The sequence below is a fragment of the Curcuma longa genome, chromosome 11, assembly GCF_044706935.1.
Source record: "Curcuma longa cultivar G26 ecotype Majalengka, Jawa Barat chromosome 11, ITB_CL_G26_1.1, whole genome shotgun sequence".
Classification (NCBI taxonomy): domain Eukaryota; kingdom Viridiplantae; phylum Streptophyta; class Magnoliopsida; order Zingiberales; family Zingiberaceae; genus Curcuma; species Curcuma longa.
In genome coordinates this window covers 12286810-12410780 of record NC_133871.1, presented here as the reverse complement: position 1 = coordinate 12410780, position 123971 = coordinate 12286810, and the positions used below count along the sequence as shown (strand labels likewise).

The 123971-nt window shown below is 37.6% G+C and overlaps 18 protein-coding genes and 1 pseudogene across 26 annotated transcripts in view; 9 read left to right on the top strand and 10 right to left on the bottom strand.

The window, feature by feature from the left end:
* LOC141837618 (signal peptidase complex subunit 2-like) overlaps positions 1-1671 on the top strand; it is a 3315-nt gene extending 1644 nt beyond the window's left edge. The window contains exons 4-5 of the mRNA XM_074724995.1: positions 981-1120; positions 1408-1671. Coding sequence (XP_074581096.1) covers positions 981-1120; positions 1408-1501 — 234 coding nt within the window. The 3' untranslated portion in view covers positions 1502-1671. The remainder of the gene's footprint in view (positions 1-980; positions 1121-1407) is intronic.
* Positions 1672-2302: 631 nt separating this feature from the next.
* LOC141840323 (putative WRKY transcription factor 4) lies at positions 2303-5013 on the bottom strand. Of its 3 annotated transcripts, none has more exons than XM_074728265.1 (6): positions 4720-5013; positions 4390-4611; positions 4216-4314; positions 3454-4124; positions 2644-2802; positions 2303-2481 (listed from the first exon to the last, which is right to left on the bottom strand). In XM_074728265.1, the coding sequence occupies exons 2-6, from the start codon at positions 4579-4581 to the stop codon at positions 2313-2315; spliced, it is 1290 nt and encodes a 429-aa protein (XP_074584366.1). In that variant the 5' UTR covers positions 4582-4611; positions 4720-5013; the 3' UTR covers positions 2303-2312. The 3 variants fall into 3 exon arrangements, with proteins under 3 accessions (XP_074584366.1, XP_074584365.1, XP_074584367.1); XM_074728264.1 differs by having other exon boundaries at positions 4724-5013; XM_074728266.1 differs by having other exon boundaries at positions 4874-5013.
* A 3498-nt stretch (positions 5014-8511) lies between these two features.
* Positions 8512-12621, top strand: LOC141840107 (protein trichome birefringence-like 14). 3 transcript variants are annotated; one of them, XM_074728007.1, is made up of 5 exons: positions 8512-8645; positions 10453-10605; positions 10705-10893; positions 11144-11339; positions 11473-12621. In XM_074728007.1, the coding sequence occupies exons 2-5, from the start codon at positions 10455-10457 to the stop codon at positions 12296-12298; spliced, it is 1362 nt and encodes a 453-aa protein (XP_074584108.1). In that variant the 5' UTR covers positions 8512-8645; positions 10453-10454; the 3' UTR covers positions 12299-12621. The 3 variants fall into 3 exon arrangements, with proteins under 3 accessions (XP_074584108.1, XP_074584106.1, XP_074584107.1); XM_074728005.1 differs by having other exon boundaries at positions 10388-10605; XM_074728006.1 differs by having other exon boundaries at positions 10384-10605.
* Positions 12622-13640: 1019 nt separating this feature from the next.
* On the bottom strand, positions 13641-21282 carry LOC141841006 (protein ROLLING AND ERECT LEAF 2-like; annotated as a pseudogene).
* Positions 21283-24342: 3060 nt separating this feature from the next.
* Positions 24343-37973, bottom strand: LOC141839951 (uncharacterized). 2 transcript variants are annotated; one of them, XM_074727818.1, is made up of 11 exons: positions 37549-37973; positions 36907-36982; positions 35888-35970; positions 33312-33405; positions 33164-33240; positions 32281-32408; positions 31937-32008; positions 30473-30543; positions 28573-28648; positions 24942-25085; positions 24343-24551 (listed from the first exon to the last, which is right to left on the bottom strand). In XM_074727818.1, exons 1-11 carry the CDS (start codon positions 37834-37836, stop codon positions 24512-24514), a joined length of 1149 nt encoding a protein of 382 aa, XP_074583919.1. In that variant the 5' UTR covers positions 37837-37973; the 3' UTR covers positions 24343-24511. The 2 variants fall into 2 exon arrangements, with proteins under 2 accessions (XP_074583919.1, XP_074583920.1); XM_074727819.1 differs by having other exon boundaries at positions 28577-28648.
* A 2792-nt stretch (positions 37974-40765) lies between these two features.
* LOC141838930 (putative receptor-like protein kinase At5g24010) lies at positions 40766-43469 on the bottom strand. Its single transcript, XM_074726556.1, has one exon. It carries the CDS (start codon positions 43441-43443, stop codon positions 40927-40929), a length of 2517 nt encoding a protein of 838 aa, XP_074582657.1. The 5' UTR covers positions 43444-43469; the 3' UTR covers positions 40766-40926.
* A 3909-nt stretch (positions 43470-47378) lies between these two features.
* LOC141839289 (ferric reduction oxidase 2-like) lies at positions 47379-50165 on the bottom strand. Its single transcript, XM_074727004.1, has 8 exons — positions 49972-50165; positions 49802-49898; positions 49549-49728; positions 49246-49480; positions 48843-49170; positions 48521-48764; positions 47737-48446; positions 47379-47658 (listed from the first exon to the last, which is right to left on the bottom strand). Exons 1-8 carry the CDS (start codon positions 50126-50128, stop codon positions 47519-47521), a joined length of 2091 nt encoding a protein of 696 aa, XP_074583105.1. The 5' UTR covers positions 50129-50165; the 3' UTR covers positions 47379-47518.
* A 4065-nt stretch (positions 50166-54230) lies between these two features.
* LOC141839290 (transcription factor bHLH57-like) lies at positions 54231-55949 on the bottom strand. The gene is made up of 4 exons (XM_074727005.1): positions 55914-55949; positions 55168-55710; positions 54692-55081; positions 54231-54615 (listed from the first exon to the last, which is right to left on the bottom strand). The coding sequence occupies exons 1-4, from the start codon at positions 55947-55949 to the stop codon at positions 54532-54534; spliced, it is 1053 nt and encodes a 350-aa protein (XP_074583106.1). The 3' UTR covers positions 54231-54531.
* A 10221-nt stretch (positions 55950-66170) lies between these two features.
* On the top strand, positions 66171-67457 carry LOC141839691 (peroxidase 5-like). Its single transcript, XM_074727498.1, has 3 exons — positions 66171-66442; positions 66531-66719; positions 66809-67457. The coding sequence occupies exons 1-3, from the start codon at positions 66221-66223 to the stop codon at positions 67361-67363; spliced, it is 966 nt and encodes a 321-aa protein (XP_074583599.1). The 5' UTR covers positions 66171-66220; the 3' UTR covers positions 67364-67457.
* A 7148-nt stretch (positions 67458-74605) lies between these two features.
* On the bottom strand, positions 74606-75892 carry LOC141840671 (B3 domain-containing protein Os03g0120900-like). Of its 2 annotated transcripts, none has more exons than XM_074728720.1 (2): positions 75829-75892; positions 74606-75743 (listed from the first exon to the last, which is right to left on the bottom strand). In XM_074728720.1, the coding sequence occupies exon 2, from the start codon at positions 75685-75687 to the stop codon at positions 74767-74769; it is 921 nt and encodes a 306-aa protein (XP_074584821.1). In that variant the 5' UTR covers positions 75688-75743; positions 75829-75892; the 3' UTR covers positions 74606-74766. The 2 variants fall into 2 exon arrangements, with proteins under 2 accessions (XP_074584821.1, XP_074584822.1); XM_074728721.1 differs by having other exon boundaries at positions 74606-75690.
* A 6385-nt stretch (positions 75893-82277) lies between these two features.
* LOC141837847 (uncharacterized) lies at positions 82278-82673 on the top strand. The gene has a single exon (XM_074725219.1). It carries the CDS (start codon positions 82278-82280, stop codon positions 82632-82634), a length of 357 nt encoding a protein of 118 aa, XP_074581320.1. The 3' UTR covers positions 82635-82673.
* A 4821-nt stretch (positions 82674-87494) lies between these two features.
* On the top strand, positions 87495-88238 carry LOC141842030 (uncharacterized). Its single transcript, XM_074730245.1, has one exon. The coding sequence runs from the start codon at positions 87666-87668 to the stop codon at positions 88038-88040; it is 375 nt and encodes a 124-aa protein (XP_074586346.1). The 5' UTR covers positions 87495-87665; the 3' UTR covers positions 88041-88238.
* Positions 88239-92994: 4756 nt separating this feature from the next.
* On the top strand, positions 92995-95931 carry LOC141839577 (cyclin-dependent kinase inhibitor 4-like). Its single transcript, XM_074727357.1, has 3 exons — positions 92995-93544; positions 95292-95492; positions 95619-95931. Exons 1-3 carry the CDS (start codon positions 93207-93209, stop codon positions 95686-95688), a joined length of 609 nt encoding a protein of 202 aa, XP_074583458.1. The 5' UTR covers positions 92995-93206; the 3' UTR covers positions 95689-95931.
* Positions 95932-96662: 731 nt separating this feature from the next.
* LOC141840304 (cyanate hydratase) lies at positions 96663-101008 on the bottom strand. The gene is made up of 4 exons (XM_074728245.1): positions 100635-101008; positions 98233-98304; positions 97366-97474; positions 96663-97019 (listed from the first exon to the last, which is right to left on the bottom strand). Exons 1-4 carry the CDS (start codon positions 100916-100918, stop codon positions 96975-96977), a joined length of 510 nt encoding a protein of 169 aa, XP_074584346.1. The 5' UTR covers positions 100919-101008; the 3' UTR covers positions 96663-96974.
* A 508-nt stretch (positions 101009-101516) lies between these two features.
* Positions 101517-105440, top strand: LOC141836860 (BRCA1-associated RING domain protein 1-like). The gene is made up of 14 exons (XM_074724325.1): positions 101517-101605; positions 102306-102359; positions 102439-102509; positions 102583-102687; positions 102782-103098; positions 103219-103336; positions 103412-103473; positions 103625-103725; positions 103953-104139; positions 104241-104335; positions 104411-104534; positions 104634-104799; positions 104909-105027; positions 105129-105440. The coding sequence occupies exons 1-14, from the start codon at positions 101517-101519 to the stop codon at positions 105438-105440; spliced, it is 1920 nt and encodes a 639-aa protein (XP_074580426.1).
* Positions 105441-105984: 544 nt separating this feature from the next.
* Positions 105985-107116, top strand: LOC141842396 (peroxygenase-like). The gene is made up of 6 exons (XM_074730606.1): positions 105985-106087; positions 106187-106336; positions 106413-106498; positions 106574-106668; positions 106757-106882; positions 106966-107116. Exons 1-6 carry the CDS (start codon positions 105985-105987, stop codon positions 107114-107116), a joined length of 711 nt encoding a protein of 236 aa, XP_074586707.1.
* Positions 107117-108231: 1115 nt separating this feature from the next.
* On the bottom strand, positions 108232-109445 carry LOC141837135 (plasmodesmata-located protein 2-like). Its single transcript, XM_074724589.1, has 3 exons — positions 108650-109445; positions 108377-108481; positions 108232-108239 (listed from the first exon to the last, which is right to left on the bottom strand). Exons 1-3 carry the CDS (start codon positions 109443-109445, stop codon positions 108232-108234), a joined length of 909 nt encoding a protein of 302 aa, XP_074580690.1.
* Positions 109446-111320: 1875 nt separating this feature from the next.
* On the bottom strand, positions 111321-113318 carry LOC141842163 (ammonium transporter 1 member 1-like). Its single transcript, XM_074730385.1, has 2 exons — positions 112774-113318; positions 111321-112541 (listed from the first exon to the last, which is right to left on the bottom strand). The coding sequence occupies exons 1-2, from the start codon at positions 113271-113273 to the stop codon at positions 111524-111526; spliced, it is 1518 nt and encodes a 505-aa protein (XP_074586486.1). The 5' UTR covers positions 113274-113318; the 3' UTR covers positions 111321-111523.
* A 5279-nt stretch (positions 113319-118597) lies between these two features.
* LOC141838691 (uncharacterized) lies at positions 118598-123797 on the top strand. 3 transcript variants are annotated; one of them, XM_074726240.1, is made up of 6 exons: positions 118598-119541; positions 119632-119775; positions 120263-120339; positions 120442-122202; positions 122413-122602; positions 122676-123797. In XM_074726240.1, the coding sequence occupies exons 2-6, from the start codon at positions 119703-119705 to the stop codon at positions 123317-123319; spliced, it is 2745 nt and encodes a 914-aa protein (XP_074582341.1). In that variant the 5' UTR covers positions 118598-119541; positions 119632-119702; the 3' UTR covers positions 123320-123797. The 3 variants fall into 3 exon arrangements, with proteins under 3 accessions (XP_074582341.1, XP_074582340.1, XP_074582342.1); XM_074726239.1 differs by having other exon boundaries at positions 120421-122202; XM_074726241.1 differs by having other exon boundaries at positions 120412-122202.
* The last annotated feature ends 174 nt before the right edge of the window (positions 123798-123971 follow it).

Below are 123971 nucleotides of genomic sequence, written 5' to 3'. Positions count from 1 at the left end.
CCTTTATCATTCCTTTCTAGCCAAGGTGGTTTTTTTTAATAATCCTATCCTCGTACACCCTAACAGACTGATGTTGCTAAAAATAAGAATAGATAATTGGTCAAAACAGCTCATACATTACTATTTTGCATGAGAATTCTTCTCAAGTTTTGGAATGATGCAACTTGCACCATATTCTATTTGACAATTTGCATGCCTTCTTCAGCTCTTTGAGGTCAGATCCTTTTCACCATTCTTTTCCCTTGTGATGATATATACTATCTTACACTGTGTTACATTGCGTAATTGTCTTTGGTTTGTACATCTTTTATTGCCATATGCAGAAGATTTTTTCCTATATCTGTTTAGAGTACCTTAGCTACTCTCATATGCAAAAGAAGGGATCATTGTTACTCTTCTGAGCTACAATGAGATACCAATGTCAAAGCCTCAATCACTCAGAGCTACAATGACAAGCTCTGAGCATGTCACAACTCTTTCTTGAGACTGTTTCCTTGGCTAGCACCATCCTTGGTCTCAAATGCTACTTTTGATTTGGTCTTTTCCTTTACTCTTCAAAGTGGAGAATTGAGTATATCTTTGTGAGCTGGTTTACAATATTTTTGAATCAGTTGGAGTGTTAAGGAGCTAATTGTAAATAGACAAGAAGCTACTTGTAAATATAAAAGTAACAAGGATATAAATATTAAATGATAATAATATGATAATATGTAGACAGTGGGGACATCCTAGGGATTGACCCTATTATTTTCCCCCATTAACAATAATAAAGACAGCTGATTCTCGGTTGGCCTTCGCCTCTTGGGTTTGAAAGGGAAAACTGTTCCTGTTACCGGTCTTGCCTGATTGATAAATCTGTTTTGGAGCTTAATGTTTAGGCAGCACCTAACCAATGTTGACTATATGCATTTTAAGCTCATTCATCCTTGTATCTTTTAAAAAACTAACGATGTATTGTTTGTTTTTGGTTTTGGCAACAGGGATCCTATAGTACTGGTTTGGTTGCGTCTTCCAAGCTGCCAAGGTTCTCTGATATTTACACCCTTACAATAGCCAGTGCTGATCCAAAGTCCATTTCTGCTAATAAACCAGTTGTCCTGACGAAGAGTGTTACAAAATGGTAAGTTTTGGACAAATTGTTTTTTGCGAAATGCGCTAATTATTTGAACCAACATGTAAAACAGTGTCACCTATTAAGTATGGACATTATCTTAGATTTAAAAAAAAACAAAAGAATGAGCGTATTTCATTTCTATTCCTTCCCTAATTGGAAATAAATGCATCTATACTGACAAGTGAGAAGAACCATTGCTCTTGTCGATTTGTTACAATTTGCTGTTTCTGCCAAGTGATCCAACTCGGCTTCTTTGTTTTGTATCTTTACCCTTTTTTCCCCTTTGTTTTCAGGTTTACCAAGGACGGTGTTCTTGTTGAAGGTCTTTTCTGGAAAGATGTTGCGAAACTGATTGATGATTACAATGGCGATCGGAAGAGCAAATGATTCTACGGGAACTTATAAAGTTGATAAAACTCGACACCCTTGCGCTGACAGTTTCATGTATGATGGTGTTTTGTGACTTTGCTCGAACCAAGACTACTAGCCTGTCATGCCTTTCCCAACTGTAGCACTATGGTAGACTAAAAAATTGGCAAATTTTTATTCTGGTTTAATTTCTGAAGATTGAATTGCATTGTCGTATGTTTATTGTCTTGAAAATCAGGAAACTGTGTTGAGTGTCATGACCGTGTTCCTGGAAGAGAAGCAATTTAAGAAGATTAAAATGATTATTGTTGTAAATTTATTAGTTGTAAAGTCTTGAAACAAAGCTCAAATACGTGGTTTTTGTGATAATCAAAATAGAGAAAAGAGCAATCCCCTAGATATAGGCTGTTGATATATCAAAATGCCAAATTTAGGCCCTTGTAATCTAAATTGTCCAAACTACGTCTTCCCCACTTCTTGATATATACACCCTGTATGCATAATAATAATAATTATAATTATTATTATTATTTTCATTTACATAGTTTTATTACAGTAGAGAGAAAGCTGTTTGACGTAGCTAGTACAATAATTTATTATTTTTCCCGTGATTATAAATACCAAACGTTTGGGAATCTACAACAATGCAATGTATAAAAAATTTGTACATTGAGATAATGTAAAGCGAAGGAAGACAAAAGCTAAATAAACACTCAGTAATGATTAAACTCCTTCTCTATGTCCATTAACCTCTTTTGTCCTTGCAGAATGTTTTGAAATAATTGCTTTCTTTTCCTTGTAAATGATGTATGCTTCAAGTTGATCATTCTCAAGAAGGCGGTGTTTCAGTATTAGTCACAACCAAATTTGTCCTCTTCATTGGCATCTCGTGATCATGCTTTCCCTCGTACGTCGTCACGATATAGTTGGGATTATCCGAAGCCCTCTCAGTATACTTGCGCACATTACACTTAGGGGCTGTGCATTTGTAATAACTTCTGCAACAACAGTTAATCTTTCTTGACTACATGAAGGTAAACGTAGATATATATATACTTTGGGTCACAGATCATGTTGAATTATTTTTTGACTCTGGCTTAGAACAAACGAGAACATGAGAAGAAAATTTATAATGAAATGAGCAAAAAACAAAAAGTTACCTCGGATAACTATTGCCTTTCACTACTTTTTGTCCATATTTTCTCCAGTGATAGCCATCTCCGGAGATGTTAGATTCTGCAGAGGTTTGAATCACTGATTGAGGGTCTGTAAAAGTTTCTCCAACGCTATTTGTACCACTGATTGGGTCTCCATTCTTCCTGAGACACGAAAGAACTGGTTAAGTTGATACAATAATATAATGAATGAACAAATAAGATTGTATAATATACAGTATAATATTTTGAGGCCGCAGATTGATTTCAGCTTTTGGTTGTCACAAAGCAACGACAGATTCATTTATTTTGGGCCATCACTGGCTGTGATAATTTCATACGATCGTAGCTTTTTATGACAAGTCGTCTACGGTAGCCCGTAAAAATCACATCGACTTTGCCTTCTCTATCAGTGCCTCGTGAAGCTTTTGTCTAGTAGAAGAAAATTCACTTCTCTGCTAGATTTTCTAATTGCCAATAATGCCTTGTACACACCATAATTCTGGAGGTGGGCATTTGTCATCGCACTCGCCAATCTCCATCTCGTTGCGAGAATGACAGAAAAACATACCTAATACCAGTACGGTCCATACTGCTGCCATTGGTCCACATAGCCTAGCACACTTGTTCACAGGTGGCTCGTCAAGATACAAACAAAAAGACAAGCCTCCCCTGCCTTACTCAATAATTCATCTTATGATGTGATTTGATTCAGTTTGATCTGGTTTAGTTCATTTCGTTCTCTACTATGAATTGTGCCCTTCTCTATTCATACCTAAGTTTTTTATGCAGTATAATAAATTGCAGCAGGCATACCTTCTCTTGCAATCATGGAGCATGCAATCATCCATTGCTCCCGCACTAGTCGGGACTGTGCAGACCTGAATCGTAGAGCTATCGGTCTGGTTGGTGATGCCGCCGTAATTGGAATTAATTAGACGATGATGAGGCACGTACTGCACCTGCGCAGAGAAGCTTGGTGCCATGGACAGTTCCTTGGGGTTAACCTCCAACAGAGAGCTGCTCCATGACAGATTGCCCGTCGTCTCTCTACTGTTCTCGTCGACGGCGACGGCAGCAAAGGCCTGCTCTTGCAAACCCGGCGCGACTCGCTTTGGAGGCTGAGGCTTCGGGTGGTTGTGCTCACCCTTGTACACAATCTCGGCGATCTGGCCATCAAACGACCTCTCGACTTTCTTTTTGACTGGACATGTGGGATATGTGCACTTGTAGTAGCTTCGCGGATACTCGCTGCCTTTCACCTGCTTTTGCCCATACTTTCTCCAGTTATAGCCATCGTAAGATTGCCGATCTTGCCCTGCCGGCTGTTGATTTCTCGTGTCGAGCTCTTGGCTTTGTCGCATCGAGTTTGAGGCCTCTAATGTCTGCTTCAGTTCGTGCTGTGAAGACGAGTGGTGATTTGGTTTTGCTCGATCCACGAATTGGTTGTTCGTAACTGGTGGTTGCCGAGTGGAATCAGCGTTCCCCTGCTCATGAAAAAGTGCATAGTAACATTAAAATCAATAACAAGTTTTTTGATCGCATCGATCATATCATGCATAAGACTGAAACACTAACCAGGCTCGACAAGAGAGAAGCAGTGGCTCGGGAAACTGGTTTTGCTGTGGGCTTGACCAGAATATTTGATCTTGTCATCTCCGTCGCCGACGTATCTTCCTGCAGGGAGATGCAGAAGAATTGTTATTTTCCATTCTAATTATATCAAAAACTTCTCATCTCAGATCAACTCACCATCAGTGAGACGGCTTTAGCCGCCGAGTCACAGGATGCTGCTCTAAATCTGGTAGCTTTTGGTTTGCTGGCGATTGGTTTTTCAGCAAGGAACGCAGAAGAACTCGTCGGGAGCTCAGGGAAGGACCTAAAGCCTCGAGAAGGCCTCGACGCCACTGGTTTCGAGATCTGCACGCTCTTCGCATCTTGCATTTCTACATCAACCAGCTGCCTCAGCAAATCCTTCCAATCCCACGAGAGAAATTAGTTTAAACTAGCCCAAACAGTTAATGCGAGACAGTGCATGGAGAGCAAAAACAAGCAGTTCAACAGATTAATTAATATTGCAACCTACAAACATATGGAAACAAGCACCGGCCGGAGAAGAGTAATTGATTATTTGCAGAAATCTTTGCGAGGTCCGTCAAGGAGCATGCAGGAGTGGGTGTTGGAAGAGAGAATTAAACAGTAGAGAAAGAAACAGAGAAGGATTGCTTGCAAATACATCTGCTATAATTCGTTCCCAGGATGGGAATCGGGACGACCATCAGGTACCAAGAGTGAAGACCGTTAGGTTTGAAACGAGACTACCATCAAACGATTACTTTCCATTGCTGCAGAAAGAAATAATTATCCGGTGATTAAAAGAATTTGCACGATCCAAGAAAGCTTCGTTTGTTTCACAGAAGTGGCCTGTGAGATGGAGTTAGGTGAGACTGTTTGGTGAGGGGAGGGAGGCGAGGCAGAAGTCCAGGGATTTCCTCCGCACAAAATATATATTTATATTTGACATTAATGATAATTATTAATTTTCAACAAAAATATTTTTTTGGGGTTAAATTTAATTACTTCTATTGTCGTCTCTGAAAAAAGTTCTTAAGCATTAATTTCTGTCGAATGCCAGCTTATATCGACTCAAATCAAAATCAATTCATTTAGTCCTTTCAAGTAGGCTTAATTAATTAGTCTCTTTAATGATCTTATCCATCAAATAAGTTCTTTTGAATTGACTAAGTTCAAAAAGAAAAGTGACTTTATCTTGAGCAAAATGATTGCAGTCGATTTAATAATCTACTCAGGACCCCATTTGATTAGAACGGTCATCAATCGATTTAATCATTTTAAATATGTTGATTTTACTTGTTTAATCACACCTTATAATTAAGCTCACGTAAAATTTGAAGATCAAGCTAGCTTAGTTATAAACTATGTCAAAAGAATTTATTTTTCTTTAGATGACAAATATTTCAATCAAGGAAATTAAACTAATTAAAATTAAACTCGAAAATGTGAACTTGAAGATTATAATTCACATATGTGTAAACTCTAATGGTTCAGGTCCTCACTTTGTTATACACTTTTATGTGGCCCAAGATAAGACTTTTTGATATATAGGTCCTTAGTCAAATGTACTAATTAGCTCAGCTTTTATTTTTACACCTGCTATTCTTTATTGGTTCACCTAAGATTTGCCTGGCCTTTAGTAGTTATGCCTCGCCTTTAATAGTTATTAAATCAACTTGATCGCACCAAAGCCGTTTCAACTCTTTAGATAGATAAAAAATAATAATTAAATATGTATTTTTAAAAAAGTAATTATTTTTTAAAACTTGAAGTAAAATTAGTAATAAAATTTTATATTCAAATTTTGATAATAATTTTTTTATTAATAAAATTATTAAATTATTTAACCTTATTAAAAACTTTATTAATGCTAATTTAAAAAAAACAATTGAAAATATATTAATAGGTATTATCAATAGCATTTTATAAACTATTTATGTACTGAAGTTTTATATATATTTTTATAAGATTTATTTATTTTTAATTCTGAATTTATTATTATTTTTAAAATATTTAATTCTGAAAATAAATTTATATCATTAATATCATATAACATGTCATATTGTAAAAAGATTTCAAAATTCAAACGCTAATGGTAAAACATTTTCATCTAAAAATATGAAATAAATTAAAGGTGTTCAATTTTCAATTTAGGCAACAAAAAAATCAATTTGATGCTTAAAAAAAACTAACAACTGCTTTATATTGAATGTATAAAGGACTTTTATTTTTTTTATTTTTATCGAGAAAGATTATCGATGAAAGAGAAAAAGAATATTCGAGTATCATTAATAAAGGAATAGAAAGATACTGAATCAATGGACGAAAAAGAAAAATAACGTAGGAATATCGATGAGAGAGAAAAAGGGAGCGCATGTTTTTGAAAGCTCAATAAAAAAATTAGAGCCCAGGATAAGCTTTTAAAAGCCTATCCCTTGAGCCAGGTCATGAACTTTCCGTACACATCAATAAGATAAATAAATCATTACATTTTATTTCAAATATATAAAATTATTTTTTAAAGAATAACTTAGTTGAACATAAACTGTTAGCATGATTGCACTAGAATTCCCTAAACTTTAAAATTGTCCTTGTATGATGATGTTGCCACTTTACACATATCTCTTCTTATCATTATTCCTTTCTATAAATCTTTTGGATTTAATTTTCTATTTACAAATATAATCCAATTATATAAGTTTACCTTTTCTCTGTTAAATCAATATCAAACAATTATCATCCCTAATTAATTACCAATAGCTAATTCCTTTTTTGTCCGGACATTGCTCTTCCAGATTTTGAAAATTTTATGTTTATTTAATGCCACATATATATATATATATATATATATATATATATATATATATATATATATGAAATAAAAAAAATGATAAATCCTAGTCAGTCTCATGGACTCAATCCCTGGGGTGATCGGTCCGGTCCCATGGAAGTTTCCCACCGACCACCAAGATAAATCGGGAAGCGCATACGTCGGCCAATCCAGATGCTCAACATCTTTTGATTGCGTTCCCCATTTTAAAAAAAAATTCTTGTAAATATGTCATAGCTGGGGATCGAACCATTCTTTCACAACTGGATGTCCTATTGCACCGCTCCGGGGACGAAACAAACAAAAAAAAAAAAAAGGTTCCACCTAGGGTGGCTATACTTATAATGATGTGCCAATTTTTATATATTTTAAATAATTTAATATTATTTTTTATATTTATAAAGTATTTATAATAAAATACTTATCCAAACAGGGCCACCCTATTCGAAACAAGAACACTTTTCGTTGTGTGCCAGACCAAAACACCTTTTCATTCAAACAATTTGACTTATTTGGATCAAGGTAAAATAAAAAAAAAATGACAGAACAGTAGAATTAAAACTTTCATTTATATTTATAAGTGAATTTATTTATTTTTTTACTTTTAAAAATATAAAATTAACAAATTGCAATCAGTCATGCTTGTTTGAGAGAACAATATAATAACTTGACTGCTAATCAATTTAAACTATAATTTTAATATATTATTTTCAATGTCTCTCATTATTTTTAATATATTATTGAGCACATATAACATATTTTATACATAATAAACTATAAATTATATCTTTAATATTATTTTTTTGATTAATCAGTTTAATCAATTTGACGATCAAAGCCACAACTATCTGGTATTATATCTCAAATGTGTTTCCAAAACATTAGTAAAATAACAAAAGGAAGAAAAAACAATAAAGAGATAATGATATTTAAATATCGAGATTTTTATTTATTTGTGATCATGTATCATGTGATTTATATTATATATTCCGAACATTCAAATCAAAGAGGCAAAAATTAGATAAATTTATTATATGATTAAAAAAGATTTCTTTGGCAAATTTGTAAAGGTTAGACATGTTTAACCATTAGTCTTTGCTTAAAAGCATTAACTTAATTGTCTGTCTTAATGTGCCACACATGTTTAAGGCTTAAGTTAAAATGGAAAATAAGGGTTGAATCCTTAAATGTATATTTTAGAATTTATCAAAAAGCACACATATTTTTAAAATTCCCTTTCATCATTATTACACTTTTAATATTTTTTGAAATTGATATTTGTTATTATTATTATTCTTTTAACTTGAGTAATTGATCCGACGTGTGCATACTTTTTTCAAAAACAGTTATATAATTTGGTAATTTCAAAGTATCTGCGTAACGGCGTGAGTAACACCCGGTATGTGATCCGAAACCTCGAACGATATATTGGAATCCTCTCCGCTTTGTGTTTTGTCGGAGAACTCGGTGGATGGCTGACCGTTCACTTCTCCGCCACCTCCACAAACCATTCTTAGCCACGGCCACGCTCTCGTCCCCTTTCTTCTTCCTCTCCGTCATTGATCTCTTTTCCGCCGCTCCGGTTGGATCCCGCCCTGCACCGGTACGGACCGATTTTCCCTTCTTCTACATCGTCTGTTAGTTTTCATCTGGAAAAATGAAACTTGGAAAATGGGAATACCGTGTTTTATCCTGTAGCGTTTGGTTGTATATTTGTGTTAGATGATTAGTTTCTTGAACTAATCTCAGATGTTAACTCGGAAGTTTGGCCAGGCAAGTCTGAGTTTTTCTTTTTAAAATTCTTAGCTTGATTTTGCCCAACGAGACATGTTATACGGATCTCTGATGTTCCTTAGTTTTTTTTTTTTTTTCGAAATTAGCTTTGGATGCCAAAAATTTGAATGTTTTGTATGTTTCGTCAACTTCATGCGCAAGGACTGCGACCGGTAGATGTTGGATGAACACTTTTTTTGTTTTTTGGTCTCTTTCCACTTCATATTTTAGTCTTATGCATAACTGAGTTGGAAATATGGTGCATAAAGAAAACTGTAACTTATGGATAATCGTATCCTCCTTGATTAGTTTGCTTGATTAATCACTCATCCTCATACTCTCTGCATGGCTATCCTCATGTAATCTAATGCGTTTGCTCTGGATCATTGGCATAAGTATTGTTGGATTCCGAAAGTATCATTTCAGTTGTGTTTTTATCATGCAAGTTAAGAATCTCATTAACTTTAGTCATTCCTGCAATAACTTTCTAAGGCTGAGTAGACAAATTTCATCAAAAAAATGCTTGACCTCATCCACATCTCATCACAGATAGAGTTTATAAATATCAAGAAAATTTCAAGGGCAATTCTATTGGAAGAGGATTAATCACCGTCATGTTAGGAAAACGACATTCAAATCATGTTATATGCCCCAATTATTTTAGTCGATAAAAATAAGAAAAGTTAATCTAGTTGAGGAAATCGATTTTATCACTTGCTTTGTCCTTGTTTACTTGCATATTTCCTTCTAGGTAACTTTGGTTTGGCTTAATATTCTGGAGTAAAAACCGTGTAGAAATGGATGGTTCCATCACTGAGCAATATGGCCTGTTGCGTAATTTATAAATAAAAGTATACTTTTTAGATTTTTTATTTACTATATTATTCAATCGTGTGATGATGATAAACAAATTTTTTTAGTAGCAACAATGACATCCTACAGTAAGTCAAATGTGAATCTGCCAAACTGCAATATCTAGGTTTAGCATCAGTGTGGTTTCAACTCCATGATTTCCTGCCCTACTTCACCTTATTTAATGAGAGTTTTCTATATAGTATATTACCATTACCCCTGCCAAAAGCTTTTGTGGACTTAACTTTAGTGTTTAACAATTGTGAGATGAAGGTCTTCTTGGAAATCGAGATTTCTTTAATATTCTTGGTATTTTTCTACTATAGCTGTTGTAAACATGGGTGTGTGGTTTATGCTTATGTGTTATTCTATGAAAGAATTTAAATTTATCTGGCAAAGGAATTTGTCGCCCGGTTTATGATTTAGCATCCATAGATCAACAAGGAATTTATTATGGAAATTGGAAACCAAGAGCTTTATGTATTCTGGTTAGGTTCGATGATATGGTTTGTGCAGTCTGCAACCTAAGAGGTAAAAATATTGGAATGGAAGGTTGATAAATTTTCTGTAATCAGGTGGTAATTTAAGAGAGAGAGACTAGAGATGATCTGAATGATTTTAACATATATTCTTCATGAAGCTATTTGATTATTCCATTCGCATAAAGCCCAATTTGACCTTGTGCCAGCCACTTTTTTTATTTTTTTCTTTGGAAGACAGGAAATTGTGTCATATGACGTAATCCAAATACTTAAGCTAAAAGGTGATTTGGCTCGCTTGTTAAGGTATGAAATTGGGATGTCTGAATGGACTGAAAGGTAAGCAGCTTTCACTCACTCTTGTCATCGTCTTCACAACATTACTTATTTGGAAATGGGAGAGAATTCCACACCAAGATCCTTTTCACCAACAACAGGAGCAGGATTTCTTTCCTCAAGGTTGGTTATATTATTTCATTCGAATGATTTCTCCCACCTTTGTCATTGTTATATTCTTTACTCTGATGAGTTAGAGGATCTGACTCGTTCTTATTGCAGTTGCCAATGTGAAATATGTTCACGAGCATCCATTAGCAGAGGAAGACTTTCCAGATTCAGACACCTCTGTTCATCAGACTAGTGAAACAGTGGTTCAAGTTCTTAGTGATAATCCAGTAGGTTTGACAACATCCAGTAAAGAAACAGAAGAAAACAAGGGTTTTGAGTTGCAGACTGTAAAAATAAAAAGTAAATGTTTTATTCTTTAAGATCCTTCATATTGTACATATTTCTCTCCTGTGTAATCCTGTTTCCGTTTTTTTTGGATGAGTGTATTCTTCATATTTAAAGTCATCATGGAATATGGGAGAAATTTTAGCATATGATGAATGATGCAATAGGATAGAAATTCATTTATCATGCTTGTCATGTTTGACTCACATTTTAGAAACATTTGGAAATCATCTTCTAAAGTGCTATCATATATTGTTTCTCTTAGCATGCAACTTCGCCAAGGGGAAATGGGTGGAAGACGAGGGCAGACCTTTATATTCTGGATTTGAATGTAAGCAATGGCTCTCTGAAACTTGGTCATGCAGATTAACCCAGCGTGAAGATTTCTCCTATGAGAAATTCAGATGGAAACCAGAAAGTTGTGATATGCCAGAGTTTGAGGGTTCCAGTTTCTTGAGGAGGTGCTAGTTATTTATTTTGTTATGGTCAATTATCTTTGCTGCTGATTGATTGTCATAGCTCTGGGCACAGGTTTATCTTATTATGTTGATACAGATAAATCAACTCTTTTATCAACGGGTTGAATGTTTGCAGGATGCAGGACACGATTGCACTTGTAGGAGATTCATTGGGGAGACAACAATTTCAGTCACTAATGTGTATGGTCACTGGTGGTAAAGAAAGACCAGATGTCGAAGATGTTGGGCTACAGTATGGTTTTACCATGAGCCCGGATGATAAACGGCCAAATGGTTGGGCTTACCGGTTCCCAAGCACTAACACAACCATCTTGTACTATTGGTCTGCAACGCTCTGTGATATTGAACCTCTAAATGTGTCAAACCCAGCTACTAGTTACGCGATGCACCTTGATCAGCCAACATCATTTTTAAGGCAAAATCTCCATAAATTTGACGTTCTGGTACTGAACACCGGCCACCACTGGAACAGAGGGAAGCTAAGAGCTAATAGGTGGGAAATGTTTGTTAATGGATCACCTAACACTGACAGAAAACTTGCAGCCATGGGCAGTGCCAAAGACTTTGCTGTTCACAGTGTCATCAAGTGGTTAGATAGTCAGTTACAACACCATCCAAGACTGAAAGCATTTTATAGATCAATTTCTCCCAGGCACTTTTTCAACGGAGAGTGGAATTCTGGTGGTACTTGCGATAATACCAGGCCTCTCGCTGGAGGGAGCACAGTATCACAGAATGCTGCTAATAATGTTGCTGCCTTAAGCCCAGTCAACGGCACAAGGGTTGTGCTTTTGGATATCACTGGGTTATCCCAACTGAGGGATGAAGGTCATATATCCAAGTACAGTGTCAAAGGCACACCAGGTATTCAAGATTGTTTGCACTGGTGCCTGCCAGGTATACCTGATACATGGAATGAGGTCCTGGCTGCACAGCTTTAGGTTTTCTTTTATCGTCTGATGAAATTATTCATCTCATTCTTTCTCCCGTCCTTGAAGTTTTACATTGACATTGCGAAGGTAGAAAACTGGAGACAGAAAGAGGTGGGTTTTAAAGTCAGACGTTTTGCTCCCATTTTAAATGTATCCTTGCAGGATGATCAACATGAAGATTTTTGATGAGGAGGATATCATGTAAATCTGGTTTCGGTATCAAATCAGATTGTTTTCCCGGCCTGTTGATTCGTATTTGATGTTATAGATTATACAACGCCATTAAAATTGATGTATTAGTTCCTGTTAGTGAGCATTTATTCCCTATTTGTATAAGCTTGAATTCATTAGGTAGTTATTCTAGCATGCAAAAATATTGCAACTACAGGTATTGCATTTTCAAAGTCTACTTTCTTTTCTTCTTTTTTTTTTTTGCATTATATGCAAAAATCAAACTGCATTTAAAAAATAGACAGTTAAAATATCAAATTGTCCATTAAAGCGAAATAATGAAGGTAATATATCTACATGGGAAACGTAAAAGATATGAACATATGAAATATATTATTATATAAATTTCTAGACGCGTTTAAATATTAAAATTAGTTAAATGCAAGGTTAGACCACATGATGGAGTTGGGCTGATAACATTTGTTGTGATTAAATTTGTAATAGCAACACAATTTCTAAGAGCTCGATCAACTTTAATATGATAGATACCTTAGTTTGCCTTGAATCATCGCCAAATAGATTTTTGATATAGGTGCGACTTGAAATGCTACAGCCAGCAATCGCAAAGCTGTATATCAGGATTTTATCAATTGATAGAAGCAATAGGTTTAAGTACAAATGAGCAAGAAAGCACTAAAATCCTGCTCTCTAGATCTAAATAATTATGAGAAAACACAAGCAAACATCATCTCATATGTTTAGTTATAGATAAGCAGTCGCAAGCCTGCCCATATGACAAGTCTTGAACATGCTCTTAAAAGATAAAATTCTAATTCATTAGAGAGTGCATTCAATCTTCAATAGTTGCCTTCACTAAAACTGTGGAATTTTCACATTTTTTTTTCTCCATTTGATCCAACGTTCTAAAGTCATCAAAATGACCAATTTAATCTCAGTATGCTGCATCATCATGATTAAGATGTGAAACAATGTGAACTCATTTCATTTAAATAATGTAATTTTTGTTGGATTACATCCAAGTTTTGCTAATGTAAACTTGATTCAACCTACTTAAGTCATCCATCATCAAAATGACTAATTTTTGTTGGAAATCTGTCTGCGAACTCTTCTTAATCAGTAAACCATAAAACATGAAAAGACAACAGCATGAGATGTCATCTTAACAGGAAAACTATAGAGGCAATCATATAACTTCTACACGTGCGAACAAATATTTGTACAATCATCATTTTTGTAACAATGAATTGACATGCTAACAGCAATGCCGTTGTATATTATCTCCTATCACTACCAGGCTCACCAGCTAAAGTCGTAAATGAGCAGGAAAATCACTGACAGCGAATTATATAAAACATAAAATCAGGTACGTATCAAAAAGAAAAACTTTAGAGAGATACTTCAACTATCCTTTGCCGGGTTATGTGATAGAGTGACGGAACTAAGATTTTTGTACATCTCCGAACACGAGTAAGAGAAATCTGACATAACTCGAAAGAGATCTGGTAGGTGTGTTCTGAGACTCGCCAGAGACTTGTCCCTCACCACCTTGCATTGCTTTCTGTAGGCTTCTTCTGCACCCTTCAGCTTGATATCTGCATTTTCTACAGCAATCCTCCTCTCCGTGATATTATCCTGCTCATATGTGCCCTCTTTTCTGTCACCATTGCTTGCGCCAGTGGCCTCTGCCATCTTCTGCATGTACTTTAGATTCCATTCCTCGAAATCTCGTTTTCTTCGCTCATGATCCCGTCGGGCATCATCCCACTTCAACTTCATGTCTAGCTCATCAATTTGACACAGAACAACTGCATGCAATGAATCTGAGAAGCTACCTATGGCAGTCTTAGCACGGGTCAGTGGAAGATTCTCTAACTGATCTTGCCAATCATGTAGCAGGACCTTGATAGGGGGGTCAGTTTGCCTCCGTGGAGATATTGTCTCCTTTCCACTGTTCTCAAGTGGGATAATGTTCAAATTCAACCAACTGTTCAGGAATTTTATATAGTCCTTCTGATGATCGATGAGCTTTTGTAACTGTAAATCCCATTCTCCTACTATATTTCTAAGCTCGACAGTTCGTTTATGATGTTGTTGACTTGTTTCCCTCAGAGGAAGTTGAATGTCAATGGTTCTGATGTCCTTTATCAATTTAAGCTGGCTGCGATGATGCAAGCACATTTTCTCCCACATCCTAGCCATTCTGATCAAATGGAAATAATGGTCAGAAATAAGAAGCTAAATTTAAGATGAACTCACATTAATGAAATTTATCAAGTTTTTGTATAAATCTGTCATGACTAGATTGCAATGCCTTTTACAAATAGAAACTTCTCAGAACATGCTTTAAACCAACAACTATGAAATACTCAAATTAAGGTGCATGGAAATTCTCAATATCAAGTTTGTTATTATGTTTCGATACACAATGACACTCGAAAACATTTTAATATATGTGGTGTTACTTAGGAATCTTCAAAATTGGTGAACTACATAACAGCTAACCAGATTTTGGGAATGCTAGCTAATAAAAAATCAAGTTAGAATTGAAACCATATCACTAGCAATTTATTCTAATAGCGCCATTTCTAGATCAAGAAGGAGAGAAGACCAAAGCAATTTCTAATAATCCAAAAACATGAGAATAATGAGTATTTGGAAGCCCTAATTATGATCAGCGTTTTCTGCAGATTGTTGACCCGCTGATTTTATGACAAACCATGATTTAGTCTATCTCAAGACTCAAGGTGCTGTTTGTCTTACAGTCTAATGCTAACTATTACCCATCCATATATTTGCAGCAGGTGCAGACAAGAAAATCACAAAAGAAGTAAGCATAGACTAGTGTAATTGAATGATATGGACTTTAAGTAGACAACGGTTAGTTTGCAGGTAGGTGGCCTTCCAACAAAAAAAAAGCCAAATACTGTCATTCTTAAGTAATATACTTTGACACTGAATCAAACTCTGATAACTGCACAGTCAAATGGAATGCAATGATTCAGGTAATGCTCTAATCTAAATATTTTGTGGCTGACTTACAATAAATACAAGAAAAAGATCATATCCCAGAAGCTCTTTATCTTTGGAAACTATTTTTATATGTATGGCAAGCACTGCACTGCATTGAATTGTACTAGAAATGATCATGCTGAGATAATATCCAGCCTATGCAAAAGTATCACTTATAAGTTTCAGTGTCTAAACCAAGGAGAAGAAAAAACAACACATTTTAGGACTATAGAAAGAAATACTTTCTAATGAGTTATGAGACTATAGAAGTTTGTCATATGAAAGATTCAAACTCCAATGACCTATGTGTATTTAAGTTAATGTTAAAGTTAATTAATAGAAAAATATAACTATTAATTTAATAATTAATATTAATCCCTCTATTTAATAAGTTTATAATCTAATAATGCTAATCTGCACAGTTAATATAAATTTATAAGTTAACAATATGATAAATCAAAAAATTAGTTTATAAACCAAATTGACAATTCCACCCCTTCCATGCACCATCCACTTTTCCTCACATGATGCCAATAACGAAATGCCTTCTTTCTCCCTAAGCGCAATGCTAGACCAGCCACTTCAACTGCACAAGAAGGCATCCATGTGGTGCCCCACTTCTCCCCCATGCAATGTTGGATAGACTCCTCTCCCTTTCCTCATGTGACTTCTTGAGGGAAATCCTCAAATTGAAGCACAAGAGTTGACTTCTCACTGCAAGATGAGTCTCACCATCATCACATTCGTTTTGTTGCCTCACACCTCCAAGTTTTCCACAAGTATCCTCCTCTGTCCTCTTTTAGAGCCAAAGCCCATGTACTGGCTTAGATAGGATCTGTAGTTGGTACCACCCAATATGAGAATGATTTTGACCAGTACCGTTGAGATCTTCATGCCAACATGGTGTTGGTTACGATTAGCAAGTGAAGCGGTAGATTTCTCCTGTGTCAACCAAAGTTAGTTTGGAAGGAGGTAGGACATGAGCTTTCAAGTAGCTTGAATGCAGATTGATATACTTTTGTTGTGACAATATTCAACTCAAGCAAGCCAGTGAAGGCTAACCAAGAAACAAGAATGGAAGATACATCTCAAAACATATTAGCAAACTCAATTTGGCCATAAGATTGAGGGTGGCATGCATAGCTGAAGTTGATCTCTCTCTCTCTCTCTCTCTCTCTCTCTCAGCTGAGGAAGTTACACACTCCATATAAAGAAGAGAAGTCCCCTCATGTAGTTGACTAATGATGTACTAGGGTGCATGCTCGGAAAACTTATCACCTGGTCTAGTATGATATTTTTGTTGTGAGATTTACAAACATCTGCCACAGAAACAATTTAGACTTCGCCGTATTGATTATCCTTCATAACTAGTAGTATCAATGCAAAGAACGGGAGATACTTGGGAAAATAATACCTTATTGCAGCATTACCAATCGACATTGAACCTCTTCTTTTAGGAATTTAGGATTGCAGTAAAGTCATACTACTGTTAGGCTTGTTCCTGGAGAGTATAGTAAAATATTGGTGGATATGACTTAAAGGGAATCCCCTGGGTTCATCAAATAAAATACTGAAGTAACAATCAGTTCAAGTCAGGTTCCAGGATCAATCAACAATACTTGTAGTCGTGTAATTGTGCTTCCTCTTGATCCCCTTGTAGTGTGATGTAACGAACGTGCAGTTGAATCACATAGCTAGGGCCTCAAAATCCCAACTTATCATGTCAACTGTACTCAACTAGTTGACGGCATGAATAAAATAGAATCTGGTAGCGAAGCATATAAAAATCAGCATGGATGGGTCATCATAGAGACGAAGTATATAATAGTACATATCCCAAGGCAGAGAAATCAAACATAAGAACTAGAACACTCATTTCAGCATCATTCCTTACTGTTATGTGTCATCCCACCATATCAGAAGTGAAAAAAAGTACATGCATGCTTTAAAGTATGTACGTGTAGTTACATCCATCTACCAGCGAGACAATAAGTAACAACTTACCCATTAACAAGTTCCACTAGCTTGATATATAGGTGATCATCACGAAGATTATTAATTTCTGAAACTGTTGCATCCATTGACTGCATATCAACTATATATCTTGTCTGCAAATGGCTTACAGCTGACTTGGTTCTTCCCAATGTTGTTGAGTTAATGCCACGTTTCTCTAGCTTATTCAGCATAACCAACTTTTTCTTATACTCAATTTTCATAAATTCACCAGCCTGTATAGAGACTAAAATGTATTATGATATCTGACAATAGATGAAACTAAAAGGCAGTTCAGAAACATATGGACATTTTATGAAAAAGTTTTCTTGTATCAGTTAGGTATGTGAATAAGCAAGGATCGGCAGATCATTTCATAAAAGCAGATTAGCAAGCAAACAAATTTCTACAAGCAGACAACTAAAACCTAGGGGATGCTCTGAAGAGAATAAAAGCAAACATGTAATAAAAAAATTTTAAAAATAACTAAAATGCAGCAAAATCACAATTGGCCCAAAGATCATCTTAGATAATCTGAACACAAATGGAAATTATTTCCATACTGGATTTTAATTAGCAATACACCAACTCCACCTACCAACAAATGCATATCTAGCAATTAGCATAGATCAAAATGTGGTTGTAAATCTTGTCCCATGACGGTGGGCACAGGTAGAAGGAACATGACAACACTAAGAAAATTATATGCTCCATTTGTATCGCTCAGTACCAACCATGAATCACCAGCATTATGCGATACAAGCTTGTCTCAACCTATAAAACAAAATCTACCTGAAAATGGGTGACAAGAGAGAATCAAACAAAGATCTACCTGAAAATGGGTGACAAGAGAGAATCAAACAAAGACATGGAATAGCAAACTGAAGATGGGTTCGTGACAAAGGACCAACCATGAGATGCACACGGAGGCTTTGCATGAGCATTTCGATGTAGTAAGCATTGGAGTTTGATTGTGCTATGACAATCCACGATGGAAGCAAATAGTGGTGAAGATAATGCAAGCCAAATTGAGACCAAAACCCACCTCAATTCCACACATCAGATCTAATTAGTAAACAGATACAAATTTAATTGTATTTCCACTCGTTAAGACCCACAACTAGGTCTGCAAAGATCTGACATCAAGGCAGTACCTTCCTGAGTTGATACTGAAACCCACATCAAATAATTGAAGACTGTAGGGGATATAAAGCTTTATTTGCAAGGCACCCAGAATAGATGAGGGTAAATGGCCGAAGACGATTATTTGAATGAAATAACCAGATATCCTCACATGTGCCCACGCGACTTAATTCTTTATTATGTTTATCCATGACTTGCTCTTTATTAAGTTTAGTTTACCATGTTTCACATCTTAATTCTATTTTTACCCATTTCAACAACACTTCAACATTTAGTATTCTATAAATTAAATAGTATCATATTTTTTAATCATGCACAATGATGTTCTAAGTATAAACAAGCTAGAAGCACCCTCCATTACAGTAACACAACCAATACAACCCACAAGGTTATTTCCCAACAAAGAAAAAAGAATATTAGCTTATTTAACTTATAGAAACCTAAGGGATGACACGAAAAATTATATAACAAACATGAAAGATTGTCATATTAGAAGTTTCTTACATAGTCTCGAGAGTATGAAATTTCATATTCACCAATGTCAACAAGAGACATGAAAAAATTTATTACAATAGGAACAAAAAACTTTGTTGTCATTAGGAATCAGCGACAAGTTTTATCAATTTATAATTTAAGGAATTAAAAGGCCTAAACAAAGTTTACTCTTTTAATATTTAGATCTAAACAATAAATGATCATTCCATTTGCTTAAGAGTTAAGAGAGGTCTGTAATTAGCTTCAACAAAGAAATACTCCTGTGCAGCTAGCTATGCAGTTTGCCAGGCATTAGCAGCCAATAAACTCCAAATATAAAATATGAACTTTAAGTTGGCATTAAAAATATGTAAGAAACTTACTCTAACTTCATCATAAAGCTTTTTCTCCCACGCAAGCATCTTGTCAAGAATGGTTGCATGTGTTTCCAATTCATCACTAGCAAAGTCATCTTGTGCACTTTCTGCTTGAGAAATGCCCTTAAATGAACGGTTCCATGTAATAACTCGCATGAGTATTGCTGAATGATCTATGTGTCCTGAAAATAGCAAGAGTACAAATTCTCAATGTAATTATATTCATCATTCTTGCTTGCTGTTAAAAGAAAAGTAGAGAATTGCATTTCTTTTGGACCGTATTAATTACAATACAGATACCTCTCCATACAGAGGATATAAATAATTTCAAATAATTGGGGAATAAGTTAATTTTTTTCAAAGTATTTTTTTTTTTTTGCATTTTATAAAAGGAACTCCCAACCCCTCATGTAAGTTATTCTCAATCTTAATGAAATCCCCTCATGTAAGTTATTCTCAATCTTAATGAAATTCTTGGAAGTTCTCTTTTCTATGTGAGAGTTCTAAATGTTTTTGTTGGATAGTTATCTCTGATCTATATCAGGCTTTGCTAAGGTGTGAAGCATAGTCATTCTAATATGTAGGGAAAAAGGTCAATCCTTTACTTTGATAGTAGACGTATAGTCAATCACCAATCGTAGTAGGTCATTAAGAAGAATTCATTTGGCACTAGAAAAGTATAAGAGAAAACAGAGTTTCCCATACAGATTGCAACAATTAGAAATCGAAAATCTCAAATAATCTACGATTTGCTTACCTCTATTGTCAGCAAAATTAGAATGGTAATGCAGACGAGGTGTCTCAAGCATCTTTGTGACTTCATGAGCACTCTCGGACGCCTTCAGGAAATGGTCATCCAGTTCGATCAAAATCTGAAGCAGATTTACACTAGTAGGCATGGTTCTATTCTTCTTGGCTTCAGTTGCTCCAGCGGATGCAACAGGCTGTTGCTCCACAGCAGCGCTATGCTTAACGACCTTCTTGACCGATTTGGATGGTGACGGAGGTTGCTCATTCACCAGTTTTGTGGGCATGAGCGGGGTTTCCTGGTGATGAACTTCATCAGCTCTACGTGGAGGCGTCGTCTTAACCTTGACCGTTTTGTCCTGCTCCACCTTCTTTTTTGGGGCCAAGTGGTCTCATCTTCAGGCTGGCTAAGGGTGGGCGACATCATATCCTCGTTCACCCTGAAGAAAAAGTCCCACGTCCCGGAGGCCTCAGGAGGTGGGCGGGCTTCCTGAGACCGAGGATGCAATTGAGGATGAAGGCGAGGCGGCGGAGCAGGGGAGGAACTCCCGGCAGTTGAGCGATCATCATCAGCGCGCTCGCCATCGTCCTCTTCTTCAATCGCAGAATCGGTGGGAATTTTGCTATGCAGCTTCTTTTTGGATTTAGGTACCTTAACGTCGGCAGGCATACTGGCGGCTCGCTGCAAAGAAGCAGCGGCGATGGAGGGGTCAGCCGGAGGAGGAGGCGGGGGCGGAGGGAGGGTCTCCACGGGCGGCTTTATTCCGACATGAGGCAGAGGAGGAGGAGGAGGAGGCGCCGGTGGCAAATTTGTGGTAGTGTGATGGAGCTACGTCGTTGAGCTCGCTCTTACCGAAATCGGAGAGAGCGGCCCCGGTGTTCTTGAGGGCGACGGCGTAGGCGGCTTGCGCAGCGGCGAAGGCGTTGCGGGAAGCGACCGCATCGCGCAGGTAGAGCTTGCGGTTCTTGCATCGCATGACGGACTCCTCGTTCTCGATCGCCGATTGAGTGCAACCCATCGCCGGCACTCCGACGCTGGGTTGATGCGGAGGGTGGATGGGAAAGAGGTTTTCTTTTTTTGCTTCATTTTTGGTGGTTTATTAGGTGTAAATTGGATCAGAACAAAGATGATGACGGCTATTTGTTTACCAAATAAAAATGACTACGATTGCGGTAGTTTTTGGTCGTCGTGTTGGTTGGCTGTGGGCCACAAGGAAAGTAAGGTTTAGGTTCGGATCCTCTGCATTTATTCTAACACAGCGCTGCTTGCTTCGTCGCTTAGGAAGAGTGGGCCCGAAACTGTGGACGGCTGGATGTAGGAAGTGAAGAATCATTTTGTGATGCTCTATGCAGATGATCTTGACAAGGATCACGCGATCAGATAGTCCGCGTCGAAGACGTGCAATGGAAAAGCAAACAATAACTTCTTTATACGGAATGATGCACCGCATGGCAGGCTTTTCGACTTTCTAAACCTAGTTAAGTCTATCAAGGCGTGATTGACGGAATTACTCTATGAATATTCCTTCCATGTATTTTTCAAGGATTTTATTAACCATAACAATATGGTCGAATATATTGGTCAACCAGTGTTATCACATGTCTTTTCATAAGATTTTATCATTTTTAAATAAACGTAATTCAATTTCATGCCGTCGTTCAATACTTGTAAATAATCATTAGCTAAAATAACAATAGCCCGCTACTTTTTCTTAGAAATAGAAATATTTGTTAAAAGTATCATTAATTTATTATAAATTTTAAGTCGTGATAAATTTATCACTTATGCAGTCGGAGTAAATCCGTTCGGCTAGTCGCTCCCCTTTTCACACTTACGCGGGTCAACGCCTTCTCAATGCTCCGCTTGCTTGAGCTGTCTCCACGCATGATTTTTGACAACGCCTAATGGTAGTTGTTTCATACTTAATTGGGTTTCGATTTCGCTCCTCAGTCCGACTCAGAAAGAAAACATATGATGGTGTTCGAGATTATTCCTGAACACCTGGCTTCATTTCCTGAGCATTCCCAACCCTTGAGTCTCCTTCTTCGAGTATTTAGTCTTTGTCCAACAACGCTCCACTCGGAATTGGGATAGATGCTCAGAACCCGTGCTCCCGAGCACTCAGCGTTCGACCATCAATGTCCCATTCGAGCTCGGGGTTTGTGCTCCCGAGCACTTAGCGTTCGACGAACAACATCCCATTCAGATTCAAGAAAGACACTCGGGGCTTGCGATTCGGAGCACTCGATGTTCGACCTGCAACATCCCACTTGGATTGAGAAGGCTATTTGGGATATCCACTCCCAAGCATTCTGTGTTTGTCCTGCAACGTCACAATCGGACTTGGGAAAGCTCATTCGAGATGTGCGCTCTTGAGTACTTGGTGGTCATCCAACAATGATCCATTCGGACTTGAGGGACACATCCTAAAACTCGAGATTTGCACTCTCGAGCATTCGGTGTTTGTCCTACAACATCCCATTCAGACTCGGGAAGGTCACTCGGGATTTGCTCTCCTGAGCACTCTTTGTTTAGCAACGTCTCACTCAGATTCGGCAGAGTCGCTCGGGGTCTGTGCTCCTGAGTAGTTGACGTTCGTCCAACGACGACCCATTCAAACTCAGGAAATGCAGACCGAAACTCGGTATTCAACCAATCTAGCACTCAATTTCAACTTCCAATGATCTGCTAACAAAGTGACTAATGTACATGCCCAAACTTGTTGGACATATGGTTCAATGATTGTCACCCTTGGTGCCCTAACCATCTCTCGACGGACAAAGTAGGTACGTGACATCCTACGCAAAGATTCTGCAAGACCATGTCAGTGTACGGTTCAACGACTATGCCTCCGGTTCCTTAACTGCCTCTTAGACGGACGACTATAGTAGACACATGCTATCCTACGTGAAGATTTTCAAATGCACGGTTCAACGCCCGTCGCTTTCGGTGCCCTAATCATTTCTTAGTAGATAGCCAACAAACATCTGTCATCCTATGGATAGCCAACAAACATTGATAGTCATCCTATGTGGAGATTCCGCTATATTAGGGGTACAGATCCTAACCGTCTCTCAGATGGACAATTAGTTAGCATGTGACATCCTATGTGAAGATTCCCTTTTACCGGCTATACAATGATGGTGGAGATAAATGAAAGTATGATATTTTTCTCGCATATGAAAACAACTCTTCTTCACCAAACACACACACTCTCTCTCACTGCGAGTCCCCTTTCTCGGCTCAATGCTTACTTGATCATCTAAGAAGCCACACCGGCAATGCCAACCCCCACTAATTCGTAAAACAATACTTCCAAATAGTAAAACAGTACTATTTTACCTCTCCCAAATTTTTCCTCCACGATAAGGAGCTAAAAGATGCACTACTTCTTTGTATCCAACTCTATTTTACGAGCTCAAAAATACAGAAGACAGTGGAGACAGTCTCCTGTCTTATGTTTGGTAATACAAAATACAGAAACATAATTCCTAACTTAAAAGACTAAATTACCCTTCCTTTACCATGATAAGGAGGCTTCTTCCCTCCGCACGGCGTCGCCTTCCGGAATCGCCTCCGCGGCCTTCTCCCTTCGTCCTCTGCAGATCCCCTCCGCACTATCTTGCTGTTCTCGACCTTGCTGCAGGTGAACCAAACGGCCCCTCTCGCCTCTTGTCCCTGATGTGCGGTGAAGCTCTATAAAGGCGGGTGCAGTCATAAACATTACTTGAAAATAGTCCACAAGTATCACAAAATTATTGCCAACTAAAATATTAAACTACAAACTTTGTAATTTCTTATACCAAAATAAGTAGCCCACTCTCTTATATTTATATTCTATCCAAAATATTATTTTCATCTCTATCTCTTCTCTCTATCTGAACTTTACAAAATGTGGCTATTCATGTTGACATAACTGATCAAAATCAGAAAGAGAGCGTCTTTAGAAAATTCAACCTATTCTCTAGTGGACATCCCATAAAAAATATCATATTTTTATCTGGAACACCAGCACAGACTATAACTTTGTAGAGTTTCTCATTTACATTTTATTGGCGAAATGATCTATTTTCAATAACTGAATTTGAACGATCGAGGAATCTTTTCAGAACATTGGCAAATTTTTCTCAAGCAAAATGATTCACTACAACTTTAGAAGTTCAGATACAAAGCATGCTCATTATCACTATAATAAAATAAGAAAATGGGAAATAATATACAAACTTAAGTATTGGATGATGATGTTATCAACATCGAGTCAAATCATGCATCTTATCTGCGGCAGCCTCACAAAAAAGCTTTTAGAGCATTGACAGTTTTCTCCGGCCTAGATTTATTCCATAATCAAATTGTTAGAAATGTAAGCAAGACAAATAATTAGAAGAAAGAGAGGATAGCATCCTCCTAAACTAAGAAATATTTTATAGAAAATAGTAAAAAGAGAATTTCATTGTCACCCCCCTTCATGAAAGAGTTAATAAAAAGCAATAATTTGTTATATTATTGTGATCCTTTGATATCCTAGTCAATAGACCCAACACAGCCACCGTCCATCCAGTTCATATTACTAGAAAAAAAAAATATGAATGATTTACCTCACAACAATGCTAAGATGTGTCTTTGCTATCTCGAAAGATGATGAAGCCATGACAAACTACACTATCAATTACTGGTTCACAATTACTTCAATAACACAAAAATGTATATGTCTAAGTACCAGTCCTCCTGTGGCATATGACCAGCTCCTTCTATTTTCATTATATCTACAGCATCAGGATTTCCCTTTTGAAATTCTTCTGCTTCTGAAAATTTGAGATGCTTGTCTGCCACTCCCCATGCGACCAAAACAGGCTTGTCCCAACTGCAGTTATTTAATTTAGGAAGCATTTTTAAATAGATGCAGAAAATAAAGAAACTTTGAGTTTACTGTGTAACATTTGAAAAAATTGATGCTTTTGGACCAGAAACTATCCATTATTATTGAAATTGACCCTGAAGGGGCCTTAAAAAAAATTTACTTTCACAAAATAGTAAGATTGATAAGTGAAGTTGCACGATCATGTTTCTGTATAAAAAATGAGCATGTAGCTGGATTATTGTAGTCTAATTGAAGTGATACGAGGGTTGAGCAGAAATCGCTAATAGTGCAGACGGATATCCCTCATACGAATGTGGACTCCCCAGACCTGAATTATTTCTAACTGTGGCTTTCTTATCCTGACAATCATATGCCAACCAATCAAGTATTGTGGCGATCAGACCTAGAGTCTACCGATCAAGATTTATTTGGTGTTTTGTGGACCAAATGTCTTCTCATAATCTCAGTTATGAATGAAACATGCTATGTGTAATGTGTTTGATATGACACTATTTCGACCTGTAAGTATGCTGTAGACTTCTTACCTTACAAAAGGAGGGGTAAATAATCTTCTGTGACAATGCATGCAATGTTTGTTGTCTACAATGACATATTTAGGTCTCTCTCTCTGTGCCACCATATACATATTTAATTTTCTTAATATTAAATACAAGAAATAATAATAATAAATAAACGAATCGAATCGTCCAACACCAAGTAAGGGGGTTGAATTAAAATCGAATTGGGTTCGAAATAAAAGTTTAAAATATCCAGTCGTGCCGAAGATTTTGATCTCGAACCAGAACGATACAGTTTCGGTACCATATTATACCATGCCAATATAGTTTCAAAATTTTTAAAATATAAAATAGATTAACTAAAATAAAATTTTAATTTAAATATTTAAAAATAAAAAATAAAATATTTTTTAAAAAATAATAAGATAATTTTATGAGTTTTAATAAAATCTATTTAAAGTATCCCTAACTACAGCTAGGAAATTGATTATTAAAAACTTATTAAACTTAAGTTAAAAAAAAATAAAATAAAAACAAAAGGAACCGCAACTGGCCACGCGCGCGACCGGGAGCACGCGTGGCCCACGCGTGGAGGCATTGCCAAGCCCGCACGACGCCTCTGGTGGCGTCGTCAGGCCACACAACGCCTCCGGAGGCGTCACCCGATCAGAAACGTCTGTGTTGTACCAGTGCCAATCCATCAATGGAACGAAATTTTTCACCGATATCACGTGATACGGTTCAAGATTTTAATTCATGGTTTGAATTAAATCCATCGGATACGCGTAGAGATAATGACAAACCGAAATTAATTAGGGATTGATTTAGTCAAATTATGATCGAACCAAGTTTAATGAATTAAATCGATTGAGTTAATTTAACATGAATTAAAATATTTTTGGGGCATATTTTTTTGCCTCTACCCTCCTCTCCACACTCCTTGCTGCCACCGCCACACCACCACCTTTTGTATTTTTGAGAAAATCTTTTCTTTCTTTTTTTTTTTCTCTTTCTCTTTCCTGGAAAAATGTAGCACTTTGCCACCGCCGTATCCCTCTTCTTTCTTTCTTTGTTTCTTTCTTTTTCTTCTTCTTCTCCCTCTTCTCTTCCTCTCTTTCCCTTCTCCAACAGCAGCAAACCTGCAGCTTTCCCTCACCTCTTCTCAATCACAGCAGCTCTCCTCTTCTCCTTCCTCTTCTCCAGCAAGCAGCAGCAGCAGCAGCTGCTGTCCTCTCCCAAGAACGAGAGCAGCAGCCCTCCTCCCTGCTTCTTTCGTTGTTTTTCCAACCAAGCACATCCACCAGAGCCCTGCTAGAGCAAGCCGAGGCCACCAGTGAAAAGGAAAAAGGTTCTCCTTCCTTTTCTTTCAATGTTTCAGCAGTTTCATCATTTGGTTTGTCCTGTTCTCTCAGCCAACAGCAGTAAACCATCACTGCTTTCATTTTCTCTTAGGTTTCCAGCAACAACGGCTTCTTTTCCTCATTTCCAGCATAAGATTTAGCCAACAGCAATCCCTTTTCTGTCTTTTCCCCTTTTTTTCCAACAACATGGTAGCTTCAAAGAGAGTTGCAAGGTATTTGATTTTAATCAAATTAGGATATATTGACTTCAAGTCATAGATAATGTTCAAATTTTATGATATTATTCTTATTGGATATCATTTTGATTATTTGAGTTATTTGTTGTATTGTAGATATAAGCTCGAGTGGAGCTTGGTGACCTATCAAGATTAGTAGCTTTTGCTGTAAATAATTTTCCTTGAAGTGGAATTATTATATATATATATATATATATATATATATATATATATATATGCTTGTATAATTATTTTCAAAAAAGAAGATTAAAATGATATTTAAAATAGTGGAATGAGGTGTTTAAAATAATTAAATCATTGGAAGGTAGATATTTAATATTATTTCATGTTCGCATAGGAGTTCATATGGGATTAAGATGGAAAAGATGGTTTTAAAAATTAAAATGGATATTCTGAATTACTCTTCAATTGATATTTGTCTTTAGATTTACTTGACCTTCCATACTGTTGATACCTCATATTGTTAATACTTGCATACCTTATTGATGACTCCTAAATAAATTAACATGATGCATATGAAAAGGTTAACTTGGGTTGGTCGTTAAGACTAATCAATAAAATATGAATCGGAATTGAACAATTGTGATAAATGGAGGAAATGGGAACCTTAAAAGTGAAAAATCTAAGCCTTATACCAAAGTACTTGATCGCATACATGAGTTGTGGGGGTGTGAGTAGTTCATGGTCAATATTTATTTGCGCGATGATGCTTTATTATTGTAATCCACTTGTGAGGGCTTTTAGTTTGCATGTTAGATAGCGTATGACATTATTACACTTTGAGGATATTAATTCCAGTGATTTACTTCTAAATTTCAATATAAAAATGTTACATGATTATAAATATATATTTATGTATAAATAGAGAACTCTAAAACGAATTTGAAGTTGTAATAAGAAATTGTTATCTACTCTACTTCCTTGATTTCTTACAAAATTAAATTCATGCACATTTTTTTGATTACCCACTTAACTATTTGCTTTCCTTGGCCTCTAATTTTGCAGGCACAAGCACTCTTTTAATATTATAGTTGATTTTAGCTTTACATAGAATTACTCAAAGATCTCAACCTGCTGATTCCTGATTTATTTTACTTTTGTTTCGTTGTATTTATGTTTTATTTCATATTTCATGTCATTTTATCAGTATAGTTTTGTTGTCTAAACAAAATAAACTAAGGAACTGAAACAAGTAATTAAATAATCAAAATATTAGCATGTCTAAAATCTGTAGCCTAGAAGTTTAGAGACATTTCAATTCTTATTGTCATAAGAAGACTAAAACCATGGTTTTGCAAAATGAGATAGATTTGGAACTCCTTAGCCAGATAGAACAATTGCTTAAAAGCTTGAGGAAAGAATTAATAAAGTTTACCTACTGAATGAAAATCCAGTAACTATCCGACTTAATACATCTGCAAAGTTTGCTTTCCTTGCTGCTTCTAACAATGCTAAGGAGAAAAGGAAAACAAATTTGGTCAAAAGCATTTAAACAATCCAGAAAAGAATTGTCCGGCAATTTATAGATAGAAGTTCTTTTTTAAAAAAAAATTGAAAGAACACCTAATTTTGCCAAAACACAGTCTGAGCCTTCAGAATGACTACTTTCAAAACAGAAAAATTAATAAAAAGAATTGTTTAGGGCGATATTGAATCATGTAAAATACAATGTAAAAAAGCAAAAATGGGGCCTGCCGTAGATATCGAAATTTGGATTGATCTTTATTGAGCTTAAAATCTCCCCTTGATAGGAGAAACTTTGAGTTTAACAATGTCACCAGAAAACTCTAAATGTTGATATTGGCTGTCATTATTTTGATAAAGGGGATAATCTGCAGAATTGATATCTCTAGTGGTACAAATGTAGGTTGGGTCTCTCATGATAGCTATACTTTCTTTATTATGATTGCACACTTCACCCATTTTTGAGTCTATCCACAGCACACAAAGTTAACTCGCACTAATATTTTGCATACGCAAATTTCATGTAGCATATAATCTTCTACATTTTTTGGTAGGATAACAGCAATATTTGAATGAGTAATGAATAAAAACTTGGATGCTTAAAACATCACTGAAAAATTAAACATTCAGCAGAGAACAGCAAGATGCTACACCTTCCCCATGGATAATTAGCAATTTTCTTTAGAGTATTTAACTTATTGATAACATAGACAACCTAATTCACCTCTTATATCTGTACTTTTTATTTATCCCCTCCGTACTCATATCAGACACCAAATATCAGCACCAACGCTACAAGTCCACAATCAACAATCACAATAATCTATAAATTTTTCAATACAACTGTGTCAAACACTTAGATCTACACCTATGTTGGACTCTTATAGCTAAATCCAAGTAACATTTATCACACATGCTTGAATGAGAGACAGTAGAACAGATTAAAAATGAGACCTTCATCAGGTGATGAGGCGCAACAAATATTAGACCCATAAGTGGACCAAATTGTCCAAGTGTTTGCTTTAATCAGTGTGGTCCAATTTTTAAATCGTGTTCCTCTGTCTCTGTCCACAAGATCTAGCTTCAGATATTAAATCATCAAACCTAGTCTCCAGAGTTAAGAAAAATACAACTACATACATCCATTCTTATTTAACATAACAGAATAATATCTTTATTTTATATTTCCAATGTGCACTATAGTGATTGTCAAAAGATTAATAACCAAAGGAAACAATTGTGCTGATCAGCAAATGTGACTATTGATACCAATATTGAAACTCCTTTACAAATAGAAAGGAATCAATATGATACAGGTTCCAATCTGCCACGCCAAACAAAATTAAATAATTGTCAATTGAGTATGGTAGTGCAATATCATGCTGGATTGAACCAATAGCAATGATCAGTAAGTATAAGCTATGTTATACAAGAAACTTACTGTTAAAACTATTGTATGACATTATGGATATCAGACAGATTATCAGCCATAGCTATAACTTTACAATTGTCCAAAGAATAAATTTTATTAATATCAGACTATGAACCTTCATTATCCTCGTCAGTGGCAGAGTGTTTCAGCAGATGAATTATAAATGGAAGTTATTATTTTGTTTGAAAGAATTCAACTAGACAGTTAACATTCTCATAGTGTACCAAATTATGATTTTTTATAGAAAATTAGGTATGAATTCTAGTATTATGCATGGAACTTTGCTGTTCAAGATCTTACACACTTTCTATTCAACATCTCACTGTTAGCAAAAAACAATAATAATAAAGGGGCATGCGAATAAATCATAGATACAAACCAAATCCAGGTCCACCACTTGAAAGATATGGCAATCGATACACATCAGCCTTTTCTGACTTCAAGACATATCTGTTAAATTGTCACACAGAAATTCACAAGGATGATGGTTTAGCAAAAGAAAAGGTACAGACTGTCAATATACAAGAAATGTGATACTTGGGTTGAAGAATTTTTTTACAGACTGTTTGAAAGAAGTATTAAATAAAATAAAAACTTGGTGAAATTCATAATGTAGTCTTATGCCTAAACCTTAGGTAAAATTAGTTATGTCTAGAGGATATAACTACATGTGTTATAACCCTATTTTATGATGTCAAAAAATATCAATTCTTGCTTGCTACCAAAACACCATAGGTACCTGTTCCCCACCACTTCCCACTCCCATGTCAAATCAGAACTTGCACAAATCCCTCTACCAGCCTACCTCTGAATGAACTTGATCTCCTTCTAGAATTGTGAGTTCCTCTCCTTGCTGCAAACACAATCTCTTAGTTCTAAACTCACATCGCCACACAAAGCTTCCCCCTCCACTGCCATTATTCCCCACTTTTCTTTTGTAATTCTCACAACAAACTTTATCCTTTGTAATCAACCTATTTGTTGCCTCCATCCTTCCTCCCTCTAGTGATTTGGAAAAGAATAACTAGAGGTGTCAATGTGCTTGTGCATGACCCATGCCCACCTTTGCTAAATAAGAGCCAAGTCATGTTAGCCCAAAATGACCAAGACATGGGCAAACTTAAAATTGACCTAGGGTGAGTTAATTTTTTTAATATTTAATATTTAAAATTATTTTAAAATTACTACTAAATTAATAAAAACATTAAAATTTATAATTTTATTAAATAATAGTAAAATCTTGTAATTAATAATGTTTTATTTTAAAAAAGGCAAAAGAATATGCGGGTTGGACTATGCCCATGAGCCATGCTGGGCGACATCCCATACTTGTCTGAGCATAACCTGACCCATGGGCTGCTTCTCCATTGATACTTCGCATTATCAACTCAGTCATGTATTTGTGTCCAAAGTAAGAGTTTATACGACTTTCACCTAACCTAAGTTCCAATGTGCAGTAAATTAATACGCACTACTGTGCATCCTTCTCCACTAATACTCCTGAGTATAAGTTTCCCTTTAGCCTAATTCACGAAACATCAGATATTTTGGATATATAGAAGGAGAAGGCGCATTGGGCAAACTTTTGCAGGGTTCAATGCCGGAGAACTTTACCTTTATGGTAGGAGAATTTTGTCTTCAAAGACAAAATGAGAATTAACAAAAATCTAAATGACCTATGACTAGCAATAATAAGTTTATCTGAATAGCGGAACGATATAATATCCATATATCCAACCCAAATAGTTGAAGGACATCATATCCTTCAGTATGTAAAACTTGTAATGCTTCAAATCAAAGTTGAATAACTTGAATTCAAGTAAATGCAAAACAAGACACATACGGGCTACCAGCTTCAATGAATCGCTCAGCTATAATTGCATTCTGACATGTAAATTCACCATAAAGAGGGATCCTAAAACAATAAATATAGAGAGAGTGTTAGTCTAAGAAGAGTAGATAGTTAAGGTGTTAACAAATGAAGGTATATCATGCAAAAAATGAGATAAAAAGAGGACCTTCTTGGCTGAATGGCCTAAGGGTAACAGAACTCAGAGAGTATCATAATGAAAATTGGCCAATCTAAAGGTAAAAAATTGAACAAGGAGTTCTACAATTCATGAAAAGGATGCAACAAACATAACCAAAAGAGAAAAAGACATTAAAAAACATCAATTTAAGTCTAACCTTAATTTCTGAAACAATCCAGGTAAAGGAGATGAATTGGTCAATGGACTATTAAGAATCACAAGCTTGGAAATCTTGCTTGAGTTACTCAAAGCCCAAGTCAATCCATATGAACCAACAAGGAATCCCTATGAGTAGAAAGAGGTAATGTTTATTACTGACAAAATATTAGTGATATATGTAAAGGGAAGTCTAGCATTACGAAGTTACTGATAGACGAACCAGATTAAGTTAGATATATCAGTGTCCAAAAAAAGCATGAAGAAATGCATATTATGCAAACATAAAAAAGAACGAGCAACGGTCAAATTTTATCTATATTGCAAGAAACGTTGACTTTCCTTTGAGATATAAACATAAAAATTAGTTAATATGTCTTTATATAGCATTTGTTTTGAGTCAAGATGAAAACCTTTGATACTATTTCTTGGTTTCACATTAACCTAGCTATTTTCACATTAAAAGAATGAGTGTATTAGTGTTAGAATAATTAGAATAATGCTATTTTCAAGTATGGCTAGGCCATATAAAGCATGTTATTGTGTTTCAATCAAAAACTATTTATTGCTCCACTTCAACCAAGATAGGATGGATGGACTTAAGAGAGTGAATCTCAGTTTTGTATAGCAACAATTTTGTGTGTTTACAATTTGAGAAGCCTAGTTTGCATTCTGAAACACAGTACAAATGTTAGGTTACCAGCAACTGAATATAAAAGAGCCAAGTTAAAACAGATGTATGCTACAATCAGTTACTTGCTGATGCAAATTTCAGTAATTATTATTACATGGTTATTAATAAGAACAGACTTAAGCAGCCCATCATTAAGAAGAATGGTAGGCAGTTTAGCATGGAGGAATAATCTGTAGTTTCCCTTTCAAACCTGAACAACTAAGAAGAAAGGCGAGCGTATATTGAGAGTGCCAAGAAGCTCATCAAGTGCCTTGTGGAATTCATTTTCTGCATTGCAGAAACTATACTAAACACAACACTTATATTTAAGCATGCATGCAAAATTAAGCACCAGAAACCTGCATATGAAAATCCATAGCCTGGTTGAGGTTTATCACTGAAACCAAATCCTATCCAATCAGGGGCAAAGCAATGGTAACCAGCATCAGCCATCTGATGAAAAGCAATAGACAATCAGTAGAATAGAGCACAGCAGCAAATATATATTCATAGATACAGAAGTTATTTCACATTCTCTTCTTCCTTCTTTTCTATCTTTTTTCTTTTGATAATTCATTTAACGGATGCTATGTAAACTTGCATGCTCAGATGTCCACATATTTTCAAAAAGGTATGTTAGATTAAGTGCATGTTTATGCAATGTAAATCCAAATGCCAAACTTGCACATGTTATTGAATTCACATCACAAATAATATAATCATGCCTATCGACTGATAGCAAGAAACCTATATTCTGAAACAAGAACAACAATGGAGACACAAGTATCCAAATCAATGGACAAGTAAAAGAAGAATATAGCAGTCCTCTACTCTTTCCTAATATGATATATATATATATATATATATATATATATATATATATAGGGCATTTGATAGCTATTTTTTACTCCACTGCATTTTTATACTTCTATGATCACAACTATAGCTATTCAAAAGGTAAGCTATCTCCACTATGCATTTAATCATTCATTTTGTTTCTTTCAGACACTTGAGTCCCACCTTCATGAGCTTGCCTTCTCTAAGCTTATGACTTAATCTAATGAAGGAAAATTATCATAATGGATAAATAGCTAGGATATGATGAAGATCCCAGTAAGCTTCTAGGACTATACAAGTTGTAATGAAATAAATGACGTGCAAAGTGGTGCAAGTATGACTGGGTCATACTCTAAAATGTCTTGAATGAATTATATAACCCAACAATGAGGTGCCTTCTCAAGGAATTGGTTAAGTTGTTCAGAAGAAGTTGAAAAATAAATGTGCATAGGAGAAGTTTCCAAATGGATAACCTCTTGGGAATCTCCCCACTTTGAAGCCAATTTCCACCATTGGACAGAGCCATGAAACAGATTGTATGAAATGTCAATTTAAGCAGACAATATTTCAATGTTATTGAGTACATGGTGTGTCATAAATTTAATCAATTTCGATATTGAAGCAGAACCTCTAATAAATCACTCTAGTTTCCTTTTTCTCAAAAGGAATAACATACAACAACAAGTCTCACAAAGAATCAAGATAGTCATGTTGATCACTAATTGATCTATCCTAGAGAGTGATTAGAATCTTTCAAGTATACTTAATTTGCAATTGTAAACTCATTGTACATCCTCCATCTTCCATTCAACTTCTACACTATTAGTCATTATCTAACCAAGTCAAGAGCTATCTCCCATAAGAACTCTACAATAGCAACTTTCCACCAAGGATGACAATTCGTGTCATGTTGTGCTAATCATGTTAAAAATTAGAACCATGTGAGTCAATATAAAATAATATAAAACTAATTATATAGTTTTTAAAAATAATTTTATAATGTTTAAGATTAATTAGCCTGAGACAACAAAAAAAAATAAAGTGTTTTCAATCAAGATAAGTTGTGTCCTATTGTTGAGTCGTGCTTAATATTGCCAACTCTACTTATCAACTTCCACTAATATACATCCTTTCTATTTTTTGCTAACTCTGATGCTTTTGTTGGACTAGTGTCTGACTAGGATGTAGGTGAAACCTTTGCTTAGTGATACGTTGACCTATTCCTAGAATGTATCCACAGGCCAAGGTAACAAATTTTAATACTCTTTAACTCCACTAATGCTTAGTTAACCCATAATCCAAGTGTGAGCACAGTTTTACTGTCTTGTCCTCCTTTCTAGACATCAATTCCACCTCAGGAGTTCCACTTATTCCAAGCTAAGAGTGAGTTTTACACAAGCTCCCCCTGTGCACTTTGGACTTCCTGAACTCCACTTTAGTGTCTTTGAAAACCTATACTTCCTGAATTATTGCTTATTTTGACAAACTAATAATTTTGATAGCATTTTGCAATTTCCTTGACTCCTACCCACTCCTCTTGGGGTTAAAGGCATCTTGATCAGATGATTTTTGGACATCATGGTTCTTATTTTGTTTAGGATAAGTGTGTTCAGATCATATTGCATTCTCACATCAAGTCAACCAAAAACTTTGACCCTAAAGGTTCTGATGAATGGCTCCTCCCTGGCTACCCTTACACTATCCAAATCAGTGTCATCCCCAAGTTTGAACAGTACTGCTTGTGAATGCAAACTTAAGCTAACATCAGCATCAGAATTGATGAAGGCGCTTTTAGCTATAATCCTTAATCAAAGGCCAACCTCCTTGCAGATCTGAACCGTTCTAGTCTACTCATACCAATCAGAAAATTTAGTAGCAACTATTATTAGAGACAATTTTCCTACTCGAGCAGTTTGATCTATGATTTGTTCATGAACAGAACCGTACAGAATAATATAATCAACTTAAAAATTTTGTGGACATAAACCTGTTGCCATTTTGTAAGATCATCAACACAAGTAGAATCATGATTCTTAGGAAGTTAGGCATAGGAAAAAATATGGAAAAATATTGCAATAAGCACCACCACCAAACAAACCTGAGACATTACTTCTCGATAGCTAAATGATTGAGTTGGAGCCCCATGGATAAATAAGATTGTTCCACGGGTGTTGGACGATCCTAGTAATGCAATATCAGTAAGATAAATGTTACAAGGGTAAATGAATTTACTTGAAATTTGAAATGGTGTGATAGTGTTTAAAAATGCAACATTAACAATCAAATAATGCCATAGAATCAGCAAATTGATTCACAAAAAACATGAAGTTTCTATTGCAAGTATATAAAGCAAAGGTGCCACAGACTACTCTACAAACATTTAATGGCAATGTATTGCAGTCTCTTAAATTGGTGATTTCATATGTAAAATTGAACAATTCCATTGAAGTTGTTTAAAAGTTGGTTTAAGAAGTTCATATGTACCTTGATTACTTAAGATGTAAATATTCTCTTGCAGCACGTTAGAAATATAGGAGAAATTAGAATGGTTTTTATTCAAGTTAGTAGAAGTGGGCACTTTTAATGAAATTATCCACTATTCAATAAACTAGGGTAAGGAGAGGTATATAATAGGCATACTAGAGGTGATGGGGCATTCTTTTGATAATAATAAAAGTAGGAGTATCCATTGATGACCTAAAAAATAAAGGGCCATTACATTAATTAAAAATGAGAATAAAAAAATAAAAACTAAGATTAGTCTCTTTGTTCTTTTAATAAAAAAAGCAAAACCCCACCACACTACGACGACATTATACCACAACGTTATAGAGATTTGCAAACTATCAATGACAAATCCTGACTTAGGTGGGACTCACTAGTAAGACCTTGTCAAGTAATAGACTCCAAGGTCGAGGGGACCGACTTTATCAACAAGCGTGGGCTTATCCATAGTATGACTCAGGAGACGGATTCAGGGTTACCCAGAGCATGGCACCAGCCTGAATTAGACCCAAGGTTAAAAAGAATTCTGAATGAGAAATGAGATTTTGAAATGTTTGTGAGCTCTGGACACAGTAAATCAAGATCTATAATCCATGAGCAAAAGCAGCATACCAGTTTCTCTAACAAACCATCGAAATTTTCCAGATTTGACGTAAGATCCATATTCTTTCCCCTTGTCTTCTATTCTCTGGTTAACAAAATGCAAAATAAATCATTGAATAATCTGTAAAGAAAAAAACAGTTTACTCACATATGACAAAAGCCAATATGAGAAGGGAATAAATACAAGCCTCAGTAGCACTAAACTATAAAACAAATGTATGTCCGCGTCGTGCGTCTATCATTTGTTACAAACTGAAACAACGGTGGCAACTCGGCAACAAGAAATTGCTTTAGGCGCAAACATGTGCTGTATATCCCATAAACCAATGTAAACGCTATATAAAAGACTATGCAACTCTTCTATTTATTATAGCCCAATTCTGAACTTTTCTCGTACCACCTGTAAATAGGGTAGTAATCCACGAAGAACCTTGTCTGATATCTAATCTCCCTTTCTTAGCCTCGTCAGCACTAAGCAGTACTGGTATATAACCTTGGTAAATGTTATAGTTTTTGCTCTGATAAAAAAATCCAACTCTTACAACGATGAAAAAAAAACGAAAAAAAAAACACAGATCATTCGCCTCGTTGATTCACGTTTTTAGCGACAAATTCAATCTAGTAGAGATGGGTGAGAAGAGATTACAGTACATAAAGCATCTGACCGACGTTTCCGTCCTCAGCGGGAGATTCTGGCAACTGGATGGCACTACGGCTCGACGGGTTGTCTGTCACAAATCCGAACGGATTGAAAGAGGGCTTGTCCTCAGCATCCCTAGCCGTGCCCTTGCTCTTCTCTCCAATTCCGTCACTGCTGCAGACAACCTCCATTATTCTTCTCCGGGGAAGCGACGAACTCCTCTTTCCTCCGCGACGGAGTCCGAGATGAGAAAGCGAAGAGGAGCAAAGCGAAGCGGAAAAGAGAGAAGCAGAAGCCATGTCCCCCTTCCCTCGACTCCACACACACCCACACCCACTGTTGAGGTCGTAACAAATCAATTTGAAAACGGAGAAATAGAGGCTCACACATCGCCAGACGGATGCTTGCGTCTCGATCGCTGGAAAGGATTGTGGCTCGGGAGAAGCAACGGCTGCTTTGCAAATCTGCGGCCAGAAACCAATTTCAGCACGAAGGCATGGTAAGATAGGTAAAATTTTTAGACCCCTACAGTGAAATTAAAGATGGGCAAAATGGAGAGGACCTTAATTTTAATTTGCTGCAGGCAAACTCCAAGGCAAAAAGCCGTTGGATGCTAGTGCCGCTCACGTTAGAAGACCCAAGTATGCATAGGGATGAGTAAAAATTTGATTAAATTGAATAAATTGATTGAATCAATTGAATTAAAAAATTTAGTTCAGTTAATTCAAAATTTTGATTATTTTTTTTTAAAAATTAGTTAATTCGGTTCGGTTTCGGTTTTAAAATTTCTTATTCGGTTAAACCGAATAAATCAAATTAGAAAAATAATTTATTAATTTGGTCGAAAACTGAATTAACTGATAAAATATCGGTTCAGTTTGTTCGATTTTTATTGAAAAATTTAATCGGTTCGATTGACTCGAAAAAAATCGATTTATTCAATTTCTAATTTATTTGATTCAGTTCAATTTGATTTTAATCGAATACTCACTCCTAAATATGCGAGTTAACGGTCCTGTTACAAGACACAGCACAGGGACGGGGACATTGGACCTGTGAGATTTCTACATGGTGGCCGGCCTAGCCCGGCTCAAAATGAATGTGTTTGATATGTTCCACGGTTACTTTACCTATCGCTTGGGACAGACCTGAACCTACGTGGCTAGTGTGTGTCAATTTGAGCCCATAAGCCAAATTAATATTTAATTCATTTTTAATAAATAAATAACAATTATTAAAAATAGAGGAAAACTAGAAGAAAAATAAAAAAACATTATGCGAACGTACCTAAAGACTTGGCATGACATGGCTCGAACTTTGGTGACCCATGTCGAGACGTGTTGTGAGCGGCTCAATCTACTTGACATCCCTAGGGTGAAAAAAGTTGTACCTTTTTTTTTGCACGGGTACTAAAATACAATGGCATTTCTGATGAAGCCCGAGTGAATTCAATTTGGTTGTTACCCTCTTCTCCGTGTTTGTACATCTTGGTACCCTCTAAGGGTCCTACTAGGCCCATAATGCTACAATACCCATGAAGCTACAGTATTCGGGATGTCATATTACTCAAGATATTATAATATTTGGATTACTCAGGATGTTATAATACTCGGAATGCTATAATATTCAAGATGCTATATTACTCAGGATGTTACAGTATTCGATAACCTACAGTCCCAAAATGCTATAGCATTCGCGAGCGCAACTCATTCAATCACATAAATGCATCATGTTGGCATGCCCCTACATGAACCTTGTCCGACCTAAACTTCTTGACTCTGCTCAACCCCAAGGCCTTCGACAACCGTAGTCACCATACTACGGCACAACAACCTACATCGAAGGGTGACACCTGACCAATAGCCTGACTATGTCAGTTGTACGATTCAGCTATTGTCCCCTTTGTCTCCTGACTTAGCGCCGTCCGACCAGCCGACTTGCGATTCTCAGATCGTGTGGTGAACTACGTGGGCATCCTCTTCCCTATGCTATATAAGATTAGACGATGATAGGTGGAAGGTATGATTTTCTTTTCACACATAAAAGTTAATCTTCTCTGTCTTCCTCTTTCGAGCTCTTTATGCTCTTCTTGCGCATGCGAGCCCTCTTGTTCCTCTACTGACTTAATCGTCAGAGGGGCCACATCGGCAATGCTCCATCTTAATATCCATGGGTTAGACAAAACTTAGATCAACAACAAATCTCCCCCTCCAACCCAAAAGAAGATTGAGGTCTCTTAGAGTATCAGTGTTTTGTTTTTGCTTGGTTATGTCAACACTAAAACCTCCAATTCAAAGAAGATTGAGGTTCCTTAGATTATCAGCGTCTTCTCGCCATGTTGACTATGCCGACAAGCTAAGCTTCGCATGTTTCTTTAAAAAAAAATGATTTTGTCATCATATCACAGTGTTTTGATAAGTATGAACCTTGTAAAGCCTTACATGTTGCTCTTAGATCACTTGTCCGATCCAATGGTACCTAACTTTAATGTACTTTAATTTGTCCTAGAATAATATATAAAATTATCAATAATATTTTGATTGTCACATTAAACCACATATCCATCCTACACTTGAGATAAATTCTCAAACAATTAAAGCTCTTTAGCTAAATCATCTTTTTTTTTCTTGCAATATACTTAGTGATAGATAAGGTGATACACTTTTGCAATTTGGAGTGCCAAGAAATGGCTCTCCCTCCTTTCAAGTAACTTCCACATATATAGCCAATTGTCTTACCATGTTTAAGTTAGTGTAACATTTTAGAATTATTATATTATTTCCAAAGCATATATAATAGACGTGTGGCTATTATATGATTTTCACATATATACACACACAGACATTGTATTGCAGTTTTTTAGTAATTAATTAAGGAGATACATAATCACCAACTACGAGATACAATAACTTTAACAATTCTAAAGGGAAATAATAAGCCACGAGTTAATATATATCCTTTCTTCTTCACTTGTTCGTAGATTCAATGACCTTTAAATCCGACCCTTAAAAAAATAAAAGCAAAAGGTCAGTGAAACAAAGTTAAGCACATAGTGTTAATTAATTAGGAATGCAGAAGAGATGAGTTAAAAACTTATGACGATTGGTAGATTTTTTTTTAAAAAAAAAATTATCTCTATAATTATTACTTCATACAATTTTGGACTTGTCGTCCATCAGAATTGGTGGCGCAAGGTACAACAAAACCTGTAAAGTGACTAAAATTGCGTCTAGCATTTCGAAATTATAATAAGAGTATGATAATTGTTACAATATCGCGTAGTATCGCAGCACGAAATTAAATCGACAAATTGCCATCTAATTTTTATTCGTCAATAGTTTATTTTTTGGTTTGTATTGTTAATAATAATTCTGTAGATCATATCATGTCTATCTTCCCTCGCTGGAAACCAATTGGGAGAACACGGTGCTCCCCGACGAATCCAATGGCACCATGTTCCTCGTCCTCCAGTGATCATCCCCACCAGCTCCGTTCACAGCATCCGCCGAATTCACCTCCCGCATCTCTGGCACATCAACTCGCGACTCCATGGCGCCGCTGTCCTCGTGCGGTTCCCTCTTCAGCCCCGTCACATGAAGCTGCAGCGCGTATTCCAAATTCCATAGCACGTCGGCGAACGGAGGCCTGTCCACGCCGTAGTCCGCTAGGCATTTCTCCGCCGTCTCCCCGAACTTCCTTAGCGAGTTTCTGTTGATCTTCCCCTCCAGTCTTTGGTCGATGATCTTCTCCAGCTGGCCCCTCCTCTGCCAGTGCAGCGCCCACTCCGCCAGGTTCACCTGCTCATGCGACAGGCTCCTGTCGATCACTGGCCGCGCGCAGAGCACCTCGAACAGCATCACGCCGAAGGAGTAAACGTCGGACTTGTCAGTCAGCTGCTGCGTCTTGAAGTACTCAGGGTCGAAGTAGCCGAAGGTGCCCTTCACCCCTGTGGTCACGTGGGTCTCGCCCATGGAAGGCCCCAACCTCGAGAGGCCGAAATCGGATACCTTCGCCAGGTAGGTTTTGTCGAGCAAGATGTTGGTGGACTTGATGTCGCGGTGGATGATGGTGTGGTTGTAGCCGGTGTGGAGGTAGTGCAGTCCGCGGGCAGCCCCGATGCAGATCTCCAGCCTTTGCTTCCAGGAAAGGCACGGCTTGTCGTCGGATATTCCGTACAGATAGTTCCGGAGCGGCCCCTTCTCCATGTACTCGTACACTAAGATCCTCTCTGATTGCTCCTCGCAGTAGCCGATGAGCGAGACGAGATGGCGGTGGCGGATCTTGGACAGCACGAGGATCTCCGCTTGGAACTCCGGGTACCCCTGCTTCGACCCGGGCATGGCCCGCTTCACCGCCACCTTGGTGCCGTCGCCGAGGACGCCCTTGTAGACCTTCCCGAAGCCGCCGCTCCCCACCTCGAGGCTCTCGTCGAAGTCGTTGGTGGCGGCCCTGATGTCCAGCAGCGGGATGTTGAGGTCGAGGTTCACCCTGGGGGACGCCATCGGCGCTGCTGAGGTCGAGTTGATGGAGAGATCCACGGAGTTTCCCTGCGGCGCCGTTCCCTGGCGGTCAGGCGACCACGTCTCGTTCGGTAGCAGCGGCCGAGACTTCGATCCGCGACGACGCTTGCGAGCCAAAAGTATCAGGCCGAAGACGAGGAGGCTCAGGACGACGGCGCCGCCGGCCGACGCGGAGGCAAAGACCGCGACATTCCTGCTTCGTCTCTTGGTGCTATCGCCGGAATTGACGAGTTCATTGTTGAATTTGAAGATTTCGAGACCGTTCAGATAGGCGTTAGCCTCCGATGGCTGGGTTTTTAACGACCTATCGATGCTAATGTTAATCCAACCCGAAGGCAGATCCTCCACCCTTACTTCCTTATAAAAGGGCACGAGAAGGTTATCAGTGTCATCTCCTGACCTTATATCCTGAGCATGGTTGGCAACGTAGAGGACGAAGGTGATAGCGTTCAGAAACGTCGGTGAGATGAAATCGCAGAAATGTGCGCGAACCAGATAATTGTAGCTCGCATCCACCTGAAATGTCCAGGTAACGTTGAAGTCGAAATTTGGATTGCCAATCCGCATTCCTTCTGGGATATTCATGGTTCGAGCCGTGGAGTAAACAAACTCCGGAGCGACAACGTTCGTCACATCTGGCTTCTCGTAGTTGATAGCGTTGGTATTGGTGCCGTTCGACAAAGCCATGTTTCTGTTCCAGATGTAGGCATCATCAGGGGTCCATGTCCGCCACATGGTGTCGTTGGCCGGAGTAACGGTGGCACCGCCGACGTTGATCCTGTAGACAGTCTCCATAGTTTGATTCGATAAATTTGAAGTGGTAGAGCTATCGAAGAGATAGGCGGGGGCGGTGAAGACCTCGACGACGTTGACGAAAGCGAAGGAAGAAGAAACGGGGAGGAAGTTGAGTTCAAGCGTTGTGGAGGCGGCAGCAGAGTCGACCCAGAGGAAGTACTCCTTGATGGCGGGGGTGGCGGAGGAAGCGACGGAGAAGTTCTTGAGGAGGAGGAAGTGCTGGACGGTGACGTCGAACCGAGCGGCGGAGAGATCACGGGCGTCCGCTGAGAAGGGAAGGAAGTGGAGACGGATGACGTGGACGCCGGTGGAATTGAGAGGGAAGGTGTAGGACACGGGGCCAGTGAAGACGCGAGCGGTGGAGTAGATGGAGGATCGGGAGTTGCTGGAGGAGGGGTTGGAGAGCGGCAAGGAATTGGCTCTGCTGGAGAGGTATTTGGAATCGGAAACGAAAACGCGGGAGGGGCTGTCATCGGTGGCGATGTCGGAGTGGCCGCCGCAGTTGAGAAAGTATTCGGGGGTGAAGTCAGTGGAGGCAGCGGAAAGGAGGAGGGACGCGATGAGGAGGAGGTGGAGGAAGAGATGATCCATTTCGGTGTTGTGTTGTCGCCGGAAAGCTATCTCTTGTTCAACAAAGAGAGTGGAGATATGAAGGAGAGGGCGGCGATCTATTTGACGCGATGGTGACAGTTTGGACGACTAGTGTGGAAAATGCACATCGCCGGTCCCAGCAGAAGGAAACTTTTCCCGTCCGTGACAAATGATTGAAAGGATTTAGGTGGAGTGCACAATCTCATTCTTCAATGAAAAATTGGAAAAACTAGCGAAAAAAAATCACAGAAAGATCCTACCTAGATATCCATCATCATACTCTATCAGATCGTTTCTCCATGACAAGTTACACTGACCCAACTCAATGAGGAAATCCAGAACGGTGCCATGACCTCGATGTCATGTCGGCTTCGTTGTTCGACCAGAAGTTATCTCTTTCTATTCTATGACAAACATAATTTTGGGGGGAAAAGTTTTACTATGATTATGAGCCTATCAGAGCATATCTTTTGAAAAAAAGATTCTCATGCAATTGTTTGATGAATACATACTTGAGATGTCGTTCTCCTGAGTCGTTGACTATTACTTGAGTTGGACCGGGCCGAGTTTGACACTGAGGATTCATTAAGTACAAGATCAGAAAACAGACTGGATAGAAGAATATCAGACTTCGAGCTGGAGCATCCGACGAAACACGTACTCATCAGTAGGTGTAGCAAGCTGATTGGGCTTTGAGTTAGAATAGTCCAATCGCGTTCGTCCCTAGATTTTTGCACCCACACCAATCACCATTTCAGGCTTGGCGGTATTCATGAGGCAACGCGATTGTATGGTAATTAACCTGCAAAACTTCACGTCCAGTTGTGTACCTGTAGTCTTCCTTTTTCAAGAGTGCCAAAAGAGACAAGATTTTTGTTCAAGTCTATAATACGTTGGGAGTGCATGATATGCATCGTTCATAATATTCATTGTTGTATAAAAGGCGATCTTCACCAAATCTAAGGTGAAGGAATCTTTGCCATGCATAATTTTATACTTGAGAAGAATAGCGAGCTCTGATTGATACGGATAAAGCCATTAATTAATTAGGTGCTAGTTTATTCTCATACAAGAAACCAATATTCAGCGTTTATAATTAGGACCGTGTTTATAATTGAAGAGGTCTTCTCATGGATTTTGATTCTAAACATTAGGACGGTCAGAGTATGAAGAAGAAATTAATTTTCTCGTCTTCGGAGTATAATTGAGTTGGTTACGATAGGATAGACTTGTTGAAGTAGACAAGGATTGAATCTCGATGAAACTGAGACAATATCCTTCTTCTGTCGTGGTTAATTGTAACTTCTCGATTTATCTCCTTATAATTAGTTATGAGACCGACTGTATGAGACCGTTGAAATGACGGATTCAATCTTTTTGTTGAAGAAGGAATTAATTTTCTCTCCTTTTTTGAAGAAATTAAGACAAACAACTTCAACCTTACCATTACAAATGTATATCGGCCTCAGTTGAAATTGTCAAGATGTTGGTGTCAACCTGTGCAGCATCAATAGAGCACGTTAATGACAAGGAAAAGAAGTTACAAGAGGGAGGAGTTGAAAAAGTGACCTAGCATAATGTAGGGAGTTGAATATAATACAGTAGAGGTCACTAAACTTAAAGGCTTGAAAGATAAGCTTGATATTTTATTAAAGAATAAAGCTGCAGCAGCCTGCGCAGGACTGGATACGGAGGTCAAAGGTGAAATGGGCAGGATAAGGAGATGAGAGCCACCTCTTATTTCCATAAGATAGCCACTAGTATAAACTTTAGATTTGAAATGAATCAGTTGGAGATTGACAACATCCTAATATCCGATCTAGCACAAATCTTTCAAAGGAATTTTGGGCATAAAATAGGATACTCCTGTGAGGTTAGCATCCAAACTTTGATCTCAGAGAATCCAGATTTGACACCGAATATAATAGAAGTTGTTCCAGTCGGATGCGTGGACTGTCAAACCATCAATTCATAAGTGATCTGACACATGTGATGCTCTGCTTTCGTCGATAAAAGGACCTGAATACAAACTTACAAAGGAAATTAGATTGGCGTCGAAAAATCCGGACAGATCACTAGCAATGGACGCTTAATTTAGGGTTTGTTAAAAAAAGAGTGATTTTTTTTTACGAAAGAAGAAGAATTCCTGAATTTCAGAGAGGCCTATACATACCTTTGTGAGAGTTTATATACTTATCTAGAAAGCATCTCCACGTCGACCCGAGAGTGGATCGTCTAGAGGATTCGAGGAGATCGGATCTGACGACTGCTGTCATTATGCGTAGACAGGGAACATTTGAGGGACCAGATTTGATAACCTCATAACCGTTCTCTTTTTATTAAACTGTTAATGACAATCACTTAATATTCTTATTTCCTTTTGACGTTATGTGCAGATATGAGAGGACGGGTGACTGAGTGATCGAGAGGCCGAGTGAGAGCGACCGAGAGACCCAGTGGCTGAGAGAATGTAAAGATACGTCTTAGGGTAAGGTACATTCTCGGTTGACCATTAACTTTTGATCCGACATCTCAATCTATCTTTTAACTATAAGCACCACGTATGAGCAATCGAAATCTGCCGCATCAAAAGTAGAGGTAGCTATTAAGTCAAATGGCAAATTAAAATCGCATGGACTGGATCACTGGATGGCTTAAACTTAAAGAGTGAACGTGCTTGCTATGCTTAACCAATTCTATGAGGGACAGCTAGATACCAGCAGATGAAACTATATACACCTACATAGCCATGATACCCAGAAAAGCAAGTGCCTCCCATCCAAATGACTTCAGGATAATAATATCTTTAGAGAATGTCTCAATTACACTCTAATATAATTTGCTTTCCACAAGACTAAAGGGAGGATGTGGAGGTTAATCAGTATGTTCCAATTTGCTTTTCAGAAAAATAAAGGAACTAAAGATTAATGTTTCATGTGCGCATCTGAAATCTTCAACTTGTGCCTTGCGGATAAGCAATTATGAAAATTGATTTTGAAAAAGCCTTTGACAAGTTTGAATAGGACAACTTCTCATGCTCAAACTTCACGGGATTCCACCATGGTTGAAATGGACAAAGGCTTTAACCACAATGGACAAAACTTCTATCATGACAAATGGGCAACTGTGGCCTTAGTTTAAAAATAGGAGAGGACTCGAGCAAGGAAACGCCCGTCTCATCTCTATTATTCATCATTTCATTGATATGCTACAAAGAATGATAAACAGACGCATCTACTAGTCTACCAAGTTAGTGTATTTCTACTACCTATCCGAGTGATCAAGGAAATAGGTTTTTTTTCAGAATTTTTTTGGCACAAGTATCAGAACAACAACTCTAAAGCAGCACATTTGATTGCCTGGGCAGATGGGAATCACAGATTTTGGAATACACAATCTAGCGCTAGCATGGCCCAAGATCTTTCATCAGAAAATAACAATTTAGCACATTTGGAACTCTATTTGATTATAGTTTTTTGTTAATGCCTTTAGCTAGATCAGATTTACTCTTGGCTAAAACTGTTAGTTATAAAAGTAAGCTTCTTTTTCAAAAGATCTGCAATGGAATACTATAAGGTTACAGGATCGAAAACTACTTGAGTGCGATGGATCATTCGAGCTTAGTGGGTAGGTCATGCTCAATTATGCCATTTTCAAAATTGATATAATTAGTTGAGTAAGTAGTCCACTTAGATTAAGATATCAGACGAAAGTGGAGCAGTGACTAGAGGAGCAAGGGTGATGAGGAATTGAGTATCATCATTATTGCAAGAGGAAACATCATATCACCCTCTGCGAGTGAAACTATAGCTATTGCGTTGTGTGTTAGGTTATATCATTGTGTGATTTTGATTTCTTTCTTATATTTGGCATCTAGTTAACAGTTGCATTGTTTAAGTGACATAATTAGCTTAATTCGATTAAAACTACAAGACGCAACTATTTTTAATAGTTCAAATATCTTATAAATGGTCAGACAGTTATTCGTCTTACATGCGAAAACATCAGCCATATGCCCATTTACTTTACATGTTCAAATATCTTAACCAAGAAGCAGAGCGCAGAGCAAACATCATCACCAGCTGAAGCTAATGGATTCAAAATGCAGGTTGTCTGCAAGACCGGAAGAGCAAATGGTTGCTACTTCATGGCGCATACCGCGAGGACCGCTTGTCATGACCCCAACATTCGATCCATCGTACTCCAATAGAATCTCTGCAATTTTGGTTTCAAGTTAGAAAGAAGAGTTCATTCAAGTATCAGAATTATAAGGAGAGCAATAAAAACACACACTTTTGAGTGGTGGTCTTCCTCCAAAATGAACTTTAGCGGTCTTCACAAGGGACTCCTGCGGAAGGCTCTCCAACTCTCTATCTGCATGATAGAACCAGGAACTCGGAGAAATCGTTGGTGTCGGCATATCAACATTTTGAATCTGTTTCGCTTCCTTAGAGTTCCCTTTCTTGTTCCTAACAACCGCCATGCTCGCTGTGGCCATTATGCAAATACACATGAAGAGCAAATTTAAAGCCGACTTTGCAGCGTAAGGGTAGATTGCATTCGTGTTCTGGTCAATTGGGTATATGCAGAAACGTTGGAGAATAGCAATGAGCAGGAGGAATGCCACAAATGAGGACGCCACTATCGCAGCCAACCAGAGCCAGCCGTTGGGACCAAGAAGTGGAGCAAGGGGAGTGTCGGATTGGAGGGGCTTGAACGAAATAGTCCGGATGATGTTTTGCGCGTCGTCGGAAGGTGATTTCGATTTCTCTCTAGTTACGAAGGCTTCGATTTTAAGGTCCAAGCGAGAAAACGAAGCATTCCCAGATATGGGGAGGAGGAGATCGAGCATGGTGAGATCGGCTGAGGTCTTGAATGCACATATGAGGAGGACGACAGGGGTTGGTCTGTTGAGAGTGGCTCTTTGGTGTACCAGTTCACGAATAATTGAGATAAAGGGTGTGATTCCACTGCCACCACTCACTAGAACTATGGAATCATACCTGCGTTTCATACTGTAAGATTCAGCATATTTTAAGAGTTAAAAGAACAGAGAGATCGTAACACGTAAAGAGACCTCAGGAAGTTCTTCGACAGAGGACCGTAGGGTCCTTCGACTTTAACATGGAGACAATCGTGAACAAGGGGCTTAGCAAGTGTCCTGTAGAGATTTTGTGTCCAGGTTCCTTCTTTCTTGATGATCACAGACAGTCTCTCGGGTTCCAAGTTGCTGCTGGAGGTCACCGTGAACGGGTGCCACTGGAGTGAGGAAACGCTTGGGACGTTGATGAAAACGGTGCTCAGTGGCTCAAAAGTAAGTTCTGAAAATTAGCATCAAGTTGAATTGAAACAATGAATTACTTGGGTGTAGCATCAATATAAGAAACACAATAACTAACTTGGGGATTTGGCGAAGTTTAGCTCGATCGCCTCGGATGGCAAAAGGCGAGCTGAGACTAGCCTTGCTCTGTTTCTTGATTGCAGGAATCGCAAGTAACGATCGACCATGAAAAGGTAAACGCCAGGAAGGATTAAACAGAAGTGAGAGATGCCGACGTGCATCAGGTAGAAGAAGAGGAAGACCATGTAGAGCTGATGCGTGTAGAAGAAGAGCTCGAACATCTTGCGCCTTATCCGCGGAACCGTTGTCGCCCACATAATTACTCCGGCGAGCAGAGCTACTTCTCCAGCCACATTGGCGACATCGGCGTTGGCCCATTTCAGCATCTGCGATTGATGGAATCGAGGATCTAACAAGAGAGTCTTTATCCGTGCAAGACTAGTTGCTAGTATTGTTAATACCTCATCCATTTGGTTGGTGACCACCCAGTAAATTATGTAACAAACGCCATGCGTCGAGAAGACAGCCATGGTGATATGTCCCAGCCAAACGTGGTATCTGATGCTGGATTCAGAAGTGAGCCCGAGGAGCAGCAAGATCGACGATCCACGAGTGACAGGGAAGAAGAGGAAGGCGCAACAAAGGTCCCCAACCAACGCCAAGCGGTGAGCCGCAGCGTCCAGCTTCGTTTTCCATCTGCATGCATGATGAACAAATATAAATGGTGATATTTTTCATGCAGTTATATAACTTATTACTCTTACAATTCCTGTCCATCGTCGGAAGGTTGTAGTTTGGAGAAGTTTGTACTCAGGTACTTGGAGTAGAACCAGATGAGGAGCACCAAAAACATCAAGCAGAAGGTTAACTCTATGCCAGAAACGATTCCCAGCGGCCAATTCACAAGCACAGGCCTCTTCCATGCCACCGTATCACCAATTGATCTGGAAATCCATGTTAGAATCCTTTGCATTAATGTCAGTAACTCGATCCGTTAATTAATTTTACAGCATATACCTCCGACAATTGCCAATTCTCTTCACGAGATGTAGATAAATACAACCGATCACTGCAATGAACAGGATCGGAAATGTGTAGATCAAAATGCTGGTACCTGCACAGAATCGAGAGGAGCAAACTAAGAAAAAGACGAAAAAAAAATATGAAAGGTTTAATAGATCAAACACCTTGCCGTCCAAAGTATGTGGAGTTAGTCTGTGCCCGGAGCTTCGGCGACCAGTTTTTTGTGTACGTACGGGTGGGCATCACAATCCATATCATGAGCCAGCCGAGGAACACAGCAGTAGCAAGCAGCTGCATTGCCTTGAACAAGGCCATCTTCATCTTCAATTCTTCTACTTGGTTATCAAACTTTGATGGGTTAATGTCATCGATATACAACCACCAGACCGCGGTGCGATGCCGGTTTTATATGTTGGGAACGGTGAGGAACCAGAAAACAAAGAGAGGGATGCCGTCCCCCATTCATCTGCCTGCGTCGCCACGCGTAGGTCAACTCTATTCGTAGCAGTTGACTTCTCCATTAGCTAACATTCTGAGGCAGTAATTGCAGTGGCACACAATTAGTGATACATCACATCCCTTCACATTTTTCATTCCTTTGGCTACTCTATTTCATTCGATTCCCTTCCGACGTTCCTTTCCCTGCTGGCAGCTGATGGGGATCAAGTGGGGAGCCGGCCAGGACTCATGATAACGATGGCGAGGTCATCTGTTGCGGAGACGATAGCGTCTGTGAGGGCGATGTGGCGGTCGATGGCTGGGAGTGTGTGGATCCAGCTCGAACGGGCTTGTGCTAGGCATCCCCGTGCACGTGTGGGACGCGAGCAGTAGTGGCTACAGTGGCACGAGGAAGACGGCTCGCCACGCGCAACAGAGAACTAAATGGAATACTTCGTGTCTCAATGCTCAAACACACCGCCTCCTTGTAATAATGCAAATCATAATCAACGGTAGCATTTGTGATGGAGCATTGTTTCTCTCTATAAAGTTCACAACATAAGAAGGGGAGTGAAGACAACCTTTGCACTCACATATAAGCCTTGTCCTCTCTTCCTTGGCATCCTATGACAACATCTCAAGGGGGATTTGATGAGCAAGAAGACTGTGTTGAAAACTAATGTCATCCTTAGATCATATCAATTTACAAAAACATGCATTCGTAATGCTATGAAAATTAACATTCTGACTTGGCCGCAAGCATATCCAGAGTTAACTTTATAGTGCAGCTAATAGACATTCGGAAGCAATCATCATCGTAATTAAGTATTTGAAAAAGTTGAATATACAATGGACTTTAAATCCAAACGCCAACTAACTTCAATTTTATAGGTTTGATTGTGCATTTTTTATTATATGCTATGTTGATAACTTTAGCTTTGCATTGTAGACTAATAATTTTTCGCCAAGCAAGGATGAGAAAATACAAGTTGAAGGTGGGTCATCAATCATGAATGACACATATTGAATAGGCAACGTGTGATTTATAACAGCACTAAATGATGCTACGTTGTAATCAATGTATTCAAAATTGAAATATTTTTGTAATTTATGATAAAAACAAATGATGTTAAAAAAAATTGTGATCTTATGTGTATGATTATTTGTTTTTGTTCTCATTATCTTGTTTTGAAGACTTGTTTTCTTGTTATAAACTCTGATGAATTTAATTTCAAAGATTGATTGTGGATAGTTGTTAGTGCGTTCTTAGATGAATTTAGCTTCTACAAAATGTCATTATCAAAAGGTTGATTTTACTTTTTTGAGAGTGATAGTGTTGTTAAAATAATATTTCAATGAATAAAACAAACAAAAAGGACTCCTTAACACCCACTATATTTCAAATGAACATCTTCTGATCACGATCGACTATATAAAAGCTATCAACCAACTGTTACACATTGTCGCAGTTGGTTGCTAGCTTCTACAAAGTGTCATTATCAAAAGTTAATTTTGCTTCTTTGAGAGTAATAGCATTGTTAAAATAATATTTAAATAAACAAACCAAACAAAGAAAATTTCTTGACATCTACTACATTTCAAATGAACATCTTTTGATCATAATTGACCGTGTAGAAGCTAATAACTAACCGTTAAACATTATAGCAGTTGGTTGCTAGCTTCTACAAAGTGTCCTTATCAAAAGTTGATTTTTCTTATTAGAGAGTGAAAATCTAATTAAAATAATATTTTAATGAGCAAAACAATTGAAGGAGACTCCATCACACACATTACATTTCAAATAAATATTATTTTGAACGTGATCGATTGGGTAGAATTTAGCAACTTGTGATGTGATGATGGCTATGTGGCGATGATAGATGATGAATTGATGATAGAATCTACTTTATTTCCTTCATTTGATCAAGAATCAAGACTCAATTGTATATTTGTTTTGTTAATTGTTATACTATATTTGACTTTAGATCTGTTTTTTTTTATAATTTTGGTATATATATTTTCTTTCGTAATTTGTTCAATTTTGATGAGTATTGTGGGGTCTTGAGATTTTTTAATTTGCTCCCCTTAGTAATAATGTGTCATATATATTTTATTTTTGATATCTTTTTATTGATTAATTAATTAATTTGTTGGTGTATATTATTTTTTTTCTCCTCCTATGTTTAATTCATAAAATGATATGTAATCAAAATTATTTCTTTACTTAATTGACTTAGGATGTGAAAGACTAAAAAGAAATCATATAAAGTTGAGTACTCATATCTTTAAAAAATCATTAAAAAAACTTAATCATAAATTTTAAATATAATTTATAGCTACAATGTATTCTAATTTATTTAGTTGCTTTTTATCGTAAATTAAGTATATATATCATTCATTCATATATTTGTATTTATGTGTAATATATTCGTATTTTTCAACTTAGATTTAAAGTATTTGAGTTAATTATTTTATAAAAAAATTTAATAATTTATGTGTTTAACATATTTTTTGAAGGTTTTTTTTTTTCAAAATTTGCTTCAAATTAAAATAAATATATTACAACTTGCTAATAATGGAATGTGTTCTTGTTTGAGATCACCTTCTAGATGAATCGTCGGATATCTGACTTATAGGTCGTCGATCAAAGGGATACCCATGGCTAGTGAAGGAGAGGGACGTCAAACTCAGGTGTGTCGCCCAGCCCTAACTTGCAATAGAAAAAAGGGTAAGAACGGAGGTCATGAGTGCTCTAGCTCAACCGCTCCAATGCTCAAGTCAAGCTCTCGCCCAGAGATAGAGAAGTACAGGAATGTAGAGAAGGATGCGTTAGTGTGTAATACATGTGTACCTGTACCCATGAGAGGCGGGGTCATTATATAGACTTACGAGATAAAGACGTCATATCTTAATTAAAGAGAATATCTCATCAGTGAAGATTTTATCAGATGAGATGTACCTATCACTCGTAAGGAGAATGTAGTGAAGGGTCCTATCATTCATGCTTGATACAGCATCAGGCTATGTCATCATAAATCACAGTGTATTAATGGGGCAGATGAGTTACCCCAAATATCATATCATAACACGTGTCCTTCTGACGACGGTCTAACAGACTGAATGATGGAGTGTTAGGAGTCGGACTCGGAGGGACCGAGCTGATTAAACACTGAGCAAGACACGGGGCGAGTGGAGCTTAGGTGGTAGGTCGAGGTTGCCCGAGACTGGGAACTAAGGCACGGTCCGAAATGGAGCTCGAGACTAAATGGAGGCTTAGTTGGGAGATTCGGACTCGGAGCTGGGTGTTAAACTCCAGCGGAATAGTCAGGTATTGCATTTCTAGTCGAGCGAGTTGGAGAGTTGGAGTCGATCTGTTTGTCGAGTTGGGTGCTGGATCCCAAGCTATACCAATTGCCGAGTCAGAGCTCGACCACTTGACTGGGATAGGGAGTTCAAGCATAGAGTTCAGTTGCGGAACTAGGACGTGGGCACCAACTAGTCCGTCCTAGTGTCCAATCTTATGTCCAACGTGTTATCTTCAATCGGGTCAGATCCTTACTTTCTTGACAAGGCAGATTAATCCATACGAGGATGAGTACATAAATCTCAAATATAAATTATAGAATCCCATACAAAGACGTTAAACACTAAAATCATAAAATGTATCAAATTTATAAATTTATGACTTTACCATTAGCATTAATTATTTGAGAGACAACTCAATTTAATCTCGCCGAACTCGAGAGGGTATCATTTAATGGCACTGTAACAGATCGGTGGTAAATATCGACGAAAGTGTAATAGACAACTACTACGGCTAGCAGTACTATAACGGTGTGAGTGAGTAAAAATGATTTTTAAGACTGAGGTTGCACTGCAAAGCACACTGTCTATTGAATTTTTCACGTAATGATGCAAAGACTTAGATGAATTTAGAGAGCTATAATTAACCAGAGAAACGAGATGAAATGGCCGTAAAAGGAATGCTTTTGATTTTTGTCATAGTTAGTAGATCTACACTACGTACCAAATCAATTGCATCTAAAATGGCAGCATCGATCAGTTCCGAAGAATAAAAAAAAATATTGCAATCGAAGACAGAAACAGCTGGCAATGCCGCAACCCGAAGAGGAGGAGTACATGTACAAGCTCCCGGCCATCACTGCAAAGCTGCTCTCGCTGCCGCTGCGACTTGTGCTTCCTTTCCTGTTCGATCACTCTCATCCGGTCCACTCCCTCAAGTCAATCGAGCATCTTTTCTCTTCCCTAAGCTGACAACCATGTCATCAGCAGGCGTTCACGTAGCTAAAGATCCGGTGCGCCGCCGTCGCAATCTCATCCGCTGTCCGCAATTGGCACTCCTCCTCCATCTGTTATACGTATATAGCCAAAATGTCACCGACTTAATTTGCTAACTTCAAGCAGATTAATTAGCTGCCAATTAACCTTGAGGTTGAGCGAGTAGAGGACGGAGCAGGGGTTGAGCGAAGAAGTGATGTTGAGGTGGAGCACAGAGAGGTGCAGTTCCTCCATGGCCGCGATGGCGTTCACTAGTTGACCTTGCCGCCGCCGCCCGGCTACCTTGAGGTTCACGTGCCCATGGACCAGCGTCGCCTCCACGTCCACCCCTATGCCGCCCTCCTTCTCGCCGTCAGAGTAGTCCCTGTATTGCGGCGACACGAAGAAGCCGTCGTGGAACGCGTCCGCGACTGCGCAGGCGACAACGTCGTCGTCATTGGGTGCCCGCTGCCGCTTCTGTGCTTGGAGGGAGAGGAGGTGCTGCTCTAGCTCCTTGACGAACTCAATCGCACCGCCGATGATGGACGCTTGGTCGCCCTTCGAGGTCATTAAAAGCAAACAATTAATGAGAAATACAAAAAAAAAAATGGATTTCAGAAGGTGCATGTATCTCATTGGCATACGCGTTGGACGTAGGAGGGTGGCATGAGGGAGCGGAGAGTGGCGAGGTAGTCATTCATAAGGCGGCGGCGGTTGCGCTCCACGCCAATGTGGGTAATCCGCTGGCTCTCCGCCTCCACCGCGCTCTTCGAAGCCGCCGCCGATCGTGGCCTCTTCCGCTTCCTCCGCTCGCTCGATCCCGCCGCGAGTGCCACCGCGGCGGGGGTCCGCTTGTGGTGGACGCCGCCTCCGCTGACGACGACGACACCACTTGCTGGACGCGCGTCCGACTCGGAGGCGTGAGTGATGCAGCTCTCGAGTTGCTCCGCTGCGCGGGAGGACTCAACGTTCGCCTCTCGCAGGTAGGTTAGGTTCTGTAGTCGTCGCAGAAGCTGGAAGTTGGTTTCTTGTGAGAAGAAACTTGGGCGCTCTGCTTCAGTGGTCTCCTCTGCGCCCGCTTGCATGAGAAGTTGCAGGAAAGGTGTTTGATGAGAGAACAGGCTCTCATATCTCATCTCAAATAAGCCAGGCTCCAAGCACTCTGAGCCCAACACTTCCCTCACCAACTGTTATGTTTCAAAGAATCAAATTATTAAAAATTAAGCAGTGCCCATTGCTTGCATTGATGGAATGACCAAAAATAGGAGTCGATGTAGAGCTTTCATCGATCGACGAGGTGGTGTTCTACCAGATAGACTAAGAAAGAGACAGGAAAATAAAGAAGGAAATTAAAGGAAGGTACCATAGCCGGGTGGAGTGTGAAACTTACATGTGGGTCATTAATGGGTCCTCGGAGCTGCTCCATGGAAAGAAGCCGATGAGGAAGCAGAGCCTGCAGCAATAGTAAGTACCTCGCCAACTACCTATCCTCTTCACAATCGAAACAAGCTTAATTCTTCTGCTCGTTGATTCCCCTCTTCACTTATGCTCAATTAATGCATGGTGGCCAAGCATGATAAATCTCCTAGCTCACAAATGATTAATGCCTGAAAAGAGGAGGTGAAGAAGCGTAGACAAAGAAGTACAGTGGTGACAATGCACACAAGCTCCAGTTAATTGAGAGCGAACTATGGGATGGATGGAGTAGGAGTACGTAGCTAGGAAGTGGTAGAGGAAGGAGTGGGATAAGGGGAAGGAATTGAAGTGAGGGTGAGGGAGGAAGGAGAAAGGATGAGGTTTACAGTTTACTGCTACATATTTGGGGATTGAGGGCAGTCTGTCTGTGGGAGCTGGGTGCCCATGCATGGCATCAGATTTGTACGGCTGCGTAGACAGAAACACAGACGTGGGGCCGCTCGCATCTTCTTTCTCTTTCTGTGTCAGACTCTGTGTCTGTGCTTCTTCTCTCTCTCTCTCTCCTCATCGCCTTAGCTTCAGCCCTTGACCGCGGTTCGACTTCGATGGCAGAGGCAGGCAGAAATAGGAGCGGCCAGTGATTAAAACGTCTGCTAAATCAACTGGATTTCAAAAGTCCGGACTTCATCAGACTAAAATTCATGCAATCTTTTAACCTTTGATGCAGTCCCTGGGGCAATGATGCAACGATGCAACGGTAAGACGTTCGGGTTATAATTCAGGGGTCCACAGTTCGATCCCCAGCTACGACGTATTTATAGAAATTTCTTTCAAATGGGGAACGCAATCAAAGGATACTGGGCATCTGGATTGGCCGCCGTATGCGTTTCCCGATTTACCCTGGTGGTCGGTGGGAAACTTCCGTGGGACCGGACCGGCCACCACCGGACCGGCCACCCCCAGAGATGTGGCTACTGGGATTATCATTTTTTTTTTTAACCTTTGATGCATAAATAAAAAGATATTCGATTGCATTTAACAATTTGTAAAGAGTGCTCTAGATTTTATTATTTTCATTGGCCTCTCATATTTTATTTTCCTTAAAGTCGTTCGATTCCAAAAAGAAAAAGACAAAGAAAACCTAAAGTTGTCGCCCCATTAAGAGGGCCAAGAAATGGGCCATTCTTTAAATTTCCCATACATGACTCAACCAATAACTATTATGTATGCAAAGCCCATACCACGAGTAAAATAAGGCAAGTCGGCCCATTTATCACAAAATCAAATCATTAAACACTTTAACAAAAACACATTTTCAGATTTATTAATCATAAAATAAAAACACTTTTAATTCTTCTTGTTCCTTTTTCTTTTATATTTTAAAAAACTTTGTAAATATATAAATATAATGGACAAATTGTTCGTGAGTTGGAAATTGTAAATCTCAACTTTACTTCACTACATATATATATTTACCTTAATTTCTAACTCAGTTCTTTAGGACCACATGTATTATTGCCCTCGGTTCCATGTCTGCTTCACTTGAGTTTTTTTTTCTTGTAATTAATTATATATTGTTTTATTTGATGACTAAGATTTGTCCATATCTCGTATTGTCTAATTAAATGATGATCACAAAGGTTGATGAAGTATTTAATTTCCCCTTCTTGCTTACGAATGTGAAGCACCCGCAATAGCATTGCCAAGCGTCTGATCGACCTTTATGCTCTTGCTAGAAGTGTCGGTGCGCAGAGGGTCATTTTTTGAGGAATCCAACTTAAACTTGGGTTGCTACATCCAATTTTTTGGTTAACAATGTGTTCATAGGCCGTTACATCCAGAATAAAGTAATTAAAGTTAATTGTTCATTTCAATCATCTTCAAAGGTAGGTTAAGGGTGGCTTTTTGGGTCCCTTCACTTAGTCCATTCTCCTAATTCGTTGCCTTTTGTGGTCATACTTAATTATCAGTGACTTTATCATGTTAATTAACTAAGGCCATCTCGTTTTCGATGTAATTACAAGAAGAAAAAACAAAGATGACTTGCATTAGTTGGCCTTTTTTATGCAATTAGTTGGCGAATCGTTTTCCTTGATGGCTAATATATATACATCTATTAGCTTGGCACCACTCCACTCAAGCTTCTACTTGACCTTTTTAACTAGTGAGTGCTATCACGAATCTATTCTTTCAAGACTTTATCTACAAGAAATTACTTTAAAATCTTTTTTTTGTTCTCTTGTTGTTCTATTTGTCCATCCCGACTCGGTGTGACGCAATTTGGGCTTATGGACTATACAAAGTAACACATTTTGTTTTTCTCTTCTATTTTTTTTTTGTTTCCTTTGCGTCGAGTTTTTCATATTGCATCACGATCGATGACTAGCCGAGCCAAATCTATTAGGTACTTATAACTTCATCATCAAACGAATTGTATGCAAAATTTTATAAGAAAATTAAGGTACCATTTGTTAGTTGATAATGCATGTGTTATAACAACTTTAAGATTGATGTGTTTGTTTGTGGCTACTTAACTCCTAATTTTTAATGTGATTGCACCTCATGATCCTAGATCTAGCACTAAATTAATGGTCCCAACAAATATCAAATTTGCACTCTTTTGTCAAATTTAAATTAAAACATTATTATTACTTGATGTTTATTTATAGATGGTAACCGCTAGCTTAATTATATTGTGCCCATGAAAGCTAACTATGGGCTCAAAGTGAGCTAGGATAAAGCACAATACAGGCATCAACTATGTCAATGTGATTGTCGTCGGTCGATCGTGCTTTGCTCAACACACACTACTTAACATGTGACAATATAATCTAGCTGTATTAAATCATACCTTTTATAATGATCGATCGGATGTCTTTGTTGCATCTTCTTAATCAAATTGGTAATTGCACAAATTAATATATATAAATACATGAGTTGAATTAATTTCTGTGAAATCTAAAGATAAAGAGAAAACAAGGACAAACTTTTTGAATAATATTCTTATGGTCACGCATATATATCAATATGTTTCGATTAGTTTTCTACGCACAAACCCTAAAAACTAATTAGTAGATAATAAGGGTCTATGGGGTGGGTTTGGGCTTGCAAAATTAAATGGTTGCAACAGTACTGAATTGTTACGAGAAAACAAAATTTACTCATTTCTTTAAAAAATTATTAATAAATCAAAAATTGAGAGAGATAATTAAGATTTTCATTTATTCTCTTCTTCTTTGTATGTGTATGAGTATCAAGTCCTTCTCCTATCGTGATCAATTGTAAGTTTTTGATTTACATTTTTATATATAGTCATAGGATCGATCGTGTAAGACCGTTAAAGTGACAGATTCTATTTTTATTTTATTGAAGTGTATGTGTATCGAGCAATTTGAGATGTGAAATTAAACCTCTCCAACATTACACGTTACACCACGCGCGTCATTAATTGTTGAATTATCAGTGCTGGAAAGCATACAAGAGTTAATAGATCTATATCTGCATGCTCCCTTTCAAGGCTTCTTAATTGATTAATTATAAGCATGCTCCTCAATTGGACAAATTCGAAAAAGACGTTTGTACATCATAATATTGGAATAATTTGGTGACCTTAAACATAGTTGTTGCTTAATTTGATATTTATTGTGACAACAGGCTAGGTTAGATTAGGTATATCCAACTGCACCAAACTTTCTTAAAGTATATATATATAAGATCGCGGTACTGTGGATCAGCAAAATAAGACGGTGAAGATGATGAATATTGAATGTCTTGCAGAGATGGAAGACATCAAAGATATCTATAATATTCAGACGAAAATTAAAATGGGTGTCGAGGGAATTCGGCGTGGTCACTTAAGTTAAAATAGGAGTTATGAAAGGTGAAAATAACGAAATAATGGAGAAAGAAGAAGAAAAAGGAAGAAAACTTCTATGATCACCTCCCCTTTGTGTGTTTTCTCCAGAGTTTATATAATAGTCTAAAAAAACATCTTCACATCTATAATCATAGGAAATCAAATCCGACAACCGTTATTTCTCCATTTATTGCATGCCACGTATATGTAGGAAAGCATCTAAGAGATCAAATCTAATACTCCTATGACTTTTCTATACTCACTTATGGTGTTATGCTCAGGAATATTTATAATAACCGTCAGTAGACCCTCTGTAAGATGACTAGGTTATGAAGGAATCATCAAGTCTACATCTTTCGGAACTAAGGTAGTTGAGCCAATGAAGGAGTTGAAAAGATTGTGTCCTCTAGAGTCAAAGTGACTAAATCGATGAAGCAGTTGAGGAGATCATATCCTCTGGAATCGGAATGACCGAGTCGATGAAGAAATTGAGAAGACTATGTCCTCTGGAGTTGGGATGATCAAATCAATAAAGGAGAAGAGGAGGTTGTGTTCTCTAGAGTTGAGGTGACCGAGTCAATGAAGGAGTCAAGGAGATTGTGTCATTTGAAATCAGGATGCCTGAGTTGATAAAGGAGTTGAGGAGGTTATGTCCTCTAAAATGGATAGTAACTACATCAGCGAATAGAGAAGTTAAAGTTTCTTGAATCAAGCTATAACGAGGTCGAGATTGACTTTTTGACTTATATTGAATCTTGACTTTTGATCTACATCTAGTTTAACTATTGACTTAATTCTGTCACGTATGATTCTCAGTATCAATATTAAAGAAGCAATTTAAAAAATATATATTAAAGAGTGTCCTTTCTTTTTAAAAATTCATATAAAAGACTTGTATCAATTATCTAAATAATCTAAGTCCATTAGATCAAAATAAATTTGTACAAAAATTTTAATCAAAATTGTTATATAATAATTTTGTAATAAATATTTATTTATTTTAAAAAATAAGTAGACTTTAATAGTTTATATACACTAGTGTGTCTATATATTTAGATTTAAAATATAACTTTAAAATGCTCATATAATAAATTCCATCAAAGTTATTATATATGAAATATATAATTATTTTGGTCAAAATTATTATGCCTCTATTTTTAATTGAAATTATTATAATTTTATTTAAATTACCTTTATTTACTATAAAAGAATTGACTTCTAAATATATTGAATTTTGTTTTATTTTTTTAAAAAATATTTATGATTTTAATAAAATAATTATCAATTTTAAAAGTTTATATTTTATAATATTATTACATTTAATTTTGATTGTATTTTCATCAATATTATTGCATAAGTATATCTAAACGTGCGCATTAGATCAAAATAATAATAAATTAAATCTAGGAAGGTACCATTTTAATTTATTTTTTTAATTATTTAAAAAAAAAAGGTCCCATTAATTTTGATTTTGATTTCATCGATCACCGACACTCCTCTAATTCGGCGTGGCACGTGAAATTGATGTGGGCAGGTAGGTTGATGGATTACGTATAGGGACAGATGTCGGCTGTCTCGTGTCGTCCTTTGGAGGATTGCACGTGATGGATAAATTTTAAAATTTAAAAATAATATACGTTTGAACATGAAATTATATACATTTTAGATAAAAAAATTTAAAATGAGAGCTCTTTTTTGCATGATTTTTGCCAAAAACAAAATACTTGCGGTCCCTCACTGTTTGGAGCTTGGTTCTTTATTTTGTCAGATGAAATGTCACTGCCCTGCTGGTCCTACGATCGAGATGGAGATGGAGATGGCGACGCTCGCCATATTTTATCACAAGAAAACCGTGGCTTTTCAACAATTCGTAGGGTCGAGGTAACTCTAGTCCAGGGTAGAGCTGTAATATGGAATCAGTCATGGAAAGGTGGTCCAGTCGATTAATCTAATTAGCTCAACCCAGTTGATCTAATTAGTTCGATTCGATCGAGTGAGCTAGTTAGTATAAGTGAGTACATATATCAGGTCAATTTATTTTATTAGTCACAATTAGCGTGATCAACCAATTAACTTCAGTAAAAGTGAAATCTGTGATCCCAGTAGTCTTATACAATCATTTCCATGATCATTTATGAAAAGGTAAATTGAGAAGTTGTAATTGATCACGACGAAAGAGGACATTACTTCGGTTTTATCGAGATTCTCAGACTCTTCAATCCATGGTTCAGTCAATTAACGATCTAAGTTAGGATTGTGCAATCCGAATATATTATTTGGTTCAAATGGACTACACGTACTAGTTTAAATAATATAATCTAATTGATGAGTTAATTATATATAGTCAAGTAGGGTTGGTCGTACTGATTGATTCGATCTGATCAAGCCAATTAATCAATCCAATTGGATTGAGCCAGTCAATCGAATCAGTTGATCAGTGAAGCCAAACCAAATTATTTAGTTAGATTAGATCGTCTGGTTCAGCCAGTTGATCGAGTGAGATGAAACCAATTGAACTCATCTCATCCGTATCTAGTATTGAATATTTCAATTTATTGGTATTATCTTTGTCATGAATAATTTTTTAAAATTGTTTTTGCAGGGCCGGAGATTAGTCCAGCTAGATTTACGCATGCGATAATATTTCCATTGGTGCGCTCCAAGTTAAAGAATTATTGCATCCAACTCTGCAGCCGCCGATCGAACCGTTGGAACTGATCAGGGGTGCTGGGGTCCTCTAGCTGCCAACCACCCAAGCGAGTTGGGCACAAGATGAACGTGGACGGGGACGCTTCCCACCACCTACGCCACTCGCTGGCGTCGGGGTGTCAAGACAAAGACAGTCGATGCATATGGCTGTAAATTAATTAAATATTTATGAGCAAATTTACTGTTAGATTTAATAACATCTTATTTATATTTCTTCATTACCTACAAAATTAATTAAATAAATTAATTTAAATAATTTATTAAATAAATAAATATTTATTAATATTCATAAATAATATTCGTGAATAATATTAAAAAATAATGTTCGTGAATCATATTCGTCAATAAAATTTTTATCAATATATTAAATAAATAAATAAATAAAATTTGTATTATCAAGTTTAATAATCAAACAAATAAATTTAAATATAAAAATTTTAAATAATCAAATAAGTTTGAAATGAAAATTCGATAATATCCAAATAAATTAAATTCAAGTTAAGTTTGGACCAAACTCAAGTTCATAAATAAGAATCAAATCAATCTTCAATAATCATTTTAACAGTTTAATTCATTTTAGACTCGACTTGATTTGACTCGATTATTTTATTAAAAAATTTTGAATACCATAAAACTCAACTCAATTTGACTCATTTACAACCGTATTCATGGATGTGTAGGAGCTAGGTTTGATGCAATGCCTTCTAACATTTGGTTGAAAAAATATTTTCTTTTCTATTTATATTATTTTATTAATAATGTGAAAATCAAACATCGCAAATATTTTCAAACTTTAATAATATTCAACGGATAGACCCAAAGATGCTTTTTTATTTTTAAGTTTCATGATAAATCAATTAGTGTATCTATTTGTAGATGGTTAAATCAAAGATGATATCATATAGTAAGAGTATACATACTTCTAAACTGTGAGAAGATTGATTCTATATAAAGTGAGTTAACTTCTATTTTGAAGTATTTAATCATTTATATTTATTTGTTATACCATATGTCTTAAAATTGCATTCTTTGATAGTTTGTACGAACAACAACTACAACGACAAAATCCATCAATATGTGCAAGTAAGTTATAGAAAAAGTTAGAGATGAATTTTACATTCTGATTTGAAATCTATATAAGTTAGAGACTAAATTATTTTTTCAAGTGTATTATTAGCGATCGATAATCAATTTTAAAGTGTATTATTAGTGATTGATAATTGTAAGTAATTTGAATATTATTAATGCTATATAATATAATATCTTTTTATACTAATTTTCTTGATATTGTTGTAGAAAAAATATATTTGGGAGTCAGGATACAAGGCACAATTTAAAAAAATATGAAATAATTACTGTGTAAAATTATACAAAGACTTGTTATACAAGTGGATAAGGAAGAGAACAAGGTCATCCCCATGTAACATATGAGATTTGGGCTGCATGGAATATTACTTGGGCTATAGAAAAATGACAGTAAAATTCATCGACTACTCGAAACAATATAAATACTGAGCTTGCTAGCTGGCCCAAGCATGGGATTCACAAAGCACATGACTAATCACGATTTAATTGTAGAGTATACAATACACTTGGTGAGTTACAATAAAGTTATATAAGAATTTTTTAATTATTAATGAACTTATGTTAATTTATAAAAAATTTATGTATGTAGACAAATATATACTTTATAGAGATCTCCTACTTGTCGAGAGGTATTTCGCAACACACACAAAAAAAGATAATACTTTTGCATGTCTATGCTTGATCAAAGGTCATATACGTAAATATATAAATCATACTCGATCAAAGGCCATAGACGTAAGTACATCTAAACTGTATTTCTCCTCACATTTAACAATGATTAGCTATATTAATTGTATATTAGCTAATAATAATATTTTTTATATATGACGAAATAACTGATCGAGTTACACACGTGTCTTAGCATGCTATAGAGGGATCGGAGAGTTATAGACTTCATCACACGATATTATAGATGATCTATATTATGAGGTTATCAGTGGAAGGAAAAGAACTCTTTTTGTGACCTTAGCTCTCAGACAAAAGTTGTATATGATCATGCGATGACTCTTAGGTTCAAGGTCGTTCAGTTCTTTATCTTCTCGAGTGGAAGGCTTAATAAAAGAAAATAAAAAATTGAGAGAACGGATCATGACATTAGAATAGTCTCGTGCTAGTGAACATCAATCGATAAGAAGATCGGGTCAAAACCTTAATTAGTAGAGCGGCAAATGTAAAAATTCATAGATTGATGGAGTCCAAATTTTCTAACGTCGCATGATTTTAATTTATAAGAGACTCAAGATCTGAACACTACTGAAGTAGCTTTTTTGGTTTATTACTCATAAAGTATATAAATTAGTTATGTTAATTTTAATACTATATGCATTTCTAATTATATATTATATTTTTCAGGAACAATATAGATAAAGGTATATTCTATCAAGATATCCAAACTATCATTAAAATATATATATATATTTTTTAAATATGTGAAACTTATGTTTATCAGTTTGTGTATTTTTCTAGTAAATATTTTTGTCCTTGTGTATTTTTATTTTAACTTTAGATTCATATATAAGCAGGATTTTTTTCATATATGAGTAATTTTGCACGTTTTTTAATAACCTATTAGATCCTACTTGCTATAGCTAGGATTGGATGACATGATAAATGTGCCAAGTTTTGATTTAGGATGCTTTAATTTGGGTTGATGTGTTGATTTTGAGTAGGATGTGATGTATTTTTTTTATAGATCTTATTTTACAAATAATGCATGATGCTTTAAATAAATGATGAATGTGTAATATAGGATGTTGTTGAACCATGTGTCACATGTATGTGTTTTTTAATGTATCGTGAATGCATAATTTGTGAATTATTTGTGAACGATATATGATGATTTGTGAATTATTTATGGATGTTTTTACCCTGTTTGTAGATGTTTTTTGAATTGTTGGTGAATGTACAGTGAGTAATTTGTCATCATGATAATTTGTAAATATTGAATGTGTAATGAATGATTCTAAATGTTGCATCTTATTCTGAACATGATTTAAATCCTGAAATTAAGAGGTTGCTGTCCAAATTTTATCCTAAATTAGGATGGAAATTGAGTTTTCGTCGCTAATAGTAGTGCTAATGTCGATTGACGACTAAAATTATTATGACTGAATAATTTGATTGTTAAGTCCAATTAACAATTAATTTTTGATCATTAATTATGATTTATTTTGTAGTGGTTGGTGATGGAGCTGGATGTCCTTTTCTGAAAAAAAAAATTGAGTATTCCAAATAACTAAGGGCGCTCTTTCGGCCAGTAAATGATACACTGTTGCACCTCGGGGGGAAATCTGCATGTCCAATCTGTTTGGTTGTGCGTTACATCATATTCCCTCTACTCGTCCTATTCCAAAGCATACGATTCACTCTGCATCATCACCTCAGAATTTTAGAGCCATGTCGATCGATCAATATATTACTGCAGTGTTTGTTTGTTTGTTTGTATTTAACTGAAGAATAATTAATTTACTTTTCTAAGCCGAGAAGACAGTGATTCAGTCTAGTTGCAAGCTGCCACTGCAACTTGGACAACAAGGAACACAATAAGTGTTACTATATATGAAGAGGTAACTGCAGGAAGCCCTCCAAATCACGCAAGCCGAGCTAGAGATAGAGAGAAGAAATCAGCAATGGCGCTTGCAAGAGGAACCATGCTAGTGGTCTTCGCCATGGCCTTTTTGTGGGTTAGTGGCGTGCAGAGAGCAGACGCCCAGCTCAGGATCGGGTACTACTCCCATAGTTGCCCTCAAGCTGAAGCCATCGTGAAGGAGGAGATCGAGAAAGCCCTCAAGGATGACGAAGGAGTCGGCGCTGACCTTCTCAGAATGCATTTCCATGATTGCTTCGTCAGAGTAATTAACTAATTATCGTACATCTTCTTCTTCCTCTTCCTCTTTTTTAAATGCGAGTGTATGATGTGAAGATATGAGCAATCTGCAGGGCTGCGATGGTTCAATTTTCTTGGATTCCACCAACACGAGCAAAGCCGAAAAGGACGCGACGATCAACCTCACACTCGAGGGATTCGAAATTATCGACGCTGTTAAGGAGAAACTGGAAGCCGCCTGCAAGGGAGTCGTCTCCTGTGCCGACCTCCTCGCATTTGCTGCCAGAGACGCCGTTGTTCATGTAATTATGCTTCTCTACTCTGTTCTTAGTTAATTAATTACTTCCCTTGCGCTGCTTCATCTGAATCGAAAGCAGCTTGGTGAAAACAGTATGGAGGAATCCACTACAAAGTGCCATCGGGGAGGAGAGATGGCCGGATCTCCATTGATTCAGACGCCGACGTCCTCCCCTCGCCGGACTCCAAGCTCGCCAAGCTCACCGACTTGTTCATCTCCAAAGGCTTGAGCCAGACCGACATGGTCATCCTCTCCGGAGCCCACACGGTGGGCATTGCGCACTGCGACGCCTTCTCCGATCGGTTGGATTCCCACGACCCGACGCTAGAAGCCAAGTACGCGAGGGCGTTGCGGAAGCAGTGCCCGGCGCAGAGCAACAACACGGAGACGACGGTGCCGATGGACCCGAAGACGCCGCATAAATTCGACAACCGCTACTACCGCCTCGTGCTCGAGAACCGCGGCCTCTTCACCTCTGACCACACGCTGATCTCCACGCAGGGCACCACCACCCTGGTCAAGCGCCTCGGGGGAAACTATAAGCGTTTCCAGCGCAAGTTCGCGCAGTCCATCGTCAAGATGGGCGCCATCGGCGTCCTCACCGGCTACGACGGCGAGGTTCGTAGCAACTGCAGAGTCGTCAACTGAACGAACAGTACAATTACCATTGCGGAGGCGGTCTGCTGTGATTGATTCTACGTGTACACCTATTTGTTCTCTTAGTGCTACGTGAATTACGATTCGTGCATTGTTTCATCTCTCTTTTTTTCCGTCTGGTTTTGGTTGGTCTTGATAGAAACCACTAAATCTGTATCTGTCGCTGCTGAATAATAGCCTCGAACATGTGGTTTTTCTTTTTCTTTTTCTTTTCTCCTTAAATTAATGGATAAATAAAAGCATAAGCAAGAACATGCACCGACGAGTTCAATGATTGGGGTGCTGAATTGGGAATTGGTGACGGGTGATTTGAATGATTGACATTGGCGAAATGATCGAGTAGACAATGCAATTAAGAGGAAAGCTGTCGGCCCTCAACCTCCCTCCCCTCACGTGAATTGATTCCACGTCCAATCAGCTTCGAATACATCCTGTTTAGGTTTCATTTTTAACCCGTACGTCTAACCTTAGTTAATTGTTGGGATTCACTGCCAGAGCTAGAAATGATTTTTGTTAATGGTGTTTGAAACAGTCTTTCGATGTGCAATCTGACACGCTATTCTGGACTGAACAACTAAATATAATTGACATTCCAATTACTTGTCACGTCAATGGGTCATCAGTGGTCGGGCATAAATATAATTGACATTCCAATTACTTGTCACGTCAATGGGCCATGACTGGTCGGGCATGCCTCAGACTCTGCGCAGTCTAGCCCAACCGACCTTTGGTTTTCATTCAGGTCGGTCCTAATTTTGAAAAATATATATAAATATAAATTTGAGAAATTTTTTCATTATTTATTTCAGGAGGAATAAGGACTGCACGGGGATAAAGTAACTCTGTGCTTTATCTTTTGGGTTAGATATGCCGTTGCAGCAGCAGCTTTTTCTTTAGGTGCCTTTAAATGCCATCCTTTAGTTTCTCTCATTTGACTTGCAAAACTTGTTGTGTCGCAAAGGTGTTTGTTGAATGAATAGGCAAAATTCCAAAGGCACTCCTGGTTTATATTTTATGCTTAAATCATCGATCGCAATGCAATAGCAATTGACTCTGAACATTTGTGACTGTTACTTAAATCATCACAATGTCATGGTAGATGCCCTTGAAAATCTTATGGTGACTAAAACTATATGCTCTCGCAATCCCTCCCAAATACAAATATCCAATATAATTCTTCGTGCCGTGAAACTACTAATTGTTGCAACTAATTATTTGTGGCCCTATTTGTAATAAAACCTCTATTTCTTGGAAGGCTTATTGGATTTGAGTTAGACTATAAAAATGTCTCTAGTGTTAATTGTGATAGGGGACCATTAATTAAAGATTTTCATAAAACATGTGTTTTCTCTTCAAAATAGTGTTTTATGCCCTGAATGGCGCAATGGGGCGGGGACCAAGCTCATGAGCAACTAGGCTTTGGGGATGGCATGCCAAGTGAATGAGTGAAATTCAATCTTGACCCCTGCCAAAATGTTTAAATGGGCTAGCTAGCTCCACTGAAGTAGAAGCCCAAGGTAAAAATGAGATTCCAAGCCTCTGCTTCACATGGCGATGGATCAGTCTAAAAGCAAAGAAATACTCCACCTGGTGCACGTCCTTCTCCCATTTTGCATCAGGCTTGAGCTTGGTGAAGCGGCAGCTTCCATTTTCATGTAAACTACTATGCCTTTGCGAGTGAATAAAGGAGGGAGCAGAGCATCTTGCTGCCTCGTCACCATCAAACGAGCATGTAGCAGAAGCTTTTACATGCTTTCCTTTTAGAAAAATTATAAAAAGAAAAGAAAAGAAAGAAAGAAAGAAAACGATCGTGTAACAGAAGCTGCATGGCCACCATGAAGTGTCCCTGTGCACCGCCTCCTGCTGTTATGTACATACTACCACAGGACGGTCTACAGAGCTTGATGAGTCCTACAGTGCATACTTGTCAGAACGGCATGAAAGCAACAAGACATGGATGCATGATAATACTGTAACGAAATGCATGAAATAAAGCCAATCTGCATATGTTCACCTCGAGCCGGCCAGCTCGACCTTAATCGCCAAGCATCATCCTCCACAGGCAACTTTCGCACTGCCTAGCTCAGGATCGTATGGGAGGGGTGTTTTCTTTTTGTCTCCATCCATTATCATAGTACTCCAACTCTGACAAATACTAATGATCATTGAATGCTGATATATACAAGCGCAGACTCACGGCCTGAGCATACCAAATGTATATATAATTTATTACTTTAATATAGATTAATAAGATATGATCATATCGGGCTTCATCATTTAGTTTGTTGATAATACCTTGCTATTTTTCAAGGCAGGGAGGGACTGAGCATACGAAGAATCTCAAGTGCCCTCAGAACCTTTTCCACATTCAGTGGTCTGCTGATCATTAATCCGGCCAAGTCATCCTTCTCGTTCTTGGTTTGGTTCCTAGCTAGCTGTAGGAAGCAGTACTTGGCAAGCTTCTTCGGATGCTCTCTGCGCCAACTTTTGATTCAATATTTTGGGCTTTTGCAGGATGTATCCGTTCCTAATTGATGCCACTGGCTAGGAAGTTGGATCCTTGGCTAGGTAGTTTTCTTTCTAGTGAATTATAGTGTTCTCACTTCAGTGGTTGTGTTTCTAGTAAACATCATGGTTCTATTTAAATTGTTTTTTTTATTTAACAAGTACCGCAGCAATTTGTGAACAAGTTTAACAGATTTGTTTAATTAGTTATCATACATGATTCTATTTAACGAAGTTTCACGATTCTATGAAACAGAAACGTAACTCCATATGCTTTGTGATTAGTATGGTGGAATTTATCCATGTGTCATTACATTAAGCTCCTCTTTTAGCATAGGCCAAGTGAAGACTACTTGTAGATCGACAATATTTGGTGGTATCAAATTCCCTATTAGTAGTTAACAGAGGCTAATAGTGAATCCATAAGAGTTACAAAAAAATGATGTATATATTTTAGCACTTTTAATTCCACACCTTAGCACTTTTAATTAGCTTAAGCTACACCTTAAGCTGGTACAAACCTTCCCATAAATTCTCTTTATGTGCATAGTTGCTTAGACGCCCCTCCATCCATTGTGAGGCTTTAGTCTTTAGTGCACCTGCCCCAGCTCAGCTGTTTATTTGATGGGATAATGAGGAATGAGATTTTTTCAATTGGTGTATATATATATATATATATATATATATATATATATATATATATATGGATTCATACAGATAGAAAGCCTGTCACTTTTGATTTATGTGCATGTAAAGGGATCGAAAATTTTATTTTAGAGACGCAGGCTTGACATATACGCATGTTCATAGGTTTGGCACACACCTCGAGGCGTCTGCTGCTCTCTGCCTCCTGCTATAGCTGCTTCATTAATTAGTTACTCGTTGAGAGCAGGCATGCTATATTGCTTCTGCTAGTTTTCACTAAAACTCTGATTAAGTCGTAATCTCCTGCTCCTCAGTCATTTAATTACCGCTTAACTTTGACATTTATTTATACCTTCTGCTCACCAACGTGTTCCTATGGAAGAAACTCAAAGTAGGTCAGCAGAAGCATGTTGAGTCTCTTGCAAATTAAGGGCAGCAGCTGGTTAAAAGGATAAAGGGAGATGCTTATTATGCTGTGTATGAATATAAAAGTTGAGCAGGAGCAGGAGCAGGAGCAAGAGCAGAGCAGGAGCAGCAGACAGGACCACTGAATTATGTATGGGGATTCCTGAGGGATAGGGAGGAGTTTGCATGCTACAGTGCTCAGAGTTGTACCTTGGTCTGCAATTTATCTCACCTTGAACCTGAACCTTGGACCACTCTCTCTCCTTCCTTCTCTAAACTGTTTTCCCTTATAAAAAACAAAAAACAAAAAATCCAGCTAACAGTGTTGCCATACTCAAGCCAATTCTAATACATGTGCTATCATGAGTTCAATCATTCCTAGCTAAGTCTTGCTGTTATATAAAGAAACACAACAATCATTAGTTAGTATAAGCTAGTTAATTCTCTAGTCCACCACATACATGCATATGAGTTCAGGCAAGGAGATAGCAAATTAAAGGGTTTCTGATAACTGTCATGAATTGGGCGAGAAGTTAGTTGTGCACTTGGCTAAACACCTCTGGCTCATTGACAGATGAGTGAGAACAAATATATTAAAATACACTGTCTTTAACAGAAAATGATAACAGCAAAAGCCTTTAACATTGTCAGATAGCTAAAATAGGAGGGCAACAAAATAGACTTTAAAATTACAAGAGAACAGGAAATACTGGACCTATATACATATTTACAAAACATAGTGTCTTTTAATCTTGTATTTTCTCTCATAACAATCAAGTTTAAACTGATATTAAAATCATTATATGGACTATAAAGGACATAGACTTTCAAGATTATTTTAACTGCATTCCTGAGTATTATATGAATGCATTCTTCATGATCAAGGCATATATATATATATATATATAGTTCAATTATGAACACAAGTAGAAACTTTTACTGGAATACAGAAAAAGAATTTTCAATTGACACTACAAGAAGTTCCAATTTCCTGAGATTAATTTTTGAAATCATTTGATAGAGCTCAGAAATCAATTGTTCATTAAGTTTTTCTTAATATTAACCAATCACATGAAACAACCTAGAAAGTGCTTGGTGTGAAATTTGCACAGAAAAAAGATTAATGCTTATTTCAATCACATTGCTCTTAATGCTCAACATCCTTCTATTCTGTGCTTTATATCTACAGATTTTAAGTAGATTCTTGCAGACAAATACAATAATGTGATTAGATACTAATTTGTTATAGACTCATCATAAATAACTATCCCTTACATTATTCATTATCTATTTCTTTTTAATATATATTTATTATATTCGACTATATATAATATATACATATATATGAATGAGCAAAATAGGTTGGATGAGCCTAATCTATTATCTGATTTAGCCACAATAAGTAAACTAAACCAATTAGGCTAAATGGTGGAGCTACATGACTCAATTGAATTGAGTGAACTATATGAGCTAATCATGGCTAATCGAGTCAAGTAGGTATGGCGCCACAGGAGGGGTGGAAAGGGGCGACAAAAAGGGGTTGATCAAAAACTAAAAACATTCACCAGTAAGCTTAGAGGATGAACTCAGAACTATTTTATTTTATGAATTAAGGAATATTTATTCTTAACTAGTTTATTCCTTATTTATTGCATTATTTAAGAACAAATATTGTATTGGAGGAGGGAAGGGCATGATAATGATCTTTTTATATTTTATTTCCTCTCTCTCTATATATATTTTTTTTAAAATTTTATTTTTATCTTTTCCATTCTAAATCAAACAGTGAAATATTTTGCCCTCTAGTCATACCTAAGTGCCTATGCCTAAGTACAATATCACTAAATAGTGTCTTTCAATCTAAATCTTAAGACACTTAAGCTCTTCTTGAATAGTATAGCATGTCTTAAATATTTTAGACAGTATGTCCCAATGGTCACAGCCCCCCTCAAAATCTAATACTAAAGAAACACGTCTTAAAACAGTATGTAGCAATATAATGGTCACTAACTACTTGCTTGGTATATGTAAGGATCGATTAACAATGCAAAAATAGCCAACCTAATATAGTTAATTACATCATTTAGGTAATTGTAATCTCATTCAAGCTAAAGATTAAAAATAGAGAATTAAAAAATGTACACAAACATGACACTTTAAAATGATTCAACTGAATCTTGTCAATATGAAGCTAAACAAGTGTGACAACTAAATAAGAGAACTATCGTTCAGGATGATTATACATCATACTCAATAATAGACAGCATGAATAAACTATAATATGATGGTTTTATGGACATAAATTCCCCTTATAAATTTACTAGTACAATTAGCTATTGAGAATGTATCAAGATCAAGAAATCGTGAAAAAGGGAAAATTGTTAAAAAATTAAATAAAGTTGATACTGAAATTGTGATTCATATTTTGATAGAATTCACAAGCAAACATGCATTTACACTTTGCATGGAGAAATCACCACTATATTAACCAATCAAGTTATGTGAAAATTTGAATATCATAATTAATCACTCAAAGAAATTCAGGATTAGCTGAGATGAAGATAAACTATCTAACTCTCGCCGACTTTGATATATCATTCTTCAAGAACGATGCTCGAGTTGTACAAGGATCGCTTTTTAGCACTAGATAGCATGATAAACTTATCATTGGATTGTAAAAAATAATTGAATTTGAGTTTACATAATTTCGCTTTCTAGGGCGACAATGACATTCATGAATTCCAAAAATAAAACCACTGATCAATGCAGAGGAAATATTTAGAATGGCACTGTATCAACATTATGAAAACAAATTAAGAAAAAAGGTAGGTTGTTGATATGAAGAACAGTTAGTTAGCATAGTTGGGAGTTGATAACTAACTAGCATATATGAGACTTCAAATGGTGAAATGGTAAATGACTAGAAAGTGTGACTAATTGTGCCTAGTATAATTGGGGCAAAGTACACATATCTACCATTTAAAAAAAAAAAAAGAAGGAACATATTAGCAAAATTAAATTCTTAACTAATATGTATCTATGTTTGTGAGGATTCATTTCTATATATGCAATTCTTTTCTAAAATACATTACCATTAATTAACTCTCTTATGAAAGGAATATCCAAGTAGACTTTGGTTTTGTAGCAACTATGAAAATATTTATGGGCATGAACTAGCAAAGAAATATATAAATATATATATAGTTGGAGCCACCTCAAAAAGTGCTTTCTGATGTGTTTATGATCTCAGTACAAATTGCAAGTAAGAAATTAAAGGTACTCTACCAGTCTTTAATGAGGTGCAAGAAGACAGTTCATAATTCTTGCTCAAGAAATTATATTATTAGAAGCATATACAATAATATGGTGAGGTTAAGATCACTCAAACTGCATGAACTATAGCTACGAAAAGATAGCTGATGAGATAGCAGACAAAACAAAAGAAGGATAAATCCCAAGGTAAAAATTGGACGGAGAACGATTTGGATCTGACCTTTTCTTGCTCCAGAACTGTCTCGATGTCCTCCATGTTAAGGAATGCCGTCAAGTCCACTTCTTTGGAACCGTCTGTGAGAGAGAAATTTAGAGGCAGTGAAATCTTAATTAAATATGGATAAAGATTCTGATTATTTTTTATAGTTTTGAAGGCAAAACATTGCGAACAAAAAAGATGAGCAATTGATGAACTTCCTTTGTAGGGATTACAAAAACAAATTTATATGTGATCCTGGATATTATATATATAGATATAGATATATATATATAACTTGGAAGAGAAGGAGGAGGAGGTAGGTTGGCTTCTTGTTCAATTCAGTTAATCGAAAGGCTATGAATTGGAATCATAGGTCAAGATTCAAGGAGGAAGACGAATGCTGCAGCTCCTTGGTCACCGACGCTGGCGATGAAGAAGAAGCTTGTGTCTCGCCGCCGCTGCCTTCCGATTCGGGGCAGAAGAGGTTCACCCCAAATAATTTCACGCGTTTGGCTGTGGCCGGGCCGCCGACGACAGCTGGCGTCGTCGACTCGAGAACGACCGACACGTCGCCGGGTCGTACCTCGCACGGGGGCGGCGCCGTCAACGGTGACCGGAAGAAGACAATCTGCGCGCCGTAGGCTGGGGTGGGGGCGGAAGGCGCTAGGAACCTGGGAGAAGTAGCTCCCCATGGACCGACGATGGGAGACGGCCCGAAAGAGAATCCAGTAAAAGGAAGATTAATTCTGACTCCCCGAGCTGCAGCCGCGACTGCCGCCGCGGGGTCCCGGATGCGGCGCTTTTTCCAGTCGATGAAGAGGCGGTCCCCTTCGCGGCTAAAGCAGACGGTGTCGCCGGCGTCGAGGTGCTTCTCCTTGACGAAGCGGCTCCAGCCTTTGGTCATCACGTAGCTCTGGCTGCTGTTCCAATAGGAGTAGCGGAACCGCCAGGGCTTCCCCATCTGGTCCTCGAAGCTCAGCAGCAGCCCCTTCGCTCCGTCCGCCGCCGCGTCCAACGGGAAGTACTTCTCCGCGTGCTGCTTTGGGATCACCAGCCGATTCAGTTTTCCGACGTCGCTCGGCGTCACCACCTTCTCGAACATCTGCTCCCTCTCCAGCACCGTCCAATTCTCCCCCCGGAAATCAGGCCTCCCAGCCGCCGACGACAAAGCGGAGGAGGACGAAGAAGAAGAAACCATTAAAAAAGGCGCCTCTACCCGCCGTACCTGTTGCTCTTCTTGATGACTACTCATGTAAAACCTATCCCTCCTTCCATTTGTGAACTCCATCCCCTGCTGGCTCAAAAATTAATACAAAGCACACCTTCGTCACAATTCTTGGCGATCTAGAGGAAGAATCAAAGAGGAAGATGGTAGATTAAGGAAGAAGAAGAAGAAGCAAAAAGTCATGGTAGTGCATAGTAAATTTACTTGGTTTTGTGGCTTGTTATCACTCAATAATTTGTCCTGCCAACGCACAGTACTGCCGCAGAAGGTTCCCAGAACAAGGGCGAGGCCATTTTAGTCTCTGCCACCGTCCATGCTAATACTATTATTATCTCCACTGCCTCTCTGAAAAAGAGATAAACAGTAAAGACAGTAATAGTAGGTTTATAATTGATGAATGAATTATATCCATCGATCAGCTGTCTCAGCTCCTCCTGTGGGCTTCTTGTCCCTTTCAACAGAGGGGGATCGGAGCTTGATGATCCTTGAGAGATGACCTGTGTGATGAGCCTCCCTCAGCAACTTGTCGTAAAAAAGAAAGATCCTGTTCCCTGGTTTTCCACTGTGTTGAAACTAAATATTACAGGGCAAGCTATATATGCATAAGATATTATATCTTTTTCTGCATGTTCCATTATTTTATTTGAATTACGAGGGCATTGGTTAAGTATTGTCAGCTTGTAGATCAGCAGTACTGGAATATCAGTTGCCTGATCTTGGTTTGGTATGAGAAGTTGGAATACTACTATTTTATCAAAAATGTTGGGTCTGAGAATGATTTGACTTGTAGATGGATCATGAGAGCATGAGGTTGTAAAATATATTTAGTTCTTTGTCACGCCAACCAAATTTCTTATTCTTCTCAACCGTGCTGACGCACATGGAAGAGCACGTGCCGATGCAATATGTAATATTTATCACGACCTTAATTATTTTTTAATTTGCGCACTGCAATTTGAGATTTAAGAATGATTAATTAGGAGCTCGCTAACTAAATCACACTTGTCGTCGTTATAGTGCTTGGCACTAGCTAATTAACGTTCCAAGATTGAATCCATCAGCAGTGGTCAAGTATTTAAGATAATAAATAAAAGAATCAGAGTTTGAATACTGATAAAAATGAATATTCTATAAGTAGGCCTTATTGAATTCTTTGCAAGGAATGAGCGAGAGTGGGAATTGGTAGGTTTTAAAAAATATATATATATAGTTATTTAAACATAGAAAATATTTATCTATTCTGCTAATGCGGAATCCGAGAAAGGGATTATTGTATAATTAACTAATTATAGCCCATTTCAATCTCCTAACAAGCCTTTTATGAAAGAATTCTGTGTTTTCATTCATCGTAATTCTTTGATCTTTGTAGCTAATTAATGGATAGGTGCAAGCCAAGCACATTTAACGACTTTGTGGAAGTTAGGCGATTCAAGTCACTTATTGTAAAATCTGAAGATCGAAAATTGAATCTTTCTATCAAATCCAGTACTGACAGAATAGGGGAATGATATATCAGACAAGATTTCTTGAAAAATTTGGGTTTGGGCAGTGGGATACTTCCTGCTGAGCTGAAGATTTAGGAAGAATCTATCTAATTTAGGAGGGCCAAACAAGTTTTGATGATTGTTCCAATTGAAAGATCCTCCCATGGCTAGCAAGAACTTCAAATAGATTTAGTTTGTAAACAGAGGTGGTGTTGCCTTTGAGTTACCAACATAGTTTCAGTCTTAATGTCAACTGGAATTCTACATCTATATTTATTTGAATTCCCATTAATGTAATTACCTAAAATTTAAAGTTTAAATCTTCTTAAGACGTATAAGGTATATTATTATAGAGAAAACTACAACTTTTTATTAGTACAAAAGCTCTCGAAATAATGGCTAAATTAACCTAGACCTTGATATATAGAATATTGAAATGTTATGTCGATCATGCTCGATCGTCCTTGAAAGCATACTGTTTCATAGGGAGTATATATATATATGCATTAAAGCATTTCGAAGTGACCACACCTCAATGACAATTGTTATTGTGCCCATCGACCTAAGCTCCTTTAAGTAAATTTGGAAAGAACTTTAAAAAAAAAAAAAAGTTATGGCATATTTGCAATTTTCTAAAGGAATAGAGGGCCTTTTGTAACATTTTCAATTAAATTCCCCACCCACGTCCCCGGCTTGTTCTTCCTAGCTCCTTAATTGTAAACAAGTCAAGTCGAGCCAAAGTGTTCAAGTTTGTTGAATAAGTTAATTAAGTCAAACTAAACTAAACTTAAAATAGACCAAGTTTTTCAAATGATTATTCGAGTTTGGCTTAGTTTTTTTTATGAGCTTAAATTTGGTTTAAGCTTGCTTTGAGCTGGTTTATTTAAATGTTATTGAACTCTCAATTCAAATTTATTTGATTATTTTAAACTTTTATATTTTAAGCTTGTTGATTGATTATTAAACTTGATAGTATAAATGTATTTATTCATTTTGAAAATTTCTTTCTTTATTTAATATGCTGATAAAAGTTTTATTGATGAACATGATTCACAAATATTGTTTATGAATATTGTTTAGAAATATTGTTCATGAACATTATTTACAAACATTAATGAGCTGAACACATTTATGTTCAGGCTCATTTGTTTAATTTAACGAGTTATTTAAGCTTGTTTATCTAATTGATCATGTGTGTATTAAATGAACATAAACAAGCTCTTACCAAATCGAACACTAAATTTGTTCATGAATATTCAATTAATTTACAACCCTACTCCTCATGCGCTAGATACTCAACGTCGCCTTCGATTGCTTGCCTCACCATCCTCAACTAAGAGATCGTGAGTAAGGCTGAGTATTGGGTTAAAATCGAATTAAACCGAATTGAATTAATCAAAATCAAACAAATTAAATTTTTTCAAACTAATCAAACCGATCAAATTTAAAAAAAATCAAACAAATTGAATTGATAAAATATTGATTAATTCGATCAAAGATTGAATTAACTAAAATTTTTAAATATTATGAAAGATTTATCGATTAATTGTGAATTTATAAATTCGCTTGCTTAGAAATTTATTGATTATTTTATTTTATTTTAATTTATTTGATTTATTTTATTTAATCGAATAAAAGATTTTAAAAATAAAACTGAATCGGATTAACTAATATAATTGATTTTTTTAGTTTAAAATAAAATTTTGAAATAACTAAATCAAAATTTTATATTAGACCAATTTATATATTCAATTTAATTAATTTTTTACTCATCCCTAATCACGAAAGACCATCATCGCATCGTATCGGTGCATCTTCCTTCTCCGAGCCCCTCCCTCTCCTCTTCCTCATCCTCATATATCCTCATCCCTCAACTGTGAGACTCAGCCGCCCCACAACACCGCATCGTCCACCCTCTGGTCACTCTTGATTACATCTCAGTTAGCCTCCTCCTCTGCAGCAAGTGCATGTGCTGGCCGCGCTAGCAGCACCAGCTGCCTCGACGAACGCAGCATATGCTAGATATATATATCATCGATCCGATCTCCTCCCTCGCCTCGATCTTGCTTTTGAGATATATATAGGAGCTAGCTATAACTTTACTGTAGAAGGAGGACCACTCTGCCTTTAAAATTCTTTATCTCTTATCGTGCGTGATGTAGAAATTAAACAGAAATGAGATTTTAGACGTAATGAGAAATGCATAGGTAGCGGCGCAATCTCGTCCTTGTGCTACAAGTGATAGCGTACCTAAACTTACGACTACTCAACTTTGGCCTCAAAAAACATTAATATTGTTGCATCAAGTATAAAATTAATGCACAGTGTTTGTCGATCGTTAGATGTTATGTTTCCATCAGAACAACGACGACTGCTGTAAAATTTTGCTCACAGCTCCATTGCATGCATCATGACGTAGATGTTGCACATTTGATTGACGCAAACCTGTTATGTATAATAATATCTCCATTATTTCTTTTCATGGCGTTTCCATTAGAGTACGTACCTACATGAGTATTATATATATATTTATTAGGAAGCAATGATGAAGCCAATGGGAAACCATCAAACTAATTAAGCAACTCTTTTAATTATGAAAGCTAGCTAGCTCTCGTAACACGACACGCGTACGGTTTATGGTACTCTCACTATAACTTAATCAACCCACCCGATTAAATTAAGTCACGTCACTAACTCCCACTTAAGCGTGCATCTAATTGATATGCTTTGACCGAAGTAACTTTCATCTAAGTAATCATGCATAATCTTCTCGGTCATATAAATTGCATGCAGAATTTGTGTGAAATCTTTTCTGGCTTTGTGCATCGTCTTCGATCGCGAGGATCGATGCAAATTACGCTCATCACTTATCATCGTCAATCACTCTCAAACCTTTACAAAATTATCAATTGTCATGAGGTTTAAAAAAGAAATTTTGTTGATCGGGTTCACGAGGTAATGAATAAATATTTTCTACTTCTGGAAATATTATTTTGCCTCTAGAATATAATTATTTTAAAATTTTCTCAAAGGTCAAGTTTTGTTGGTACGTACGACTAAAATTAACACTAAAAGTTCACCATAATTTCGATAAAAGCCACATATTTAATAAAAAAACTATGAGAAAATTTAATTTGAAAAAAAAAACTAGAACAATGGATCGGATCACCCAATATAACTAATACCAAGTTTTTCTTAATTAGTTGGAGGAGAGCAAACCTTGCAATCAGCAATGAAAATGGAGGGGACCCTTACAGCGATCAAGTGATCGATGCGATAAAGGAGATGGAGAAAGAAAGTGGTACCGGGCACATTTTTATCCCCACTAGCTAGCTACCATATATCGATCGCAATATTTCAATTGCACAATATATATAATTTAGTCTCTTGATATATATATATTCTATTCATATATAGTACATGCATGCATGCCCTGTGTGAGCTAGGAGTCATGTGAAACACAATGTAGACCTTGGACCACAAACTAGGGTTTGTCACATTGTCCTGATCCTTCCACATCAAACCAATTGAATTCGCTACTTTTAAGGAGTGCTAATATAATATAATTGGGCACCACACATCTAAAACAACATATCATGCAATTATATATATCCTGATCACATTGCTGGCCTGTTGAGCGTGGAGGATAACCCATATCGATCAAGGTCCACTTTGGATTATTGAGTCGACTAGCATCTAGTTACTCACTTACTCGATCTAAGTTAGTTAATTAGCAACACTAATTAGCATGATCGATCGATCTTTAATCAGTCGACATCACAATTAACTATAAATAGATATCTCAACCTATATATATACGTAATGAGACCCTAACCTTAATTTTTTGTTTTTCATTTTTCTCTTTGAAGCTATATAAATCTACTCACTAGCTAGTCACTTCTACCTCTCACGTATTAAGTGCATGTGGTAGATGCCACTTAGATTGTCGTCCACTGCATGTGTCTTCCTTTTAGATGCCTATGAATTAAGATCTTTAATGGTGTGGGCATGCACTACTATAACACAAGGCAGGCATGCTACTTCAAGGACAAATTAATTAATTAGAATATAGAGAGAGTACGTATTAAAGCTGGGTCTTCTCCTAATAAGTGGCCTCCTAGCTATGAACTGCTGGGTGGGTGGTATAGTCATAGAAGGAGCTAGCTAGGGACCTGACCTGACCTGACCAGACCAAACCATTAGTTAGCTAGCGACTACTCATATCACTTTTGTCTCCATCCCTCTGCATGCAAAGTAGCTGGCCTTAATTAGGTCACACACATATATATATAAATATTTATTTGTTTCCTTTTAACTTGAACTTTTACAAGCCTGCAGCTGATTATATTTCCACCTTGTCTCTTCCCCATGCATGTTCTCTTTTTATATTGCTTAGACATGCATGCAGTAGTGCTATTCAAATTGGACCAGATCAATGGAGAGCCGATCGATCGAAGAATGACCCAGTTCTAAACAAAAAGCCCATTTTACTTGATGCTGGGAGAATTTTGATTTGCTGAGTAATGACTGACGCTATATAAAAAATATCAATGATAATTTTTGCGATAACAATGATTGTTTTGTCAACGATTGCAGATTAATTATTATGAGAGTCATTATACAAAATAAATTAGAGTTGGGATTAATTGATCGATCACTGTCATGGATTAATTTAATTTGGTTTATAATCAGTAGCATATATGAAGATTTTTTTATGATGAAACCGACAACAAGATATATAGACGGTGGAGGGGGTGGCAACATTATCTATATATATTAATTAGTAACAGAAAAATAGATCGTCATCGAAGATATCATCATCTACAATTAATCTTGAAACATAATCCCCCTTTCACCACTCTCGATTTTATCTCATTTTTTTTAAAGCTAACACCTTGATTCCATTTTTTTTAATAAAGTTATTTTTATTTTAAATAAATTTTCTTTTATTATTTTAAAATTGTCCAAGCAACGGAATATAATTTATTGGAAGAACAAACTAAGAATCCAAGACAATTTGAAGGCTACGCATCCCTGGCGTGCAAGCTAGTGAATGGAACAAATACCTCACGTACTTCGCCTCCATGCAAGCCAAGAATCCATCCTCCGCTGCTTGTCTATATACATATATATATACCTGTCTCCGTCCACCATTGAATCGATCAGCATATGGCGACGGCGAGCACCGACCTGTTCGTGGGCCACGGCGAGGTGGAGGAGCAGGGCGAGGGCGCGGGGCTGGTGATGCTCACCGGGGAGAACACTGGAGCCGTGACGAAGGCCGACGGCCGACTGCTGCAGCAGCTGGCGGTGGATACGCAGGGCGAGATGCGGGCCGATGAGGCCTCGCTAAGCGCGTTCGCCAACAGCAACTACCAGGCCGTGAACAACTCGGTGGTCGTTGGCGGGCGCTGCGCCGTGGAGGACCCCGGCGTCCACATCGAGATACTGGAGAACGACGACGACGACGACGGAGGATCAGATGTAGACGAAGAGACTGCGAGCAAGGAAGACGAACCGAATTAATTGAGAGGCCGAAGCGAGTGATCTAGCGAGGCTGAAGTATATATATATTTTTAAATTAAGCTCGTAATGTTCCACGATGAAGAAATCATTGCCACTGGTCATTTCATTTTCATGCTTCCTTCTCTCTGCCTCTGGTCAACTGGTCAAGTGATGAATTAATTAAGCTTTTTCTGCTTCGGCCTCTTCTCCATCTCTCGTTTCCCTTTTTCCTCCTTCAATGTGGTAAGCATGCAAGAGCGAAGGTGTCCGAGGTCAAACATTTCAATCCTACTGTTACTTCATGTTAAGAAAACGATTATGGAATTTAAAGCATTGTGTTCAGAGCTAAGAAGCATTGTGTTCTGTAGTGGCGTACTGTGGTAACGTAGGGAAGGCATGGGATTCTTCTATTGGTGCAATCCACCTCGCCTTAAAATTGACCAAGTTGATAGAGCTTCGTTGATCAAACTTGAGAAAATTAAATTGAATTTAGATATTTGATTAATATATTGATTGATATAAGACTGAAACAATTAAATAGTTTAAGGTTGGATGGAGACCTAACAATAAATGAAAAGATTAATCAAAAATTAAAATAAGATGGAAAAAGTAAGTAAATCAAGGTTGATCAGAAATTTAATAAGAAGTGAAAAGAATAATATGAAATTGACAAGAGAAAAATCTAATTAAATCATGATTGATCAGATACTTGGTGATCGAAATTCCAACAAAGAATTGGTAGAAGGAAAGTCCAAATGGATTATAATTGACTAAATATTTAGTGATCAGAAATTTAACAAAGAATTGGCAAGATAAAAAAATCAAATAGATCATGGTTGATCGGATATTTAGTAATCGGAGATGACGGAAGTCCAAGTCAATCTTGAAAGATCAGACACTTGTCATGAGTGTAGGAGTGCAAACATATCAAGGAAGATTGAATATTTGATATAAGAGAAGTCCTAACAAGTTAAGAGTAACTAGATATACTAACCATGTGAAATCTCAATAGGTCACGGTTGACTGGATGATGGCAACGGAAATTCCTAATAGATCACGTATGATCGAATACTAATCAAAGGAAGTGCTAATAAATTAAGATCAATCATATACTAGACAAGATAAGAATTCTACCTTTAAAAGGTTGAAATATGATTAGTAATCGATTGGTAAACTCTAAACCTCAAATTTGGGGGGAGGGGTTTGTTGCTTGAGCAATCGATTGCGGTGTGACAATAATCGATTGGTGATAAACAATCGATTGTTGAGATGCAATAATCAATTTATAAATTGTGTCGAGCAAATAGAAGCTTCCCAAATAGACTGGTTAGTTCGACTGGAAGCAAACAATTGATTGTTGTGACTCAACAATCAATTGATGTGACTCAACAATCAATTGTTAAAGTAAAACGAGTTGTTCTGCATATGTCAACGGTTGAATTGCAACAAGGCAATCGATTAGTAAAAGTTATTGAATAGCTTAAATCGCTTTGTAATAAAAACTTGAAGCGAAGATATACCACATTACACACAGAAGCTAACACATTTATTTTACTTGATATTCATCTCCTTGAGGTGATTAATCCAAGGGTTAACTCTTATCTCTTCACTTCCACTGAGTCTTTTCTTTTTCGGTCAAATCCCGAAGGCGAAGAAACTTTCTTACAACAGAATTATAGCAAGCTTACAAAAGTAATAATAGAAAACACAAAGAAGAAGAAGACTTTTATAATAATCTTGTGAGTTGCTTATCTTCTTCGAAAAATTTGCTCTAAATTAAGTAGTAGAGCACCAGAGAGTTTGTTGATCACTATAGCACGAATTCTTGGAGCTTTGAGCGTGAACAGTGATCCTAAAACGACTAGCTTTCAACTTTTATATCAGCTCAGTTTTTTCTAAAACTATTTAACTGATGATTTCCTTTACTAGTCGACTAATTTGGTAAGCGAACAAATAATGGTTTCTGAACCTTCTGAAATCTTGTTTGATTTTTCAAATATCAGTCGAATTGATTTGTTCATCAGTTGATTGATTTGACCAATTGAATGATTAGTCGAATTTATTATCTCTAGTTTGTTTCTGAATCAAAATTAGTCAAATCGATTATCTTCTGTTCGCTTCTAAAATAAAACCAATAGACTGATGACCCTTATCAGTCGAATCGATTCACTTCGGTTCTCTTCCAAAACAAAATCAATCCATTGATTATCCTGACCAATCGAATCGATTCACTTTTGTTCCCTTCCAAAATAAAATCAATCGACTGATTAACCTGATTAGTCGAATTGATTTGGTTATGAGACTGAATCAATTCGACTGATATTAAAATAAATTGATTAATACTTCTGAACAGATATTTTTGTATTCATTTCCATTCGACTGATACTAGAAATGACAATTTTATGTCATTCTAATAATTGAATTCGCCTAAGAATGTTTTACCCACGTGTCCCCATTATCTCATGTCAGATGAACCTCTTGTTCTTTGGATTTTTGACACATCCTTACTTTTAAGTCTTCATCCATCCACATATTTGATCCCGTGATTTGCTCAGTTTTTTTTCTTCTTTTGCCAAGGATTCGATCTTCAACCATCTTGGACTTGCATCCGACCTCCTGACCTGCAAGGGTTTCATCTCGCCAAGCTTCCTCTTACCAAGAATCTAATCTGTAACATTCTTGGACTTCACTTCGCTTCCGGCCTTCTGACCTACAAGGTCTTCTTGTACACTTGATACACAAGTGATGTCTCTTTTTATTTTGCTCTAACTTGAATGACATCAAATATCAAAACTATAATTCTTGGGTATGATTGCATCAACAAAGGTAACCAATCGATTGCAAAATCAGCCCGAATGTAACCTTATAAAAGAGGATTTTGAGGCAAATCGAAGCGTTAATTCTTAAAAGTTTGAGGACGTAGTGTTGGTGCATTTTCAGACCAACAAGAGGTATTTTAAAGCAATCAACAACGATTAAAGGTGATATTTTTGTAAAATTATTATTTTCTTTGTATTTATTGTTTTATTGTATTGGTTGTGAAAGAGTTGTAAGAGACTTTCCAACTTTCGGAAATATTCGAGAAGGAGAAGAATAACGTGAATAGTTATTAGGACTAAAGCAGATAGGAAATAGTCGGTGTTGGGTTGCAAGGGTGTAAACATACTTTCGGAAAAGATATCTCGAGAAGGAGAAGAATAACGTGAATAGTATATTAGGACTAAATCTTGGATATAAGTCAGGGGTTGAACCTTAAACAAAGGCGATAAATCAAGTAAAATTTTGGATCCTTTGTTTATATTGGGTTGCATGTGGCGTCGATTTTGATTCAAGTTTTCATTGTACATTCAAATGATGAGCAGGCGATGAAATCAAGTTTTCATTGTACATTCAAACGTTGAATGAAATCAAAACGAAATAATCGAAACTATTTACCTATCCTCCTCTAGTTTGCACGATCCTAACATCTTCCAAAAAGCAAGACTATATATATAACTTTTTTGGTTAATATATTAATCAAGCTATCAAAGCTTTATAAAAGATTAAAACTTGGGTAGGTTTGAAAACTTCAAGAATGTCTAAAAGATACAATTAAGGTATAGTTAATACTTAGAGCAAACTAATCAAAAGTTTTGTAATTTCATTTATTTTTGTGTTTGTTATCGAACATGAAGGATGTCGATTTTTTATTTGGATTGTGGAGGCCATCGATCTGTGAGCCATCAATGAAGCTTAGAAGATATTAATTTTTTTCTAAAAAATAATAATAAAAAATATAAGATTGTTAGTGGTTATTGAAACTTATAACTAATAATTAATTATAAGGTAAGTAATTAAATTAAGAATTTAATATAACATTTATTGTATTTTATTGCTTTTGGTGTAACATATTTTCATCTATCACTCTATATATATCAAATAATTATATTGCTCTTAAATTGCTTTTACGGTCATGTAATTTTGTTTTTGAAACATTAGCTTTGTTTTATGGAAAAGTATGGAGTGATCGAGTATTTTTTTTATAATTCAAATTTTCAACTGATAAATAGTGGATACTATTGGATTTCGATTCCATAAAATTTTTTTATTGATCATTAAAATAAATCTGAAAAATACTTAAGTTGAAGTCATCGACAATATTAATCTCCATGTATCGTTGTAGAGTATCATGCTCTATATGGGTATTAGAATCGTGAGCCATAACACAATCGTTTTACTAGATGATAATCTAATCCATCTAAAAAATTTCATTTTATGTTATTTTTTATAATTTTTTTATTAAATAAAATATGTATATACCATGAAAAATTCACCAACAACTCTACTGTTACACTGTGTTCCACGGCGTTCTAGTAAAATTTTGAAACAACGTAACTTTAGATATCAACTCAAGTAACAAAAATGCTTTTGTTACGCCCTACTTTCCGTCCCATTATTTTGAACCATTCAATACACTGCCACAGCTTGGTCCACAGTTATCAGAAGGGTGTATTTTAGGTATCACAAGGGTGTATTATTTTAGGTATTAATTCGCAGTGTATCTTTATCAGCGGGAAGTTGAACTTCCCCCACGCCACAAATGCAGCCATCCTTCTCAGGAGAGGAAATGACCATTTTACCCATATCCGATCTATCCTTAGTTGGTTCCTCCCCAAATCGAGTAAGTAAAATGACTAAAAGAACCCTGATTAAAATCCTCGTGATCAGACGGCTAGCGTTCGCCTGAAATGGGTTGATCAGAAGCATTCAATGGTATTTGATCATAGATCGTATGGCACAATCGTAATTTTCTTAAATCGAAAGGGAGTTTGTTAGGAGGGTACTCTATATAAGGAGGCTGGGCCTGGCTTTCGAAGGGCTCGCTTGTCTGTCTCCAATTCTCCTCCTCTCGCTTCCCTCTCGTTCGCCGACGGTCATCTCCGCCGGAGACACGATCCTCAGGGGTCTCTCCTCTTCCGACGCCGCCCTATTTTTTTTCCTTCCTTTTTTGGAGGGGATCGTACACGGTGTGTTTTCGTTCCGCCGATTTAGGGCGCTGACGTGGCAGGACGGATGGCCACGATGCTGAGCGAATCAGAGAAGGAGCCAGGCGCATTGGGGAAGCGGAAGGGCCGCGATCCGGACGAGGCCCAATCCGCGGCCGAAGCGAAGCGAGCTCGGGCAGGAGTCGAGGCCGCGGCCCGGGGGAAGGACAACAGGCTCCTAGCCGGCTTCCTCGCGCACGAGTTCCTCTCCGCGGGCACACTCCTCGGGCGGCGGTGGGATCCCTCGAGCGGCGCCGTCGAGCAGGGCGTGCCACCGCCGGCGGCGGCGGCAACCCTCGCAGACACGTACACCCAGGTGTCGTACTTGTTGCTGAAGGCGAAGGGACCACACATCCCCGGCGTCCTGAACCCCACCCAGCTCGCCGGCTGGCTTCAAATGTGAGCGAGTGCTCTTGAATGGAACGATAGAAGGTAAAGGAGTTTTTAGCATTCACAACTGGTGGTTTCATTTTCTTTCCGTCGATCCAATTTTCCTGGATTCGCTTCGTGTAGTATAGCTGATTACTTCCTGTAGCTCCATTAACTCTTGCAAAATTGAATTCCTCTTAAGTGAGGATTATCCTTCTTCTTGATTGAATCAGTCGTGCTAGCCAATGTCTTTCATTCATTTGCTAAACAAATGAGTAACTAAGTCTGATGTGAGCAACTTTGTTGTCGGTTTCAGTATTTGCGAATTTGCTAGATTGTTCATAACTATCAAATCAATGCATTGCTCATTGCTGTATCTAATTGTGGAATGAATACTTGAAAAGATCAAATAATAACAGAGTTTATCAGCATCCTGGTCAAGAGCTTCTTTGCATGATTACTATCACTAATAATTTCAAATATCTGGATCAATTTTATCAAAATTTGAAATTTCTATCGACTGAGAATTTCTTTCCTAATTGTTATTATTTTGACTCTAGCTTTTGCTTTAGTTTTCTGCTACATGTGTCTTGTGCTAAGAGGCTACAGATCAATGTGTGCTCAAGAAGCTTAAGATAAACTCTACAGCTCAAATAAGCTTGAACTTCATAGGATGTCAGAAATACAATGCCTTCTTAAGAGGAGACAAGCAAGAGAAACTCAATTGCATAAGATAATGTGGTTTTAGAAACTGAGAATACCCTTGGGAAAACATTCCTGCCAACAAGTTTAATATAGTATAAATAGGTGAGTTGTTATCCTTAAGTATTTGTTGTTGATGCTGATGCAAATGAAGCATGTGTATTTCCATCATGTTCATAATGTCGTCTTTTACAGATCAAACAAAAGTTCCTGCAAACTCAAATAGTGTACTAATCAATTTCAGGAAGGAATTCTTTGACTCCCTAACATACTCAAATAGTGTACTAATAGTATGAAGTATTGCAAAAAATATTAGCATGAGTGTAGCATTAGAATCAATTCACCATAAATTATCAGTGCATATCAATTACATTAGATACATAACGCACAAGGGAATGAAGATTGCCTCTTTTTTTTTTTTTCTCGAGCCATCCATTTCTTCTTCTCGGGAGATTCCATCTTCATGTGTCTATTTGCTTGATGTTCTTGTTGGGAATAATCATTATCTAGTTAACACTTTTCTAAACGGACCACTTCCCTTATGAGTGATCGTATTACAGGTAATTCAAAAAACTTCTACCATGAATACAGAATTACAATAGCAACTTTAGCAAGTAATTCAGTAGATAATTAATATCCCCACTTGGTTCCTGAAATTGAATTGATTCATAAAATATCAGGGTCAGTTAAAAATAACAAAAATACAAGAAGAAGAAGAAGAAGAAGAAGAGGAAATTGGATTTTGTCCAGTAAATCTAAACAACAAAATAAAAGTACAAATTAATGTCCTGAAGATGACAGCCAGTCCTGAATGGTTTTTTCCACTAGTCATGGACTTTCACTGTTCCCTCAGACTGATCCTCTGTTCTTGATTTTGTGAGAGTTTAGGTTTGTTGGGAAGTGCAGCTCTTTAGCCATATTCCTACCAGCATCCATTTGAGCAAGAATGGGATTGGAAATCGTGTAAGCTCTGGAATTCGGCTCTCGTTGTGTAAGCTTCTTCGTTGTAGCATTAGGGAGCAAGAGCAAGCATGGCAAAATTTTCACTTTATCCTTTTTCCAGAATATCTCCTGGAATTTCAAACTCACACTCGCTGTTCTATAATTGTAGATCAATAATTATATAAAAAACAATGGATTTAAAAATAATTTTAAAAAAAGCTAATTCAACTGAGTATGCAAAATATATAGATTAACTCTTTGACTTATTTCAGTATTGATTGTCTACATATTTATTTAGTCGCATGTAATAAGTTTATTTACTTTGCACTAATCTAATTTATAAAACCAAATACCAAACGGGCGATAGATTCAGCCTAGGCCTCCGATTTGTTTTTTTATAAAAAAAAAAAGTTCCAAAGCACGTTTTGTATTTTTTATATTATCAAAAAAATTCCAACTGTGTATAAATATTCAATTGTCCTTGAGTATTATTTAGTATTAATATTTTCTCTTTAAATTTTAAATTGGTCAGACTTATTATACCAACTATGATTTTGTAATTGCTATAATGAATACTTAATTTATTTAACAAATAAGAATTCATTGTAACAGTTAATTTTGTATTCAATTTATTAACATTAAGAATTAACAGTTATGATTTTGTAATTGTTCATGTTGTAGTAGTTGTAATTTGAATTCTTACTATTCATATTTAGCAATTACGATTTATAACATTCATATTATAATAATTATAAATAATAATTCTAATATGAATTCTTCTCGATGTTAAATGTATTAAATATATATTATAGTAGCTATAAAATTTTAATGATTATTATGTGTTTGATTAATTTAGAAATTAGATGGGAGATGATAATATTTGAGGATGATTGAATAATTATACGAATAATGAGATGGAATTTCTTGTTGATAAAAAATTTAAATGGTCGATGATTTCCCCTAAATCTCGCAGACCGAATGGCAACTTTGTTATATTCTCTAGAGGAGTCCGGAATCGGTTTTCGAGCCGGCCCCAGAATGGGCGAACGGTGGCGCCGGGTCCCACGGCCTAGGAATGCGAGGAAATCCAGGCGAGTGCGAGTCGCCCACCGCACCTATTTCCTTAATTATTTACAATTATTAGTTTTTATTTATTTTTTCTTTCTAATTATTACGTTTACCCTGTTTGTTTCCGATTGAATAAGGGTCGTTGGTTCCGCACGTGCCGGGGAGGTCGGTGACGGTTTGATTTGGCGGGAAATAATTACAGGCGCGGGAGTCCAAAATGGCGGCTGCGAGGTTTTTGGCGGGAACTTCGTTGTGGTTCGGACAGTTGGCCGGAAGAGCCACTTGGCTGGGACGCCTCTTTCGGCAATAACACGCGCTTCGGATTCTCTTTCCCTATTTTTATTTTAGGAATTGTGGATTCTTCATTGTTGTTTTCTTTTAATTCAGATTAATTTTGAAAAAAGACTTTTCTTTAATTTATCTGTTAAATAAATTAAAAATATAGTTTATATATATATATATATTTAGTGATTGAAATTTAAATTTTAATTCGTTTATTTATTTTTATAAGACAACTTACTAGTGGAAGAGACTTGCAAAAGGAGTGGAGGGGTCACGAGCAAAGGGATGAGGACGGAAAAAGAATCAAGCAAACAAAAAAAAAGATTAAATAAGCAAAAGGATAAATTAAATAATATTTATTTATTTATACTTATTTCGTGAGAATATTTTTATAGACTTTTACTACTTTCTACTGAGAAAAAAAAATTATCATAAACTACGTTGTATATAATCCAAGCGAATCCTATATAAAATCATATTTTCATAAATAACTAACATTTGATTCCTAATCAGATTTGGGAAAAAAAAACTAGATAGCAAAATAGTTGACCCAACGAAAAATCCAATATCAAATTTTTTTTAAAAGATAAATAACATTTGATCTCTAACTTGAAATCCAATAATGAATTCTTAACAAAATATCGAAACCATGCACTTTAAATAAAAAAAAAGTGAACATAACTAATTCGATAGACGTCAACAAATACATATCTTCAGGGAAAAAACTCAAATATTCATATCAATTTTTCTTAATTATTCAAACTACCGAATAAATTAAATCTATCAATTAGATGAACTCGACGAGAGCATAGATGGATTCTAGAGACTTCTAGAAGCAAATTAGTGGCTTCAAACTTGTATTCTAAAGTGAAGTGGTCATTTTATTTTAATGGATTCATGCTACTCAAAATGCAAGTATATGCTATGAGGCGCATTAACATTATAAAATGTATGGTACAAAAATAATATATATCCTTATGCGACAAAGTTATGAGAGTCACTACTATCATACCTATAAAATTGTCGCCGTTTTTTTTTAAACGGGCAAATTATGAATGAACGGCTAAGCTTGTCCAAGCTCTCGTCGATGCTCATTGGCCACTTTTAAAGTCTTGGAGGTATCTCCCAAGCTCTTATTGTCGCCTAAGGCGCCCAGGGAGATATCTTCCAAAGAGAATATATTTCAGATCTAAAATAAATTTCAGAGAGGAATTTTTTTTTTCCTTGTGTTGGTTCTCTGCCGGGATATATAAGAAAGAGACATCGCTTGGAACGATACCGAATCTCTTTGAACAGGAAAAATATCTCTTATTTTGTTTCAGTTGGTTCATCATCGTCCATCAATTGTGCATCACGTCTTCGTATCTGGTGAAGTTCTGGCGGGAGACGGACGATTACAAAATAAATACAAATGGAGTACAACGAAGCATCAAGATAAGTTCCGCATAAAATGTCCGTGCGCGAGCTGCGAGTGCAATGGAGTTTATTTTTGTCTCCGCGCGCCGCGAGCGCCGTCGATTAGTAAAACCGGCCAACACCACGCACTCTTTTCCGCAATGCACAATTATTTGAAATCACTCGTAAGAAACAAGAGAGAGGCACCGCTCTCTCTCTCTCTCTCACCACCTGTCAATTTTTGAAGAGAATCCAATGATCATGACGTCATCCCATGTATCATGCCAGTCTCATTATATATTATAAAAAGGAAAAACAAAGAGAGAGAGAGAGAGAGAAAAGGATTATTTATTTCTCTGACGACGTCTTAACAAAACTTGAATATAAAGGTTATGATTTGATGAAAATAATTTAATGATTTTAAAAAATTATTATTTAGATACGCAAACCCGTAAATAAAAAAAAAGACGGAAAGTAAATACAAAGTTGTAAACCCTCCCGTTCCCACCTTCTTCCATTCCCTTCTCTCTCTATCTCTCTCTCTCTCCACCCACTGACTATTTCTACTCCCTACGCTTTTCCCCTCTTCTTCACCCGCCTCTTATTTTCTTTCTCCTCCCCCTTTCAGGGTTCTCTTTTCTTCCCTCCTTTGCTCGCCCACTTTGGGTTCCCTTCCTCTTCCCTTTTGTTTTTTTTTTTATTTTTCCTTCCTCGTTTCTGCCCTTCGATTCTCCACCCCCACCGCCTCGTGTGCTTCCGCCCGCAGCTTTCTCTCCCGCCTCCTCGTACGCGATCGGAATAGGCGGAAGCGATGGGGAAGTATATGAGGAAGGCCAAGGTCTCGGGCGAGGTCGCCGTCATGGAGGTCACCCACCAGTCCAGCCTCGGCGTCCGCACCCGCGCGAGGGCCCTCGCGGCCGCAGTGGCCAAGGATTCCTCCTGCGATTACCTCGTGCTTCGGAGCCGCCGCCTCGAGAAACCTCTCCCGCCGCTCCCGGCCTGCAAGGACTCCGCTAAGGCCGGCGCTGGACCCTGTCTGAGAGCGAGTTCGGGATCGGCGGGGACCGGGAGTTGCTCGGCGGCTGAGGCGCCGCCGGATGCGGAAGCGTCGTTTGGGGAGAATGTTCTCGAGGCTGAAGCGAGAGATAGGTGGGTTAATTCGGTGAAATTAGGCCTTCTTTTGCTTCTCCTCTGCTTCTTCATCAAACTCTGTGATTCTTTTTTTACAGATATGTGCTTTTACGTCGGCGCTTGGTTGATCATGTTGCATTATCGCTTATCTTTTATGTCCTGACAAGATTTTCCATATACATATATTTCATGTAGAGGAAGAAACAAAACATTTCTACTTATTTTGCGCATTTTGTAGTTTATATAAAAGTATGATTGTGATTCTTCTCCAGAACTTTTTGTTTCCTTTTACTTTCTTTTGTTCTTTCTGTGTAGATTTTGTTCTTACTGGCCTTTGAGATTATTCCTTATTCTACAATTATCACAAGAAATTTATCCTCATGTGCGATGCGGTCTTAACTTGTTAGGGGGAAAAAAAATACTCACACACACCGTTGTTTCACGTTTGCTAAAAGAAAGTCATCGTATATGATCATTGTTTTTTTTAGCTCCATGACAACTTAGTTCTTGTTTTTTTCCTTTCATCGGGGTTGTTTGCATTTTACCGCGGTATTGGTGCGGCATTGCCTTTGATTGCGACTCGTTTCCTATGACACTGTATGAATCTCTTGTGTTGGCTTTACTTCTTCACTTCCATTTGTTGGTTACTGGAGAATAGTACGGTGTGTGATACTGTTTGCGGATTATGACCATTTCGACGAGTCCTCCGGTTTTATTACTGGTCCATGATGATGAATGGGCTTTTCTCTTCTGCCTCGTTTGATTTCTGGTCCCGGGTGTGGTGGGCAAAACTTGGGTTTTTTTGGTCATCGATGCCTACAAGTAGAGCTTCAGCTGTGGACATGGCTTATATTCAATGCATTTGAAATGTGCTGTAGTTAATGTTCTCATTTGTTTGCATACTTCCGTATCAGCTATTTTTTTGTCACCTACCTTTGCAATCCTACTACGTTCGCTCACCTTCCTTCTCGCTCAAGAAGTGCAAATTCTTTCCGTTTTACTCTTGCAGTTCATTTCTTTCCCCTAGTGATTCAAGCCGTACAAGTGAGAACCTATGACAGACTGTCTCGCCCAGTATTTGATGGGCTGTTCCAAACTCCTGTCCCTCTCTATTTCTGCTGATTTTTCTGAAGTTGAAATTTTACCATCATGATACCAAGCTCCAAACAGTGCTGTAGCTGTTCGTGTATTAGGTTCCGTGATCAGAAATTTTCTGGCAGGCAACTCGGCATTAGTTGGAGAAAATCTACTGAGTTACCAAGTAACCTATCCAGCTTAGTCCTTGGCCATCCTTACAGTTTATTTGAAAGCTGAGTGGGAATGCTCTTTCTCTTTCTTGAGTAAAGATATTGATGAACTTAGGTTCAATGCACACAGTGTGGTTTGACTGTCATGTATTTGGTTAATAAATGTTAGGGTACCTTTACTTGGTTCTCTCCTGTAATTTAAGGCTTACCTTCCCACTTTTTCTGCATTCTAATAAATTTTTCAAAGTTGACTCGTCACTTGTGGACTTTTTAACTAAATTCTTTGTTTCTTTTTTACTTGCAACAACACCATATTGTAGGAAAATTTTTGGAGTTCATATTCTTTTGGTGGGAAGAAAAAACAAATACCATTCCTAGTTTTATATTCTTGTCTCCTAACAATTTGAAGTGTAATGGTTGGCTTTAGGTTTACACAATTTGGCTCGTGTTTCATCATTGTCTCATTGGAGAAACACATTTCCGTAGATGAATGTTTCTGACATAGCAGTTGTTTTCAGGCATGACAGGGAAACTACACCGTGCAGTCTGATTAGAAATCCAGAAGCAATCCAGACTCCATGTTCCACCAATAGACGAACCAATTCTAGAGGAACTAACAGAAGAATTGAAACCTTTCATCAGAACATTCCCACTGCTCAAGAGATGGAAGAGTTTTTTTCCAGGGCAGAGCAACTCCAGCGCCAAATATTCATAGAAAGGTACAACATTTGTGAGGCTCATCCCTTGTGCAGTTCAGCCAAGTTCTTATTGCAAAAGCCTTGTTTTACAAAAAAAGCATATGCTTTTCTCATGATCCATTGCTGTATTCTTGTTGTCATCTCCAGGTACAACTTCGATCCTGTTGATGATCACCCACTTCCTGGAAGGTACGAATGGGTGAAAGTTGACTTCTAGTTTACTGATCTGAAGCTAGGCAAAACCACTTATCCACCTACCTGTGTTTTTTTCTTTCTGATGATCGCTGCCCAGAGTTTTCACTGAGGGCAGTGTTGCAGTTACCATCTGTTATGTTGTAAAAGGTCAAAGGTCCTAGGAATTAGCAGTTAGTTTAATGTTATGTAACGTATAGAGCTGATGAAGCACTCCTATAAAGTGTAGCTAGCAAGTTTAAGTTCATCGCAACTCGTTCCAACTATATGTGAGTTTCTCACGAATCACCCTGAACTCCAGCAAATATTACAATTACAAACTGTAAAAGTAAGAAATTTGCAGAGGCAAACTCAACTACATCATTTTTGGATCTGTTTCCATGCTAAACAAGGTTGAAAGAGGCCGGTTTGAATGCCCGGCCTTTTATGCTCCCTTTACCGTTGAGAATAATATTTATTTGATTTGTTAAGTTACTGAAATTATTAAACTTTCTTAGTATTAAGTTTAATATGTATGTGTTTAATTATTGTATTTTTATAATGAATTAAAAGAAAATACTATAGATAAATGTGTTAAGATAAATATATCTAAATATAATGTTTTATTTCAAAAAAAAAATGTGAAAGATTATTTATTCTATTATATTCTTTTATGTAGCTATAGATTTAGATATAGTTGAATTTTTCATATAATAGTCATCTCATGTTAATCGTTAAGATAACTAAGATGAAGTTTTCATTTTCTGACACAACTAAATTTGAATTTGACCCACACTCATTGTTTAAACCTTGAAATTGACTTAGACCATTGACTTTAATGGACCCTATTTGACCTGGATCCCGTGGACTCAGGCTTGTAGCGGATTTGATTTGGATCGAATTGAGCTGGCATAAATACAACCTGATTTGAGTTAGACTAAATTTTCAGTATTCAAAATAACTGCAAATTACACCTCTAAAAATCATTGAGCGCCAAATCTCTTTCACAAACAAAATTCCCAAAATATATTATTCAAACTCCCATACTTATATATTCAATATAAACATAATACCGACAATAATTGCAGACTTGACAAAAGCATAGTACTGAAGAACAGGATCACATCCAGTTAGAACCCCAAACTATGAGAAATTTGAACTCTCATTACATTTTAGATTAACACCAACACTCTTAAAGCAATATGCATCTATAAAACATGGAAATGTGATCTCAGTTTCATGTCTGCTTATTCCTTACTGACTGCAACATCATACAATTGAGAATAGAAATGCATAAAGCACACATATTCTGAACAAGGCAATACGGTAGAGTCAACTCAGATCAACTTTCCACTTGGAAACCATATGCTCAGACTTCTGTTACAATGAAAGAGACAAACATCAGCTAGAATAAATAGATGAATAGCAAACATTGAAACAAAGTTATTCTCCACAAATTACATTTTTTCAGTGAGCTTGTGATGAATGCATCTATATAAATTACGACTAGATTTAAGGACATTAACTTTGAAAGTTGTGTGGTTCTTAGAAGTTAGATAACCAGTTAGAGACAATAGCATTTCTGGTATATTAAAACACACACAAAAAAGATGTAACCAGCTATGCTTCCTTAAAACAAGAGGATTATATTCGTCTGCACTTCACAAGCACAGTAGAATAAAAAATGCAAATGCAAGCTTTGAAAACAAAGTAAGCAACTAACCTGCTCAGAATAAGGCAGATACTTGCCATCAAAAGTAACAACCACTCGATCTTTTCCATCAACGCCCTTTACTTTGTCAACCGAACAGTAGAAATCTATAGCCGACATACTGAAATGTAAAACCAACCATTAAAATATCAGTTCCCTAGGAGAGAGGAAGAAAGAGGAGAAATAGCTTGAAGGAAAAGAATCAGAAGAGAGGTGAATCAGAACCATCATGAAGCCAATGCAAGAAGTCATATGTAATTTTCTATTATAGTAAGATTTCACAAGTCTCCGTAGGTGTGAAGAGGCAATAACTTACCTCAAAGCTAACATGCAATAGGAAATTAGTGTACACAAATCTGCTAGAATCCTAGGATTGACTGTGAATCTTCCTCAGCATTTGCAGTTGATAATTATTTCTATAACAGATATGGTAGGTCATTTGTGTTGGTTTTATAAGCATAGACTTCCAGGATAAGTTTGCTTAAGCATTTCAGGCTTTCAGCAATATGGCTACTTGTAGCAAGTTGGTTTTACTTGTTTGCTGAGTAATGAGATACATCCAACGATAGAAAATGATAATACCAATTAATGGCTCGAGACCTAAGTAGCACACAGTTATTGATGCTCTCACCAAGCCTAATAACAAGTTTTCTTTACAACCAGTTTTTTGAATTCAACCCAATTACTTGGCAAACAATGCAAATCACATGGTTAACCTTGGGCCTGATTTAATATTAGGAGATTTATTCAAGGTCAGTAGTCCCTCAAGTAGGAATGCGCTAATTGTACACAATCTGCATAAGGCCATTCAAGGTCATTCAAGTCACAAAGGAAACAGTATCAACAATATAACACAAGATAGGCTTCAGATTCACTTACATGCCATCACCAAATTCTTCATTAATGATTTCTTTGATGCTTTCTCCAAAATGCATAACTGCTTCATTTAATCTAATAAATTAAAAAATAATGGGTAGTGTCAATAGACAATTCTAAAATGGCATAAACTAATATTGGTAAATGAAATGGGAATGAATAATGATAAAGAAAACAAAGATTCCATACAATTAGCATATCTAGAGATTATAATTTCCTATTCAAAAGCCTTTCAGTTTCCAATTTTATACCAAACCACCAGTAATTTTATATCCTTCAAAAATAAATGAAAGAATAACACTGAGATAGACTAATCAAATCCAAAGACATTCCTTGTAAATGCAGTTCAGTGAAATTTCTCTGGAGAAACTAAATCATATGAAACCTCATATAATATATCCTATACAAATTCTCTATACCAAAGAGTCTCTACTACACTCGACAGAGACAGCTAGGTAAGGCAGGTCAGGTATGCGGAATTTACCTACTATTTGAATAGGATCCCTTTTAACAGGTACCCAATCCAATCTAAACCCCAACTAAAACTTTGCATATAACTATGCAACCTACCTGTTTAATCTAGGTAAGGCAGGTCAGGTATGCGATATTTACCTACTATTTGAATTGGATCCCTTTTAACAGGTACCCAGTCCAATCTAAACCCCAACTAAAACTTTGCATATAACTATGCAACCTACCCGTTTAATCAGATGGATACTCACCTGCTAGGTATTCCAAACCCACTATGAAATAAGTCAGTTAGGAAACATACTTGAACTAATAGGTTCATGCAGGACCTAAATATGTCTATGGTATCAAAATATTATATAAGTATACTAACGATTAAATTTGTAAACCACATCACACACATAGAATCTCAATGAATATATATATATATATATATATAATAATAATAATAATAATAATAATAATAATAATAAATTTGATTTATATTATACTAAACTTGAACCCATATAATGCATGCAAATATCTCAATACTAAGACTCAAATGAACAATTTAGTATAGATGAGAGCTCAGTCTAACATCAGGAGTATACTTAATTGTTGGAGATCTAGTCAAAAATGATCCTTGGGGTGGGGGTGGGGGGTACACATTTGAAGCAGTTAATAAAAGTCAAGATGTAAGAAAAAAAACAAATATCACAACTCCGAGCAAAGGCACAAGGTGACTGTCAAGTGTGCCTTCACTCTCCTCATCATATTGATGATGCAGTGGACCAAATTTTGAACAACATGAAACCACCTAATTGGTGCATAATAGTTCCCAACAGATGATAACTAACCATGGTGATTTTGAATCACCATTCCAACCGATAGAGGGCAATGCTTTAAAAAGCAGCCTAGGTGATTGCCTAGGCAGTTTTGACCAGCTCTCCATGCGCCTAGGTGGAAGGTGATTCACATTGAGCATACAATTTAAAAGGTGGTCCATGCAGTTTGCCTAGGTGATCCAAGCGGTTTGGTGGGAAAAAGATTGATTTTTTTTTGTTTGGTTCACTTGCTAAAGATAACCTTAATTTCTATCTACCTTCACCTGAACGCTCTTTGGTCTTCTCCCGAGTACTCGAAAGTGTGCTCATCTTCCTTTATTCCACACAATGCCAAGCTTCTGCCTATGATTTTGGCTATCTTTTGGTTGTGATTTCCCCTCTTCTCTTTTGTAGGTGTGTTTCTTAGTTTGCCTCTTTGTTTTCCTCTATATTTTTTAGTTGGTTTTCAATTATATTTTCATGGTTCTTCTCTCTTCTCGTTTCAACATGGCCTTTTTTTTTTCTTTTATCATAACTAAATTATTCTTTCCATAGTTACTTGAGTTATGCCATCCACTGCATTTCTATAAATCCTTCAAGTTGTTCATTGTGACCTAGTTCTCCTTTTCAAGCTGAGATGCCCATGAAAATCTTAACTAGTGTATTATAATTTTTTGGAATTTTGTTGCTAAATACACCAAGCGCAGAATTTTTTTTAATCAAAATTAGTTGACTTGTAGACTAATAGAATTAGGGATTTGGTCAGCCGTCTCTCCCCGCCCTCGCTTAGCGCCAACCAGCTGACCGACTGTCTATGCCCTTGAGCCATTCTTTAATATTGCTAGAGGGTCGGTAGGAGTGTTAAGTAATATGAGCTAGTGTTTTAGTTCAAAAGGTTGACGGTCCAAATGTTTGAAAGAAAACTACACCAAGTATTTCTAGGAGTGCCAAATAGAGCTTTGAAATGCTTTTGAATTCAGAAGTTCTAAGAATCACATCGATTGACAAAAACATGTCATTTTGGAGAGAAAAACTCAAAATCATCCGATGCTAATCGATGGAATATCATCAAGAAAAAAAAAGAGTAAAATCAAGGTTCAAATAGAGAAGGAGAAATCAGCAAAAGATACCGACCGATAGATGGCAGGCTCCTGGACAAGGTCAGGTCGAAAGGACCGGAAGGGCGGTTCCATCATCTCCCGGATGAGCTCATCCGAAAGCGCAGGGACGGCGGCACGAAGGGCGTCGATGGTTCCAGGCTTGAGTTGGGCCTGACGACGGAACAGCTGGGCAACATACACATTGGTGAGGCCCGTCTCCGCCGCTATCTCCGAGTAACTCTTCCCCGAGTGCCTCTTCGCCAACAGAAGCCTCTCCGCCACCGCCTTCGCCGCCGCGGTCCCGTTGGTCTCCTCCATCTTTCTCTTCGTCGCCTGCGAATTTGTTAGGTTACTTGAAGATAAAAGACCTTTCGGATTTTTATAGTTTTAATCGGACTCGGGAAGACGCCACGCCGCCACTGGACGGTGGAGCTCGACAAGTTGATTGCAAAAACTGCCATCATTTGTGGCAGAAAATAATTGTGAGGAAAATTTGGGAAAACAATTTTTTAATTTTCCTAATAACATAATTTTAAAAATATTTTTTTCCAAACAAAAAATGTACAATAAAAATTTGGGCCTTACAGTCCATGGCTAAAGCGGCCCACGGGCTAAGAAAGTCATGGCCCAGAACGAGACTACCGAAGGCCGTACCAAACCGGGCCAATACATGGGCCTAAAGACCTCTCAGCCCACGTAGCTAAAGACCTCTTCCCGCGCGCGCGAATGCAAACGAAACTAAAAACACTCCCGCGCGCTTCCTCCAGGCAAATGCGGCAAGCGTTTATTGGGATTCATCTCACCTCTCGCGTCGGCGTTAAATAGACTGACGCCTTTTTCAAGCTCACCGATACCTATCTCGTCCTAAATACCCACTATCAACGACAGGGAAGGAGCAAGGAACTGGGAGGGAGAGATGGAGGATTTGGGAGCTTTCAGGCGATTTGCAAACCCTTTACTTTTCAATCTCCAGAAGTTGGAGTTGGAGCTGACTTGCGCCATATGGTATTTCGTTTGTCTTCTTGACTCAATCCCCTCTTTTATGGCTCACAAGAAAGTTCTAAGTTGATTCAACACGCATGTTAAAGAAGGCTTCTTGACTAGCAGCAGAAAGTTTTAAATTTTAGTAAAGTTCCTCGTTCTTTTCTTTTTCTCTGTTCATGTAGGAAGAGTTAATCTGCTATGCATCACTCAGCGTGTGCTTAACCTTGCTGCAGGAGCAACTATCATTTTATAGATGTAGTGCATGCTGAATTTTTTATTTGACATCTAACTTCAATTTCCTTTAATATTTTTTTTCTGAACAAAATTTCCCTTTGATAACTTATGCTAGTGAACAAATTTATTTGTCACATAATCTTCAGAACTTATCAAAATAGTGGAAATCTCAAGTTTGTTTGATTCAAGCAGTCTGCGTATGTTTCATTGATATATTAAAGTATTCACACAATCTTAACCTCTAGTATGTGTGCTGCCAAAAAAAGTTTCATGCTTGATTTATCATTACTCTATCTTTGCTACTTATGATGTTATCTCTCGCCTAATAGAATTCTTCTTGTTTTGTAATGACACAAAATTCCATCAGCAGCATGTTGAGGATAGATAAATTGAACTAGTTCTTTCAAAATTCAAAAGCTCTTAAATCTGCTTGCAGGTGTTGTTGAGTTTTATAGTGTTCTAATCTATTGCCTCCCAACTTTGACAGCTTAAGACTACTCAGAATGCCAATGTTGTTACCATGTAACCATATGTACTGCAGGTTTGTGCTTCTGCGCTACTATAACTGATTATACATGATTAGTTTTTGCATGTAACACAGTTTGTTTGGTCGTCTCCAGATCTTGTATTACTACTACCACGACAAATACACAAGACTGTGCTGTGTGTAAAGCACCTTTTTCTGAACAAGGTATATATATTCATATCAAATATAGATCCATTGATCCAGGCATATTATTCTCATGTCTAAATAAATGGTGCAGATTTAAGGGCTGCAGGTCACATTGAAGCGATTGCACATATCTGCAAAAACATGACTTCTACGGTCAATGCTGTTGTGAATCAAGGTCCGCCAGTTGCTATTTCTGGTACCATCCGAGCTCCATTTCCGTATGTTGAATTTTATTAATTTACTATTTTGAATAAATAATAAATTTGCCACTTTGACTGATATGTGACTAGGCACAAAGACGCATTCAGATGTAAGGCCAGATTCTGGCAACAATAACTTGACAGAGAAATTTGAACAACTTACAGATATCATAGATAAGCAGAGGCCATTTCATGTTAAGTCTAGTGCAACATTGTTCGGATGTATGAATCCATTAGAAAACAAGCTCGAGGGAAAACCACTTGAACACAAGCTGAATGCAGGTGAGAAAGTCAGCGAAGAAGTTGAGATCAATAAGTTCCTTGCACCAGGGGATACATTCAGTCCTCAATCCTCTGGCTGCCAAAAATATTCAGATAATGACAGTTATGACGGACGAAGTGAACCAGTAAGTTCCATCCGCAAAAGAGAATCTTCATGTTTAGTATTTTAGGATTTGGTTACTTATTTTTCTAGTGAATTTCTTATGAGCAACTTCTTAGTTAACCTACAAGTTAATTGTTCCCAGACCACTGGACAATTGCCTGCTACACTGTCATTCAAGAGAGGTGCAGATAATGAAACCTGCCTAATGGAAAATGGCATTTTGGTCGAGTCAAAAAAGCAGAAGTTAAATGAGGATAATGGTTAGTATTATGTATGATTTTGAATCATTTTAGTCAACTATATGGATCTAACCGCTAGTTATTTGCTTAATGCAGATCACATACACGAAAAACCTATTGTAAAGTGTGCATTTTGCCATACTTCAATAGCCACTGAGGTATTTTATTACAAGTGGGCATAGAGCTGTTATTTTATTATCATTATTATTATCTTGCACGATTGGCATTCATTTTGAATCACTAATTGTCCTCAGTTGGCTATACTTTAACATTTAGCAAACCTCTTATTAATTAATGGAATTTTTTCAGGGATCTGGACCAATGTTACATTATCTTAATGGAGAACCAATGACAGACGAGCAAGCGTTACAACCCAATGTCTTGCATGTCCATCAAAAATGTATAGAATGGTAAAGTCACAATCTCCTGGATGTTTTAATGTCATGCGCATTGTTGTCACTAGCTCACAGTAGCTATTCCTTGAGTTTTAGTTATCTGTTTGTATATCTATGATGCTGATGGACAATGGCATATTATTGACAAACTTTTGTTTGTGATAATCTACTCATTATGAAGTTTTCATGTCCCTATGGGCTCAATATTTCTTCTAATACACCCATGCCAACCACTAATCCAGGGCACCACAAGTTTATTTTGTTACCGAGACTGCTATGAATTTGGAGGCCGAGCTGTCACGCGCATCAAAGATCAAATGCAGTCACTGTGGCTTAAAAGGAGCTGCACTCGGGTGTTACAACAAGAGTTGCAGAAGAAGTTATCACGTTCCTTGTGCTGATGCGCTCTCGGACTGCAGATGGGACTATGTAAACTAATGCTTTGCTCTAAAACCAATGAGCCTCATTTTTCAATTTCTTACCTGCAATTGAGGAACTTTAATCATTGTAAATCTACTTTCTTGTGCCAGGAGAAATTTCTTTTGCTTTGTCCAATGCACTCTTCACATAGACTTCCTTGCGATAGATCCACTAACAAGAAAAAGACATCAGCAAACACCACACTGTATGATTTCTTTTTCTCAATATTTGAGCTGCTTAAGACTGGGAATTCCTTTTGATTTTTTGGGTGTTGTGTTAGATGTCATTCCAATCCGATGGATCAGCCCCCGTGCACAAAGCATTTTGGAGAAGCTTGGACTGCATCACCATGTGTAACAAGAGAATGGATACTTTGTGGATCTGCCTTGTCCAGGGAGGAGAAGGTAATAATGTTGATGCCTTAGAAAGCAAACATCTTATTTATTTCAACTGTCTACCATCGTCAAGCCTTTCTTTGTTTGATGCTTGAGCAATTCTCACAGAAAATGGTGAATGAATTTGTGACCTTATCCGGTGCTTCTACAACCAGTGTATGGAATTCGGGCATAACACACGTGGTCGCTGCCACGGATGAGCATGGTGCTTGCAGCAGAACGCTCAAAGTTCTAATGGCCATCTTGGGTGGGAAGTGGGTTCTACGTGTTGACTGTAAGTACCTTCGCCCTCATGCTATTTGTTTCCTTCTTTCTTTGCATTTTCCTTGATGTCATGAAATTATCATTTCAAATTTTGTTGATCATACATTCATCACTTTCAGGGCTTAAGGCCTGCATGGAGGCTGGCTATCCAGTGGCGGAAGAACCTTATGAAATCACCCACGATATTCATGGATCATTTGATGGACCAAGAAATGGGCGACTAAGAGTTTCTCAAAAGGTACACACATTTCTTGCTCTGTTATTACCATTTTTATCGATTCCATTTCACTGTCCACAGGAAGGTGATTATTTGTCTCTGATCTTACTATTCTGTTGCAGGCGCCAACACTGTTTTCAAGTCTGTCCTTTTACTTTAATGGTTATTTTATGCCAAACTACAAGAAATATCTTGAGACTTTGATTTCTGCTGCCGGCGGAAGATTTCTGGAGCGAAGTGAGGTTGTGCCAACAACTTTGATAGTTTATAGTGCAGAGCCTCCACAAGGAAGCGACCCAAATGACCTGAATGGAGTGATCAAGAAGAGAAGAGAAGAGGCTGAGAGTTTTGCTGCCAATACTTCCTCTCGAGTGATTCCACACACGTGGCTTTTGGACGCCGTTGCTTCCTGCAATCTGCCACAAATTGTGTGATTGTTCTCCGATAGAACCACCAGTGAAATCTGTAGGTGAAAATTGATGAGGATTACCTTTGCAGCTCGAGGCAATCCGAATGTCCTTGGGCATGAAACTGTAGTACGATGTGATTCTTAATTCTGTGGGAAGCAATTGGATCGAGATTGGAGAATGATATGCATTATGAATCATTTTCTAGAATTGTAAGGAGGTTTCGTAGACGTGGCACGAAGGATGATTCACGCTGGAATCATTTTCTACCACAGGAAGAAGAACCAGGAGGTCGTATGCAACTCAGTTTGCTCCGACTACGGTTACTTACAAGTGGCGAACGTGGCCGACGCAGTTGTCACGCAAAGCCACCGCTTCGCGACCTCCTGTAACGTACGTCCACCATGCACATCGCCACGTATAGACACCATGCAGTATCCACGGGTCTCTTCGTCCTTCCCTGCTGCACTCATCCCCTCTCTCTCTCTGTATATATATATATGCATCCAGATGTTGACGAAAACAGAGACAGCAATTTGCATTTCACTCTGTTCTAGCAAGGGAAGGGAAGATGACGGAGCCGAAGGATGCGATGTCGACGGTGGCAGCGCAAGCGCCGGTGACGCTGGAGAGGCGGATACGGACTGACTTGGAGGAACACCTTTCAAAACCTTGTAGCTCTCCGCCTCTCCCTCTTATTAATTTTTGTTTTTATTCATTTGAACTTGATATGTAAGACAATAATTTCGTTACATATCTTTTGAAAAATAAAGATTTGGCGAGAGGATTAGTGGCTCCCGACGTATATCATCCTGAAGGCACCAAAGAGCACAAACATCATCAGCTCAGTGTTCTACAGCAACATGTTGCCTTCTTCGACTTGGACGACAATGGAATCGTTTACCCTTGGGAAACTTATACGGGTTAGTGGACTATTACTCTGTGCTAAACCCGGAATCATATTCCATTTTTTTTAAAAAAAAATTCTACGTATGACAGGTTCAAGACTTATTGGCTTCAATCCTGTTATGTCACTGCTGATTGCAATCGTAGTTAATGCAACTTTGAGCTACGCAACTCAACCAGTAAGTTTTATTGTTAATGAGGACAATTAGTTAATTAATTTTTGTTTTTGCAGTAAGAGTTTTGTTGCATCGCAGAGCTGGATACCTTCTCTGTTTTTCCCCATATACATACACAACATCCATGCAAGCAAACATGGCAGTGATTCCGGATCTTATGACAACGAGGGAAGGTATTATCTTTGTCTTAATACTACTACTAATCATTGGAAAACCTAATTATAAATTGAATATTCTTAGAATTTGGGTGTTTGGTTATAGATTTGTGCCTGTGAACTTTGAGAACATATTTAGCAAGTACGCACGGACGGATCCCAACAGGCTCACTTTTGTCGAGCTGTGGAGGATGACAGAAGGCCAAAGAGTTGCTTACGACTTCTTTGGATCGTGAGCTTTATAATCTAATTCAATTCCTTTTTTTTTTTAAAAAAAATGCAATTAGTCTTAATAGAATACGTGTTGAAGAATAGGATTGCAGCGAAGCTCGAATGGATAGTTTTGTACCTGTTGGCGAGAGATGAAGAGGGATACCTTCCGCGGGAAGCCATCAGGCGTTGCTTTGATGGAAGCTTGTTCGAGTACTGCGCTAGCCAGCGAGAGTCGTACGAGAAGGTGGATTAGAGTGATCGATGTTGGGTTTGCTAGTTAGCCGAGTCTTGCACCTGTAGTATTTATGAACTGTGTGTGGTATTTCTGAGTAATGTTGGCTGAATGTATTCGTGGTTCCCCATAATGAGAAGCTTGATTAATTAATTAGTAATTAACTGTTTCGATGAATAAGTATTCCTTAAGGACTGTGCAAGAGGCATTGAACCCCCTGTTTGTGTTAGGAACTACAATATAATATTCCATGAAACGATAATTGTTGTTGGAACAGGGAAAGTCTTAAACTCTATGGAATATACAGCGGTGTAATTATGCATTTTGAAATTCTTACATTGTCACTGTCTTCATGTTTTAAAATTTTCACATTTAATTTCCACTGTCTTCAGTTTGGAATGCTCAGAGATGCTAATCAAGCCTTTACCCTTTACGAGCTTTTTGTTTTTTGAGTGAAGGCTGGTCTTTACACGTCTGCTGTTAAAAGAAAATATCATAAATTTGTGCGTTAATTGGCTATATGATAGATATACTCTATTTTTACAAAGATGAAAGCCAAAAAAACTTTGCACGTTGTTGAAGACTGCGTAAGAAATCAAGCAATTGATAAATGTTTTCAGAAACTTGCATGTGATGCAAACTATAAATCCAACCTATGTAGACATAACTTTCAATTTGAAAGTTGGAAGTAGCTCTAATTTTCGTTAAATGCTAGCTAGCTGAGACAGAAGACATCTTAATGGTCTAACTACCTTTACTTTTTGCATGCCAATCTGTCTAAATCAAAGTACCATTTATTGAACAAAATTTACTCCATGTCTACTATATAGAAAACAAATTTGATCTCTTATAAACTTACATTTACACGATGACTCTGGTGAAACGAGGGGCATCTCCACACAGTCAGAGGAGATAGGAACCAACGAAGTGCTCTGCCTCTCTCTCTCACATGATGGATGACATTGACACGCAGTTGAAAGGAAACGTCCAAAAGGAGACCCCTCCGTGAGTCAATTAGTCCTCCACAAAGGTACAAGCATCGATTACCCCTCTCTTCTCAAGTACACAACAATGCCCTTCCTCTACATTGTCATTCTTTTCATTTATTGCTACTCAATTATTTCTCCCATCATCCTTCAGTAATCTGCAATGAATTGGTGAAAGCAAGGGAAGCCACTCAGGAGCAATATTGAAGCAGGCAAACCAAGATTCGGTACCAAAAGCAAACATTTTTTTTTAAATTAGGGACACCATTTGTCTCCGCTTGTTAGTAACACATACCATCTTTTTTCTTCATTAGACTCCTGGCAAACAGCAAGCAGATCACAAGGAATGCAATTCCTGCAGCACTTCCCACAACTATGGCCACCGTCTTCTCTGTTTGCCCTGGTTCCCAGTACGATATGCATATGTTCGAACTTAGAAAAGGATTGATATTTACAATTGGCTTAAGAATAAAGAAATTATTTGCAGCTTCGGTTTGGAATAAGGAATATATATATAACTTAAAATGTGATCTTTATGCAAGTTAATCGATGAAGGTATAGCAGTCACCTTCTCCACCGACACTTCCTACGCCGTGGGGGATGCCATTGGTGTAATAGCTGTAGCTGACGTAGCACTTGTCGAGGTAGATTTGGCCGGAGGCCGCGCCGCCGCACTCCACCTCCGACTTCTGCACGGCTTGGGCGACGCACTCTCCGCAGTCGGCCACGGAGAGGTCGCCCTCGCATTGTGCCATGGCGTACACGGACGCGTAGCTGGTGGCGTAGAATCCATGGCCGGCGGCGACCCCGCTCTGGAGCTGGGCCAAGGCGGTGCCGCGTTTAGTCTCGAAGCCGCTTCCGCTGCCGCCGGAGCCGCAGGTCTTGTATAGCATTTGGGTGCCGGAGACCTGGGGGAATCCGGGGGCCTGGTATAGGGCGTAGCACCCGTTGAGCTGGACGCGTGCGGCGGCCGCAGAGCCGCCGCAGAGGGAGGTCCACATGGGGAGGACCCGGGTGACGCAGGCGGAGCAAGCGGAGGAGGACAGGTCTCCGCGGCATTGGAAGAGAGCGAACAAGGGCTGGCCGCCGGGGGAGGAGGATGAGGCGGTGACCTTATAGAACTTGGAGGTGGCGGCCTGGGCGGTAAGGGCGGAGGAGACGGAGGCGAGAGGCTGAATGTAGGAGTAGGCGGCCGAGAGAGTTTGGTTGGCGCAGCCCTTATAGACAAGGGAGAGGATGTCTCCGGCGACAGCGGAGAGGGGTAGGAGGAGGAGGAAGGAGAGGAATGGGAGTAAGGCGACGAAGATTTGGTAAGGGGAGAGGAGGAGGTGGTGGTGGAGGAGTTGGGTTCTAGTAATGCCCATGGAGTTACTCTCTCCTTCACACTCTCACTGGCCACTCTCGTTTCTCAGTCAATTTTAGAGCTGTTTCCCTTTTTATTTATTTATTTATTTTGTTTGTTAATACGCCAAAAATTTTCCAAACTGCATTACTACTTTTCAAAATTATTAAAAAAAATAATGATGCATTACTATAAAAAAATAAATATAAAATTTAACATGACATACAAATGAATTTCAAAATCTCCAATGTAGTGTGTCGTCCGAAATAATAGCCTGAAATAATCTATCCGTACATCGTCCTGAACGAATCACTCAACAACCTGAAAAAATGTCTGGACAAATTGGAAAAATGTAATCCAAAGTCCAAACTCACCATTAGAAAGAGAAGACACACGTTGGGTAACGCTTCTATGCAAGGTCTGCATGGTTCATATTGCTGAATGGCACTTTTTTTGTTTTTGTTTTTTAATATATATATATATATATATCATTTTGACGTCAACAGTTTGTGCTGCAATATAAAAATAATGATTTGAAGTCAACAGCTCGTGCTGCAATACCATAAAGACGCATCAAAGCAAATCCACTCGTTAATTGCTGTTCTCGGAGTCTGCTTTCTTTGACCATTCTCCACCTTTTGCCTTAAAAGCATTTGAGTTGGTAGTTGGCAAATGCAACTACTCTTTCCAAGAAACCACCATCTCTTTTCAAGTCTTCTTCTGCCGCAGTGACAGAACAGATTTCAATTTAGTCTATAACATCTTCTGCTTTCTTGTTTCACATGCAAATTAGAGGTCTCCATTAACAAAATTTTAAAAATCTTAGACAGTTTCTCAGTATATTGCCGCTTCTTTCTCTTCCCTTTTTTTCCCCCCACTTTGTCAATCAACAAAGCGATTGCGTTCCTTGTTTGAATTAGTGTAGATAGATGTGATTCTTGGGAAAAAGAAAGTAAAAGAGAAGGTTCTTGGAAATCCGTCGATGCTGTTGACCAACTTTTCGTCGTTCATTGGTGATTCTGATGCATTCGACGTTCAAAGCTTATGGCAGTTTTATTTTAAAAAATTGAAAATTCATCTCCCATGTTTGCCCATGGAGCTCGCACTGAAGGAGCTAACATGTTGAAGAAAAAAGAGAGCTAACTTCGGACCTCTTTTGTTGTTATGGTAAAATTGAGCTTTTTTTTTCTGTAAAAAATTGGAATTCATCATTAACGAATACACAATCGGTCCTGAATTTTTCAATCTTAGAAAAGGTATTTTAATAATAGAAGAAAATTATTAAGGGCATCTGAGTAATTGGGGATGTTGGCACTGCATGCTAGTGAATATACATATCATTATTTTCAATTCTTTTATTTTAACTGCGGAAAAAAAAACAAATTGGGAGCTGATGGAAGAAAGATTGGAATTCAATCATGAGGGCTTCAACCTGACGCAGCTCATCATTCAGGCTATCAGCCCTTTAAAATTGTCAAATTTAGTCAAATTGATGATGGGAAATGACATGGGCAAAATAAAAATAAAAAAAATAAAAGTAACGTGTAAAATATTTTATTGGGCACCATGTTCATTGGTCAAGTTGCAACTGCCATCCAGTCCCACCATTTGTGGTTTGCGTGTCTCGATTCCTCCCTATTCAGTATTCACATATATTTTAAATCATCATCGATTTATCCCAATCACATGCCGTTCTCAGATTATTTAATCAACCATTAATTTATCCCGATCACATGTTTCTTGCCTACTTGTTTAGAAATAATACCTCCAGAATATTAGATACGGCACCACCAAGGCAACAATTGACTCCTGCACTGGTGCTGAAAAAACCCCACCTATTATCTCAGATCACTGTTTATCGTTTGAATTGAGAGTTCGCCATTTTGCGATGTAAATGTGAGATAAAACAGCAGAAATTTTATCGATGATCAGATCATCCAATTACCCTCACACCACAAGATTCTAATTCACTGTTCAACACACTAATCCTATTACGCTGTACATAAAAATTTCGAAGCAGGATAGTGTAAGCGTAGACAAATCAAAGGGTCCTTTTTTAGAAAGGAAAATCACTAGCGATTTGATTGAGGTGGGTAGCAGCTAGACCTGCTCCCGGTTCGTGGCGGCGGGGGTGGTCCGCGGCTCCACCCGCGCCACCGAGGACTTGAGCATGAAGCCGCCGGAGCCGGGACTGCCGTTTTGCGGCGTGGAGTCCTCGTCGTGGTAGACGTACGCGAAGCCGCCGTGGCGGGTGAGGTCCATGCCAGCCATCTCGTCCTCTGCGGAGATGCGGAGGAGGCCGAATTTGTGAAGGACGTAGAAGAGCGGGCCCATGGTGGCGCTGACCCAACCGACGATAACTAGGATCTGGACGATGTGAGCCGCGAGGAGGCGGCCACCACCGCCCATGAAGAGCCCGTAGGGCCGTCCGGACCTCCCTGGATACACCTCGTTCACGTACCTCTCCCTCGCGAAGAGCGCCGTGAAGATGATTCCCCAGGCGCCACAGCCGCCGTGGAGCTGCGCGGCCTCAAGGGGATCGTCGAACTTCAGCGCCGCCGCGAGCTTGTTTAGGCCGATAAGCACCCAGGCGGATACGAAGCCGCAGATGATGGCGGCCCAGGGTTCGACCACCGAGCAACCGGCGGTGATGGCAGCGAATCCGCCGAGGAGGCCGTTGCAGACGTCGACCACGTTCCAGTGGCCGGTCTGGAGGCGCTTCCCGAAGAGGGTGGTGAGCGCGGCCGTGCAGCCGGCAAGAGTGGTCGTCACGGCGGTGCGCCCGACGGCGGACCACTGGCCGTGGATGGAACCGCTAGGGCCGTACGTTCTAAAGATGACTGCGAAGGAGCCAGGGTTGAATCCGTACCAGCCGAACCAGAGAAGGAAGGTGCCGAGAACCACCAGGGTGGCCGAGTGTCCGCGTAGTGCCACCGAGCGACCGGTGTGATCGAAGCGCCCGATGCGCGGACCCTCGATGAGGGCTCCCCACAGCCCCGCGATGCCCCCTACCAAGTGCACGACCCCAGACCCAGCGAAGTCGATCACTCCCGACTCGAATAGAAGCGACTCCCCGGCGTTCCTCCCGGCCGCTGCCCATCCGTCCACCGACCAAAACCTAATCATAATTTCACATCCACACCGTCAGCATAAAATTGAAACTAAATCCTATCAATATCCGATCACAAGTTCATCGATATCAATTACAAAATGAAAGCCAAAATCAACACGACGAAAACGAAGCCCTTTCGATCCGCAACCAAATGGAAACCAAAACCTTGATTTTAGGGTCCAAACAGAGCAAAAACATAGAGAGGTGATTTAAGATCGAGATGCTAGAGATTATGTACCAGTGAGAGACCACAGGGTATACGAAACCGGTGAGAAAGGCTGAGTAGATGAGGTAGGCGACGAACTGGGTGCGCTCGGCGATGGAGCCGGAGGTGATACCGGCGGCGGCGATGGCGAAAGCCCACTGGTAGAGGAAGTTCGAGTAGTCAAAACTGGGCTCCGGAACATCCTTGAGGCCGAAGAAGTGCTTTCCGATGAAGCCGTTGGAGGGCCCGCCAAAGGCGAAGGCGAAGCCGAAGACGTAGTAGAAGAGCCCGCCGGCTGCCGCATCCAGCACGTTGGTGAGCATAATGTTCATGGTGTTCTTGGCGCGCACCGATCCGGCGCAGAGCATGGCGAATCCGAGCTGCATCGCGAAGACGAGGTAGGCGGAGAAGAGGAGGTAGGTGGTGTCGATAGCGAATCCGGCGTCGGTGAACTGGTTGCAGATGTAATCCGCAGCGGCGGAGGCGTTGGCTCCGCCGAGGAGCGGTGCCAGATCTAAAGAAGAGCACGACATCTCCGCTGACTCGACCACGCTCTCCTCTGCCTTTGCCTCTGTCTCCGCTGCACTCCCAATGGAAGACGAAGCACGGGGAGTGGAGTCGATTTTATAGGGGATTCTACACGAGCGGAGGAAGCGACAAAAAGCAAGGCCACAATAAATCAACTATCTTAACTCCTATTATTTTATGTAAAATTACACTGATGTCCTTATGAAATGGGATTTCCTTTAATATTGTTCGTTTAATATTCACTATTACATTATTGGAACACCACGAATCTTGTCAGTAAATTTGCCATATGCGTCCAAGAATTCGAATCTTGTGACGAAATCAGATAATACCCTTGCAATCACATCGTGACCAATTATAATTTCTAGATTTACCTCTTCACATATGGTCGTGAGATCGATCCCCAAGGATTGAGTTCCGCTGAGGTGTCAGATTCCACCTTTTTGTAAAAGAAAAAAACACCACATTTTTTTTAAATTTGCCATATGCAAATTACGATATTTAATTTTCAGTTATAATAAGTATTAAGTAATTGGATATTATGGATTGCTATTTTTATAAATATTGCCATATGTACAATATTTATTTAGGATATTAATACTAAAATTATGTACCTAATTACCTATCATATATATATATATATATATATATATGTATGCATATTTTAAAATAATTAATTAAGATTTACTTTTTTAAAAATTAATTTTAAGTTTTTAAGTTGGCCTCAGCACACAAATTCATGGCAGTCCAAAACGTGTGAACAGAAATTGCTCACAGTTTTCCTTACGAGTTGGTCACAAGTCTCTGTCATCAATAAGTATTTATTTCTGAATTGGAAGGGGAAATTGAAAATTCAGAATTGGACTCTGAATTGGCTGACCGAATCAATCAATCGAAAGAACTGAGAAAGAGATGTGAGCATTTGAAATTCATTTCTTCTTTTTGGAATAAAATATTCTTTTAGGAAAAGATTTAAGTTTTGACTTATGCAATCAAATAATTAGACTTGATAATAATAGTTTGAATCTAATTTAACTATCATGTCATAGAGTAGCCAGCCAAATCCAACTTTGCAACCCTTATGAAGATTTATGAATGAGATTTGAATCACCTGAATCATATATTAAAATTTTAGTTTAGTTTAGTTTATTGAGATTTAAGAATGTTGTCACGAGTACATGACCAAAGGAATCTCTGTTTAAGGGCTCAAATTCTATTCTTATTATGATACCTTTGGTAGATTTGCACTTGGAGTTGCTTAAAGAAATATAAATTTCAGAGTTGGCAAATGTCAAACTACGACTTATAGAATCTAAAATATCTCAAAATGTCAACTTAAACTTTAGCTGAATAGAATTCTCTCTCTAAAATATTATGGTTTCATTTATTGTTCCGTTGACTTATCTAATTTCTTCCCTATTCCGGCAATTGTATTGTTTAAGCAAGCAGAATCTATACGCTAATTTTCTCTTATATTATTGTCATAGTTCAAACATTATTTATGATTTTTAGATGACTCATTAATTTATTGATTAGGCACATGATCTAATCATATTAACTTTCATTTCTAAGTTTTCTTTTTGATCGAACTTTCACAAGAATGAAGAATTTTACCTTGAAAAGTACATTGAAGCTAAAACACTAATTTGGAGTGTTTGTATAGATTGCTAGAGACTAGAGCAGAGAAGAATTGTTTTTAAATTTAGAGAACTTTTAACTGAGATTTTATTTTGAAACAAAAAAAAAGTTCAATTGCATACCTTTACACATTAATTAATCTTATATACGATAGAATTGAGGTCGATTTCAAATTAAGTTAAACATCTGTTTCATTGAAATTGATATACTGATGACTTTTTTTTTTGGTTTTAATACATCGTTGACTTTTCAATATGATTGGATATCATTCTCAAAGTCAATAAATGGTGCATCCTTTAAATCATTGTTGACTTTTTTTAATTGATTTCTGGAGAGTTTTTGTTGTGAAGAATAGTAAAACGGAAGTAAAACATAAAAAAGCAAAAAATAGGGGGAAAAACAGAAGAAGTAAACAAAAAGAGAACGGCAAAAGGAAGCAAATAATCAAATGAAAAAAAAATAAATAGTAAACAAAAAGAAAAAATGGAAGGTAGAAAGGAAGTAGATAAAGAAAAAAGAAAGAAAGTAAAAAAAAAAAAAGAAAATGAAATAAACAAAGATAAGAAAATGCAAGAAATAAAATTAAAAGTACGTAAACAAAGTAATCGTTTTCTTCTATTTTGATTTTCTTGTTCACCTCATTTTCACTATTTTGGTTGGTTTACTTAGTAGAATTCAAGGCTCTTCATCTTGTACTCATAAGTTTGAGATTTGTGATGTACAAAACAAATATGTTGATTTTTTTTAAAATCTAATTTAAGATTGCTTAGGTATTGTTCATAAGTGGTTTAAGATTGATCGAGCATTAAATTGCAATGGAAGTCTAAGTGGGTTACTAGATATTTGATAATAATTAAGTCTAATCGGTGTTGACAATTGAAGTTCAATTGACTAGTGTTGAAATCATAAACGAGTGAACTTTAGACAACTAAGATTGTTTACATGTAAAGGTAGATCTAAAGTAAAACTGAAATTATAAATTTGTGATTTCATCGAATTTGGAATTGAAATAATCGACTGATTGTAAATGATAGTTGTCTATCAATGGATAACGAGGTCATGAATTTTATTTGCTCTAGTCGATTGATGAACTAGATAGTAGATGAACATGTCTAATTCGGATGAAATGGTGGACTAGTCGATAGATGAATTATTTCTAGTTGACTAATCAATGATTTTTAGACTCATGTAAAGGCTAATAAAAGCATGTTTCTAGAAGGTTTTGTTATAACAGTTGTAATCATTTCTATGATCAGTGTTTTTGTATTTTAAGGCATTGTGAACAACAATCTACAACAACAAAAAGTAAGAAAAACTAAGATTCTTTTGGTGTATTTTTTATTCCTTGTATTGTTTTTTTCCTTGCTTATTAATTTGTTATAAGAACATGAACTAATTAATTATACATATATAGTTCTTTTTGATATCGAGAAGGTGTTTGAAAAATTTATCAATGGATTATAAGTCATGGAATAGGAACTAAGAGTTTCAAATTATGTAAAATTAATTTTGTTCTGTGTGTTTGTGTTTTTATATTTTTGTTACAAGCACAGAAGAAAAGAATAATACATCTGTTCCCCCTCTGCCTTCCAAGGAACTAGGAGTTTCAAATAATGTAAAATTAATTTTGTTTCATTGCTTTCTAAATAGAAGAAACTCAGGTTTGCAGACAGATCTGGTTGGTAGACTTCGTAAAAAGGAAGACATGGCAATATGCATCAATGATATATAGTTCCTGCAGGAAAGAGTGTGGCAAGCAAATCGGAGACTCTCCTTATTAGCCAACTTCCTCTCAGTGGCTTCAGACTCGTAAACAATTACAGCTGATGGGAGGCACCGAATTTCTGGAATAGCTGGTTTCACCGTGGCCAACAAAAAAACTTGACTCTGTTCATGCCTTGACTTATCAACTTAGAGAAATTAACAGTGATTTACAGACACATGATTTTTTATGGCTGACAAATTAACAGTGGCCAACAAAAGCTGCAAACTTCCCATTTGGAAGATGTATCGATACGATGGTCAAATCATGGATTGGCAGCCGCCTATATCTAGTAAGTAGAAAATTAAGCTTGCTAAAGGTTCTTAGCATGAAATTGCCTAGACAGTGTCAGAAACGACTCATAATCTCTTGCCTCATGTGAGGCTTTTTCCCTGTTTTGACTACTGTATTATATATATGTATTCACTGTTGTCTGCTAATTGTTCAATTACTGTAGAGGTGTCTGCTTTTTCTGTCTTGTTGAGACAGTATAGTCTTACTGCTATGTTTTGAATCCCTAGCAATTGTTGTGCACTAGGCTCTCTTCAATTGATTTAGCTTTTGTTTTGTTGTGGTTCTGATACATTCTCTTGTATTGCATTACATTGCATTGCTACACTTTTATCACTATTTTATATTTAGCTTAGCTTAAGTAGTGTGGTAGGAGACTCTGTTGCTCTCCTTCCACCATTCCCTTTTTTCAAAAACAAATAAAAAAAATATCATTTAGGAATCAACTTGTTAGGTTTGAATCTTCCAAAGTTGATTCTATGAAAATTTTAAGCTTATTTTAGATGTATATTCCAAGATTTCAGATAATTTTAAGCTTATTTTAGATGTCTATTCCAAAGTTGATTCTCTTGTATTGCATTGCATTGCTACACTTTCAATTTTTTAAAAAAAGTTTTTCACTACCATTAGAATAAATCGAAAAGTAAATAATGATCCAACTTGCCTCAGAATTTTTGAGCTCGCTATTCATTTAAAAAAAATTCTCATAAATTCGTAAAATACTGTTCCTTGTCAATAATTTAAGCATCTCATCATTACGGCGGCATTGACTTTCAAAGGTTTTGCAATTAAAATTATTAAACATCTTCCATTGAGATTAAAAAAAATTATTTCTCATTCATTTGAAATTGTTAATTTATATTTTTCACCTTCAAAACTAACATTTTATTTTTAAACTTAGTTTAAATATTTTATCAGTGGAAATTAATTTTATTCATCCATTATTATCTATTGTTAACTTAATTATGGATTAAAAGTAAAAAAACTTGTCGCCTTACTTAAATTTATTAAAAGTTAGATTTTTATCATAAAGAAAAGATGAACGTTAGGGAAAAATAATGTAAAAAAAGGTTTTTTAAAATGCATTTTAAATATTAATTTGGTGTGCGGAAGCGGATTTGAGATCCATTCTGAAACAAAAAATTATTAAAAAAAATAAAATAAAAGGCTTTTTAAATGAAACAAATCATTGTTTTACGATTCGTAATTTTTTTATCATGTTGATCTACTTTAAGAGTTAAAGTATTTGAGTGGCTTAATTATTGAAATATAGATAAATTAGAGGAAGAGGACATCTAAAGACAACCATGATCAAACCCATAATTAAATAACTTCTTCGATTTAAATAATAATTAGCAAAAATACTTAAACTTAGTTTCCATGAAGGTGGTTTAAATATTAATTAAACCCATAATTTAATTGCAAAAAATGAATATAATCCCTGTCCTCTGTCACTACTGAGGCCAGTCGTCTTCCCAACTGCCATTGCAATGCCGCTCTCTTGATTCACAGGCATCGACCAGCGGTGAGATCTGCGAACTGCGAGCGCACCAGAAGACCGAGGGATGGAGGATCCTGGTGCCAGCGTGTTGGCGGCTGCTGTGGCGGCGTCCCATTGGGACGAGCAACAAGGTAGGCGACGAGGAGATCTATTCGAATGGATACGAAACATGATAAGTCTTTCTTTAGCTCCTTTAGATTCCTAGTCTTTGCCATCAGGTTTCTGTTTTTTCTACCTCATATTCTCTCCGTCCCCCGATCTCGACTCCTGGAGTTGTTCGCTCGCTCTCTGTCGCTGAATGCAGCTTTATTCGGCTGGATTTCATTTATTGTTGCCTTAATTCACAGTTCCTGTTTCAGTTTTCTTGGTGCCCGAGATTCTCGGTTTGGATCGGTCATTTTTTTATTCATCTTTTAATTTTCATAAGGATTTTTTGAGATCTGAGCTTCGATTTGGGGCTTTATAAGGTCCTATTTCAAGAGTATCTTGTTTGACCCAAAGAAAGTATTCTCCTTTGCTTTGTTGTTATGTTTCGCAAATTTCAAAAAAGTGCAGCCTTCCTGCAGTGATTCCTTAAGGATAACATTTCTCCCTTGCAGTATGATTTTTTAAAATAAGATTCCTATGAAAGTCATGTCGCTTTTGCTTACCTATCCTATCTACTCTTTCATGTTCCGGTACCCTTTGCTCCCTTGTCATTCACTTTCTTGCTTGCTTTAACACTTGGTTTTCGAATTCTTCAGTTTCGATTCATGTGATTAGTCTGTCTCTTTTTATGATGCGACTTCAAAGTAGCATCTTTATCTTGTCTTCTGTCAGCATTTTTGTTAACGTTTATTTGTCTTACGAATAAACTCAAAAGTCTGTCTGTAATGATTTTGTACACAATTTGAACGATGTTTTTACTGGCTCTTAAATCATTGATGCGAAGACACCCCCTGTAGTGAACTAAGAATGAAAACCCAAGTCACAAGACGTGTATCTTTTGCCTCTTAATCTACCACTCCTTAACCTGCTGATTTGTTTCTTGGAGCCTGAAGCAGCTAGTTCTCACGGGAAGATCTTGTCATTGTAAACAATGGTAAGTGGTGTGCGAGTGCTGAACCTGAGAAAAGTTGAGGATGGTGTAATTTTGCTGATTTATGCCTCTTCTTTAAATCTAATCTTCCAGGTATAAGATGAGCGAGTTTCAGAACGCGAAGACAGAATTTTGAAAGGCCGTTGCCTGGATGTAAAGGAAGGATGATCAACATACTTGACTTGAGTGACAGAATGACCGGGACCAAGATGTTAAGTGAAAAAGCACATAGATATGGTATTTAATTAGACTCTTCAAACACTTCTGAATCGACAATGGTTATAACTACTTTGTTATTTTAATTTAGAGATTTGACTTGAATGTGACACTGATATAATTGATCTCTTCGTTAGTTGTTATGGATTTATTTTGAAGCTATAATTCAAAGTATAATTTGCTGATAGCAAACACACAATTGATCTTTTCTATGATATGATTTTTTTTCATCACATATTTTTTTGGTGCAAATGCTTTGTACTTTTGAATGATAAGATTTTGTCTCACTCTTAATTTTGGTTAAGATGCTTTGCTCTTAAAAATGTTTATGTTGTTTCATGGTCATACGGGTTTCTTTGAAATTTTTTTACCAAACAGAAATGGCAGCTGGTTCAATTCTTGCTCACTCTATATTCATCTGATGTAGCTATTGCGCTTAAGTTTTGCTGAAACCTTGTTATGAAAGCACTATTCTTCTTTTGTTTGATTCCATCTGGTTGTCGAACAGGTTCTATAGTTAATCAAAACAAACCTGATGTCAAAAAGGCTGCCATTCCGTGTCAAACTAACATAATTGACAAACAGGTAAGAACATAGTAATTTATGGTTGATAATGAAGCATACACTTTGGTTGATCTTGCTAATTGAGATCCATAGTAAATTCAGATAATTAATGATCCAAAACAGAATTTTTCAAGCAAGATGTCTGGAACACCAGTGAAGATGCTGATAGCTCAAGAGATGTCAACAGACATAAAGTCTAAGCAGAAACCACTCAGTGTTGTCGCTAGATTGATGGGTCTTGATGACGATTTAAAAGCTCAGCCATGCCCAGCAGTTAGCCAAAATAAGTCCCAAGGAGGCCTTAATCAAGCTTATTTTGCAGCACATACAGATTGCCATCAACAAGATATATTAATCGACAAGGCAGTTCCTTCTCAGACTCATCAATCTGACCTTCAGAAGGAACAAGGAGATGCAAATGAAGTTTGGCAGAAATCAACTCAAAAGAGGGGAAGCTGCGAAGGTAATCAGAACGAGATAAAAATGATGCTTGCCCGTCAAAAGTTCAGGGAGGCAAAGCGTTTAGCTACTGATGGGAAGTTTCTTCACTCTAAAGAATTTCAAGATGCCCTGGATGTTCTCAGTTCAAACAGAGATTTATTTCTCAAATTTCTTGATGAACCAAACTCCCTGTTCACAAAGCAACTAAGCAATCTTGCTTTTCCTGCATCACCTCAGACAAAGCCCACTACAGTATTGAAGCCATCAAAAGACGTTGAAGCAAAGTATACAAAAATGGCCAAAAAACATGAATATCCAGAAAATAATGAGAGTGGATGTGGAACAAAAACTCACCAATGTGACTTGAGTTTTAATACTTCAATGGCCAAAAGTGTCTCCCACCCAACCAGGATAGTGGTCCTGAAGCCAAGCACCGGAAAAACCACCAGAGTACCTACTCCGACCATATTACCTGAGTATCAAGTAAGGCAAAACCGTTTTGGTGACCAAGCAGAGACTGAAGCCTTCGGATCAGCATACACAGTCAACAGAAGTGCTCGACAGATGCAAAAGACTTTTATTGGACATAAGAGGGATGAATCTTTGTTGTCTTCTGTGGTCTCAAACAGATTTGGTCACGAAGGAAGTTCATTTGATCTATCAGAGATTTATTACATGGAAAAAGATGATGGATTTAGTGACTCTGAGATGGATATAGTGACTCAAACATCACAGCAATCATGGGGCAGATTTGGCACTTCTTGCTCGCTCTCTTCATTCAGTAAGGTTTCAAATTCGCCTGATTCATCAGTAATTAGAGAAGCAAAGAGACGACTTTCAGAAAGGTGGGCTTTAATGGCATCAAATGGAATGAAAGAAGCACAATTGTCGTTGCCTAGGAATACAACCACTTTAGGTGAAATGCTTGCTATTTCTGAGGTAAAGAGAGAAGAGTGCGTGCATAAGTCTACTGTCTCAAGCCGCAAATCATGTGTTGGAGAAGATGAAATGAGGCAGCCTGCATTCTGCTTCTCAGTAGGTAGGACAATAAATTCAAGAGAGTTTTTTCCTGGGAATCTATCAAGGTCAAAGTCTGTCCCAGTCTCATCTTCAGCTTATAATGATGTTGAAAAGAAAATTGAAGATCCACACTCTCATATCAGCAAATCCACAGTGTTAGAGGTGTCCCGGGCCAAGCACGGGAATTTATCTTTTGGAGGAAAAGTATCTAGTTTTTTCTTTTCAAGGAGCAAGAAAGCTAATAGAGAAAGTTCTGATTCGTCTGTCTTGGTGGGGACTTACGATACCGACCTGGAAATAGTGAGAACTTATCTTATGCCCAAATCAACTGAGAGTTGTTTGACCTCTGACAATCAAGTAAATGATGAGGAAGAATCCATAGTTGCAGCTTCTCCAGTATCAGCCACAAATGTGTCTGCAAAGGTCAATTCACTGTTGAATTTTTTCTCTCTTAATCTCACTCTGGTTGAGATTTTCTGTCTACATATCTACACACATGATTGGTTGATTTGTCTGTGCATGCTGTTTTTATGGGTATAAACATCCATCGTCTGGTTGGCTGATATACATATTTCCCATTGATGTCTTCTTTGTGGTTTACCATAAGTAATAGATTGTTTTATGCTCACTCAGGCCATGCTGACACTTGAACAAGGAAAGACTTGTGACAAATGTGATGAAAAGCAAGAGAGATTCGTTCCACAACAAAATTTCATTAACAACCTGAATCAGCCTAGCCCTACTTCAATTTTAGATGCATCATTTGAAGATGATGTCGTAGAAAAATTGAGCCAGTTATCTGAAGATAATGCTGGAGAAAAAGGTATGAATTACCTTGCAACCACATGAAGCTTTACTTCTACTTTCTGAAGCATTCCCCTATCTCTTTCTTTCAGCACTTTCTAGGTCTTCACATATAGAATCAGTTGCACGTTCTTTATCATGGGAGGATGCACATTTGGAAATGTTATACCACAAGCCTTTGAGTCTCCATACTTTGCCCATGACAGAAGATCACCAAGAATACTTTGCAGTTGTTTGGAAATTGCTATCATATGCTGGATTTGAAGAATGGGATATGATATTTAATGGATGGCACTCTCTTGATAGCCCATTGGATCCAATATTACTAGACAACTTCATCAATTGGCAAGAAGAGGAATCTACAGAAAAGCGGTCTAATTTGAGGCTCCTATTTGATTGTGTTAATTCAGCTCTATTAGAACTCAGTCGCAACACCTTAATGAGCATCTGGCCACACAACAGGGCATGCCGTCAGGCACAGTTAAATGCTCATACATGCTTCTCCTTGGCAGATGTTGTGTGGGACATAATAAGGGACTGGTTTTATAGCAATCAAACAAATCTGTTTGCCGAGACTAATAGTATTCTAGTGGTGGATACAACATTGAGGAAAGAGGTGGGAGGAATCAGTTGGGCTAAAACAACTATGGTAGAGATAGAGGAGCTCACTAAAGAAATAAGTGGGGAGGTGCTCGAGGATTTGCTTAGCGAGGCATTGAATACATGTTTGAGCTGATGCCTTGCCTTCCTCTTAGCTTCTGTTGGTTGACAATATGGTTGCTATCATCTGAGAGAATGTTACCGTGCTTTGCTTTATATGTTTGCATGAATCATGTCATTCTCTGATAGTTGAGGATTACTTGATTTCTTGCATCCCTTTAAGCTTCTTTTCTGTTCATGTTTCTTCTCTGCATGAGTGTTGAAAGGACAGAATAATCATTACCTACCTGAACGCAAAATAGACAAAGGCCATGGAACAGGCAACCATGTGACTTCTCCTATAATGACAAATGGAATATGTGAAAGTGTGTGAGATCAAATGATCTCTTTTTTGCTTTCATCACGGCTTTTGTCCTCACCTGACCATCTCCAATTCAGGTTTAATGAGGATGGTATCTTGAATTCTTAAACTAGTCAGGCTGACTTAAACAATGGAGGAGGAAATCCTGAAGCCCATGGACACCATTGCTCATCTACAGCTTGCTTATATATAGAAAATGGATCATGGATCGGTGTAGACATGTAAAAGTAAGTCTGCCTTTTATTTTTATCATTTATATTAATACTTTTATCTTTACAATTTCTGTATCTTTATTAATTTTTCAATAAAAGTTTAATGAAAATTCATAAAGAGAAATATTAAATTAATGATAAATTCTCTTCTTAGA

Excerpts from the sequence above, each read along its gene's own strand:
- LOC141840323 (XM_074728264.1), bottom strand. Across the intron at positions 4,315-4,389 it reads CTAAAGCCGTCTCACTGATG|GAAGATACGTCGGCGACGGA; the intron begins GTGAGTTGATCT and ends ATCTCCCTGCAG. Across the intron at positions 2,803-3,453 it reads CTCCATGATTGCAAGAGAAG|GAAGAATGGAGACCCAATCA; the intron begins GTATGCCTGCTG and ends TTCGTGTCTCAG.
- LOC141840107 (XM_074728007.1), top strand. The coding sequence starts at position 10,455 with ATGAAATTGGGATGTCTGAATGGACTGAAAGGTAAGCAGCTTTCACTC. Across the intron at positions 10,894-11,143 it reads GCAGACTGTAAAAATAAAAA|CATGCAACTTCGCCAAGGGG; the intron begins GTAAATGTTTTA and ends TGTTTCTCTTAG. Across the intron at positions 11,340-11,472 it reads GGTTCCAGTTTCTTGAGGAG|GATGCAGGACACGATTGCAC; the intron begins GTGCTAGTTATT and ends GAATGTTTGCAG.
- LOC141839951 (XM_074727818.1), bottom strand. The coding sequence starts at position 37,836 with ATGGCTTCTGCTTCTCTCTTTTCCGCTTCGCTTTGCTCCTCTTCGCTT. Across the intron at positions 33,406-35,887 it reads ATCGAGAAGTAATGTCTCAG|ATGGCTGATGCTGGTTACCA; the intron begins GTTTGTTTGGTG and ends GCTTTTCATCAG. Across the intron at positions 24,552-24,941 it reads CATATGCCACAGGAGGACTG|GCCGGAGAAAACTGTCAATG; the intron begins GTACTTAGACAT and ends GAATAAATCTAG.
- LOC141838930 (XM_074726556.1), bottom strand. The coding sequence starts at position 43,443 with ATGGATCATCTCTTCCTCCACCTCCTCCTCATCGCGTCCCTCCTCCTT.
- LOC141839289 (XM_074727004.1), bottom strand. The coding sequence starts at position 50,128 with ATGAAGATGGCCTTGTTCAAGGCAATGCAGCTGCTTGCTACTGCTGTG. Across the intron at positions 49,729-49,801 it reads AGAATTGGCAATTGTCGGAG|ATCAATTGGTGATACGGTGG; the intron begins GTATATGCTGTA and ends ATGGATTTCCAG. Across the intron at positions 47,659-47,736 it reads AGGAAGACCACCACTCAAAA|AGATTCTATTGGAGTACGAT; the intron begins GTGTGTGTTTTT and ends CCAAAATTGCAG.
- LOC141839290 (XM_074727005.1), bottom strand. The coding sequence starts at position 55,949 with ATGGAGCAGCTCCGAGGACCCATTAATGACCCACAT. Across the intron at positions 55,711-55,913 it reads GACCCATTAATGACCCACAT|TTGGTGAGGGAAGTGTTGGG; the intron begins GTAAGTTTCACA and ends GAAACATAACAG. Across the intron at positions 55,082-55,167 it reads CACCCTCCTACGTCCAACGC|GGCGACCAAGCGTCCATCAT; the intron begins GTATGCCAATGA and ends ATGACCTCGAAG.
- LOC141839691 (XM_074727498.1), top strand. The coding sequence starts at position 66,221 with ATGGCGCTTGCAAGAGGAACCATGCTAGTGGTCTTCGCCATGGCCTTT. Across the intron at positions 66,443-66,530 it reads TCCATGATTGCTTCGTCAGA|GGCTGCGATGGTTCAATTTT; the intron begins GTAATTAACTAA and ends AGCAATCTGCAG. Across the intron at positions 66,720-66,808 it reads CCAGAGACGCCGTTGTTCAT|TATGGAGGAATCCACTACAA; the intron begins GTAATTATGCTT and ends TGGTGAAAACAG.
- LOC141840671 (XM_074728720.1), bottom strand. The coding sequence starts at position 75,687 with ATGGAGTTCACAAATGGAAGGAGGGATAGGTTTTACATGAGTAGTCAT.
- LOC141837847 (XM_074725219.1), top strand. The coding sequence starts at position 82,278 with ATGGCGACGGCGAGCACCGACCTGTTCGTGGGCCACGGCGAGGTGGAG.
- LOC141842030 (XM_074730245.1), top strand. The coding sequence starts at position 87,666 with ATGGCCACGATGCTGAGCGAATCAGAGAAGGAGCCAGGCGCATTGGGG.
- LOC141839577 (XM_074727357.1), top strand. The coding sequence starts at position 93,207 with ATGGGGAAGTATATGAGGAAGGCCAAGGTCTCGGGCGAGGTCGCCGTC. Across the intron at positions 93,545-95,291 it reads GAGGCTGAAGCGAGAGATAG|GCATGACAGGGAAACTACAC; the intron begins GTGGGTTAATTC and ends AGTTGTTTTCAG. Across the intron at positions 95,493-95,618 it reads CGCCAAATATTCATAGAAAG|GTACAACTTCGATCCTGTTG; the intron begins GTACAACATTTG and ends TGTCATCTCCAG.
- LOC141840304 (XM_074728245.1), bottom strand. The coding sequence starts at position 100,918 with ATGGAGGAGACCAACGGGACCGCGGCGGCGAAGGCGGTGGCGGAGAGG. Across the intron at positions 98,305-100,634 it reads CAGGAGCCTGCCATCTATCG|ATTAAATGAAGCAGTTATGC; the intron begins GTCGGTATCTTT and ends TTAATTTATTAG. Across the intron at positions 97,020-97,365 it reads ATCTGCCTTATTCTGAGCAG|AAGTCTGAGCATATGGTTTC; the intron begins GTTAGTTGCTTA and ends TCATTGTAACAG.
- LOC141836860 (XM_074724325.1), top strand. The coding sequence starts at position 101,517 with ATGGAGGATTTGGGAGCTTTCAGGCGATTTGCAAACCCTTTACTTTTC. Across the intron at positions 102,688-102,781 it reads TCCGCCAGTTGCTATTTCTG|GCACAAAGACGCATTCAGAT; the intron begins GTACCATCCGAG and ends ATATGTGACTAG. Across the intron at positions 103,337-103,411 it reads GAAGTTAAATGAGGATAATG|ATCACATACACGAAAAACCT; the intron begins GTTAGTATTATG and ends TGCTTAATGCAG.
- LOC141842396 (XM_074730606.1), top strand. The coding sequence starts at position 105,985 with ATGACGGAGCCGAAGGATGCGATGTCGACGGTGGCAGCGCAAGCGCCG. Across the intron at positions 106,088-106,186 it reads GGAACACCTTTCAAAACCTT|ATTTGGCGAGAGGATTAGTG; the intron begins GTAGCTCTCCGC and ends TGAAAAATAAAG. Across the intron at positions 106,669-106,756 it reads TCTTATGACAACGAGGGAAG|ATTTGTGCCTGTGAACTTTG; the intron begins GTATTATCTTTG and ends GTTTGGTTATAG.
- LOC141837135 (XM_074724589.1), bottom strand. The coding sequence starts at position 109,445 with ATGGGCATTACTAGAACCCAACTCCTCCACCACCACCTCCTCCTCTCC. Across the intron at positions 108,482-108,649 it reads AGGAAGTGTCGGTGGAGAAG|GGCAAACAGAGAAGACGGTG; the intron begins GTGACTGCTATA and ends ACTGGGAACCAG.
- LOC141842163 (XM_074730385.1), bottom strand. The coding sequence starts at position 113,273 with ATGTCGTGCTCTTCTTTAGATCTGGCACCGCTCCTCGGCGGAGCCAAC. Across the intron at positions 112,542-112,773 it reads TACCCTGTGGTCTCTCACTG|GTTTTGGTCGGTGGACGGAT; the intron begins GTACATAATCTC and ends AATTATGATTAG.
- LOC141838691 (XM_074726239.1), top strand. The coding sequence starts at position 119,703 with ATGATCAACATACTTGACTTGAGTGACAGAATGACCGGGACCAAGATG. Across the intron at positions 120,340-120,420 it reads CTAACATAATTGACAAACAG|ATAATTAATGATCCAAAACA; the intron begins GTAAGAACATAG and ends TAGTAAATTCAG. Across the intron at positions 122,603-122,675 it reads AGATAATGCTGGAGAAAAAG|CACTTTCTAGGTCTTCACAT; the intron begins GTATGAATTACC and ends TCTTTCTTTCAG.